The sequence below is a fragment of the Carassius gibelio genome, chromosome A21, assembly GCF_023724105.1.
Source record: "Carassius gibelio isolate Cgi1373 ecotype wild population from Czech Republic chromosome A21, carGib1.2-hapl.c, whole genome shotgun sequence".
Lineage (NCBI taxonomy): Eukaryota > Metazoa > Chordata > Actinopteri > Cypriniformes > Cyprinidae > Carassius > Carassius gibelio.
This window is the reverse complement of record NC_068391.1, coordinates 9,105,490-9,249,668: the sequence shown is the minus strand read 5'-3', so window position 1 is coordinate 9,249,668 and position 144,179 is coordinate 9,105,490. Positions and strand designations below refer to the sequence as shown.

Here is a 144,179-nt window from a genome sequence, read left to right as displayed (position 1 = left end):
TTAATATGTTTTAAAATGTAATTTATTTATTATAAAGGTGAATTTTCAGCAGCCATGGCTTTGGTCTTCAGTGTCAGATTATACTTGAGAGATAATTCTAATATGCTGATTTGGTGCTCAAGAATCTAATCTTATTACCAATATTAAAAACAGTTGTGCTGCTTAATGTTTTTGAGAAAACTGTTCAAAATTTTTTACTGGACTGAATGTGAAATGTTAGTGTTGTAAGTCTATCAATTCTTCTATCAAAAATCTGATTGGCTGTTTCAGCAGTAACGTGCAATTCATAGTGAATTTTAATGAATTCCACCTAAAGATAAGCAAGACTTTTCATAGAAGCAGTGTTTTATCCTTCAACCCAAGACATCGCTTATTAATAAAAAATGTATAATTAAAAAAACGTCTATTAATAACATTGCTTGTATAAATGCATATGTGTGTTTCTGTATTTAACCCTCTGATGCACTGTTTTGATTATTAATTTTAGAATTTTCTGTTTTGAAGTTTTTTAAAGGCACATTTTTTTAATCGTCATCGGACTGGTATGAAACTTGGTGGCTTTTATGGCAAAAAAGACCATGATTTTAACAGACTAAGTGGCTGTAAAAAAATATCAGACTTCAGTGGTCTTCAATGAAAAATTACCAACCTTAGGAAATGAATGGTAAATCGACACAATCTACAAATCTGACACAATGCAGAAAAAAGTACACCGCAATGACAGGGTGAAACCTTTTTTAAGGGTGCAAAACCAACATATCCTCCCACACACACAGTTACACACACACTTATGAACTAGTGTGACAGTAACAGCAAATAAGTAAAATAAAAGTAATAATTCAACTAAAATGCAGTACAAAAAAAGTGTACAGCAAGGAAGGGGTTACACTCTAAAACATCAAGAGTGCAAAACAGACACACTCACTCAAACACACACTTACACTCACAGACACAATTATACTCACTTAAATGAATTATATCCATATAGACAAATGAGTCAGAAAACTGAAATAAGAGGTTGAAATCAGATCAAGCCCACAAGGATTAAGCTCTGATAAAACATCATTTTAATTTATTTTTTATATATTTTTTTATGTTTAGTGTAACAAAATGCTTTCTCTTTGTGCATGTTTGAATGTAATATCTAAAAAAACTGACGCTTCAAATCAACATAAAACAAAAAACAAAAGGTTGTCTTTGAGAATGTCTAAATATCCAAACCCACAACTTCATGAAAATGTGTATTTATGTCTAAAAACAATTAGATAATTTATAGCAATTTTATATAGAGCTATATGTTTTGATTGAAGACTCCCACCAAATGGCACTTAATCTGGCTACAAAAAAAAAGTATATATATATATAATATATATATATATATTATTTTAAATGGGCAGACATTCATAATAATTATTGCATACATATTCATTAGCCATGAAATTATCTCAAAATACAAAAATAATAATAATATTGAACCAAAATATATTACATTGATTTTACTGGGGTGAAAAAAGTTATTTCAGGTGTCCAGTCATGTTTTACCATGAAGATCATAAGTGTGACTCCCGAATGAGGAGCACTAGAGGGTTAAGAGTGTGTAGCAGTTGTAAGCAAGTAGATATGATCCAAACACCACATGATGTTTAGAATAAACCCATAGCGATAAAACCACTTCACAGTATTTGCAACCTGGATGATCCAGGGTCACCAGGCCATTTATAAATGTTCTATTACAAATGAAATGTTAGCAGCTGGAATATATGAAAAGCTACTGAGAATATTGAAGGTACATGTGCTTCAGACTCTTGCACTAGTACGTGATGTGTTCAAGGTAGGTAGCATTCAGTTATGTGCAGTATTCAACACTACAAACAGACTAATGTTCCAGAAGTGGTGAATATTTCTAAAAGTAGTCACTGTCAGATGAGGCACAGAATAACCATTAAATATCAAGATAAAAACATGATTATTATTATTTTTTGTACAGTTTTTATTTTTGTATTCCTTATTGGAAATTCTTGAGTGGTATATAAAAAAGTCACATTTATAAAAAAAGAAGAAGCACATGACTGCAAGCTGACTTTAAAGTGCCCTTTAAAAGGAATAAGGAAAGCAAGAAATCAGTGGTTTAATTTTTTTCTTCTGAGGGGATTTGAGTTTTTTTTTCACTCATGTTGTTTATTTAAACTATCCTCTGAGTGCATTCTTAGCATTTTTCTATGCAGCCAATTTAGTTGCCACCAGTGGAGCTTTTATAGCACATGGTATGCGGTCCTGAATTGTGTATGGGTTAGTATATTATTGCAGCACTTTGGCTTCATGTGCCATTAGTTAGTTTATTCTAGATACAAATGTGGAGAAAAAAGGAAGAAAAACAAAAACATAAACAAAAAACAAAGCAAACCAAGATATGAAAAGAGAAAAAAAAGCAATCGTCAGGACTGTTTCTAATTGCATTTGGTCTGGGTCTTAGCGATAACATCAGTTCCATTATTTTCTGCATTTGAATTGCACTGCAGCCCATCTTCAGCATCCTGTCTTTGATTGGCTGAATGCAGGTATTGGATGTTTAGAACAGTAAGGGACCTGCACAAGGATACATTGTGCAATTTCATTACTGCTGTAAACAACAGGGGTTGTTCACACAAAATGTTTTTATTTATTTATTTATTTTATCTCTCATGTCGTTTCAAACTTGTTTGTTCATTTTTTCAGAATATCCTGACCAGTCTCTTAAGTATAATAAATGATGACTAAGGTTCCTTAAAAATGAGAAAACAGCACCATATAAGTATCATAAAAGTGGTCTTCTGATTTCATATAATAGGCTTGTATAAAATGAAGAATAATTTTTTTTTTTTTACAAAAGTTAATATTTTGCAGTGTCTGATTTATAGATAGAATGTTGAAGTTCTTTGCAGTAATTTGGTTCACAATGATGGTTAGCAGTGGTTAACAGTTCATTGGAGGTGAAGATTATCAGTGAATATCACATTACATTTCGATCTGTAATCAAACAAAGCTATCAGATTACGTCAGAAGATTTTGAATAGCTGACAATTTGTATGGACTGCTATTATGATACTTATGATACTTCCAATCCCCATTCATCGTAATTGCAGGTGACAAGCAAATTATTCAAAATTTCACCTTGTGTTCCATGAGTGTATAAATGATGACAAAAATCTTTTTTTCTGAGTGAACTATCCCTTTAAAGTAGTTATTCATGTGTCAGTGTTAATCAATTTAATAGACTTGAAAAAGTATTCCATACAGAGATCTTTTGTAACACACACAGTTATGATTATATGTGAAGAAAGCAGAACACAATAGATTCAAAATAATTCTTAAAATCATTTTGAGGTTATACAAGCACATCTGTACCCTACAATGTATTACATGAGCTGTTGGGTAGACTCTCCTTTTCTTTATAATGCATGTGGCGAACAACTGCAACCTGTTCAAGAACAAGAAACACTTTTTGTTAATCATCCAGTATTTTGCAACATGCAAATGCAAATATGTGTAAAATATATATATATTTTAAAGTATTATGATTATCTTTTCAGTATCATTTCTTTACTTAATTAAAAAAAATAAGCATTATATACTATGTGGTCATTTTGATTTTTGCAACAGGGTCAAGTTGAAGGATGGTGTGGCATTTCTAGGAGCGAGGGCCAGCAACCCGGTTCAGTGGACGGTTAGTCAAGACGTCAGGAGCGAGGGACACAGAGTGGTCACTCTGCACTGTCGCAGGAAGGAAGCCAACTTCGGGAAAAGGTCAGTATCTGTTCAATCTGTCCATTCTATCAACACATTTATTAACAAAGGGGAATTCTGGATTTAAAGGCTTCAACACAAGAAGGCTGCTAGTTACTTGAATGGTCCTAGAAGTTAAAAGTTCATGATCGAAGCCAAAGGCAAAAGCACTGCTAACCCAAAGTAGTTTTTTTTTTTTCTCACAACTCTGTTCTCTTTGTAAAGTTTTGGCCAACAACGATCCAAACGCATGCACATGTACAGTGACCTGCACCATACAGCCCTTTGGCTTTTACCCCTCAAATATACAGTAAGCATCTCTGCCTAATGACTATTCTTATAAACTCTTCTGCACATTTCATATACCCTACAGGCCCTCTGGGACTGACAGCATGCTTTTTCAGCATACTTCATCCTATTATGAAGTGCTGGGAAACTACATGGAACTTTTATGTAACAAACTTCCTTTGCTTTATCACTGCTTTAAGCCATTTGAAGTTATTTTTGGTTGCATTTTTTTCCTTTCTGTATTCATGCGATTCATTTGAGTCACTTGTTCATTTGTTCATTTGTACTGAATTGCTGCTATACCTTTGACTTTGTTATATAAATCAGGCTGATTCATTAGTTGTATTTAGTTTCAGTGACAGTTCACCCACAAATCATCAATTACTCACTCTTATGTTCCAAATCCACAGAATTTTTGTTCATCTTTTTAAGCAACAAATTATGTGATGAACAGATTTAATTATAACTTTTATTCACATGTAAACATTGATTGACAAACATACATGCTTCACATAAAAACCTATGTTTGATGTACTCTATACATGTGTCAATCAATGTTTATATGTGAATAAAAGTCTAAATTAAATCTGTTTGTCATATAAAGTGATCCAATCTCTTCAGAAGATTTGAATTAAATGAAAATCAGATCATATGGATTTGTTTCAGAATCTTCATGCAAGTTTTGGTATAATGGACTTTCAATGGAGGGACAGAAATCTCTCAAGTTCCATTATAAATATGAATTTCAGAAAATTATGACAGAAGTTTCTATTTTTAGGTAAACTAGCACTTTAGGTTTAGTGCCTTGCTGTCACTTTAATTGACATTGAAAATAGAGATTGAAAAATAAAATCAATATATAATAGAATAGATTTATATATTCTTTCCCAGTGCTGATAGACCATTGTGTGTGTTTTGTGGTTTTTATCTATTTCTGTAAAATCTGAAGATTATATTTCAACCAGCTTCTTATTATTATATTATACTCACTCTGCATTTCTCACCTCAGAGAGATTAGAAAGTCATTGACTGACATCTGTGCTCTCAGCCCTTATAGGTCCTTCACCTTTTCCAGCACCTCTCTTTGGTGCCATTTGCAAATGCAAATGAATCTCACAAACACACCCCATCCCAACCCCTGATTAAAAAAGAAACACTGTTTTCAGTGCCAAAAATATGACAGTCAGGGATATAAATCATCTATGTTATTTAATTCTGATCAAGGTCTGAATCGTCTCTTGCTTTGCTTTTTCCTATCAGACTGCAAATGCATTACTTTCAAATGTGTCAGTTCTTATAATGGTCACACAATGTGGGGTGATAAGCGGAATCGACAGAGCCCTGAGCTTTCATGCACTCATTTTCAGCCTAAATAGAAAAATGATGAACATTAACAGAATTTTCTTTCCTCATCTGTAGAATTTTATATAAATCATATTCCAATAATCTACAGTTATTTGATTATGCTCGCTCATTGAAATTCCTTTTCCACCTAATGTGTGGGTGTTTCAAGAAGATATTCTTGTTACTCTGACATGCTTTACCTAATTGCAATTTTTGTCCCAGGCAACTGAAAAAATTATATTTTGTGTTTACAGGGGCTTTTAAAGTTTTATGATTCATGCGCAAGGGAGCTGTAGTTTACAACTGCTTCAAAAGCACTTACTTAAATCCTTCCGACCACTGGAAATCTGAAACATCCAGCAAAATTGGAATAAAACGTACTTCTCGGCAGAAAAACTGTCAGAATATTCCTTAAAAACTGACACTTTTTCTTAAGAGCCTATGGGTAAAGTTATACTCCCTGGATACAAAAGTTACTGGCTGAAAAATCTTAGAAAACTTACTGGCTTACTTGAGAGTATGGGAGGTGAGGATGCTTTCCCAATGGATGTTTCTCATTTGTTCTTTAACTTTAGATGTTAAGTGAGGATGGTGTGAGAGATGCTAGCTCCAGTCCACAGGGGGCAGATCAGTAATGAGTTATTATACATCCTCTTTGATTTCTCCTGCACTCCAGTAGATCACTAATGAGTCCTTACACTTTGTACATTTTACACTCTGACGAAGGTTGATTTTATAATTTTTCTACATAATAATCTGTGCCTGAAATAACATTTCCTCTACCATGTTGTGAAGAAAGTAGCTCAGTTCCAAAACCAAGTGAACTGCCTCGCTGTCTACTATATAAGCAGCAACCTTGTAAGATGGCCTAGTATTATATATTGGGTAGAATAATCCATTTGGGTACTATTGAGTAATATCATTTATATACATTTTGAAAATGATCATTTTTGATTTTCATTTCATAGTGACTAAAAATGTTGTCTTGGCAGCTCCTTGCTAGGGTTTGGAACCGAGTATGTTAATGTTTTAACATTTGAAATAAATTAAAGGTGTTTTTCATTTATTCATTTAGCAGATGCTTTTATTCAAAGCGACTTACAAATGAGGAACATCAGTATTAGTTTCGGGATGACACCAAATAGGTTTTTCAGAACCGCAGATTAAAATTACTTCACTGTTTAATTAGAATTGAAAGTTCTTGTTATGATTTAGTCCATTTGTAAGAATTTACAATTAGTCACTGTGTAGGTGATAATTGAAGCAGTGGTAAACCCGTATTTTGGGCTGCTTAATTAAAGCACTACAGGACAGATGGTAGAATTAGCCATTTTGCATTTGAACACTTGCAGTGCTGGGCATGACAAACTACCAAAGCCTCTGATGACTCATGTGAGAGCAATTATACTGGAGCGTGTCTCAGATAAAGATGTGAAGTTGATAGTCGTCTGAAGCTGAAAATGATTAAGAAGAACACAGAAGGAAGAAAAGATGTCAGTTTCTTCAGGGAATATTACTAGTCCTCAAGATGTCTGTGTCAGGCAAAGCAGCACTGCAGTGTACACTGTCAAATCAAAGCAGAGAAGCTACAGATCTGAGCTGTTATGGCTGCACTTTGTGTAATCTTGCTTACTTTAACCTTCATATTCTTTTGATGATCTGCATGTTTTTTGTTTTTATGTTTGGGGTGCCAGAGACCCTAGTGCTGTGTATGTATCACTCTTTTCCAGGGAGTTGTGGCTATATTCAGAAAGTAACAAGCTCTACTCACCCTTCTAGAACGATACGGCAAAACTCAACCAAATGTCTTTATAAAAAGTTCTCTTTGCTAGTGAAGAACGTGTCAAAATTAATTTCTCAACCCAAAGTACTTGATCTTTGGTGCAGAAGTTCAGTTCGCTGGCTCATGTTTCTTTGGGTAAAGAGGCTGTAATTGGGCTTTGAGTGCCATGTCTGGCCATGTTGCTCGCTGTTTTGTGCTGGTATTGATTTGGCAGTGGGAACGCCACTTATCGAGGTGCTTGAAGCGGCACAGCAAGCCGTATAATCCTGGGGTTGGGACTCTGCTCAATGGGCCAGGCTGTAATCCTTCATACCGTCAGTGGCATGGAGAGCCAGGGATGATTCTCAGCATAAAAACTAACACGATACTCTTTCATCAACTTATTTATTCTTTTCATTGGAGCGCCACAGCGGGGATTAGATTGAGCCATCTTGTCTTTCGTTTTAAATGTGTCCTTTCTTCTCTCAGCCTTCTGCTTGATCGATGGAGAGGTGGAGTCTAAGTGAACAGACTGCCGCTCCTGCTCTCACTCTCTCTTTCTTTCCTTGTCAGATGCACTACACACTCAAAAAAATGCTGGGTACTGGCTACAACCCAGTGCTGGGTGAAATATGGACAAACCCCGCAACTGGTTTAAATGTTTAACTCAGCCTTCTGGGTAGTAACCCAAGCAGGGTTTGTAGTCTCATCAAAACATGGTTGACAGGTCAGGCCTGTTTTAATGTCTGTTCCTGCACACCTTTTACTGATTTCTCCTCTTTTTTTTGATAAAGGGTGTGGAAGAAGTTTTTACGATATCATTCCCATTCATCTCAGAGACAGTTGCTCAGCTAATGCTGAGATACAGAAGAGATTATTCAAATATACACTAACATTCAAAGGTTTGGGGTTGGTAAGATTTGTTTATGTTTATGAAATGGTTCTCTTATTCTCACCAAAGCTATATTTGATAATAAACTGTAAAAACAGTAATGGTTGGAATTATTATTACAATTTACAACTTCTATTTTAATATATATATATATATATATTTTTTTTATTATTATTGTGATGGCAAAGCTTTCTTAATATTATCAGTAATGCCATTTTTCAGGGGTGAATGGAAAGCTCAGAAGAATAGCAGTTATTTGAAATAAACTATCCTAAACTAAAAAAAACTATGACTAAAACATCTATAATTATTAGGGCCTGAGCTCCTCAGTGTGAGGATCCTACTGGAATTGCTCAGTTTCATATGAATGATCGATATTATTATTTATTTATTGCATCAGAATACACTGCTAATTATTAATATCCATCAATGGATAATGATGCTTTATTGCAGCCAACTAAAGTCATAGTTAAGCCATCTCCCAAAACCTTGACACCTTGAGTAAAGTTACTATACCCGTCTTCTTCTTCTTCTTCTTCTTCTTCTACTTTGTTTTCTTCTACTCTGTCTTCTTCTTCATCTACGTCTTCTTCTTTGTCTTCTTCATCTTCGTCTAAGTCTTCTTTTTCTTCTTCATCACATTCTTCTTCTTCTTCTTCTTTTTATACATCTTGCCAAAGGCAACTATTTGCCAGTGCACTTCACTCACGAAGAAGATGTTCAACACCTTAAAGACATCAGACATAGTTTGGCTTGAATGTAAACTACACCCTTTCCCCCGAGGTGGTGGATTTAAATTCGAAACATGCTTGTCAGCATCCATCTATCAGACGCCTGCCTCTGTTTAGATAAGAAATCTCGAACCGGCTGAATTCATGATGAGGGACAGTGAAAGGAAAACATATGCAGGAACAAACATGCGCCCATCAGCCATTCACAAGGCAAGGGTATTATAATGAAAGAATCAAGCTTCTTCATATAAAGCCAATCACACTAAACAGTTTCTGAATAAATAGAAAGCTGTGCAGTGATTTCGAAAGCAGCCGCTGGCCTCTTCTCTGGTTGATTTCGTTAAAGTGCTGTCTCTGGACCACTTAATCGGGCCGCTGATCCAGAGTTGACCCTGATGTGACCTCGCCTCTCACCCTCTGTCTTTCTACCTCATTAATGTGCCAAGGACAGTAGTGAAGTTCCTCTCTCCTCATGCGTGCACACACACTCTCTTTTGTTGCTGGCTCTTTGTAAGTAGCATCACCCCACAGGTCAGTGCACTATTGAGCTCTGTTAGTATCTGCTTGTAACAAACTCTCTCATTGCACTGTCAGAGACCCCAGGCATGTAAAAGGACAACAAAGACAAATATAAATTGTTGCTGATATAGTAGCTGCATTTTGGGCGAAAACTAAACTGAATCATTTAGGTCAGCAAATCATTCTTGTGCACATGCTTCTGAAGTCAAGTAGGTTTATAATACTTGCAGAAAGCTATTCAAGCCAAACTGTTTACGTGGTTTTACCGGAAGACGATGATCGGTGAACAGAATCAAATGATTTAAGACATTGTAATTAATTAAAATCCCCATACAATGTTGTGTCAGTCTGTGAATATTTTTTATTAGTTTACAGCATGTCTTTGTTGTGCTGTTTGTCATCCCTGGTGACACAGACATGTGTTTTTCTGTAGTCTTCAGGTAAACTAGCTCTTAGAGACAGCTCTGAACATTTCTCAGTACATTTTGCATCTGTGTTTTAAAGAGGTCATATCATGTTGAATGACAATTTTATTGATCTTTTTAAGGTAAATAGGTCATAGAGCTACTATGAAAACACTGTACTTTCTAGAACTTAAAACACCCTTTTCCAAATATACCATTTATCATATATCATGGCATGTCGTGTCACTTATATCTTTTATCTTATAAAACATGTTTTGTATTTATTATACTCTACCATTCGAAAGTTTGGGGTTGTGAAGAAGTCTCTTATGCTCACAAATTTTTATTTGATCAGATATTAAGCAAAAACTTTTAAAAAATTTAACTGTATTACAATTTTAAATATTTTTTAAATGAACAAACCAGCCATTACTCCAGTTACTCCAGAAGAGTCTCATGATTCTTCAGAAATCATTATGAAGGCATGTTGATTTGGTGCTCAAAAACATTTCTTATTATTACCAATGTTTCTGTAGTATTTCTGTGGAAACTGTGATACTTTTTTTTCAGGATTCTTTGATAGAAATCTAAATAAACAGCATTTGAAACGTCATTTTTTGTAACTTTCTGATTTTTAATGTAATGCTTTTTTACTGACTACAAACTTTTGAACGGTAGAGCAATTATAAATATAATAATTTGTGTTGCAAATGTCTGGCTGTCAGTGGAGGAAGATGCTTTTTTAGTTTTACCCTTGCTAACCAAAAATTTACTTTTTTTGATTAATTTGATTGATTGATAAATTGATTGATTCAATTGCTGACATTGAATTCCTGCAGCCCCAAGTCCTCCGAACGTGTCTGAAGTTGAATGCTCTTTGAGATCATACAGGTCTTATTTCTCTCTCCCAGTGGGCCCTCTGTGTGTATCTGTGTTTATGATAGAATACAGAGACCGCAGCACTTCTACAGTAGTTGGTGTTCATGATATGAAGTACTGTAGGATGGTTCGGATTAAATTGCCACCCTGGATTTGTACACTACGTCTTATCGCATGAGGCCAGCCCGGCCTCACTGACAAACCTCTTTACTGTCTCCAGGCTCTCGTCTGGCAGAAAACCAACCAACCCTGGTGTTTCTCTGCCTGATAAAGCTAGAGAGGGGCAGATGCTCTGGAGTAAAAGAGCTGGTTTACAAACAAATAGGTTAAAGAGATTTCAGATGCGGGAGAGGATAAAATACCGGAGAAATCTTCGTTATCCCCTGTATCGATTGAGGTTTGTTGAGGTTGGGTAGAGGAGTCAATATAAATCATAGTAAGCGATTTAGACTGTTCCATTATGTTAAGGAGTAGGAGGGCCATTTTCTATTTATCTTTTTTTCATTAATGATGACAGAGCCTGTAAATATGTTTTCCCCTGTTTTTAATTTATTCCAAAGCCATGTGCCAGGCAACCGTTACGGCTCGTTTATTATTACATAACAGCTCAAGGCCACGCAAGACATTTAAGATTCATACGCCACTCACACAAATTAAATAACACATGATCAATGCTTTAAACCCATCCAATGATTGTGTGCATGTTGCCATGCTTTACAAATCCCCCTTTTTAGTGAGGACGAGTGCTCATCATCTCAGCATTAGTGTGTGTAGGTATATGTATCAATAACACAAGGACGGTTACAGAAGTCAAGGGCAGAAGCCAGATTACAGAGAATTAACATGCAAAAATGTATTGGTAATTAGTTTTTTGTGTGCATGTAATGATCAGAAGAGATCGCCTTGACTAGTGGCGTGTTGAACTTCAGAAATGTCTAGTCAATGTTTCCTCTCTGGGTTTAGTTTTTAACACCCCGATTTGGTGTTTACATACTTTCACAGAGTTTCACAGAGTTAAAGGCATATTAAACGGAATTTACCTCCCACAAGGGACTGTGAACAAGCAGCAAATACTACAATATTTATATTAGAAGTTATACTAACATGATATTTAATAAACCCTGGTTCCGTCAAAACGTTTTTCTATCTATCTATCTATCTATCTATCTATCTATCTATCTATCTATCTATCTATCTATCTATCTATCTATCTATCTATCTATCTATCTATCTATCTATCTATCTATCATAGACCTCCTTGTTTAATGCAGATTTATAGATTTATTGGAGGAACATGGAGGCATTGCCTCTTCTCTTCTGACTTTTCGGCTGTGTCTTGTTGCTATCCTCCTCGCACCATGCTTTGGAAATTGTGGCGTTTTTTTTTTTTTTTCAGATCATGACTGCATTCTAATCAAACATGTCTTCTCAGGATATTGCTCTGATGGTTACATTTTTTACTGACATTTCCTCCGACTGGTCATTAAAATTCCTTCATCTGCAGGATGAAGAAGTTGTGACTTGGCCTGAATTACACATTGGGCTGTTTGATTTAAGCCTAATTTACTGTCCTGTGGCCTTGTACCATAAACCCTGTCACTGATTGAATGTCAGTGCTGGTGGATTTGTGTAAATGAGAGCGGGGCTCTTCCCTTAAAACGGGGAGTAAACGATGCCTCAAAGGCAAAATCGGGGGCGTACGTTTATGCAAATATCTCCACGCATGCAATATTCTGATTTAAGCGTGGCTTGAAAAAGATGTTGTATGCTATTATAGTAATGATGTTTGCACTGAAATATGGGAAGGTTTTTTTGATGTTCTGTTCTGCGTAGCTCTTAAAATAAACATGGCCTTGTGTGCTCCTCATCGCCAGCCTGAACTCATTTCCTGTAATAAAACATGCACACTGTAATATATTAAAATGTCTTTCTCTCTATGCTGGGGGTGCTGTTGCTCATCTTAGTTCTTCTATTGACTCTCTGTTTCCTCTCAGGGGAGGAAAAAGGAACACACCCTCCAGCCCGGTAAGCATGGATGTTGCGCTCCATAATAATGCCTCTGGCCACTATTATCATACCCAGAGAACAATCCATCAATTTGGGTTAAATTGTACAAGCTGTGCTACTTCTACGTACACATTTCTAACGAGCTTATGAATACGTTGTTGCAGTGTGGCTGTGCTGCAGAAATCTGCATATGTAAAAAGACACCTCCTCAAATTATATTTGACTTTGCATGAGCACATTAATCAGGGAATAGAAAATAGTCCCACTTTGAATGTAAGAGGGTGAGTGTGTGTCATGTGGGTGCTCGGTTCAGTGGGTCAGAATGCACCATTTTCTTCTCAAACAGCTGATGATTCCACCAAGGTCACACCTCAAGAGACAAAAAAGTGATGTTGGAAGTGTCCCGTATGGCATTTAGAAACTTCCCACTGCTTGAGAAGTGCTCAGAATGCAAGGCAAATTGACATGTAGGGAAAAATATTTTTTTTAAACTTAATAATAATAAATAAATAAGAAAATTAGAAATAAGAAAAAAACAAAAATGTCAAAGAAAATTTTGCTATTTAATTAGCAAATTATAATAGTCATAGCCAGTCAGCAGATATGATTTGGCTTATATTTTCATTCATTAGCATGTTGCAAAATAATTTTTCTTTAATAATATTTTTTTAATTTTATTTTTTTTGTAATTAATGCAATTAGACATATGTCTTGACCTGTATTTAAATTCTATAATGAGATTTTTCCACTTGAGTAATTAAAGCATGAAGTACCACCTTCTGACAGGCAACATGCCAAGCCACATTTACAGAGAACTGGCAAAGTAGAAAGGTATTTACACGGGACACATTCATGCATTCAAAAACAGCTGGACGTAGCGCAATTGAATGCAACAGAATGCAAGAGTCTAGTGTTTACTAAGCTTTAACTTGACACAGCCTCTTTAAAATGTTACGCTCATGCTGTGAGACACTGGAATGCAGCAAGACATGACAGAACAGCAAAAGAAATAACATGTCATTGAAATAACATGGACAGAATGTGAGAACGTGTCCTGTGTGAACAACTATATACTCAATTTATTGAACAAACAATATATTTAAACAAAAGATTTTCTCTGATCATTTTTGTACATGCAATCGAACATTAACATTCCCAAGCTTGGGGTCAGTTGTAGCCCTTGTAATGACTTTTATCAGGGACAACCTGTTTTGGGAGAGCACAGTATGGCGTGTATTGCCATTAGCTCTGGTTCTTTTAATTAGTCTGAGTATGTTACGCTTGAGAGTTTCCAATTACAGATTGACGTCTTGTTCTCACAGCGTATGAGGTATGGGAAGTTCATCAGTCAGAAAGAAGAACTTAAATAATTAGGATTCAGCTCACATTCTGAAAGAAGCGAATGATAGCATGTTTCTTGACTGGGAGGAGAGCGATGGAGCTTAATGACGAAAAAATAATAGGAAACATATGGCAAGGAAGTTAATCAAGTTAAATCAAACAAAGTGCTGCGGAGGAACAAAAGTGTTAGTGTGTGACTCCCGTGAGCATGCCGACATTAGTGCATGTGTGCTTAGAACTTACATGGATCCCATGTGATCGCATATTTGCATACTTAATTAAATTGGTTTATGCAGAGCATGAATTAGTGGCAATAATGACTGTTCTGATCCATTACTGTAGCATAATGAAAATGATTCCTCATATGGCCACGTTTCGGTTATTATGTTTTCCGCTGTCGTATAGGCTTCTATGCCCATTTGACAGCAGGTGTGTGCTGAATAACTTCAGGTTTTGTATTCATCAATAAGACTTTGGAGATAGAACGAAGAAGTTTCTCCAGCATTTTATTTTTTATTTTTTGTTAGACCACCATTCATTAATCCTGGTTATATTCAGCACTGCTTCTTTGTGTGTCACACCACTTGCTTGCCTTTTTACTGTGAGTTTTACCGAGCTGTATCTAGCACATATACAATTATTTGTGCTTCAAAGTTGAGACTGGGACACATGTGATACTGCTTGGTGAGGAGGATTTGTGATCCGCCAATATAGCCAGGCCCATTCCATATCACGTCTGCAGCGGTGATAACATGGCTACTAAGTGAGTGGGAAAGTCTGATGATATCTGGCTAATGGATTTAAATGATGTTCCCAGCTGGATGTCTCACCCAAGGGTAGCTTTTTTCCTCAGCTTCTCTCCAACCGCTTCACATTCTTCTAACACCTCTTGCATTCCTGCCGAAGCAACAACAAGCAAATCAACCTGCTGAGTGCGATGAATATTACATCTCTGCCTCAAGGTTCAGGAGATCGCGGGTTGCAGACAGTCAAGGTGGGCTGTTTTTTTCTGGTGCTTGTCAGAGGAATTTTGCATTAGATGCCGGTCGTCCATAATTTCAAGGATCTTACACATGAACATTTATTGGTGGTTTATGCTGGTGGTTTATGGAGAATCCGTTGGTTGATATGTATTTAATTGTGCATGCTCATTTCCATGATATTTACATTTAGATTGCCTTTGCCATCTAATGCTCACTTAAATTTAATCTTTAAAACATTAGTAAAACGTAAACAGAATCTTGAATATCCATTTTAATACTGTTGTGATGATATTATGATGCAATGTTATGGCAGATGCTATTAAAAGTGTTTTATTTTTTATTTAATTTCACTAACTTCCATTTATCTGTTATTGGCCATAACAACAAACAAACATTTTTTTCTTATCATATCAGCCAGAATTAAAATTTTGGATCATCGTTTGTTGGCATCCTGCACTTTCATCTGAGGCCTAATTTTAGGGACCTAAGTATTGTGCAATAAAATCAAACAGAAATGCATCTTTTAGTCCCTTTGTATCTTTCTGTGTAACTTTTCAGGTCCATGCCACAGTTAGATATTTTAACAGCATCCTCAGTGGTTGCTGACTAGAATATCTCCTAAATCTGGCTGACGCTGCACATTCAGCTTACAAAACAATATTCTTGTTTAATTAATTTATCTTTTTCTGAGAGAAACGCACAAACTTAAGTTCCCATCACTTCTAAGTTTTTAGCCTTTTTGTAGTGAAAGTATGTTTTTATGTGAATCCTCCTGATAACTTTAATACAGAATAACACTAAAAAGTAAAGGTCTGTGAACTGTCAGAATGATGCACTTGTCTGCTTGGCAGAACTTTCTGTTGCTCTGATGTTGTTGAGAATTGCTTTCATGGATAACAGCAGAAGCATATAAGTAGGATGGCCTCCTAAGGTCCTAAAGACAATGCTGTGGTACTTCTCATCTATTTACAAAGCCGTGTGCACAGCCGTGTGGTCTGGGCTGTGTCCCATATGCACCCTGATCCTTAGTTGAGCAATGGTGCCAATAGTTCCTTGGATTACTTGCAATAACTAAAAAAACTATAATATCTTTAAGACTTGATACCACAAAACTTGTAATCCTTGGCAACTGGTTCTTTATCGCAATCATTTATTGTAGCAGCATGATACTTTATAAAAGCACCATGCATGTAGATACTGGCTCCACATTAATATTTATCTGTAGTCATTGCTGATCCTCTCTTTTCTCTCTCATCCTCCTCTTCTTTGTTCTGACCATCTGAACTCCGTCTTTAGACCATAGACTTCTTTAGTGAGTGTGATGCAGGTCAGGGCCCCCGTGCTAGCACTGTGATTGAGTTTCATGCTTAGCTGTTGGGGGTCCCGAGTGTCCAGTGTTGCCTTTGAGAAACGAGTGAAAGGGGCGGATGGCAAATCCTCCAGCAGGAGGGCTAGGGCTCTTCTTCAGCAGCTCTTTCACTCAGGGTCTTCCGCAACCTGTGAAATGAAATTCCACCACAGCTTTACTCAAAGCTGATGCGCCAACTACCATTACTTCCCTGGCTTTGACTTTTATTTCCCCGAAGCCGTGAGTTGCCAACCACAGCGGCTTTGTAGTCAAATTGATTCCATTTGTTTGATGTATCATTGTTGTCAGTGCTAAGCAGATCACCACTGTGCTTGAATATATCCACCCAAGAGTCTCCACAATGAAAGCCATTTCCATTTTCTACCCTTTTTCCTTTTCTCTCACGCCATTTTTACATGGTTGTGTAAAATGAGGGAGGCGCGCCGTCCATTTGAAGAGCCTCTGTTTCAGGAAATTTTGTCAAATAACCTTTTTGAAAGATTGAAATTTATTCCTACTCCACTTATACTATATTAATTCTCCACCTCCTGTCGTCGAACCCTTTGTCATCAGACTTCTTCTCTGGAAGAATTTCATTCCCTCCGACGTACAAGTGCAAGTCTATGTCAACGAATAGCTCCTCTCTGGCTTTATCTGCATTTTCATACGTTTTGACGTTACAATCCATTCATCCTAGTGATGAGCATTTGAGCACCTGTCGAGACTCTCAAACACTTCACAGAGAAACTCTCGCCGAGACGTTCCACTTTACATTCCTGTTTTCACAAAGTACTCTTTTTGTGGTATGAAATTGTGTATTCAGGCTTCACTTTTTCGCTCTCTGTGTCTGAGAAAATGTTCATATTTGCTGCCCTTATAAACTCTGCTGCATAGCATTAGGTTTCTGAAGCGGCCTGTGAAGAGCAGAAAACTCAGTCAATATAGGCTATAAACAGGTAGAATGCACTCTAAACTTAGTCATACACAGAATTCCACTGAAAGTTCAGTAGTTAACTGCTGGAATGCCCGTCATTCATTAAATTCCCATCCCTTTATGTTTGTTTCTTGAACACATTGGCTACATCTGCTCCCATCATGCTTGGTTTCACACGTTTAACCATTTTTAAATCCATTCTGCAGATAATCCCACAAAATCAGCAGCAAAAATTCAGAGATTGCCAAATTCCATCTGCAAGCAAAAGGATTTTCATCAATCAGCTTTAGCTTTTGATCGTGTGGCAGAAATGTTCCATCTGGGTGAAATGATATTGCACTTCGCCCTCTGCTGGACATTCGAGCCATAATGGTAGTGTTAATCCTCTACTGGTTTGATTTTCTTAGCAGTGAATGAAAAAAAAAAAAAAACGACAATGACCCATTAAAGTGTTTGAGCCAACAGGGCTCTTCAGAGCATTCAGTGAGGTCGTGGAAAGCCAGTGTTAACAAGGCGGATGCATTTATTTTTAAGTGCAACAAAACTGTCAGCTGTGTTTCTCCGAGAATACCTCTCTAACACCATAGCCTTTTAGCTGCCCATCTCCATTCACCAGCACCACATTAGCACAACAAAATGGCACTTACTTTAAATAGGCTTTTTTGGCCCTTTTTTGTGCATGAAAAGTGCTTAACGTTATTATAAGACCTTTTGTTATTGCTGTAACGTTTTTCCGTTTTTCTGTGTTCACCGTCCTTTCTTATCAAAATGCATGCTACGGAAGCAAAAACGCAGAAAATCGAATCTGAGCTGCATTTTTTATGATGTACGAAAGTTTCGGAGGCAGTGTGTAAACATGATTGAAACAACGTGAGGTTGTATGTTTTTCAACGTGCGAAAATTTCAGATGAAAATTTCCTACTTCCGTGTGCAAAGACGTTAAGTCATACTTATGGATACATACATCTGTGTAGGTGTTAAAAGAATAGCTCACCCAAAAATGTTAATGGGTATCATTTATTCTTTTCTATGTTGCTCCAAACCCATGTGATTTTCTTTCTTCTGTCGAACACAAAAGTGGAAGTTTAGCAGGATTTCACACTGCTCTTTTGAAAGGTGTGAAAGGTGACCAACTTTTTAATGCTCCAAAAGTGACTAAATATGACTTCAAGTGGCTACACTGTGTGACAAAATATTAATGAGAGCATATACAAATTAGTTTCGCGATCCACAGCAGTGGTTTTTCTGTGAATATGGTCTTTTGATCTTTATGGAATTTTGATCTATTCCTCATATAAAGTTAATGCCTGCTTAGATTACTTTGAATATAGTGCACAAGTAGAGTGCACTACTATTAAAGTTTTTTTTGTGATGCATTTTTATCATTTGCATTGTTATTGTTCGCAAAAGAACATGAATATCCTGCTTAACAGCTTCTTTTGTGGTCTAAGGAAGGAAGAAAGTCATACAGGTTTGGAGCAAATTGATTCCTTTAAGGATTTTTTAACAAGCTTTGTTGTGTCTTGAGTTCACCTTTCTGCTTCTTGCAGATATGGTCTCTTTAAAGAATCCACAAATCAAATTAATTTACGGCATGTGCAATCTGGCAGAGACTGGCAGTGTGTGGTCGCTTTTATTATGTAAATTCACAGATTAAAACGTGTGAAAACTGATATGATCTTCCCAGACTTGCTTATTAAAGATATCCTGCCGTCTCTGTTTCCATGACAGTGAAATCAGAGAATCCAGGGCTTTTTGGAATTAAAGTTATTAGAGGATACAGACAGGTTGAAGATGTTTTTTTTCCTTGAGGATTCATTTGAGGGAGACTTTATTTCCGGAATTATTTTGTTGACAGAAAAGGGATGACGCATCTCTCTGCTCCTAAAAGAGATATTCTCCGATTTTGCACCTACAGTTTTAAAGGTTAATCCAAACTAGCCCAAAACCAGCCCAATATCCAAACCCCACATTTAGAAATTTTGAGGATATTTCAGTTAATTTCTATGCCTGCTGTGTCATGTAAGCAGCATTTAACTATTCCAAAGTAAAAAGGAAAAAAAAAAAAATAATAATTGAATACAAATTAATAAAATGCAATAGATTTTTTTTAAGAAAAGCATTTTTCCTACTTTTTTTTTTTTTTAAGATGTCTCTTATGCTTCCCAAGGCTAAGTTGGTTTGATTAGAATACAGTAAAACAGAAAAAAGTAAACTGTTATTATAATAATAATATAAAAAGTTTTGATATATTTTAAAATGTAATGTATTCCTGTGATGGCAAAGCTGATTTGTCAGCAGCTTTAATGTCACATGTTCCTTCAGAAATTATTCTAATATGCTGATTTGGTGTTTAAGAAACATTTTGTGTGATCAATGTTGAAAATGGTTATGTCTTACAGACATCAAAACTTTAAACAGTAGGTCTATTACAGCCTTGTTAACCCTGTCTGAAGTGTTTGAGAGAGAGAAGAAGAAGAAGAAGAAAAAGAAAAAACAAACACCTGAACATTTTCCTTCAGAAATGTGTGTGTGATGTCAACCAAATAACAAATTCTAATTATTTTTTCCAAAATGATTAAATGACAACATTGAGAATATTGTGGTGACCTTTTCATTGGTGTGTGAGTTATTTTAAGAGGGATTTTATACCATACTGTTCTGATTCTATGAAAAAAGCATTCTGAGGAAAATAATATAGCTTTGTTTTTGAGTTCCAGATGTGAATTCAATTGCAGTTCCATATTCCATATTTGTATTTTGATAGTAGGAATTTTTCTTGTGCGGTTTAGTTTTAACTAACTACTGTGATCCCGGAGCAGCCAGGCTGATCAAACCTAGGCCTGGGCAAATCAAGTGGCTTTGGTTTTATTCATTGTTTTTCAGCTTTGTTTGCATCGAAATCAGTGGAGACAATGTTATGCTCTGCTTTGGAAATCTTTTCTGAAAATGCTGTGGTGCTGGACCAAAAGTAAATTGCTTTTTTGCTGTCTTTTTCTCTGGTTGCTGCTGGCATGTGTTTTTGTTGAACTGAATTAATGAGAGTAAACCGCCACACACTCACACCCACATTTGTCGCAGCCTAGATCCTACACACACCAGGTGTACAAAAACAAAAGTGTCAATAAATGGCCGCTTGACTTCCCCTTCATCCGTTGCCAGCATGCACTGGCCAGTGGCCACATAACAACTAATAAACACAAGACCCCAATGAGTTTAACTTTTAATTTGCAATCAGACATTTTGATATAACTCTTTACTGTTCCATGTTCCTATATTAGGGTGGAGGCCGGTTTCCAGAAAGTCCTGCAGGTGGATCTGGAGGTCAATGGGTTGTTGGATCCTCTGGGAAGTCGTTCAGTGACATGGCAGATCGAGTACCCCATCTCCCAAACCCTTTCAGATGAGATCCAGACACTCATCCGTCTGGCACCACATGACCTCGGGGGAATCGTGCCATTGGCTATGGTGAGTTTAGTCCTCGACAACTCATGTCTTTCATATGCGATTCAGTTATTTAGTCTTCTTTTAATTACTACTGTTTGCATATTATATAAATGATTGCTACTTTCAGGCATAAAGATTTATCTCACAGGAAATGCTGATGTGTCTTCTGAAGCAACAGTCTGACTAGCACTTTAATTAGGTGTAATTTGGTTAATTAAGTGTGCAGTTTGCTTTCAAACCAGCAATCGGGTCAGGACCAAAAGTAATTCATTTAAAATTAGACGAAACTGTGTTACTGGCCTCAAATATATAAGGTTAAATGTAAGATAATAAAGGTTATTTCAAGCTACATGGAGACTGGGCTATATAGTGGCTAAACAGTCACAGCTGGTGCTATTCTTGAGTGGGGAAACACAGATGCTATTTATCACTGGCAAAGTATGTATCAAGGTATATATACAAGATCATATGTTTATAATTATGCAAAAAATAAAGCAAAAATTTCTCAAAACTTTCTATTCATCAAAAAATCATGTAGGATGAAGATGATTTCATGTCGATGTGAAAAGGTTTGTGTGTTTTCTGTAACCACACAAACCACTGAAATCTGGATGCTCCCTCTCATTATCCCCCTTTCCTCTCTCACGACCTTCACATGCAAACACTCACACACACATACACACACAGTAGGTATGGTTCTATTTTGCATAGCATCTTGAATTACATCACCATGCCTCTTCAGCAGCCTGTCTTAATTGTGTTTTACAGTGCAGCAGTCTCTCACACACCCTATGGCGGCTTTTGTCCATAATGATGACAATGACATCAACACACCTTGTTAAACTTAATCAAGACTTTGTTAAGCCAGCAGAAGAGTCAGTAAGCAGCTCTAATCACCCCTAGCACGGCCAACTGCCCCCAACCTTTCTCTCTACCTGTCTAATGTAGAGGAACTACGCAGATTGGTGTGACAGGAACAATGGCATACCATAACAAAGACAAGAGACTCCAATCTGTCCCATTGGAGGCCTCTGCACCATTAGTATTAGCTTTTCCCCCTTTCACAGACACCAGCTAATTCCGGCCTGCCGGCTGTCTCTTCAGCCTCATTAAAGAGGACAGCCTCTGCGGCCCCGTTCCCCACTCAGTGGTCAGACAAGCGCCATCACCCTTCACGTTTGAGAGCAGTGCTGTCTCAGCCCATTACGATTATAAACACAGCCAGTCGTACAGTAGCGACGAGGGCAGAGGATGATGTAATAACATTGCGAAAATTAGCCTGGATGCCCTTATAGCCTGAGTTCGACACCCCCAGCTCGAGCCCATTCGGCCCACCGGTGCATTTCACACAACAATCACGGCCACAGACAACAAGACAGCTGCACCAATCACTTGTGTTGTCTGGGCCTCTGACGGAGCACATTTGTCTTGAGCGCTCGGATGCTGGGAGAGCAGATTGTTGTGCTACACAGCAGGAGGGGATCAATGTAATCACATCACTTTCAACTTTTTGAATGGGGAGATGCCCTAATAGGATTTGGCAGTGCAAGATACCCACAAAATGTAGGAAATCTGTTCTGGCTCATTAGGATGCATCAGCGTGCGTGTTCCCCTCTCTCTCTCTCTCTGTCTGTCTCTATCCTTCCCCTCTCTCTTTATAATATGTGTGTTTGTCTTTCTTCCTCGCTTTCTGATTCTATACCTCACAACTTTTGAATCAAGTTTACTTAAGCTCCTTGTAATTGGCCGTTCAGCCCTCTCGAAGGCAAATTTCACTGCCTGCTGAGCTTGTTTTCTGTTGACTATTGAAAGCGCTCTCATTCTTGTGTGCCGCCCTGTCTTCCAGCAGTACACAGAGTTTGTTCAGGGAAAAGGAAATTCAAACAAATTGCCAAGTCAGAGGCATCTCCCTTCAAACCCCTCTTATGATTTTTTTTTTTCCTTCGAGGATTTGTATTGTTTAGTTTTTCCATAGCCTCTTGGCCTTAGTCTTGAGTTTCGGTGTGTGTCGGGCTTTTCTTCAGAGCTCATGTGTTTCTCTGTTCTCTGAGCGATGCTGGCCTGCTGTTTGTCTTAGTTCAAGTCTGTTTGAACAGTGTCCTCTGTAAACCACCTACAGGACAAGGTAATACCTTTTCCTTTGTGTTCTCCACAATCAGGCGACATTTTTGAACTACTGATCAAATTTACATGGAGAATTAGTTGCTAGTGGTTCTTTTCTTTCTAATAATTAGAATGCACAGTTTAAAATATCAGTACCATATTGGACATTTAATCTACGGTATTTTTTCATTAAATTTGTTCTCATCTAATGCACGCTTTTAAGTTTTCAGGTTTTTAAAGTCTTGTACTGTGCTGAAAATCCTTTACCTAGTTTGGTGTTCCCTGTCATAAAGAACCAAACTTTAAAAAATTGCTAGTAAATCCCTCATTATGCTATATTATCACAAAATCTTGTCTTTTTTCACGACAGTTTTTGAATGAAATAACTTTATATGGGGATAATTTGTGCATTTTTTTTTTCACTCAAAAACTGAGGTGCCCAGTTTTTCTATTTTAAAAAAACTGACAAGATATATAGATTTTTCACTTTGGAGCAACAGCAAGAAGCATATCATGGTACATCGATGTGTCTTCACATCATTGGTTGCACAAATGCTTGTATTTTATTTACTTTCTGTCAACTAGTTTATTTATTTCAAGAGTACAAACTGTTAAGTGCTACACTATTAAGTAAACAGAAGACTTTTTAGATATCTACAAATTAGATATTGTATTAACCTTTCTGTTGAGGCTGGTCTTTTAACTAAACCTGCGTTAACCAGCATTAACTAGCTCAGCTGTTCTTTTCAGCATGGTTGTCTGATCTTTAGAATGCATTTTGATATTCCTGATCTATATCTGAGACGAACAACCTTTTATCTGAGCAATATATATATATATATATATATATATATATATATATATATATATATATATATATATATTATCCTTTTACACTGTGATCTAGACAGTTTATTATAAGAATGTCTTTGAGAGAAGTCAATTTAAGCTTCAGTTTGACAGAGTGCTCACCGTACACCAGTATTTGAGCTTTTTCTGTATTACTGCTTAATTTATGATTGATGCACATTGAACTCCCTTCAGCACAGGACCGTGTGGCACACATACAGGAACAGAAAGAGAGAGAGAGAGAGAGAGAGAGAGAGAGAGAATGAGTGCAGTTGTCTGAAAGAAATGCAAGTTGATTTGTGACTGCTGAGAGATTAAGATGCAGACAGAAGCGTGTTTTTGTGTGCGACGGCTGGCCTCGGTAAACCTGCGCCCTGCCACAGAGCTGTGGGGATCGATGGTCCTCACTGCACGATCCCTTTATTTCTACCAGCATCTCACTCACCCTCCCTCTCTCTCCACCACGGCTGTGCGCACAACTGCTGCAGCCTTATCACAATCATCTGAAATAGCCTATGTATTCATTATCCCTCACCTGGAGGCCTGCACACTACACAGGGCACATGGAATCTGTTCTTCCACGTTTCACTGCCCCAGAGATGGAGGTAATGAGGGAGGCGGAGTAAGATGATGATTGGATCTTTCTTTTTTTTTTTTTTTTTTTTTACAGTTATTAATAGGTGGTGGAGTTTTCTAGCAGGTGTTAATTTGAAAGAGTGGTGAAAGAGTTCATCTAAATTCCTCTCTCTGTGCTGTTTGAACATTAACCCCCAAACCCTTGAGAGCTGCAGGTTGCTATAGACAGACATTTGGTTTAAAATAATTGTTTGTTGGTTCTTTAGAATCAAGTCTGGCGATATTGAATTACCCTTAAATGGTAAAATCACTAACTTATTTTATATTATTTGCCTAAATTACTAAACCTTTACATACTGTGGCATTCATTCATTTTCAAGTGAGAAATAAATAACATTAGCAACTAGACATGACTAGATTGCAAAATATTATATTATTATTATTCAATTATTAACATTTTTACATTTTAATAAAAATAATTATTACAATTGTTAAACTATCCAGTTATGTAAAAACAAATAAATAATATAAATAATATAAAAATGGTAGTAGTTGTGGTAGAAGTAGTATGAATTATAAAAAATATTAAAGTTATTATTATGAAAATGTATATTACAGCATTATATTATTATTATTTACTTGTATTATGTAATAGTAAAAATTCAGGATTTAAGAATCAGTTCTGTTTATACTTAAAGGTAAACAAAAATATTTTAAAACTGTTGAATTATTAGAATATTAACAATAATATAAATATAAATAATAATAAATGCGATTTAAAATTAAAATTATTATTTAAAATTATTTATTATATTAAAATTATTATTATTATATTATAAATATTATAATTATTATTAATATTATTATTATTTTAACAATAACCTTACAGATTTTTTTTTAATTGTATTATGCAGTCAAAAAACTAAAATTAAATAATAATTATGAATCAGTTCTTCAAACATTTAAACTTACACATAAAATAATCATTACTAGTCATAAAAGCAGCATCTGTTGGTCTCTAGTTACCAAACATTAGAGATTGTCTTGTTGGTGCAGTGGAAAGGAAGTGTAATTGTTTGGAAGTGTAAAACCGTTTGTACTTGCTGTTATTCAAGGAGGACATGTTCCTGGAAAAACCTTCCTGTCATTCTGTCATCAGAATTTGATCTTAGGGTTGGGGTTAGGATTTGATCAGCAATCCTATGAATCATTTCTACTAGGTTTCGGTGGCATCTAAGCTTTAGAGAATGTGTTTGGCCTGTGATAGTTTGATAAAAATGTTGTTCCAGGACTAACAAAGGATATTGATCCAGGAACAGTCTCTACTTGACTAAATCACACTATCTATATGAACACATTTACGCAGTGTCATGAATAATGCAGTGAAGTTTCATTCTAAAAGAATGGTAGTGGAGAAATCCAGGTTTATGCTCATCTCCGGTTCATCCACTGTTCATAACAGGGCTCATAATTCCTGGAAAGAGTGCTCATTAAACCAAACAATGAGATGGAGAAGCATTGGATTATAGGTTGATGTGGAAACAGAAAACACAAAACTGTGATTATCCTCATTCTAGCGGCCACTGAGAGGCGCTTGGCTGACCCTGTGGCTGTAATGTGTTCAACAAAAGCTAAGCGTTCACTTTATCTCTCTGCGCTATTACTGAAATCAATAGCCATCTTCCTCTTTGCTCCCTGTTTGTCTGCACTGTTGTGCCATTTGATCAGAGGCTCTGTCAGCAAGACTCTGAGAGGCAAAAAGGCTTCAGCCAATGCTGCTGAGGAGCTGGGAGGACCCGTGGTCTTGAAAAGAAATCCAGCCACCGATCGATGGCTTTGTAATAGATCTGCTGGGAGCATCCATACGGGGTGCCGATTCATTCAGCGCTACCTGTCCTTGAGCATCAGACCCCGTGTGAGCCGGCGTAGGCTCACCACGAACTGAACCAATCACCTGTGCTGATATTAACCCTACATTCCCCGACCTCCGATACTGCTTTAGGCCCCACTAGCACCGTCACAAGTGTAATAGCCTTTTATCGATTTACCGTCTTTTTTCTCTCACTCTTACTCAAGATAGTGTGGAACCATTTAAAGTTAAGTGCATGTTGTAGAAGCACTGCCGTCCTGCAGAGATGGTCTCTGGGAGGTAGTCACCTGAAATGGTCTTCCAACAGTCTTGAAGGAGTTTCCCCCGAGAGATGCTTAGCACTTGTTGGCCCTTTTGCCTTCTGTCTGCGGTCCAGCTCACCCCTAAACCATCTCGATTGTGTTCAGGTCCGGTGACTGTGGAGGCCAGGTCATCTGGCGCAGCACCCCATCACTCTGGTCAAATACCCTTGATGCCTTCAGTGTGACTCTACAATTTTCATAGTCATGAGAATAAAGAAAACTCTTTGAATGAGAAGGTGTGTCCAAACTTTTGCGCTGTACTGTATATATTCACAAATGATTGTGATTTTAATTAGTTTTAACACAAGATTTTCTCCCCAAGCTTGAGAAAATGTGGCACAGATTGATGTGACTTTTATGTGACTGCATTGGATTAAGATTGTTTTATTATTGTGTGTGTATTTCTGAATTTTGAGAGTCTGGTCTATATTACTTTTAAATCCTTTCATAACTGTGCAAACATTCACATACCCGTCATTTTTCAGGTGAATAAGTATTTGTTTTCCCTTTATTTAGCAAAGAACTAGAATCTTCAGATATAATTTTGTTGATATATCATAGCCAGAAAAGTCCCGCTGCTTTATCCACGTGAGTCAAAGGCACATATGCATTTCTGAAGGATCAGTGGATTTGACCTGTGTGGTTTCAAACTGTCTTCCCTTGATGAACTGAACTCACCTCAGCTTTGTTTTGTTTTTCACAGTGAAGTAAAGCCGCCCATCAGAGCCTGTGGCATCACAATAAGAGGCTTTCCACCACTTATGCCTGTTTTATTGTGGAATTCTGTTTTTAATTCCCTGCGTTATCTTCAGGCTTGACTGAAAATTACATTGTTCGGTTTTAATAGCCGTTGAATGGACACATTGAAAGGCGTTTGAAAGCACCTTGTCTGCTGAACAGTGTCGCCGAGTTCTTTGAATTCATCTGAGTGGGAAGTGAGTGAAAGGGGGAGAGTGAATTGTAAACACTTCACCCATTCCATCCTGTGGAATATTTATCAGAGTCATTTTCCTGGTCTTGATAAATTAATGTTTTGACAGCAAATCAAACACAGGCGATAACTCCCTGTCAAAATGTCTGAGCGTAAGCTTTGAATACCAAGCTCTCGCTGCTCACACTGCGTTCCTATTGCACATTTACATAATTTTGAAATCAAGGGAAATGGCACATTCAAATTTTAACTCGGAAGTAGACAGCCCAGCCTGTGTTAGAAAATAATGATCAGCTTAAAGGTATAAAGGGAAAGAAAGGAAGAGGCTCGTTTATCCTCACGGATGCGTTGCATTAAAGTGAAAATGATTGAAATAAGAATCAGGTGCCAAGTGAAGCCTGAAGTGGGATCAGCCTGGAGAAAAAAAAAAAAAGGAACAGAAGACCTCAGTCTTATTAACCAGCTTGAAATTTCATTATCCACAGTTCAGGATTAAATAATGTTATCTGTTTTCTCTAAAGGAGAATGGCGAGAGCTGTGACATGAAGAGAAGAAAACACCCTATGATGAAGAGCTAAACCTTCACAGAGGGCTTCTTTATTTAGGCTGATCCATCTCAAACTGCTGCATGGTTTATGACGAGGGCTGTTTTTGTGTCGTCTACTCACCCATAGTCCCAACCAGCAGGAAACACACAAGTTAGACTTAAATGATTATTATATGAAATCTAATTATCCATACTTTAGTTTGTCTGAACTGTGAACTGAGCACATGGACATGTTTTAGATAAGATTATACACAAAAAGAGAATGAATTCGCAAAATTACTATATTCGCATTTCTATAATTACAGGATATTTCTGTGAAAATAAGATGTGCCTACAGTGTTTTTCCCTGACATTGTTCTCTATGTAAAGGAAGTTCCCACAGTGGTATTGATGTTCACTATAAGCATCATTTTTTTTTTTTATAACTGATGCTTCGTCAGTCAAGCATCACTAATCACTATTTGCCCACTTAGAGTTAGGGATCTGAATTAGTATTGTTATGTATATATATACAGTACAGACCAAAAGTTTGGACACACCTTCTCATTCAAAGAGTTTTCTTTATTTTCATGACTATGAAAATTGTAGATTCAAACTGAAGGCATCAAAACTATGAATTAACGCATGTGGAATTATATATGGAATTATATACATAACAAAAAAGTGTGAAACAACTGAAAATATGTCATATTGTAGGTTCTTCAAAGTAGCCACTTTTTGTTTTGATTACTGCTTTGCACACTCTTGGCATTCTCTTGATGAGCTTCAAGAGGTAGTCACCTGAAATGGTCTTCCAACAGTCTTGAAGGAGTTCCCCGAGAGATGCTTAGCACTTGTTGGCCCTTTTGCCTTCTGTCTGCGGTCCAGCTCACCCCTAAACCATCTCGATTGGGTTCAGGTCCGGTGACTGTGGAGGCCATCACTCTCCTTCTTGGTCAAATAGCCCTTGATGCCTTCATTGTGACTCTACAATTTTCATAGTCATGAAAATAAAGAAAACTCTTTGAATGAGAAGGTGTGTCCAAACTTTTGGTCTGTACTGTGTGTGTGTGTGTATGTATATGTATATATATATATATATATATATATATATTTTGATGATAAAATCCTGAAGACTTTATATCTGATAACTCGTTTTGGAGCTCTTTTGATTTTGGGGCAGGAAGCAACCACTCGAAACACCTCAGCAACTATCCTGAACATCCTAGCAACCACAAACGACTTGTTGAAACTACTCTTAGGAACCACATCGCATCAGCTTGGCAGATTACCCACAAGACCCTAGTGTCATGTTGAAGAAATTTGCATGGGCAAGGGGTTCATATTTTCTTCTGAATATATGTGAAAAAAAAAATAATAATAATCTTTTTTACTTTTTGTAGTGACTTGACAGTGAAACATATTTTGGTGTGTGCTTTTCATGTTAATATATATTATCTGAGAGTGGATCCGTTTCACAAAAACAGGATGTGTTGTTTGGCTATAAACAGAGCTCTCCATCTCACTCTGAGACTCTCCAGAGCTGATGACTCTAATTGAATGATATGACTCACTGGGTTAATAGCGCAACTCAGTGTTGGTGCTGAAGAGCCTGGGCTGACAAAATGACGAATTATCATGAATAATTGCGAGTGAATTATCCTGACTTAACAGTCTGATTGATTTGCCCTTGTGTGCAGGAGACAGAGATCCTTAACACTGCAGTGCTCACTGGGAAGACTGTTGCCATGCCAGTGAAGGTGGTCACTGTTGGGACCGAAGGTACCGTGACCGATGTGACCGAGTCGGTGGAATGTCGCTCGACAGATGAGGATGTCGTTAAGGTAGGCAGAAGCATGCAGGGGTCACTAACATCAACAAATCATACACATGTAGATGCACTTGACCCTATAGTCTTATAAAACTGTTTTTTTTTCCAAGATAACAAAAGAATTGTTGGAGGGAAAACATAGCGTATTAAGGTAGCTATAGATTTGCTCTGAAGTAATGTCTGTTTTAAGTTGTCAAGCCAGAGGTGAAAAAAAAGGGATGTTAAATGCACTCTTTTCTGAACACCCTTGTGCCTTCCACTTCCATCTGCCATTTGGGAACACAATATGAGAGCATTTTATTAGGGAGAAAATGACAGTGTGGATTTGTGTGAATTTACTCCCTTTGGGTTTAATTATCTGTTAAACACCCCGCATTTAAACACTGACCTCTGGAGAGGAATCTCCTTCTTCACAAAAGCCAGCACACTCACACACACAGAGGCACTGGTGCCCTCGATTCAGAGCGTCTGAAGACACAGTGCCAATAGTTTTGTCTATATTGACATTTTGATCACTGCAGTTTTTGTATATTTGTCTATATTTATATAATCGTCTAACCCTGCATGAAGTGTATATTTTTCCTGCTCCAGAGCATTACTTTTAGTACTGATCCAGACACCAATGTAAAATGTATACATTGTAAAACAATGCAGTGCCAGTGTAATACAGTGAGTTGTTTAGCAACAGACAGCTAATCACAAACTAACAGTGCTTACATTTTTAATTATGCATGTGCTTTGCACAGTTGTTTCTGTCAGGAAAATAAATGGTTAAATATGGCAAATGGCAGCCATCTACTTACATGTTAAAGGGACAGATTAATCAAACTAAACCTTTGATTTATTCACCATCCTGTTGTTCCAGACCTGTATTATTTTCATTTTAAAATGTTTAGATGAATGACCAAGCTGCTCTTTCCATACAACTGATTACACATTAGAGAGCTAAATATGAACAATGTCAAATTTAGAACTATATATCCCAGAGTTATGTTTACCCAGGGTTCAGGATCTAGGTCTACAATTAAATGTGTGAAAAACCCTTACCTTTGACTGTTTTCCAGCTACATTTCACAGCCCAATTTAATGTTAGATTTTTTTGTTATCTTAAGGGCATTTTAATTAGTATCTGTTGATATGATGTGTGTCAGATGATATTATGAACCACAGTGGAAAGACGACATGTACTGTTGCCGTTTCTGTGTTTGCATGGGCATACGTTTCATCTAACAGTTTGGTATGAGGAGATAAACATAACATTTCTGTCCTGTGAGACATGGGTTTGGCTCAGTTATGCTCAGATAAAATGGCGTATGACAATTCATATGACTTTGATTAAAATTCAATGTTCATATGTTAATGTGTGTTAGGTTGTTGATTCTCTGCTTTTTGCTAGTTACTCCAAACATCCGGTCACCTTGCGCTGAACCTCTAGTGATGTTCAAGATGCACTCGTCTAATCACCGCAGTCAGAGATGGACGGAAAGAAAGGGATAGCATTTACGTCAGAGAGCACAGTCAAGTCTCACTGTGTGCCTGTTGAATGGGTCATTAAGTACCCAAACCAGTTCCCTGCGGGGGTCTTGATGTCCTCTGTAAGCGTCCCTCTCTTCAGCAGTCTTAATGTTCCTGATTAATGCTCTGCCAGGCTGTTTTTGGTGTATATAGATGCTCATGGGAAGGACATGCTGCTGTGAAGTTAGACTGACCATTGTTCTCTGCACACTGTCTGCCTGTACAACCAAACCAATGCCCTTTATGGGCCAAAAGAGCACCTCCAAGGATCTCTGGCTCTCTGAATTTTGTGGGATATTAAAAGAATGCAGTTTTCAATGTAAAACTGCACATTTGTCTATTATGTCATTTATATGGGCAGATCCAGACAGTTAAACAGATGTATCTGGTGTTTAACAGACATAATTGCTGTGTGGGATTATAGTACTATCTAAGTTCACTGCAGTTGTTCATTATTACAAGCCTAGGCGTCATTTACTTTTAGTTACTTTTCCAATGCTGATTTTGTCCCAAATGATTTATGAAATAGCTCACAGCTGCTATATATTTAACTAAGGCAGGACCAATAAGTCATATATTGGTTTTTAATTGTTGATCCATGGTTTTATCCACTGACCTCCAAAATCTATGTGCGTCAGATATAAGAATTAAGATTACAAATTAAATATGTTCAGCTAGTTAGTTAGTTGCCCCCTCAAATCACTATGTACAGTACCTCACTGTGAAAATGAATGTGTATACATTTTTTTTTAAACTTTAAATATGAATCTTTACTACAGACTCAACTGCACAGACTTTATTTTTTAAAACCAAAATCATTTGTACACAACCTAATTACCTGTAATTATATACTACCGCTAAAAATTTTTCAAGATTTTGTTATTGAAAGAATTCCCTCATGCTTTCACAAAGGCTGCAATTATTTGATACAAATTCAGTAAAAATAGTAACATTGGGAAAAATTATTACAATTTCAAAGAACTGTTTTCTGATTTAATGTATACTGTAATTTAATTTATTTGTGATGACAGTTTTAAGTGGCCATTTATCCAGAAATCAATCTACTATTCAGATTACTATACTGACCTTCCTAAATAAACTTGTCATTTAAGTAATTTATGTGTTTTGCATTTCTTACTAAAATCCACCTTTTGACAATTCTGTCATGAAAGTCAAGTCAGTGTGATTTTGAGTTAATTATGTTGTAGCCACTATCACAACATATTACTCATTTCACAAGCTTCAGTGCTCACTGTATAATGGATACTGACAACTAAAGTTAATCACAGCTCATGTAAATGCACCAATGACTTCCCCCAAAGTCACAAGTAGAAAAGAGGTGTTAAACTTCATGAAAAAGTGACATTTCTTTTGGAATCCAGTGTTTTCTGTTTGTCTTTTAAAACAGTTATGCTGTTGGTCCACATCCACATCTGAAGTTTTTTTTAAAAAGTCTTCAATTTGATTGGATGAAATGAAGTTTAGCTAAGAGCAGTATAGATGTTCTACAAAAGAATTACTTGCTGCAATAGAAGGCCATTTTTTTCAGTTTTCTTCTATCCCTCCATCTGCTTAGCTTCTTAGTCTGAGAAATATAGACATCCAAACACTCTCATTATCAACAGCAACTACTCTCCTTCCGACTGTAGTCAGAAATAAATACTTGGACAGGCCAGTCAAAGCCCATCCAATCTCTCATCTTCCTCATTAAAGCTCAGAATGAAAGCGAATAACAGCGGCACAAAAAAACACAAAGGCCAAACTGTTTTTCACATATTGCGCTGATTAGCACAAAAAGAGGCCTCCTTTTTTTTTGTGCTTTCAAAATTTGAAATCATCCCCAGGAAATTGGAGCAAAACGTAGGCTGATACCTTGGCCAGGGCTGCAATTTTCTTTCATTTAGTGCTGCTTTGAATACAGTGTTGCTTGAATGCTTTGTTTGTCTGCTGTCTGATTTGTATCCCTGCCTCTCAGGTGTCCGAAAGGTGCGATTATGTGTACGTCAATGGCAAGGAGACACGTGGGAGAGTGAGGATGATGGTGAACTTCACCTACAGTTACCTCAGTGCTCAGCTGGAGGTGAGCGTATGGATGCCTCGACTCCCCCTGCAGATCGAGATGTCCGATCCGGAGCTCAGCCAGATCAGGAGCTGGAAAGTTCCTGTAGATACTACCAACCAGAGGTTAGCGCTGTTTTTGTTTCACATTTGAACTTGATCATTTGAGAAGGGTTCAGTTTACTATTGAAACATTCTGTAACTTTCAAACCCCTCCCCAGAATTTTCTGATGTTAAATAGCTGAATTTATTTGAACATGAGAATGCATGGCTGCCCACATTTACACATCAGTGACGTTAGATGCTATTATTTCTTATACTATACTATACCGTACCCTAAAGAGGAGAGAAAAGTGTGGAAAAAGTGTTTTATTCCTGATTGTGTGTATCACCTGCAGCCCTGCATTTTTGAGAGTTACACAACTTCTATAAATTTTAATTGAGATGAAAAGAGCCAGGAAACTGTGTTCTGTCAAGTTTCATAATCTTTAGCTGAGGAGAAAACTTCCTGCACAGCCCACCCGTTATGCAATATGGTTCTGCTAGTGATTTGAGAACGCAAAGATTACTGTAAAAAGTCTCTTAGTACTTCACAGCACCGATGATGCTCGAGCTGGCCCGGTGTCAGCCTGTCCTGTCTTTATCAACGCTCTCCTCAGCCGTTTTCATGCTCTGTCGTTCTTGGGTAACAGCAGACGTGTAGCTGAGCTCCCTCTGGAACGCATGACGGAGGTGAAGGGAGGATGCGGACGCTGACTTTTTAATTACCGCTGGGTGGTCTTCAGGCACACCTGCCTCTGACGCACCAGCACCAGACAACACGCAGGTTAATGCTGCCATACACTGCGGATACCCACAAGATAATTTTTAATTACTCTTCCACCAGAAACAATCCCGCCGGATTGACTCATGCATGATAAGTGAGAAATGGATGACAGATGGAATGAGCGGTGGAGAATTTGCAAGGCAAGGATGAGGCTGAGGAATAAGTGTGGTTATACTATTAAGTTGTTTGGTCATCAGTAATGTGTGGTGGTCAGCAAGCAGATGTGTGGGTTGCACAATGATCGCTACTCCATTATCACAGTACGACCAGACCTCCTCTTGCAATCGAAAAAAGTGAATTGAGAAAATGCCATGTAACTGCATTTTAAAAAAGAATCTTGCATATAAGCAAAATCCTTTGAGGCAAGTTCATGCAGCGGGCATTTTCATAACGCCCCCTGGCAGCTCTTTCCTTTGCTGGAAGTTTACATGCAATAGACATGCAAGTACAGGGGGGTATTCCAAAAAGCAGGTTATGTGACATACCTGGGTATGTATAAGGGTAAGTTCGTGGATAACCTCAACGTTCGGTTCCAAAAACAGAGGTCACTTTCTGGGTATGTATGTAACCATAGCAACTGACTCTCTGAAGATAACCTGCTCGAGAGCAGGTTATGTTTCAGTGTAACTTCGTTTCAGAAGGTTGGTGAGCATGGCGTGCCCTTTTGACGAGGATCCTGTGGACGTTGAAGCACAAATTATACGAGGTTTTTTTCATCGGGAGAGGGTTATAAGACCGCGTATTGATGTGTTTGCTTACCCTAATGAATATTTAAAAGAGCGTTATCGTTTTTCAAAAGATTCATTAGTTTATTTAACACGTCTTTTAAAACCGCATATCGCAAATGTGACAAACCGCGGCTCTGCGCTTAGCACAGAAAACATTCTGTGCATAGCACTTAGGTTTTTTGCGTCTGGCCATTTTTTGTACAGTGTGGGCGATTCAGAGCATGTGGGAAAGGCAACTGTGTGTAGAGCCGTTCGTACAGTGTGTCTGGCACTTAAACAGTTGTTACCCACGTTTGTACAGTTCCCTGGCCATAAACCTCTGCTTGTTATTAAAGACGAATTCCACAGAGTGGCAGGTTTGTCCTTTGTAGTAAAATATATGACGCATATTTAATATTTAGTCATATTATTAATATCTATACATGTATTCCTTATGCACACACTTCATACTTCCAAAACTTTCTGTTTCAGGGTTTCCAAATGTAATTGGGTGCATTGATGGCACTCACATTCCTATTAAAGCTCCATCAATAAATGAGGGAGACTATGTTAATAGGAAATCTATTCATAGTATCAATGTGCAGGTAACAACTTAATTTTTTCCCCTTCTTAAAATCATCAAAGTCATTACTTTTTCCACTAACTATAGGTAATATGTGAGGCAACCCAAATCATCACCAATGTCGAGGCAAAATGGCCAGGATCTGTGCATGATGCCAGAATTTTCCGCGAGTCATCATTATGCCAGACATTTCAGCAGGGTATGATTTGCTTTATACAATTTTTGTTTTTTCGTTTTTACTATATTTGTGTTGTACACTTCAATCATTACAGGACAGTACAATGGTTACTTGCTGGGGGACAGAGGATACCCTTGTCTGCCCTATTTAATGACACCCTACCCTGAACCTGAGCCTGGACCACAGACACGGTTTAACCTGGCTCACAGCCGAACACGGGCCAAGGTGGAGATGACTATAGGGATCCTCAAATCTCGGTTTCAGTGTCTGCGTGGGCTCCGGGTTAGTCCAGAGAGGGCATGCGACATTATTGTGGCTTGTGTTGTGCTTCACAATATTGCCACTATAAGAGGAGAGAGCCACCCTCCTTGTATTGAGGAAGATGGCCCAGAGGAACACCGACAGATTTTAGAGGCCAACAGAGACGGAAGACTTTTGAGAGACAGGATTTGTCAAAATTACTTTTATTAGTTTTTTTTGCACTGGTCTGCCAGGCAGTTTATTTCTTCATTTCCTGAAAAACAATAAAAGTAAAATTCATTAAAATGTTTTTTTTTTTATATTGCTTTACACATACATACATACATACATACATACAGATAGATAGATAGCTAGATAGCTAGATAGATAGATAGATAGATAGATAGATAGATAGATAGATAGATAGATAGAGACAGACAGACCACTTTTAACATGCAACAGATTAATATTCAGACAAGTTCTCACCTTAAGGCGATTCTCAAGTAATTCTATTTCAAGTGCTGCTTTTTTAATGAGGAGCCTTTTCTCTTCCATTTGAAGCTGTATAAGGTCCATCTCCATGTCACTTTTTCTTATTTGTTTTTGAAGATGGACCTTATACAGCTCCTTTGCTGGCAACTAAGGTGGAAAAATGTAATAAATGAGATTGTTTGGTCAGACAATAAAATTAAAATATGGACACATGGACACAAATTCTTACCCTGCTTAGATTGTGTGCTGAGGCTGAAGGACCCTCATCTGTGGGCAAATCCCTAGGTATGTACTATGAAAGGACAATGACAGTTTGTTACTCTAATGCAAAAAGGGGCCATACATCATAATGGTATGCATCATACCTCAGTGGATCTACCAGCATTGTCCACTTCTGTCACAGCAGATGTGGTCTCTTCATCGTCATCATCATCTTCATCCTACAAGACAAATATTCAAGTATACATTATTTGGCAAAAAAAAAAAAAAAAAAAACCCTAAAAGTACCTGACAACAAATCACTTACAACTGTGACAGACTGTGTTCTTTCTGGAGAGTCCAATAATACAATCCATATGCAGTTAAATAAAATAAGCCTACATAAATTAATCTTGTTCAAAAAGCCTTTAAGTGACAGAGATAGTAATTTATCAGGATAAAAAATTAAAACAAATCAGAGGTAAACTTACATTTCACCCTTTTTTCACCATCACTTGTGGTGCATAGTATGTGTGATGAACTGCCCCCTGGAATGCCAGCAACCACTGGTCGCCCTTTATTAAGGGACAGAGCCAGCTCCTCAGATGGGGTGAGGGGAGGTGGTGGTGGCCCCCCGCCAGTTAGATGGGCTTCAGTCTTTTTTCTGTTAGCTGCATGACAGAATGAATATACTAAATCCTGTTATAATAATAGTTCAGTAATTGTGTAATCAAATATTACCTTTTTGCAGAATGTTTTTGTGTTTCATTTTGACTTGGCTTAAAGTTCTTGTGGCTCCAGAAGGATTACACCTTATTAAATAAGAAATATACATTATTATTTCAAGCTAAAGAAATAAAATGGCAGGAAAAGTAAATGCGTTCATAGTGATTTAACATATTCAAAAGTATGTATAAGTCATACTTCATTATTTTGCATTTCAATAAAACGGGAGCCAATACCAAATTTGTAATTTAATACACTCACGCATTTACTCTGTCCGTTATTTTTTGCCAAGCCAACTCTCTTGCTTTAGCCGATGCAGCTGTATTGCTTCTTTTTAATATTATTGGCTTAAACTCCTCATAAGCATGCATTAAAACTTCCAACTCCGCCTCTGTGAAATACGCGGCTCTCTTTTTTTCGCTTTGAGTTTCCATGGTGACTCGTGAAATCGGCGATCCATTGAAAATGTCTTTATACATGCACCGTGCACGCGCATTAACTCTGGGTAACCAGTCAGAGGTTGATTAAGCTAACTCTTCTCAGGTGTTTTGGAACCGACATACTCATGGTATGCCTGTTTGGGGTAAATCAACCCAGAGGTTATAGTTTATCAAATGGTAAGTTAACCAAGCTTTCTGGAATACCCCCCAGTTCCTGTCTACTTAAATGAGGAAAGACTGATTCTCAGAATGGTCTCCTTATGCTGTCATGATTCTAGTGTCAAACAAGTCTTTTTGTTGCTCATAGCATCTTGTTTGAGTCTCTGTTATCTGTTATGTCATTGTTTTGTTCCTAATATAATCATTTCATGACTTATGATGATAAATATTCCAAAATATGTGTTGCCACATAGAGTTCTGCAGGAAATAAACTCCAGACGATCATCCATGGAAACTTTTTTTTTTGTAGTGGAAAAGTTGTATTGAATATAATAATGTTCTTCACAATAAGAAAAGCGTGTTTCTTTGCACGATTCTTCTATGCTTTCACTGTAAAAACTCCCTTTTTGATTCTTACTGATACCTGGAAATCCTAGATGAAATATATGAGAGTACATTTTGACTGAATTGTTATTTATGAGTGAGCTGTTCCTTTAAGATATTGGTCGGCTGGTGAGTTATATTCATAAAAATGTGGTACTTGATGAGTCTTAAATTTGCACACTTGCTGTATCATACTGTATGTGCCCTTGGTCTGAGGCCGTGTCTTTCTCAGGTAGTATTTTGAAAGTGGGGAAACATGCGTTTGAGTTGTAAGTCTCATTAAACCTGAGACCTCCTGTGACCTGACATTCCTCAGCTGAGTGCCGCCGGCCCTGTTTATACACCTGCGTTCTGTAAATGTCATGCTGTTCCTACCGTCGGTCAAGCGTTGTTGAGGAAAAGTCTAGCGAAGCGTGACCTCCCCTCTGCTCAAAGCCACCATGTTAACCTGCCACTGCTGTTGTTAGTTATTTTGGATGACGTCGACTCATTAAAAATAATAGAAAAGTCAGTGCTTTGCTACCATTTAATTTTGGTGTATATATATTTTGTGTATATATAATTTTGTGTATAATGTATATATATATATATATATATATATATATATATATATATATATATATATATATATATATATATATATATATATTAATAATTCCTCCATAAAAAAAATAAATACTTAGACATTTAGAATAGAATAGAATTTTTTTTTTCAGCCAACAAATGTTTCGCAGTTTTTTTGTCTTTTCTGCTTGCTTTGAGTGTCAACCAGAATATTCACCCAATTATAATTTCAAATTAAAAAAAATATTTTAATGGATTTATTTTTTATAGAAAATATAATAGAATATTTTTTTTTTTTTAACTTTTCTTTGTTGTCGTCCATCTAATTTAAAAAAAAATTTGAGTATGCATATATACATATGATTTAAAAAATTCTAAAAATGTATTTGAATCTTTGAAAATAAAAAATTGAAAATAAATTAGATTTTACCTAGAAATATTATTTTTCACACCTACTTTGTTCAAATTTTATTTTGAATAATATATTGTATATATAAACTTTTTTTAAAATGTTTGATTATTATTCTAGAATAGAATAGACTAGTCCAGACACAATCGGATGGAATGTAACACTTGGTATTGGTTGCTCTTTTTACTGCAGGTCTGGAGAGGATGCTGGGGTTGAAGGAGCCAAGAAGGATCGGAGCTGTGGTCCACAGTACCAGAGCTCCACCGTCCGTGTGCTCACACACTTTGAGGCTGAGCCAGAGGAATGGCAGGGCCAGCCAGATTTCCTCTTGGGCAGTGACTGGCAGGTGGACGTGACAGAGTTGGTGAGAGACTCTTTAAGAGTGGCGGATGAACGCGTGGCCAAGCTGTCAGGAGAACAGGTCCTCATCGGTCTGAACACTGGCATCACCAAGGTTCAGGTGAGAAACTGGAAGAATGCATGTTTGATTATGTCTAAAAATGACGTGATGTACTATTAAAAAAATTTGTGTGAATATCTCCACAGAAAATTAAGACCACGGCTGCATTAATACAATAATCTACTAAATCTATGGATTTCCAGCATTATAAAAACTTTTTCCATGATTCATTGTTCTAGAATATTATGCAATTTCCTCAACACACCACAACCAGAGCTGCCCATTTTGTCAGGAACAAAACTGACAGTTACAGCTGACTAAGCTGCAGTTCCCTTGTGTTTATACTGCATGAATAAAATGCGAGGATGTCCTTGTTTTCTTTGGAAAATCCTGGCTGTCATTTGTCTATTTCACTGTGCGGATGAGAGGTGTATCAGTCCGAGTTGTGATGTGACACGTGTACGTTGTCAGACGAGAACTAGACAGCACACCATCTCTCACTCTGCTCTATCTCAGCATGTTCTGTCTGTCTGCACATCTCACAGCTCTTATGACAAACAATAATTTCCTTTACGAAGACCTACTAATTAAGGGTCAGTCTGTGAAAATCACACATTATTTCTTACATGTCAACTACACGTCCACACATAAATACACCTACTCAAGTTGAAAGTGCCATTAGAGTGCTATTTGACAGCAATAATATACGCCAGAGCAACAGGTGGAGAGCACTTCGATTTGATCAATTTGCTGAAAATTTAAATCAGATAAAAAGCTCAGTAATGGTGGGATGGAATACGAGTCTGAAAAGCAGTTCTGCTTTATAGATCGAGATTCCTGGAATCAAAAACCCAGCACTTAACCATGGCAAAATTACCAATCGTCCACTTTGCTATCAGAACCGAACTCGCTATTACATTTCCAAAGAGGCCCACCTGTTTTGCAGTTCATTGAAACTAAATTGAATGACTAATTACTTGGAATTAGAAGAGGGAAAATATGTGTGGTTTCCAAAACAAAGTAGACTATTTGGAAGAAAAATGTGAAGTACTGTAGCTAGCACAAACCTATGTTTTATAGATCTATTTATAAAAAGTGGAGCCCTGGGGCAGCATCTTATGCAATATTGGGTAAAGCCCGAGGCTCCCCTTGCTTATTCTTATTTTATTTCGAATTAATAAATCTCTCAATTCAAATGGCAATTTAAAATGCGCCCGAAATGAGAGCAGAATATAAAAATAGAATAGGAATTGTTTCTTTACCTTAACATGGCTTCATTTTAAAGTGGAAAAAGTGTTGCCTGTGGACTTCAAGACAGTGTGCAAAGGATGGTTAGAAGCAAGTGTGGGCCATGCACACTGGTGAAAGTAGAAGTTCCACTTACAGACAGGAAGTAAACGGCTTCTGACACTTCATTATAACATAATGAATTTGGAAATATGGAGGTGGCTGCTTTGCTATTAATTGATCCAGATAGGAAGTCTACTCATCACAGTTCATATCGAAGTCATTTCCTTGCCTGTGTGTCAGATATGCCCGAGGGCGGACAGCTGTCATTTCGATTTTTGACATTGCATGTAGCCTACTCATTTTTTTTTTCATGTCACTAAGTTTGTATGAGGAAGTGGGAGAGAATTTTCAGTTGTTTTACAGTGTTATGTAACAGAAGCATATCTGTCTGCATTCTTATCCAGGTGATGTCCCCGTTGTCAGACTCTGTTCTGGGTGAGAGGATGATCCGGGTTCTGGATGACAGAGTCAGTATTACAGAGCTGGGCGTGCAGCTGGTTTCTGGCCTTTCCTTGAACCTTCAACTCAGCCCAGGAAGCAACAGGGCCATTGTGGCCACGGCTACCACACAGGAGACAATACGCAGTGCTAATCTGGTAGTCTAATTAAACTCTTCACAATCAATAAAAATATGTATGTTATAGTTATAATTTTTAATACAGTTGTTGTTCATGTTGTTGTTGTTGTTGTTTTAAATTATATATTATATATTGTATTATTATTTTCTGTAGTTTTTTGTTATAAATTAAAATAATACATATTTTTCAACATTATTTGTTTATTATTATTATTATTATTATTATTATAAATTTCGTTCATATTAAGTTAATGTTTAATTAATATAATCAATCATATTTTTTTCTATGGCCAATCCATTTTTTATTTTTTTATGTGTAGTGAACAGGATAGCCCGTCCACTGCGAGATCTCATTGAAAATTTCAGCCTCATGCAGTTAAATTGCGAATTGTATTTTGGTTCTCAGGTCACAGTTTTGCATACTTCCATGTCCGTTTCTCAGAAATGTAGGGCTGTTTTATCCATGTGCAGGTGCAATCACTGTAATCACGGTCATTATGGACAAAGTCATTTGACATGGACTGCATGTTGATGAGTAGCTGCGGTTTGATAGTGGATCACGCTGCTCAGGGATGCCCACTTATTCTGAGTCATCTCACATTTAAAACCCTTTCTGATTAGTCTGATTTCACCAATCCTTTACATCGGCAGGGGTTTTCTCTCTTGTCACCGTTGATAGACATAAAATGGGCAGATTGGTTGAATCTCCCGCTGATCAGTGCGTCTGCTCTCTTTGAAATGTGGTTTTGGGGACTTTTAAAGCTTTTGGACGGTCCTGCTATGGGGCTAAGAATCCTGCATATACTTGATGAAAGAAAATTTGCATTATCTGAGAGCATCTGTTCATGTTGTGTTTTCCTTTCAGGAGTCCCTTGTCAGTGCTTGGCTTCAGTTCAGCGATGGCTCCATGACCCCTCTTGACCTCTATAACCCTGCGCATTTTGTCCTTACGGCCACCTCGTTGGATGACCAGGTGGTGACAGTGAAGAAAAGCACCAACTGGAGATGGCCAGTGGTGGTGGCTAAGGGTGAAGGTCAAGGCATGTTGGTGCGTTTGGAAATGTATGGCCCTGAATCATGCCAGAAAACCAAGCGGCGCACAGTTCTGGCCGGAGGCAGTGCAAATGTCCACGTGAAATTTAGCCGTGATGAAGAAACAGGAAACAGCTCGAGCGACAGGAGATACAGACCCAATGCTCCATACTACGGCGGTTCGATCTCAGACATGGAGGCAGGAATCATGAACCGAGGCGCTACCACCATCAAAACCTCCATTACAGGGAAAACAAATGGTGACAGGCTCTCAGCTGGTGATATTCCAATGGATTTCTCTGAATTCCCAGCTCGAGCAGACCTTCCACCTGGACGTAACATGGAGGATGATCTGCTGCAGACTCGCCATGGGCTTACAGACCTGGAAATAGGCATGTACGCCCTGCTAGGTGTCTTCTGCTTGGCCATCCTGGTATTCCTAATCAATTGCGTCTCCTACGCCCTCAAGTATCGCAACAAGCAGCTCCCAGTGGAGGGCCAGGAGACCATGGCTCATGCCCACGACTGGGTTTGGTTAGGCCATGAAACTGAGCTTTTAGAAAGTCAGGCAGGTTTGTGTCTGGACCAAGAGGAGCTGGGTGGCACCATGGACTCCGGGCTGGGACTGGAGGAGGGTAGTCAGCTCCTCAATGGCCTTTCCTCTCAGAAGAGCATTCAAGGCCAGGTCCATAGGTCTGCCTCTGACTCAGGGTGTGCTGGGAGAGATCACAAGAGCGAGTCCATAAACTCACCCACTACCAAAAGGAAACGGGTCAAGTTCACCACTTTCAGTCATAGCAAGCCCAGCAATGGCTGCCCATCCATTAGCCCGCTTCTCATTGGTCAGAACGACATCAAATGGGTATGCCCAGACATAGAACTTGGGGACTCCAAAGAGCTCCGAAATTACATGGAAAGGTTAAACGACAATGCTACTAAGAACACTGCATAGTGGGCTTGTAGTTATTTCTGTATTTTTCAGACAAAAGCGTAGCTCACCCATATGCCTTCTAGGTAAGGGGGTGGTGGTGGCGGGGTGTAGGGGGGGGGGGGGATTGTCCTGACTCTTCTGCACTTCTGACAAACTCACATCTCACCATGAAAAGACAAGCCATTCATCTGGTCTTGTTTCCATGGCAACTGACATGAGGGTTCATCATCAGGAACGAAGGAAAACAGAGATGGTTGTGAAACCGCTGAGGATGTGAGAACATCGGATTATGAGAAATGCTTCAATTGAGATGTCTATATTTTCTTTTTTCAAAGAAGAGGATATTCCAGTTATATATAAAAAATACATATGCTTGTGTTTTTTTTATTTATTTATTACTATTATTTTATCACACTAAAGCCTGGTTGTTGGTGGTCCCTTTTTATGAGTGAATATCTCAAAGAGCTGACATTTAAACATATCAGTCGCGCGCTGGTAACCGATGCATTTCCACATACTGAACATTGACAGGCTCTGACGATGAGTGAGAATACATTTTGTAAGGTTTTAGATATTTTTATACATCTCTGTTCCTGTCCATGTTAGTGCGTCTACTGTATTCCTCCAAAGACTGACTCGCATATGTAAAAGCATGTGAATTCAAAATAGGGACGAAAAATGTCTATTTTGGAACTTTTTCCACCAACAGTTTGAATGAACATGTATATAGTGCAGAAGACTTCTGGGAAAACAGGCAGATAAATGACCCCCCTCGTCTCTTTGAGAGCTGGTGAGCAAATTGTATTGTTGTTGGTAGTATTATCAATATTGTATAATATGTTGTTTACAGTATTAGAATGATAGATGGTATGCACTCCAATTGCTTATGTATGTGTGCTATAGCATTAAGGTTTCTTTTTTTTTCTTTTCTTTTTTTCTTTTTGCTTTGCTTTATTTCCCCATTCTCCTTACTTTTTCCCCTTACAGTGATAGCAGTGTAGGACACGAGATATCCAACCTACCCAAATGACTGTTCATCTGAGTAGCCTAATAATTAGGTTATAGTTAACTGGATTGGATGAGTTTGGGGGTGCAATCCTCAGGTAATGTGATCGATGCAGCAGAGAGATGTGAATACTTTAGTATGAAAATCACAGAACAGTTTATATGTGAATAAATTCATTAGTCAAACACTCTATCTGTATCAGTTGACCATTTTTTAAAGAACTTAATCAATATTCAGTTACCCTAACACAATTTATTTCATAAACCATTTTCTCTTAAGATGTGTGTGCCAACTAATTCCTCTTCTGGGTGTGTTGGCATGATGATTGATCATGCAAATGTCTTATTTAAGACTCTATTAATTAGAATAGTCTAATTAATAGTATAAATTGTATTAATTCTCTCCAATGTTCCCTGCTTGTCTTGTATTTTATGTAATGGGAAACATATCCTTGAAGACCACTGAAGAATACTTGTACGTGAGGAGGTTCATCCATTGTCAGAATAGTCTTCAAGTGTCTAAGAATTTAGTTTCATTTTTTATTGTATTCTTATCTGTGAGCTAAAAAGCACTTCATAATTTTTTTATATATATGCATTACATCACTGGGTTTTCTATTTACATATTAAAGCATCACATCCTGTTGTTCCAGGTTTTACCAGTTGATGGCGCTGAATTCTAACCACAGTTGACTCAAAGGGGACATGCATATTTTGATGGTCATTCTCGCTGACAGGCGCATGATCCAAGTCTCCAAATAAAGGTTACTGCTGAACTATACTGTAAGTCTGCAAGTACAAAGTTGCGACTCAAGCTGCATATAATAAATGTTTTCAAATCCGACTGTGATTTTACTACATTGCACTGCAGTGTTGTTGCGGCATCTGAGCACCATGTAATTCAAAGGTTATTGCAGACACAATAGGACTGGATGTGAGATATAGTCCATTTCTTCGGTCGTGCACATAAAAGGCTCATTAGTGCTAAACTATACAGACAGGATCCTAATGCTGGATGGTGCTGCTCCCTCCTCTGTGAGACAGGCCAGACTAATTAATGATCAGTGCGGTGAGGCTTTACTCCATGTTAATGTGACATTACCATGCAACCTCTTTGTGCTAAATGATTTCATTCATTTAACTGACAGTGATCTGACAATTAACACCTTCCTCATCACATGTGACAAATAAGCTTAGCTCCGCCCCATCAATCTCGGCAAATGTTTGACGTGCCACTTGAGTACGTTTTTGACACGTGCATTTCCAGAGAATGTTTCCTAACTTATTGAAATTTCCCTAAAGTCCTGTTAATTTATCTTTCATTGTGATAACTAGAACGTAAACAAATTAAAGGACGACCATGTCAAAACAACAAAGAGAGGAGAATGGTTTTCCAAAGGCGCACAACTTTATCCAAGGTGGCGTCTGAAACAATACAAGTTCATTAGCGGAAATCATGCGCGGGAGTAATATCGTTCCCGGCGGGACAAGTCTTTGAGATCCAAATTGAGAGGCTGCACACTTAACCCTCAGAGGGATGCTTCTGGAATTGGGTCTGTGTTTTCCTTTTATCTCAGCTGATATTTTGGTATTTGGGTCTCTGTTCTCCACGTCTCGGAGGAATTTACACGAGAACTCTCTAAATTAAATCATGACATTAGCTAGTGTCTGTCAGGAGTGTATTTTAATGCAGCTAATGTCATAGGCTGGTTATTATCTGCATGAAAAGTTTATTTCTTTCCTTTTTCAAGTTCTCCAGATTTTATAAAACAAAGGGTGAGGGGGGAAAAAGCCCTCTCAACCTCCCATTAGCTGATTTTTTACAAAGAGCATCTAGCTGTAATGTTGCCTGCTGATAGTTAACAACGTTGGCGTTGCTGTAAATGTCAACACAGTTGTCAGAAGAATGCCAGCACTGCTCTCACAACAGATGAAGAAGGACATCAAAACCTTCCGACTTGCAAACAAATGTATATGCCGTCTAAAAAACGAAAACAGTAATGTAAAATACATGAAATGGACTTCATTTTAAACTATCCGGTCTATAACTTTACAATAAACCTTTCCAGATTCATCATAAATGTCTGTCAATGCCGATTTAAGTATATCAATCACGTTGGGACTGTGGATGTTGTTGCGCTGGTCATTTTTACACAGCCTCCATGACATAAACATCGGCTTTTACGAGAATTGGCAGCGCGTTTGGATGTTTTTCCGTGTCTACGGGTGTAACAACAAATCATTTTTGGCCTGCTTTTATCTGCTGTTCAAAGAGGAGCTTCTCACTGTTCGACATCTAGTAAAAGCGTGACATACTATTAAAGGAGCTGATAGAAGCAAAGAATACAGGAGACGAGTAGGCTACACGCAGAATGTTGCTCCATTTCACAATTAAAGTTGAACCAATACTGTAGCCATATCTGTCAGCAATATCTTTCCAAGATTGAACATGGCTTAATGTATTTTTCTTTTTCGGATACTTGTACCAGTGTGCCAGGTTTAACGATGCAGTTCCTTCATATGGATGTCTCTTGTTCTTTAAGACAAGACATTTGCTTGAATTGGTGTGAACGCTGAAAAAGGATTATGTGACAATCAGAGCCGTGCAGTTGTAAGATTTCAGCCATTAAGTTGCAATATCTGCTTAGACACCAATATCTGGCCCAGACAATTCTTTGTACACTTAAACAGCACTTATATATAAATGAATTGTTATGCATAAATCAAGTGCTTAAAGACAAGTTCAAATATTCTCTTCTCTTTTAACTGTTAATATACTGTTTTATTTTTGAATCCCAACAAACAGATGTCTTATAAAATATTTTGCTTGAAAATGTGCTCATGCTATCTTTCTTTAAAGTAATTTAGGTTTCCTGTTTTCAGTTGTAGTCCTTGGCCGAAGGGCATCCCAGACACGAGTGTATTAGTGGTCCATAACTTTTGGCTTCTGCAGGTTACATCATTAAACCAGCAGGTGGCGAAACAATGTGAATCATTTCTTCAACTGATTAATACAAAACGCTTAATTTAGGAAACAAACTAAGGGTGCTTCTTAAATTGAATGCTGAATCCTAGTGTTGTCTCTCATAACCTCATATAATCAAACAACCCCAGTGTTGTTTCTTTTTTTCAGCTAATTACATTTTGGGAATTGGAGTCTGAAAAGATTCAAATCAAAAGATTGTGGACGAGTGAAGGATGCAGATGATACACCTGATGCATCATTCAATACAGGCCGAATGAAGGATGCAAAATTAAGACTGGCAGCTAAGGATCCTTCATATTGAGACATCCTTTATGACATGACAGCCTAGATATACAGCCTTAAAAGGATGCGTCCTTGCATTTGAGAAGCACCCTAAGTTAACCAGCTTTATGAATGGGTCATTGAATCATTTGTTGAACTGATTCATTTACTGATTCACTGATTCATTGATTCATTTAGGAATGAAACACCACTAATATATTTCTTCTGTTTTGGTTCAGCTCTCATTTTAATATCACATTCGTCATCATGCAGTTGGTTTGAATTTGCTAGTCTGAAATTCAACAGAACACAACAGACATGGAAATAAGACGTCCTACCATGCACTGATAAATAGCAAATGCAGGCAAAATTAATGAAAAGTTTACATGCTCAGCAGATCACATAGGGAATACGAGGAAAGCCCTTCTGTCAGGGTGGTATGGCCTCTGGCAGAATATTAAATCAATGATTTCTCTATTCAATGCCTAGAGACCATACATATTTATATTGAGTGTGGGAGGATTGTTTGAACACACTGTGCATCTGCAATCAAATTATCGGAGCAAGAAAGAAGTCTCCAGTGCACACTGTCTGCAGAGCAATTATTTTGAAGCAACATAAATTGTTAGTGCACCTATACACAGAGGCCTGTGGCAGAAGAAGGTGGCTCTGTATTTAATGGACCACACTAACAAATCCGATTATCTGTGTCACTGTTACTCTGCTTCATAACCGTACCTCAGGCCTGGCCAATAAATCACATCACTGTCTTCTGGCAACAAAAAGAAGCTCACTTTGAGAAGCTGTATGAACTGAAGCCATTAGCATTCGAGGCAAAACGTGCTCCTATTTCTTTCTGTCTGCCTCTTATGTCAGTGTCGGGGTCTAAATGAAAGCGGCTTCTTCGGGAAATGGAGTTTGTAGCTAAGGGTTGAGAGGTTTCCATCAGGAACACAGGGGAAAAGGCTGGCAGGTCCATTACTCTGCTTAAGTCAACCTGTCCCGCTGTTAGCAGCGGAGCTCATGATAGGTGCTCTCAAATAAAAAACATTTATTTGTTTCCATGTCAGTGCTCCTCAAAGTGCCACCACTTGTCAGCTTGGGAGCAGATATCGCGATAAATAGCGAGGGTCAACTTCCCTGCTGCCTCTTCCTGCTGCTTTGTACAAGTGTAGATGACAAGGGAGCAACTTTAACCAGGAATAACGCTTGGATATATGTACATCAAAGTGTGTATAAATATAGGGGAGTCTTGCTTTCGCTGCAGTGAATTGTTCTGACAGTGGGTTTATTTTTCAAAGGCAGTTTATAGACGCATTCCTTGAAGTCTTGGTTACAGAAAAAGCTATTGAACATTTCTGCCATCAGGAAAAAAAGATACAGTTAATTAAACACATGTTGACCTTTTGTAATAACATGCTCCTATATATATATGAATTAGTAATCAAGGCTTTTGATAATGACTGTCTCTTTGTTTTCACATATGAGTGAGACTCGTGATTCAAAGTCTACAGATGGATTTTTTTTTCCATATGCACTCAATCAAAACTGCATAATTCTGCACACCGTGTCTTGCCTTAAAATATGCTGCGTAACACTGTTTTATGAATATGAATAATGAGAGAAGACCATGACTCAAATATGCACTGGCAGCTCTGAATTAATCAGTTTTCGAGATACCTCAGTCAAAAGATTTTTTTTTTTTTTTTTTTTTTTTTACTTTACAAACCTTAAATCTTTTTATTTTAAATCAGGCAAAGGTCGTTTTTCTTTTTACCTTTCCTTTTTTGTTGTAAAGCCAAGCAAGTCTGATTCAGACTGTATAAAGAGAATTTTAATTTGTTATTAATGCTCCCCAAACCAGTGAACTTTCAGGTTCTCTTGAGGGCAAATATGAGGGTCAAACCTAAACCATCTCTACGGTTGTCCTAAATGCTTTCTGTAATGTTTTTCTGTTTTAAATGTCAAATATAGTACTGCAGCATGTTGTTAGATTAGGATAAGAGAAGTGCATATATGCTGCAGCTGAACTTCACAGACTGATGTAAAACTGCTGGCCTAATCAAATAAGCTGCCTAGTAACCACATAAAACATCTTAGCAACTGAAGGCTACACCCTGGCAGCCTCCCAGAGCGCCTAACCATTATAGCAGTGAGGTGTGCATGGGCAAACATCATTCAGTTTTCCTTCAGAAAATTAAGTGTACTTTGTTGTCCCTGCTTTTGAAATAGATCTTGAAGAAGTCTAAATTCAAAAGTGTTTTGATCCCAGAGAAAAAGAGATGCTGAAAAGTCTTCACATCCTCCAAGAATATCAGAACATTAGCCAAGGTTTTGTTGTCACTGATGGCTGTCATGTCAAGCTGTGCATCATTGCCATTATTCAGAATAAAAACCCTTTATAGCGCTTTAAGCTAAATCACATAATAATGTTCAGTATATCTCTCTCACACACATACTTTAGTCATGATCTTTCTCTAATAGTTTTAGATATTTTTTGTGTGTTTCATCTGTTTCCCATCTTCTCTACATGGTACCATTTTATAGTGTTTTCCAAACTGTCATGTGGTGCACACTGAAGAGCCACATGGGTGGAGCGAGTGTGAATCAGTGTGAATCTACAATTTTCATAGTCATGAAAATAAAGAAAACTTTTTGAATGAGAAGGTGTGTCCAAACTTTTGGTCTGTACTTTATATATATCTGAGTGTGTGTGTGTGTGTGTGTGATTTAGATCAGATGCAGCTATTTTCAGTCATTAAGTTCGCACCCTTTCAAAAAAAAAAAAAACACCCAAAAAGAACAAGTAAGTCAATGTAGGATGCAGAATTTTCTTTTGTTTCTGTTCCTTTTATAGTGCTTAGGTATGTAGGCTTTTTGTTGCTGGGTTTCTGTATTTATTTTTCTCCATTTCATATTCTTGTATTGCTCTTTGAATTTAGACAGATATCTCTCACTGTTCCTATGCTACACTTTAATTGTCATGCACATATTCACAAGCTTGCAGAGTAGAGTCAAACACTATTGTTCTGTCAATCACTCTTTCTCTTTCACAAACAAACTTTTCTGCTAATACCAGCAGTTAACTCCTACAGCAAACTCTCTGACATTCATCACCCTCACACATTTCTCCATCCCCCTCTCCCTCTTACAAACACATATACACAGTGAGGACTATGACACCCATAACGAGATCAAGATGCCATCAGCACATGAAAAGTCCAGCCAGCCCTGGAGACGAAAGAGGACACAGTGACAGCTGTGTGTGCCTTATTCTTCCTCCACCTCCACTCTTCCCACCATTAACTCAGAGCTTCAGCAGCCTTGCTACAGGTCCTTCTATCATTTGAGCAGGTGTCCCGCTACATTCTTGTGCATTCTGCCCCTAATCTTCAATAGTGGGAATCCAGCAACCACACAAGAGTGAGAAGTCCCAGCTTAACCCCTACAAAGTTTTATCTTTTTAAATCTTGCAAAGGATTTGTGTAGCAATCCCTGTATCCTGGGATTTTTCTGCGCTCTCCTTTTAGTTATATATATATATATATATATATATATATATATATATATATATATATACACTGCATGTATGCAGTGGTGTGCAGGAGGAAAAGAAAATCAATAAAGTTTTGTGTGTATCTGAAGGAGTGAATGGACTCTCTAGGCTCTCACCCTGAGCTACTACTAGAAAAAAAAAAACTTTTTCAAAACATTTCATTTTCATATATTCATCTTCATTCTAATTTAGTTTTTAATGTACTGAAATATAAATCAATAAAAACTATATATATATATATATATATATATATATATATATATATATATATAATTTAAAAAGTTGATTTATGAAAAAAATATTTTAAAAACATTTATTGAAATATTAATAATAACGATAATTATATATCAGTGATACTAAAATTGTACTGGCCTGCAGCTTTGTTATTTTAGTATTATCAAAAATAGTTTTTATTAATATTTAGAATTTTCTTTTATATTTTCTGATTTATATATTAATTTTAGTTTAATGTTTAGTATGTGCTTTTATAGTTTCTTTTTATTAAATATTTCTGTAGCTTTAATTTATTTTTATTTTAGTACTTAAGCTTCAGTTAACTTACTTAGTTATTTTTTATTAGAATCTATAGTTTATTTGATTTTGTTTCAGCTTTATTTCAGTTACAACACTGATTGGTTGGCGATCAGCCTTGTGAGGTGGAGAAGGAGAACCGGGTATGGGAGGAGAGCAGGGCACAGCTGTTAACATTGCGAGCATGTGCAGATGTTCTTTCAGTTTAATCACAGGGGAGTGGGCCATCATCATCATCATCATCATCATCATTGCAGCGCTGGACCATCCAGGCTGTGCTTAGGGCGAGGGCTGGGGTCACCAGCAGTGCAGGGACAGACGTAAACAGCATGCAATTACCGATCGACTCAGACAAGGTAAAAAATGACAGATGGTCCCTTAAGTGAGACCAAGCTCTATTGCGTGAGAGGATTTTTAACTAAAGCTGAATAAGTGAAATTAGTTATTCACATCGAGTCTTTGTGATTGCAGCCTTGGTCCTTTACTGTCTCCATAAAACCTCTGTTTTCTAGAAAGCCAAATAGGACTCAATTAGATACACAATTTGCAGGCTTCAACAGAATAGAATGAGTGAGCTGGCCAAACGTACTGCTTTAGGAAAATTGATCAGAAACTATGAGCTCGCCAGGTGATTTTTAAAATGATTATCATCTCCTAAATCAACAGAGGACAGTTCGTCTTGTCATCTCGAGTTAACAAATAAACCATTTGACCCTTTTATTTATTACAATGAAGGACAAGCAGACACTTGTGATCAATATAATGGCCAACAAGTCATTCATTTGTTTCTCAGGCAGTTTCAGGACACCGGACGCCTTCGTTATTCACAACCCTGTCACGTCTCCATTCCGTGTCCCAAGCAAATGCTGCACTGAAATGTGTGGGATGATTGAGGAGGGGAGATGGATATTTTTTGAGGATGTTTATGTGTGCGGTGTAGCAGAGAGTTGATGGGTAGTGTTTTCCAGACTGTACCGGACAGAGAGCGAGGCCAGAGGTAACCCGGCCTCAGTCCATATCCTGCCGTGGCATTCGAAACAAATAGTACCGCTGGTCTTTAAAAACGGTGTGATGGCTACACTTTAGGTTGGCTTTGTTTCCATACAAAGAATATTAATGTATTTGGGGTATTAGGCAGGGCATTCTTGCATGTGGAGGGTACAGAAGGTCAACTATACTGAGAAATAAACACCCATCTTTGCTCTCGATGGCATCAAATGCAAGCTTGCATTTTGAAACATTGGTAAGACAAAAAGAGCTCAGATCATGCATCAAACAATACTCCAGTACAAGTTCTTGGTATTCATATCATATGAGATGCAAATGCGGATATCAGAAGTATTACTCCTCTAATGCTACGTTCCTCCAAGGGATTATTGTAAAACTTTGTCTTTAGCCTTTTGTGCTCAAACAGTATCACTGTGGAAGGAAACAAATTTAGTAAATGTCACACATTTTGAGTGGCATTTTCCATAATAGCCTCGCAGAAATAAACAAAGATGTTAGGCCGGGCATTTAATGAGGTGTATAGGTATTCAAGCTGTGTTTGAGAGCTTTACGCTGTCATTGGGTGGTGCTCACTGGGCCAGTTGCAGTGGCGTTCCCTTGGCTGTGGATTAGAGGAGCAGACGGGAGCTATCTGCCCTGCACAACTCATTAGGTCAGAGCTAATCCGGCTTTTATGTTAGGAGACCCTCTGAGTCTGAATGACCCTTTGGATAGCTGGATGCTGCTGTTCCAGGCACTGCATAAATGGGAGAGAGACAAAAAAAATCCCAAACAAGAGCTTGATCATATCCAGTTGCACAGAATGCATCTGAATTAGTGGTCAACTGATAAGGGCTATTATTATGACTAAAGCAGATGAGAATATTAAGAGAGCATAGTGGCTACGTAGACATAGTGTGGTGCCAACATCTGAAAGGGTAAATACATTTTATATATATACATGCTAGGAGAAAATTGTTAGCCTGAATGCAATGTAAGTCGCTTTGGATAAAAGCGTTTGCTAAAAGCATAAATGTATTTATTTATTTAATTGAACTATATATATATATATATATATATATATATATATATATACAAATTTAGTAAATGTAAAAGTATATATATATATACAAATTTTAAATGATACAACTGTAGCATACAAATTTTAATAAAAAGTTACATTTTTAATACGATTATTTAAATTCATTGTGACCTTTTATTTCTTAAAATTGTGTTTTAATATCTCACAATTTGATTTTAATGGCTCATTTTTTCTTATTCCTGTCATAAAAAGCTGAATTTTCGGGCGGCCATTCTTTAGTGTCAGTCTTTAGAAATTTCTCATAGCTGTGTTTTAATATCTTAATGTGATTTTAATTCCTCATTTATAAGTTTACAATTACCTTTTTTTTCTCTGTAAGGTGGAAGTGGATTCGCACAGTGTATTGTCTGGTTAAAATGAAAATAAATTTTTCATTTTACACAATATGAGACTTACTAAATCTAAGACTTGTATTTAAATACATCGGGGTGTCCAAATGTTTTGCTGGAGGTCCAGCCCAAACCTAATTAAACAGACCTTAACCAGCTAATCAAGGTCTTCAGATTCACTAGAAATGTCCAGGCAAGCTGCTTAGAGCTAAAAATCTGCAGGAAATTGACTCTCAAGGAGCAGGATTGGGCAACACTGAATACTTTAACTCAGAAACATATTGCTCTGTCTTCAGTGTTGTACATCAATGTCAGAAAAGTGAAACATATACTATAGGACAGTATTCTTACTCACTTGCTCAATTTAGGCCAAAAATATATGGAAATAATATTCAAAAGGTTTTTTTTTTTTTTTTGTCTTGGAGCCAGTTCAATTTGCAAGCCTAACTTCCTCTTATGCAAAAAGACTCCTCAGACACAACTCAATTCTCTCGTGCACTCGGTGAGGTTCTCAAAAGTATTTACCTCTGAAATGCAACTAATTTGTAAGCATACCTTTGAGGTTTGACAGCCTATGTGTGCGTGTGTGTGTGTGCTTGTTTGTTTTCTTGCCTTTATGCTCCCTGTCAGCCATTCTCATGTTTGACAGTGGAAAAAATAACCTAATTACCATGCATCCAGATCATTTAAGCTGCTGCTCCCCAGCTGGATGCCTGCATGCATGAGCTGGTGGAAATTCCTGCTACAAAAAATGGGTGGTAATGAAGCAAGGGCAGATGCATGCAGAGGGAGCAGGCTTTTGGTTCTTATGTTAATCATCAGCAAGACCCGCCTGCAGGAAAGACCTTTAGGCCTTTGGAGACACTGGTGTAAGACTAAGAAAGCGAATAGGGAAGGATCAGAGCATGATGACAAAAATTAAGAGAGAGATGGAAAAAGACAGCATGAGACCCCTTTTCAAAAACTAGAATTCCTTTGAAATTTAGAAATTAGCCTATTTGCATGAAAAATCCAGTGATGTACAGGACCAATGTATGTGAAAAATATATATCCTGTGTAAGAACATGTGCTGGTTGTCAGATAAAGAACCACTGGGTTCCATTAGGATTGCTGTGACATTTGATTGACCATCATGTGTCACATTCAGAGATGAGTCATTTCATCTTGCAGCCATCATATTCCATGCATTTAAATGGTTTCTGTATAACCGGGCAGGAATCTTAAGTGGATGTCGTAAGTGACGTGCATGAGGACTAATAAAGAAGCAAAGGCCTCCATTCGGCCTGATGCATTCAGTCACCTCGAAATATTACATTTTAATTATTATTATCATTACATAATGTCATTCAAACTTCTTCAAAAGGTCTAGAGTTGTCTTTAAGACAAACCGATTTTACCCACGGCATTGTAACCCTTTCATTATTCTCACACCGTCGCTGGTTCCTCAAGTGCAAAGCTTTCCCCTTCTTCCACTGCTGTCGCACAAACTTCCTGCGACAGTTAGACACCTGTCTGTGTGTCCCCAGAGGGTGTCATAACTTCAGACGCCTCAGTCGGCAGACCCCCCGCTGCGGCCATCCCAGTGCACAGCCCCCTTGATCAGCCAACACAATCCTGTATGATTCCTGACGGCTCCTGGCTCTGCCGCACTGCAGCCTGTAATGAGAGGCAAGTGTGTGAGACTCCAGCCCTGGCGCCTCATTGATTGTCATCGCCTTTCCACCAATGCCTATACATGCCACATCCATCTCGTCAGCCCCGCTGTCCAGCTTATTTTCTACCAAACACTTCAGACTGATTGCCATCAAGCTGTCTCATTTTCACATTTCACATATGCCTGCCAAAGAAGTCCACCTCCCTTCTTTACTTGGAGTGCTACCAAGAGAATAGCTGGGAATGAAATGGATGATTTTCAAGGCACTGTACAAAATTCAATGTGCTGCAAACATATGGCATGTACACTTGATGTATAGCTTTCTAAAAAGGGACACCTGTGTTATAATGGCATGCTGATGAAGTGGTTGTACAGTACGTATCTTGATGCATTGATCATATATGCAAAACAGTTCTTGCTTTTTAGTCTGGTTCTTGAGTGCACCTTTTGAATAGCCTCCCAATCAGCACTGCAAATGTCAATCATTTCCTCATAAAGAAGAAAAAAGCATCAAGGTCAAACGATTGCGCTTGTGGATGCGTGAGAGTCCTTAATTAGACCGCAATGTACCAACAATAGTGAATCTTGTCAGCAAAAGTTTTAGTGATAAAAACATTTATACACTAATGGGTTTTCATTTTTGTATTATGACAATGATTAACTGAATTGTATTAATTCATAAAAATATGTGAAGCGCAGTCTGATTTGTCAGATGTCGCAATGAAGTATGCTTACAGTATTAGCGATATATATATATATATATATATTTATATATATATATATATATATATATATATATATATATATATATATATATATATATATATATATTTAACACATTATAGCACAAAATACATGAATGAACATCAGAACATAATTATGTTGAAAGATAAAGTACAACTTACCGAAATGTATCGACTCTCATCCCGTTGAGAGCTGACAGGACATTTTCTCAAAAATCCTTTTTAACAGCAACAATTTAAATAATTATACAGTATCTGTTTGGAGTAAAAACAATAATTATATGTATTTTTAATAAAGGTGAGAAATTATAACAAAAAATAATACCACAAGCTATTACCAATGCACTAACAAAGATTTCTGAATAAAAAAAAATGTGAATAAAATATGATTGCTTCAAATAATCTAATCATTGTGAAAAGTTTTAAGGAATGAGCTACTTGAGCTGAAGCTGAACAGTCAATGAACTTTACTAGCAGGTGCATACTGTTTATACGCATATTATAACTTGCATCTGCACAAAATGACACAAGTGAATATTATCTAAGTTGCATGCTATTCAGAATGTGCAAGTCACATTATGAATGCTCTCTTTTCATTACAATAATACAGAAAATGAATATCATTGGAGAGACCATGGTCATGCCAACTGTGTCACAAGCATTGAACTGGCAGCTCATTGATCAGCAGAAACAATGTGCTTTCAGTGGAGCAGCCGGGAGGAATGATAACTGAAAGACAGTCAGTGATCGAGCACCCCGCTCGAGGCCAAACCCACCAAACCTTTGACATGGGGGAGAGATGACGATGGGATTTCAAGTGACGGCCGTCGATTTAGCCATTATACTGTAGGATTGGGCTATTTCTAATGTTGAGAAAATGAGGGGATCTTAAGCATTAAGTACTAAAAATAGACCTGAGAGGAAATGCGTTTTTCATGTGGTGCTGGAAACAGCTCTAATGGGAAAATCGGTGAACGGATGCATTGCAATAAATGGGGCATAAATCATCTGCTCAGCTTCACAGACAGATAGTGGCCTCGGCCATATGGGGCAGCAATAGCACTGACAGAGAACGCTTGTGCCATACTATCTACAAGTTTAAGGCAGGAGAGAAGAGGTCATACACATTGAGCCTGAACTAAAGGTAGACGTCTATAGACAACTGGACTGTCATCAATAGCACTTGATCGTCCTAAAACAATAACTTCACACTTATTAAATTCGGTTGTGCTCTGTAAGAAATACCTATTAACTTAGGTGGTCAAAAGGTACAGTTTCAAATTGTTATGCCTGTATTTTAATTAAATAATGCACATACAGCACCAAAAAATTAAATAAATAAATACAAAATCTCATATTATATTTTATTCTCATATGAAGGTGTATTATGAGATTTTTCTCATAACATGATGTCTTTGTTCTTGAATGCAACTTTTCAACACAAAGACAGAAGGTGCTTGCACAAGAATCCCCCTCATTCATAAAACTGAGATACAGTACAGTGCAACAAAAAAGGTGAAATCATTGCCGGTTGTGTGATATATTTGCTGCCACGGCACATTTAGCATGAAGCAGGAGATGTTTTGCAACCAGGACAGAAAATCTGCACAACATGAGTTAACAAATGAATTCTTTATAAGTGTTTGTGTCAACACTTAAACCCCCTCATGTCCCTTTTCTGTGGGCCTCCTGTTGTCACAAACATTCTCTCGCAGCAGGTGCTCCTGTTTCATGTGACAGCTCTTTAATACCTGGTTTGATTTGTGTAGTCATATCATTATTTTTTCTCCCTGCACACTCCAAACTACTGACTTCTTAAGCCAGATGAATTATACACAAACACACAGTATATTTAATAATCAACAACTAAAGTGAGGTATATGAAGACTGATGAACAGTTGGAATTTTCCTGCGATTTATAATTTGAGATCGTTTCATTATATATTCCTAAATGTAAAATCCTTTTTAAATAACAAATTCATTCTGAATGTTGTGTTGCTAAGCACCTTTAACATGACATTATTTACATTATTAATGCATGTCCCTGGGCTTTTTGTGAATGATTCATCTGGGCATGTTATTTCCAAAAAACAAACCGGTGACTTCATAATCGTTAATCAAAATGTGCTTTGGTCTTTCTCTGAACTGATTTCCCCTTGCCGACGACATCACTTATTGTATTATAATAAAATATTATGGTTTAAAATAATTGTTGCCTATTAGAATATATTTGTATAATTTATTCCTGTGACAGCAAAGCAGAATTTTCAGCAGGCATTGCTTCAGTCTTCATTGTCACACGATCCTTCAGAAATCGTTTTTTTGCTGTGCAATTTTTTTGTGGAAAACTATTATACAATTTTTAGGACTATTCAGGATTGTGTCAAAGTTCCACAAAAAAATATTAAGCAGTTTTCAACATTGATAATAAGAAATAAATCTCCAGCACCAAATTGGCATATTAGAAATATTATATTGGCACGTTAGAATTAGCATATTGGAAATAAAAATATTAATGAATATATATATATATATATATATATATATATATATATATATATATATATATATATATATATATATATATATATATATATATATATAACATAAAATAAAACAAAAGTTTTATTTATCCCTGCTCTCTCTTACAGGACACATGGAAGTAGGGAGTTTTGTGTAAGAGAGATTTCATGTGTTTATAACTGGCTTAATGTTTGTTTGAGACAGCAATGTGTAGGTCCACAGTCTGACTCGAGGTGACAGCGCTCAGAAACAGAAGAGAAATAACTGGCTGTCACAGATCAAAGCGATAAGCAGCAGCACAGTTTGCCAGACGCAAAACAAGACGGTTCCAAACAAATTGCACACGCTACTACAGAAAATATGTCCAAATATATTCCCCTCCAGAACTCAAAAGCAACAATTTCCAACCTTTTGATAGTCTTTCACCTTGTTCATTCATTCTTTTAATGTCTACGTCTTTTCAAAGACCCTGAGCTACTCTGCCCTAATTCCTTACACCCACCACCTCGAATCAAATTAAAGCAGCCCAAGACACCAGATAATTTCACGTTTCATACATTGCCTCAAATCAAACAATGAGTTCAGCCAAGTCAGAATATTAAAGCTGCGGTAGGGAACTTTTGACGCACTAGCGGTTAATAAACAGAACTGCTTGCGTCTTGCGGAAGAACATTGTAGCCAGAACTACTTCTCTCTGTTTATGTCTATGAAGAATCACAAAGGTAGTGGGTTACTCCGCCGCGGTATCCCCGAAGCAATCTAAAATAGTCCGAATATAAACACTTATTATAGGTGCACCCTAGTGATTCAGGACAAGCTAAAAACACGGTTTGGAAAATGGATTCATGGTGTACTCGCTTATTATATACATTTTTCTACATTTTGAACACAAACAAAGTTACGGACCGCAGCTCTGATTGGTTGATTTCTTACCAGGAGCGGTCTGTAACTGCAAATGGCAATAGGACCACTGGGAGGAGCCAGAGGAGCTTGATTTTTTTCACAGATTATCTGTCTCATATTCTACTGTCAGGACAAATTGACATGTTTAACAAATATGTAAAAAAAATATATATTAACAAAAGTTACCTACTGCAGCTTTATAAGGTATTGCTTAAATGAAACTTCAGACAGCCCCTTATTTTTCAGTTGTATCTAAATTTCATATTTTCGTTTTCGTTTACAGTTCTACCTTTCATTGATTCAAGTCAGCTTTATGTCTGACTACTAGAGCAAAACAGTAATGTGTTCCTCAACAAATTAGATACAATTTTGCTCGAAGAGCTGAAAGCGCATTTTGGCAATTAAAAAGAATTGGGCACCATCAGGCCTCCTGTTGAGTTACTGTAAAAGCTTACTGTAGACATCCAGCCCTTTGCTTTTAATCTTTTAAAGATTTGCAAATTCTGTTTTGAAATTGCTTCTGCTTACATTTGCAGCTCTTTCTATCAGCCTCCTAAAACACTAAGCACAGTCTCAATAAACCACAACCCAATGACTCAGCAAACAGAAATAGATTAAATATGTCTGGGGCTAAGTGAATACAGGCTGACTTCATATGCTTTTCAAAAAGCATAGAAACGCTTCATCTGTACTTTCAAGTCAGATTTGCTGAACTTTAAATGCTCTTCTCAGACTTTGTCAGTAGCTCTGGGGAAGACATTTCGTACACTGTAAAAATCTTTCAAGCCATAACAGTGCAACAGCCTCTAAATAGCTTAAACTGGGCCAGAGAGCAGACATCTCTTCAAATATTCAAATACTTCAGACAAATCTGATATATCATACCAATACAGATATGGTCACTTCCAGATCTCTTTCTCAACTTAAAGCTTCTAAAAAACATCTGGCTGCTTTTAGCGAACCAGCTTAGCTAGGCCTCAATTATTCTTTAGGCAATGACTCTATGCCACTTACCAGCTGAATACAACTTACAAAAACAATCCGCCTAAGATGAATGCTGAAGCAGTGTTACAGTAAGATTAAAACTTAAGTCTTCTATGATCTTTTTCAACTACAGTCGAAAATTGAGACACAAGATGGTGCCAGTTGCAAGCACGGGCGAGCGTGATTTCACCAAGTACAACGTGTTCCTGGATCAACATCCTTGTCAGAACCAATCAGAATTAAGATATAACTTTTCAAACAATATCTGTTTTAGGCTTAAAACCAGGATTAGGATAATTTCTCACTGATTTTAGGAATAAATTACGGGTAGGGTTAGGTTTGGGGTAAGGATAGGGTTAAGTCTATATTTTTGGACAATAATGTTGATCCAGGATCATTGCAAGATGTTGATCCAGGAACATGTCTTGGCAAAATCACGGCGACCTGCAAGCTCGTCTGCAATCTGATATGATACATAAAAGTACAGCCAAAGAGCAGACCGAGATACAGCGTTGTCATGGACTACTGCGAATATTAGGAAATATCACATGACTGGATGTTGCAATTGACAAATCAGAATCAAGTTTTCTACAGAGCCTAATAGAATGCAATAGTGCCCACCCACTTTTTCAGCACCCTTGGTTCTCTAAGTATTTTTCCAATTGGAATTTTAAAGAAGTCTTAGTTATAAGCCATAAAACCAAACCAACCAGCTATAAGGTGAATCACAACATTATAAACTTTGATTTAAAACCAAAAAGCAAGTTGAAATAATGTGGAAATTTTGCTTCATCAAAATTTTGTATTGATTAACAACCTCATATCTCACAGTAGGTCTGTCTTTAACATTTTATGAGCTATCATTAAAAATAAATTCCCCTACAGAGAAAGTGAATAGGATTTTTACGTCCGGAACCAGACTATTGCAATCTATAGAGGAACTTTAAATGTTCTGGTATCCCATTATTTTGTAAAAGCCCTGATTTTTTTTAAAGTGAGGAGGAGCAAACTGGGTTTAAGTGCTTTGCTCAGGTCACAATCAAATCAGCAACCTTCTGGTTACCAGCCCTGATCCACTAAACAACACAACATTTCATTATTATTATTATTTTTTTTCATTTAATCTTTTATGAGAGGTCATGTTCTCCCATTTTCTTTTTAATAACTGATATCTCACCTACTGTCATTCATCACTGCCTCACTATTTCTCTCCTTCCTCATCAACTCGTGGAAGCTCGCCATTGCGGCTGCTTTCATCAGTTAGAGTTTCTCTGTAAGAGGATGCCAAGTCCTCCACTCTCAGTCTTTAGCCCTTGTTCATTGGATCGTCAGTCATGGTTCCAGCACACACCGATGAAGTGAGAAGTGATGCAGGATGTATACAAACACTGTTTTATTTTATTTTATTTTTTTATTGTGTGTGTGTGTCTTCATGTTCTTATCATGCAGTGGTAAAGCCTTCAGCTAAAACTGAAAATACATTTATATCTTTTATATAATTTAAATCTTTTACTGTCTTTGGACTTGCAAAAGATTATATCTAATATTATATCAATGAGTAAATTCAGTAAACTAAATAAAATAAAATAAAGTTGTCCTAACATACACCCTCTCAAATAAATTCCGTTAAATATACTTTTTGTAATGTACTTGGAAAAAGTGCAGACACACTGCCTGAACATGAACATACTACCTTTGACCACAAATACATACAAGCCAGAAGTGAATGGAGTTAAGAGGAGATTCACCATTTTTGGCCCACATGTGGGCAGGGATCAACTACTGCGTAATCCAGAAACACAATGACCTCAGTCCTGTAAATCTGTAATCAATAGAATATCCGACACTCCAGAGGTGACTGTTGTAATGATAGCACAGACGTAGCTGTTATTTAAAACATCCTACACACGAATATGTTTTTCTTTGTGCTATGCTCTTTGTGCTAAGTCAGTGCATTTCATATTTGACTTAAAACCAAAAAATATATAATAATATTTTCATGAGATGAAAGGACTCAACAATAAAACAAAATTAAGTACTTATCAGTAAAACTGACAATATTATAAGAGCATAGTGTGATTTACCAGCATAACACATGGTACATGACAAATTAATTCAACACTTACACTTACACAAAGGTAACATGTTTGGCAGTGTATTTCATACGTCACTGTTCCTTCTGTGGAAGAAACTTGTGGCAGTTTTGGAGATGAAATCCTCTCTGCAAATCTATAACAGTCCTGAGGTGCAACTCCTCAGATTATCTGGGTTAGTCCAACCTATTTCTCCACATGCAATGAGGAAAACGCAATTTCAAGATTTCAAGCAGTGTTAACTCAAAGAGAGATAGCTGGGGTTTTTTATTTAGGCGGAGGGCGATGGAAGTCATTGCAAAGATATGGTTGGTGGCATAATAAAACAGAGCAGTTTGTTTGCTGCAGAGATTTCTTCTTTTCACTCCATGCGGTCACTGATGAGCTGAACCAGAGCACAGGTCAAAGACTAGATAAAGGCATCTGAACCAGAAAACAATCAGGAGGCATAAGGAACTTTAGAAGAAGCTGTACTGCTGCAGTGATATAATGGATGAATACACATATTAATAATAAGAAAAACCACTGGAGCCACTATGCATCAGTGTTAACATAAATAAAGGATGTGATACCATGGGCTCAAAACAATGTGTCATTAAGGACCACTACAACAATAGAAATATACTCAATCAGACTCTTTATTTGGTAAATTCATAAGCAGAAAACCAACAGTTAATACTGAAAACTGGGGCTCTGATTTTCTGTTTTAATATTAATTTTAATATTAAATAAGCATAAAGTGTCCCTATTAAGCTATTTCAAAGGTTCACAATCTGGCTTTGGGAGTCCTCAACCACAGGTTCGCATGCATGCAAAGTTTTTATTATTATATGCATTTAAATGTAACTTATTTCTCGACAACTCTCAAACAATCTTGATTGGTCCGATGATCCAGTCTGTTGTTATGCGTTCTACTATTCTCTCAATTCAGTGGCACACATATTCACAAAAGCATTGTATTGCAAAAGAAAATTTAAGTATTGAGAAAAAACAAATGTACTTTTTGCTAACAAAAATAAAGAATTGCAAAAGGAAATTAATTTGCATGAAAAAAAGAAGCTTTGCGAAACAAATTAAGTAATTGTAAAATATTAATGAAACTGAGCAAAAGCAATGGTTTTGAAACATATTTCATGGCTATAGATACTAATATCTTTACAATGCTGCTTTTATTTAGCGTTTCAGTGAGCTTACAATACCGTTTTTTCACTTTGATGGAAATTAACCATTTTATGATACAACTGAGGGAAAAGCCTCTGTTTCGCAAAGCTTAATTTCACCATCACTAATATCTACACAAATGAGCTATGGCGTTTAAAGAGGGTTCAAGTTTTTAAGGGATGTCCACACAGGACGTAGGCTGGCATTATGCAGATGTGGTAGCTAGTGAATTGTAAACTTCACAGAAATGGGATTCAAATTTTAAACGACTCATTGAAGCGATTCAGAGTGATTCAGTGACTATTTCTTTTGAGAGACAATAACTTTATTTATGATGCACTTTCAGCTTAACAACTTTGCAGATGGTTTGCAGTCACATACAGCTACGTTACACACCGCATGTAAGGTCATTTTCAAAAATCCATAACAGTGGCACTTTAATATAATACAACTTCATATTTGTATTAATCAATATATTTTATAAAATTTCATTTTTAGACATTTTAATTGAAATATTTCATTAAATTACATGTGGAGTATCTGTCTGTTTAAAAACACAAGAAGGGGTTCATTATAAAACATTATATAATCTTCCTTAATATATTATCAGCAATCTTATATACATTTATAAAATATTTGTTGTGATCTGTTTCTACAGGTTTAATAATAATATTACAAATATACAAAAGCAGGAAAAGTAAAAACATTGAAAAAGGTCGCTGAAATATTTGCATCAAATTTTAAAAAACATTTCAGACAGGCATACACATAAATGAGAAAGAAATGTTTGTGTTAAATTGTTCATAAAAACATTACTGTCCAATTCAGTTCAATACAACAATTTATATAAGAATGGATTCATGGACTCATGGACAATTTACACAGAGATTCCTGCTCTTATTTCATGAATGAGGCCAATAAAGCTGTTGCATACACAACCATTTCTTGTATCACACCTTTGACACTGGTGTAGCCACAGGCCATGGACCTTCTGGCAGAAACCCTTGGGAATCTTTGTTAATAATTCCTGGTGTCTGACCAAATACTTCCACTGGGCTACAAAAATGTACATGATTGACTCTTTCGGCTTTACTATTTAACCCACCCTGGCCAATAGTGGCAGCTTGACAACCTACAGCTGGTTGGCTGGCCCAGTTGAAGTTCTGGCTGTTCTTGAGAGCAGCCAGATGTTTGATGTCCAGAGTAGCGAAGGTTGTAAACTGTACTTGATTCCTTTTGCTTGTGGGAGAATGTAGAGGTTCAGTGCGAATGGGCCTTGCCAGGAGGGTGGCTGATCTGACAGCCATCGGAGGCAAAGGAGCCATCGGCTCCCATCTTGGAGGAAGCGTGTTGGTTCTTCGCCCTAGAGTGGCAGTTCTCTCCTCGCCTGCAATGGCTGGGATCTCCCTTGGCTGGATTGTCTCAGGGCCTCTGCTCTTCTCCATCTGAATGGCTCTCGGGATCTTCACAGCTGCCTGCATCTCCTGCTTGGAGGTAGTTGCAATCGGAACAGCTCTGTTTTGCTCTGCAGCGGTGCCTAGACGAACCCAGTGATGCTTGTGCTCGGATTGACCCTGGGACTGAACTGGAGACTTCTTGCTGCGTAATCTTGCACTTTTGGTGGCACAGTGAAGTAAGATGGCGATAACAGCCAAACAAGAGAGCCCTACCAATGCATAGATGCAGACCTCTATGTCTGTGAACACACTAAACATATGTATCAGATCACTCTCCACTAGTGGTGGTTCTTGCTTAGGTTCTTCTGGTGGAAATGGAAAGTTGGAGCTCTCAAGCAAGTTTCCATAGCCATTCTTTATTGGACTTCTGGGACCTACAGTAACAAGTGCTCTGTCTGCGACAGGTTTAGTTAAGAGTGTTTTATCCATAGTGTTTATTGACTTAATTGTGGATACGCCATCTCCTATTGCTTCTTGAAAGTTGGATTTGGTTGACGCTTTGATCACATTTGTGGTGCTCTCTTGGATAACGGTGTGTTGAAGGTTGGATGTAAGGATCAATTTGTCTCCATCTTCACCATCATTGACCCGGACACTTTCTTTTTTGCCATTCCCTGCAAGCTGTTCATCCGGAGGGAATTTCACCTGCACCATGCCTCCACCCACAGCCAGTTTGCTCTTGCGTTTAGATTTCTGACAGGCCTCGCAGATAGCTAGCTCCGCTCTGAGCAGTAACCCCTGTCCCTCGGCTTCAGCAACCACAACAAAGACGGACCCTGGGATCTTCTGCACAGATGCTACCCTTGGGTCCAGTGAAGAAATGGTGAGGGAATAACCACTGGGATTGTAAATATCAAGAGGAGTCTGAGAGCCATCACTGAACTTTAGCCAGCAGCTAACCACTGCCTCCTGTAGTATAAAGTAACAAATATTAACTTAAACATTATGTACCACTATAACAGGCTCATCCAAGTTTGAAGCATCAAAGCTGGTCAACTTGGAAATCAATTTCCAGTTAGCATGACAGCTAGGATTGCATCTTAGTGATATGGCCATGTTAATTTCATATTAAGTAGCTCTTTGGCAGGAAATAGTATGTCAGGTGTGTCCAATCCTGCTCCTGGAGGGCCACTGTCCTGCAGAGTTTAGCTCCAACCCCAATTAAACACACCTGAACCAGCTAATCAAGAGACTTCCAGGCAGGTGTGTTGAGGCAAGTTGAAGATAAACTCTGCAAGAAAGTGGCCCTCCTGAACCGAGTTTGGACACACTTGTAGTTGCTTAAAAACCATTCATTGAGCTTTATGCATCCAAATGGATCAATATTTATGTTTGTGGTCAAAATTCCATTTGCTCAACCATCAGAGTGCACAGTGTGAAGAGTTTGTACCGTAACAAGCTTTGGCACAATAACCCAGAGCTGTTTGCTAATACATTATAAGCAAACAGCACCACAGGCTGTCCTATATTCTGGGGTGAAATACATTATGCATTGCCTTAGGAGCTCTGCTTGCAAAGCCCATCAAGAGACGAATGAGACCTCTCACTGAGTACTAATAGATTGATATTGATTGGATCATGTCATGACACTCAGCCCTGGCACTATTGTTTCTTACGCATAATGGTCAGTGCTTCTCGTGGATAGTGATGAATGGTACCAGACACTTAAAATTATTTTAAACAACTTGGATGGATAATGCATTTCTTTAGTAACTAATTACATGTCAATTTAACTGTAATGCAATGTTAATTTAGTACCTTTAATCATTTAAAAAATAATGTAAAAATAATATTTTATTTATTTATTAAAGACTAAAAGAGTTGTTTGAGTTTTTGATTTGTGTTGTTGTGTTTCCAATTTCACACAGTATTTAAAAAAACAGTACTCATGGTGCAAAATGCAATGCACAGGTAATAAATACATGAATCTATAGATTGCTTTGCACTGTACTATATATACCAGTTCAATGTTCAGTGATATGTAAAAAAAAAAAAAAAAAAAAAAACCTACAATATATTGACACATAAAGCCACTTGTTCTATTCAGTTTTTATGTGTCAGCCACAATTAACGTCATGTCTTTGAATTATCATTTGGGGGGGCTTTTCACTTGTCTCTTACATATGCAATTTTTTTTGTGGTAGGATTAATTAGCTTATAATTTGATTAATTAGACTGACATCCCATGTCGCTACATGAATTACCTGCTTGGGGTAATGTATGATCTCCTGTGTAGTTGTCTTGGCAACAATAGCCCTGTTGCTTCCTGAGCTGAGCTGCAGGTTCAGGGAAAGTCCAGAGACCAGCTGCACACCCAGCTCTGTAATACTGACTTTATCATCCAGAACCCGGATCATCCTCTCAGCCAGAACAGAGTCTGACAAAGGAGACATCACCTGATCAACAGAAACCAGCATGGCATCATTTCTTATTTATTTGTCTTCCAATAATAATAATAATAAAAAAAGCAATCCATCTATCTGCTGTCTGTACTGTCACTCATTTTAAATAAACTCACATTAAACTTTGTTGTCTTAATGAATAATGAGAATCGTGCAAAGCTGACAGCTGCGGGCGACTCTGTCATGTTTACCATTACCTGCACAGTGGTGACTCCCACAGCCTTGCCTGTCAGCACGGATCCTGCCTGCAGGCGAGCCACGCTCGTATCCCCAACTCTCAGAAAGTAGCGCACCAGCCGCGTCACATCTACCTGCCAATCAGAGCCAAGGAAGTATGCAGGAGATGGGCTGCTTGGATCTGGCGATTCTGCGGTGAAGACCGTAAGCACTTGAATCAGACTGTGCTGATACTGCAGCATGCAGCCTCGGCTCTTCCTCTCATCCTCTTCCTCTGTGTCCCAGCTCACTCTGAGAAACATGCGGAGAGAAGATGAACAATTTTTTTTCCATCACTCTCCTGTTCTCAATATATCTGCTATTTGACTATGCTCAGCAATCTCTCATCTCTACCTTATAATGAAAGTCTCTGCAATGTCATAAAAAACTGCCAGGATATCTCTGCGGAACACATTCTCTATTCTAACAAGAACGCTTTGGAGCAGTTTTAAAGTGGAAAAAGTCTGTATGAGGGGGAAAATCAAATATAGAAGTTCTGAGCTAGGAACCAATATTAAAAATAAAATGAGAAAATAAAATTCTCAGTGGAATACAAGATTGAAAAATTCAAGAACAATTCACAATATAAATTATGCAACAAATTTTTTTTTTATTAAGAACCCCTTCCTGCCCCCCAAAGTTAATTTTAATAATTTCAATATATTCAAATTCAAATTTAAGAACATAAACCCCACTTATTTATTTATAATGATATTCATTATTTATTTATAAAAGTCTACAATGTCAAAAAATGTCGGGAAATCACTGCACAACACATTCTCCATTCTAACAGTTTAGAGTTTTAAGTGGAAAAAGTTATAATGAGGTGGAACATCAAATATAGATGTTTTGAGCTAATTTGGGGAACTAAGAATTAAAAAAATATATTATTGATTACCAAACCATAGACAATTAAATGTTAATAATTACAAATCTTTTTTACCTTTGTCAAATTTAAGAAAATAAACCACATATGTTTGTTTATAAAAGTGTATACATTTGTTTTGTCACTATTTAGATAAATGCATTTAAAAGTGCAAAATGATATTATTACACATTTGAATTATACCCACAACTGCTATATGGATTTCAGATGGCTACATTCTGACTAAAAGCACCAACATTTTAAACCGTATGAAGCTTGTTGTGGCAGTGTGTCATTGCAAATACACTTGTCTCTTACCTTTTGCTCCCTGTGACAGGAACTCTCCAGGCTTTGATCTGACTGAGCTCTGGATCAGATATCTCCATATGCAAGGGCAGTCGAGGCATCCATACGCTCACCTCCAGCTGTGTGCTCAGGTAGCTGTAGGTGAAGTTCACCATCATCCTCACTCTTCCGCGTGTCTCCTTTCCGTTAACATACACAGAATCACACCTTTCAGACACCTGTGTGTGAAAAGGGCATATTAAGTTTAGTGCTGTTTAACAGGTAGCATGGGTTTAAAGATATTTTAATAGATCAGTCACAATATTTAGGAGGAAAGAGGCTTCTTATTTCTCAGGTGCTCGATTTGTTTATGTTTTCAGTATTGCTACAGACTATATCACTACAGAAATTCAATGTTATTTCCTAAATTTTGTAGTTTGTGAGTCGTGCATCGTGGTTCCACAGCAAGGCACAAAATCACTTCCTAGATTTCCCACATTCAATGTTTTTCAATGGTGGAAACGAAATCTTAACCAAAAATCTAGTCTCTTCAGTTTCACTGACTGATGTCTTGACACCTAAATCTCTTAATATCTAATTTTGGAACTTTGTATTGCAGAACTCGCATGGTCTTATATTACATAAAAATATTTTGTGGTATGACATTCCTTATTTTTACATGGCTTTGGATAAAAATGCCTGATAAAAGTATAAATGTAAATATAAAAAATATAAAAGATGTTTTCTGGTAATGCAGACATGAGCATCAGTGTGGTGTAAGGTAATGAGCCCTGTGTACTGTACATTGTTCTATCTCATTAGGAAAATCTATGGGCACTGTTGCATAACTGTTTCATTCACCCCCAGTACTTCAAAGACTAATTTATAAACCACAGATCTAGTCTGATTCAGAACTGTGTGCCATAAAAATATTTTCAAGACAAAAAAAAAAAAAAAAGATTGAGAGAGACGTCCTTTATTTTCAAAATAATGTAATTTATTCATGTGGTGCATGGGTTTGTGTGCAGTAGTTCAGTCATTCCTTGTTTGTTATTTACTACTGAATAAGTTAGTCCCTTCATTTATGTTTGAAGGCTTAACCTGGAAAAGACGAACTCAGGAGGGCACTGGAGAAAGACTGGAGATCTTTATATCCTCAGATACTCACAGTGAATCTGTGAAAGTGAAAGTGTTTAATATGGAAAAACTCCAGAGGATGATCTGGAAATAATAAAAAAAAGAGCTCAAATTCTTCATAATAAGTATGCAAAAAATAAGACTGTTATCAAGGGCACACAATTTAAATAATGAAATTATATAACTGTGCATATTTTAGATAGCAAAATAAGCATGCTTATCAACTTTTAAAAGTCAAGGGAAATAATTTCTATATCTTTCATTATTGTAGTCGAAGGTCCATTCAAACTCAGACAAGGTCAATAAGAATACATTAAATATGCGTTCCCTCGCAAAAAAAAGATAAACATGGGTTTGTGCTGTGAATAATTTCCTGCTGAGAGAATTAAATCACGAAAAGGGATATTAAGTTAAATTATCGTATTCAGCTTATGTCATGTTGATCGTTTTGAATATTGTTGGGCCTATGCAGTTTATGGTACTATGAATAAATTAGTTCAATTATGAGCACATTTTTGATTACATTTGGTACTGTCTGATACAAGATTTTGCTCCCGAGGCAAATCCAGTTGACCCAGAGGACAATCCGGCAATAACAAAGGGATAAAGCTCTTCATAATACACAGGGGGAAAAGACAGCTGTGCTTTAAGTAAAAAACACAAGTTCAGTGAGGGCTTTTTTCTTTTTTTAGGTGAGGAACTAGGAAGTGGTAGTTCTCTAAACCGAATTCTCTGACCCCTCTCTCAAGTGCTCTTGAGGTCAGATAGACAAGTCATTCAGAAGCAGAGGAAGGCTGCTAATAGGAAGCACAGAGAGTGTGAGATTGCTAAAACTGTCAGAAGTGGCCTGACTTTGACATGCATTACCTTCAGGACATCCTGATCTGAAGACCTGCAGTGAGATGAGTTAGTGATATCTGTGATGGAGCCATCAGCCTCAACTCCCAAAACTTTCACAGGCACAGAAACCATCTTCCCAGTCAGCACGGCCGTGTTCAGGAGCTCCGTATCCTGGAAAAGCACAACAAACAACACTCATTTAGCACTAAATTTGACATGACCAGACTAAAGGATAAAGGTTTCAAACTGAAATGTATTCTAAATGTTGCATATTTTAATTTTAGCAAGATGATGTGATCTAGCTGGCTAACATATAAGATGATGTGATCTAGCTGGCTAACATATAAGATGATGTGATCTAGCTGGCTAACATATAAGATGATGTGATCTAGCTGGCTAACATATATGTCACCCTGAACCACAAAAGAAAGTTATAAGTTGCGATTGAGAATCCTCCAAATGCAACACAACAGATGCTGACTGTGATTTGAAAAGTTTCCGTCAAAATCCCACACTCTTATACCGGTGTTATTTCAGAGACAGGGTCACTGTGAAACAGACCGTTCCAGTAAACAAATCTGGCAGCTAGCTTTATAATGCATGCTTGATATCAATGAATTGTCACAATCTCTTTTTGTTTTATTTGTCTTGAATATTTACATGATAAAAGCTATATCATTATATTTTAATGGCTGCTGGAGAACTTGTTACAAAGGAATGCATGTGGATGGCTTTGGGAATTACGTGTGTGTCCTAATAAAATTAATGTCAGTGAATGTCAGGGTAAATTCTGCGGTAGTTTGACCAATGTTAGGGGACTAGAGGAAGATCAAAGGCCAAAAGAAGTGGCACTGTGCCACTGGACAATTAATACACATATACACACTCACAAAAACACACAGACAGAACAAAGACACATAAATCATGTATAAAGGCTGTCATTGTAGCTTTATAGTGAAAGGACTTTTCTCAAAGCATGACAAATACTTGTCACACCAATGCGATTTCATTTTGAAGGGTCCACGCTTCACAGACGTCCTTACAAAACATGACCTCACAAAACCTTTAAAAGTTAAAGGGATAGTTCAAAGAAAATAAAAATATCTGTCATTTATTTACCTTCACGTTATTCAAAATGATGCTTTGTTCTAAACCAATATAAGATTTTTTAAATAATTTTTACACTGATTTTTTCCAAACAATGAAGTTTATATAAATAAATATATATATATATATATATATATATATATATATATGTATATATATATATATATATATATATATATATATATATATATATGTATATATATATATATATATATATATATATGTATGTATATATAAAAATATATATATATATATATATATATATATATATATATATATATATATATATATATATATATATATATATATATATATATATATATATATGTGTGTATATGTATATATATATATATATATATATATATATATATATATATATATATGTATATATATATAATAGTTCCAGGTGATCATAATACAAAGAAAGTTGGTCAAAAGTAAAAACAAACATTCCTGACCGTGATCAGTGGTGCTATTCCCACATAGTCTCTCTGAATGGTGTAAATCCTCATGGTTCCTTCATCCCGGATCATGTTTCCAGGCAGCTCCAGTCGCCACGTGATCATCTGGCTCTCTAACTGATCACTCTGCTCCTCCGTCTCAAAGTCCAACTGTAAGACTTCCAGCAGACCTCTGTAAATACGAGATCAGCACACAGTCACATACCAATCTCTGCAACAAGTAACTTCAATTCGTTTTCTGGGTCAACAGAGACATACTGTACAGTGCCAAAGAGGACAGTGTGAAATCTTAAAGGAATAGTTTACCCCGAAATTAAAATTCTGTCATTAATTACTCACCCCATTGTCGTTCAAAACCTGTAAGACCTTTGTTCATCTTCAGAACACATATTAAGATATTTTTGATGAAATCCGAGAGCACTCTGACTCTCCATAGACAGCAAGGTAACTACCACATTCAAGGTACAGAAATGTAGAATAAACATCGTTAAAATGGTCCATGTGACATCAGTGGTTCAACCGTAATTTTACAAAGCTACGAGAATACTTTTAGTGCACAAAGAAAACAGAAATAAAGACTTTATTCAACAATTCTTCTCCCCCGAGTTACCATCTACTGCTATTATCAAGAATAACACAACCCATGCGCATGATGCTGATGCTGCTGACGTAGAACACACATGTGCTGCACCTTGTTTACGAACAGAGGAAAGCATGCGAATGTTACACTATAATGGCGGTGGGTGGTAACTCAGGGGAGGAGAATTTAAAAAAACATACTTTTAGCTAAAAAAGTATGATCATAGCTTCATAAAATTACTTTTGATCCACTGATGTCACATTAACTATTTTGTTAATGTTCTTGGTACCTTTCTGGACCTTGTACGTGGTAGTTACCTTGCTGTCTATGGAGGGTCAGAAAGCTCTCAGATCTCATCAAAAATATCCTAATTTGTGTTCTGAAGATGAAATAAAGGACTTACGGGTTTGAAACGACATGAGAGTGAGTAATTAATGACAGAATTTTCATTTTGGCCTGAACTAACCCTTAAATAATGAAATCACAATCAGAGATGGAGCTTCTCATCCACATTAAAACAGGCAGCATTATAATGAGTGTATCAGTAGGTTCATTGCAGGAACACGATTCAGCTAACACCACATCTTTCAGCAAGGAAAGGCTTTGATAAAGTGCTTTTATATAACTAAAAGAAAGACTTAAATCCAACTTTTTATGATTCATGCATTTCTATATGGTATGCTGAAGCTCTCACGTAAAAAGGAAGCTTTGAAAGCATCAGAAAAGTAAGTGTCTGTGTAGAAAAAGCTTTCCCAGAGTGGACAGATCCTTAGAGATTTGATTCAAAACTCTATAAATCTTTATACAATATTGTCTTAAATGATGCAATCTCACACGGATTTTTGCTTTCAAGACCATCGTTAAGAGATAAGGGGTGAAAGGTCAAGTGAGCCATGACCCATAATCACTATTCTGTATTAAAGGTTTACCAGCACAGAGTTAACTTTTCCGTTTCACTGGTTGATGTGGAGATCTCTGCTCTAATCTTGTGGAATGTGTTGGTCTTTAAGCTGGTCTAACACACTGATGCACTGAGGATGATTAAAGTTAAGTGGGTCGTCGCTGTAAAACATGGAAAGAATGGCACTGAAAGAAGTAGTCAGGAGAGACTGCACTGCATGCTTAATGGCAGCGGGTGACTGCAGCCATTGATGAGCTATTAGAGTTTCCACAAAACTGATATCCGATTAAATCAATATTCAATATTTTAAAAAAAGTATGTTTATGTACAGCATGTTACAAGCTGCTAGAATTATACATTATACATGATACATGCTATACTCTGCAATAATATTGGCAACACATTCCCGTGGACAATGAACAAGAGCCAATGAGACCAAGAGAAATATGACACCCAGATGGAGACTGACAAGATGCTCACAGTATTCAAGACGCATTTGAATTGGATCCAAAAACAATCAAAAATCTCTTTATATGAAAACCAAGCCAACCGCTCCCCAGTTTAGATGCACATAGGTATAATGCACTCTGAGCTCATTCTTCTTAATAACAGCGGAGGAATGGTACGTTTTCTGTAATTACTAGCAGAGGTGATGGAAAGATTTCACATTTTTATTTATTTTTAGTTATTTTCAGTCGCTTTCCACATGAATAACTAACGTTATGGAATTGATTGAATGGCATTAATCATGAAATCGCAAAGTGTCAAGTTTTTCTCTGAAGCTACTGTCTGTACAGGGTAAACGCAGTTAACCTGCACCTTTTAACTATAGAAAGAGATTGTCTTTAATTTTCATTCAAAATACCATCCTGCAAAAGGCGAACAGGTTGTCTGAACATATGTGAGTACCTGAACAATGGGGAGTGGGAAATTAGAAGGAAGTTTTTCTCTGTTAAAAAATAATTTAGCAATCTGTCACTGAATTCTCAGAGTTTCAGAGGAAACATACCACAGCTGGTGATGTGCAAGGGCAGAAAATGCTTTTTAGCTATGAAATGCCTTTGAAGTGTGAACTACGGAGAGTCTGCGGTTCAGTAGTTTCTAAGAACAATGAGGATGATGCGGCGAGGGCTTGCCTTTTGCTAGTAAATGTGCTTTTCTTCTGGCAGGTCACAGAGATGGTTTGGGTGTCACTTCCTCTGCCAGGTTCCAGAATGATGTCCCACATGTGCGCGTCACTGGGTCTGGCTGTGCTGAATGACATGCCTTTTCTTGATGTGGCTCTATGAGAAGAAACACACAAACACATCGATGACATCAGTGGAAAGGTCTCAGCTTCAGACAGAGACACACAGTCTGCTGACTGACTGCCTGTAGCATATTGAATACAAAAATGTGAAAGTGACATACAGCCAAGTATGGTGACCAATACTCAGGATTCATGCTCTGCATTTAACCCGTCCAAAGTGCGCACAAACACAACAGTGCACACACACACAGCAGTGGGCAGCCATTTATTCTGCAGCGCCCAGGGAGAAGTTGGGGGTTCAGTGTCTTGCTTAAGGGCACCTCAGTTATGGTATTGCTGGCCCGAGACTCAAACCCACAACCTTAGGTTTAGGAGTCAAACTCTTTAATCACTAGGCCAGGACAGCTGGCTTAAATGGCCAGTTGCAATCTTATTGGCTGCTGCTATTAAAGGATTTACACAAGTACAGTTAATATTACACTACCATTCAAGTATAAAGTCAGTAAGAAGTCTTATGCTCAACAAGGTTGCATTTTAATTGAAAATACCATAAAAGCAGTAATATCATTAATTATTCTCACAATTAAAAAAATGTTTTGTATGTTAATATATTTTACAATTAACATTTATTTCTGTGATAGAAAAGCAGAATTTTTAGCAGCTATTACTCCAGTCTTCAGTGTCACATGATCCTTTAGAAATCATTCTAATATGCTGATTTGGTGCCCGACAAATATTATTTAATTCTCATTATTTTCAATGTTCAAAACAGTTGTCCTTTTTAATATTTCTGAGGAAATCGTGATACACAATTTAAAGAAAAAAGTTCAAATAGCATTTAAATAGCAACAGCATTTATTTGAAAGACAAATATTTTGTAACATTTTAAATGTCTTTACTAAATGTCACTTGATGTATTTAATGCAGAATTGCTGAACAAATTTATTTTCTAAAAAAAAAAAAAAAAATCTTACTTATCAAAATGTTTGAACTTAAGGAATAAAAGAACTCAATTTGCCAAAATATTCCAGTTTAGCATTGCTTCACACAGTAAACATCCATGTATGATACAGTGAACATGTCCAGTGCTAACTGAATGTTTGCTAGAGGGCATGTGTGTTAAAGAAACTCGTGGACAGAAAATTAACAAACACATCTCAAGCCCATCTGCACTGACATCCCCTTTCCATTCAACCTGACTTATGGGCCACATTTATAAAAAAAACTAAAAATAAACCAACAAATAACATACAAACTGGTTAATGGCAGCAGAAGGGAGATATAACGGACAGCTTTAAATCCTGTTCATAGGACCTGTTAACCATGGGTTGAGGTCAGTTAGCATTGCTCTCAATTCCTTGTTTCACTTGCCAGTTTTAAATCTTGGCTCAGTCTCTGTTGCAGAAAGAGCGAATGAACATTTATCAATGTTGTATTTATCAAGGGTGTAAAGCGAGCATGCCGCTATAGAGAATTAAATCTCTCTGTCTCCTTTCGCTTGGGCCAACACAACCACATGTCCACCATTAAGTTTAAAGACAGAGCCAAATGCTTATTTTCTTCTCTTATTTTTATTCTTCTCCTGTATCTCTTGGCTTTGTCCACCAGCCAGTCAGTTAGTCGGTCCCTCCTCTCCACTGATGGGACTTAGAGACTGTGGAGTCTTGCCACGAGAGAATCTCACAGACATGTGCTGGAGTCAGGCGTCTTGGGAACCTCAGCCAGAGAGGAAACACGGCTGACAGCATTGTGACACACTGCATTATCTTTCCTCGACCCCTCATCCATCTTTTTTTTTTCCTCAGTTTCACACCACATACTGCAATTCTGCCTCAAAAACAACAGATTTCCAGGCAGCAGATCTCATTAGCATATGTGCACAATGAGACCACAAAAAAAGACACATGCAGATGTGGATTTTAATGATTCTTTCCCAGAATGTATAATGCAATAAACACACGTGATGGGCTTTTATCTGGTATTGAGAAGAAATACATGATATTACGGCTGATATCAGTTCACATCGCATGTAGATCTCTGGGACAGCATCTGTCAATCAACCCCTGGGACTCAGGGGAGAGGGATCAGGGTCTGTCTTGACCCATTTTGTATCGTCATCATCTTCAGTGCAGACCGGCAATTTTTAGAGGCAGATGATGCCCTCAGTTGGATAATCCAAACATTTTACAATTCAGGGAAATCAAGAGAAACAATGAAAGCATGAGAGGAAAATAAGGAAAATAATAATAAATTATTGCAATACCGAGAGAGAGCGAGAAAGAGACAGAGGGTCTGTGAGTGTGTTCTGTTGTGGTCTGCCAGGGGAAGAAACACTGTATGGATGAGTGGCAAAAGAGTTCAGTCAAATCTATAATGAGGATCTTGATGGAATGAATCCCTGACACAAAATCAAAGACAAACGAATATTGATAGAATAGAATAAAATAGAATAGAATTCATAACATTAATAAGTAGAATTATATTTATATATATTTATATTTATATATTATATATTTTTAGTTTACTCGCCAGACTGATATACTATTTTACACACACACATGCACACACACGCACACACACACACACACACACACACACACACACACACACACACACACACACACACACACACACACACACACACACACACACACACACACACAGACACACACACCAACACATATATATGATTCCAATCAGCTTATATTTGTAAAATGGCACAGCTTCTTAAATCTTAATCAGTCAGTCAAGCATTATATTATGGTATTAAGCACTGTTTAATGATAGAACTTTAGTGATTAGAAATAAAACTTGATAACCATGTATGAATATGGGTGGTGTTGGCGCAGTGGATAAGACACATGCCTTTGGTGTGAGGGACCTGGGTTTGAATCCAATGTGAAACACCAATGTGTCCTTGAGCAAGACACTTAACCTCTAGTTGCTCCAGAGGCGTGCAATATATAGCGACATTTAGTCGCACAGAGTAAAATTTTTGTCACAACTGCCACGAGTGGTTTACTCGCAATGTAGAATGTTGTAAATGTAAACAAGATATTTTCTAAATTAACTGGGTTTTTTTAGTAACAGAAAACATGTTGGTGGTGTTGCACTGCACATGGCACTTCATAATTTGTGATGTCTAATGGTTGTCTGAGCTTGTCTATAGTCCAGGCAGCCTGAGCTGAAATAACTTTCTGGGTAAAAGAGAGCAGATCTCTGAAGGGTTAAAGACTTCACTAATTTTCAATCAGTGTGAGGATTATCTATCATAACCTCAGGGGTCTGGACTCTATCTTGGAGAGAGAAGTGGGGCAGAGATTTTTCCCTGGATAAAATCAATCTCTTTGGGATACCAGCCTCCACCTCACTTTACTGCTAACACTGAAAGCAAATGTCCATTTGAGCCAGGGCCGGGGGCAAAGTAAACCCTATCAGAGCCGCATGGATATTGGGGGCTCAGGTGGTATATAGAGCTCAGTTGCCGATCAAATGTATATCTCAGATCACAGACAGGGTTCCTCAAATTTCCAGAATAACCAGAACAAATCAAAATCTCATATTAGATATCAGTCCAACCATAATGTCCAAAGAGAGTCAAAACACTTTAGGGAATATATATATATATATATCCCCACAGTACCATCTAAATTAAACTACTTTGGAATTTTGACTATTGGCTTACAATATGGGTCAGAATACAATTTACATCATCAGTCAGTCCCCAGATTCACTTGCCTTCCAAACTAACGCAAACAAACTTTGTCAGAAAAATAACAGGTTTGCCAATACAGGAAAGAACAATACCTCTGGTCCAAATATGCCTGTAAATCCAATTTACTAATTTATATGTTTTTACTCCATTGCTGTGGGTTGAGACTTGAATGCACTGTGTGTTTTTGTATGATAGAGCTCTCGCTGTAATATGTTCACTTCTGCCCAAAGGACTCAAGTAGTTATTAGATATTTATTTTCTTGCTCTATTAAGTTGATGCATTATTTAGAAGCCGCACAAACAGTGCAATGTTAAGGAATGAATGCTGCCAAATAATTTCTCCATTAGTTTGCCATATATGGAAGAGTGCCTTTGAAACTACTCAAGTTGGAAAAGTGAACTGAGCCGGCACAGGGTTATTACATTTTGATCTGTACACTGAGTGGGACCATTAAATTTTCTCGGCTATGAAGTGGCATGACTGTATTGTTGCATACTTGTTAAATGCACTAAGCTTCTGGGGAGTTTGACACATCTGTTGGCTCCATGCCACACTTCTGTTCCAAATAGGACGCTGTTATCTCAATCCCCAACGCACCTCCTCATCTTATTTTGGCCTGACCCAAAGTCTCTTCCAGGAAGACAGTTGACATTCATTGTGCCATCTGAGAAAACCATATAATCCTGAACAGAGTAAATCCAATTTCTCAGCACTACATTATGTGCACAGATTTTTTTGCTGACTTCGAGGTAGAAGCATGTGAAATGATTATAGTCTGAAAGCCAGGTTAGATCTACCTAACACTTGTTTATGCCATATTTTGCAGCGATCGTATTCACTTTAAATTCCAGAGATATTTTGGAGAAGAAACAAACTCATGCAGGTCTGGAACAACATGAAGGCGAGTAAATCATTTTTGGGTAGCTATCCCTTTAAGCAAAATTGGCAGGTAAGAAAGTGTGATCTCAATTTACCTGAGTATGAAACCTTCAACCGGTGATGTACTTGTTAGGAACACGTAGAATGTGGCTGTGTCTGTGGTCTTCAGTGGTTTCGAGGATGTCTGGATGATTACAGCTCCTCCAAGACGTAATCTCATAAACGTGGGGTTTCCAGGAGGTGATCGCAGAAGGTTTACAGTCCCAATCCTCTTCATTGAGGTACCATAGATCTGCCGTCCCAGTTCACCACGCTGTGGACCCCTTCTTATCTTGCTCTCCTGTGGGACACACTGACCACTGGGACGGGGTCCGATCTGGTAGTAAAGTTCAGCAACATTTCCTCTTTGATCACCTCTCTGCTCCCAGCTCGACCTACTACCTCCAGGGTTGAACCACCCTGGCTCAGGCTTCAGGTGCACCAAGCAGAAACCACCATCTGCTGAGATGTCACAGCTTTCCCTGACCTCCCTGGATTCCCAGAAGGCATATGCTGTAACGCAGAGATGCCCTCCTTCGTTCTGCCCTGGGATGTTTTGCACCGGCCCCTCGCTCATATCATCTCTATTACCAGTTGCATAAAACAACAGATATATGGCAGGTGTAGAAGATCTTACTTGACGGGCCAGTATAAATGGTCGGATCCTGGGGCCAGTGTGGATCATATGCAGTGGTATAGACTGCTCCAAAGACATGGGACCATAGCTGACATTGATAGCCGGCTGGCCATTGAGTCCAGTGAGGATGAAAGGTTGCCTTTGTGCCCGCAGGCTGGAGTTGTCCATTACGTCCTGACTGGTGTCTCTGAGGAGGAGGTAGTCTGCATTGATGATTTGATAGTTCACACTTGGAAGAACAGCGAGAGGGGACAGGGATCTTGGGTCATCTGACAACTCCACAAACTTAATTCCTTGAAGACACAATGGATCAAATTAGAAAAGCATAATACATATGAGAGATTATAAAGTATTAATGGTATTTTCCAGAAAATGTTGTACACATCACATATCCCTACTGACCCCCATAATGCAATTTTTCAGCTGGTTTTGTTTCATGAACCCGATTTGACTTCAAGTTTATTTTTGTGTTCAACCTGATGTTGGCACGCCTATTTTAGATGAACTTGAATATATATATTTTTTTAAATAAACACTTTAATTGTATACATCTTTTAGGCAAAATATACATATAGGATATCATAAAAGCATATTTATTTTGCTATCCTAAGTAAGCATGATTAAATGGTTAGTTAAATTTTAATATTTGCATTTTATTCCGGTCTTCAACTCCAACGCGTTTTTGAATCACTGCCCACTAGTTGTAAATGATTGCTCTACAGGATAATGTACTAATAAAACCTTTCATTCAAAAACACTGCAAAGGCAAGGTTACTTTCACAGAACATTATGCTTGGTAAATATGATATATATATATATATATATATATATATATATATATATATATATATATATATATATATATATAAATATTGCTATTGCTACATTCCAGGGTTGTATTTTGGAGAAGTCATTTGCTAGATGGCGTTCCTTCCTCATTCAAAGTCAGAGTAAAAAAAAAAAATAATAATAATAATGATTGGTCTAAACCTGTCGGTTGCCGGTTGAGCCTCTCCCTAATGTGCTAGTCTATAATCTTTTTAGAGAACATTTCCATAGATGTCAAGCCCACAAAATATTTTTGCAACTTCAATAGCACAAAACAACATTTCCCCTCTTGGTGCTGGATGATTTGGAATAAGGCTACGCAGGGGGAGGCAAAAATAGTCAACATCACTCTGATCAGGTCTACTGTGTGTCCGGACAAGCAGCTTGTCAAATCACTCATCTGGGAGAGGTGCTTTAACCTTTACCTTCTGACAGGCTGCAAGGGCTACACTGCCTTCTGTTCTGATTGCTAAAGTGCAGCATTGAAAAGCTGAAGGTTGATCTTGACATGCTGTGTGTTTTTGAAGGAGTTTGACAAATGCTGGTCCATGTGTCATACTGATACGTTTGATATGTGATTGCTATTCCTAAAAGAGGATCCTTCAAGTGAGGCAACAACAGTTTGAGAAAAACCTTGATGATATCTGTTTGTTTAAATATAGGTTTTACTGAAATAACCCACATATTATGGTTGCAAGGGTATCCAACTATACTAGAGGTCAGCTTCAAAGAACAAATGGGTTTGAGTTTTTAATTGATCAGATTTTTCACACTCCATTTTCTTTTGATATAAGCAGAGTTGAGTCAAACCCATCTGTCACAGGACAGATCATAGTCAAAGAGATCAGATTTTGTACTAAAGCCATAGCCTATATGCTATATAAATAAAATATATGTAATTAATAAACTATATAACTATATAAATTATACCATTTTTTAAATATATCTCAATTTATGTTTTAGGTATACTATAGCAAACCTAACTGACATAAGAGTCAAGTCAAATAAGAAATACTCTTAAACTAATACTTTTTATTTTTCAGCTTTAATTTCCAGTCTGTTACACAGGTTATCTTTGTCTTTCAAGCTATAGGGTGCTAATCAATGTGATGATTTGTCCTACTGGCATCCTATTGAATCCTATTGAAAAACAGTAGATGTCAAATAAACTATATATTTGCATCTCAGACTAGGAATCTCATGTGTGAAAGGGATTTCTCAAAGTAGGTTAATGGCTGAGCCTGAGGGGAAAAATGGACTAGTGTCCGTGCAGTGTCTAGGAACATTAGGTCAAACATGAATGAGTTTGCACAGCTCAAACTAGCACTCAGCCTCTGCACTGATGACCGGCCTAGCTATTTGTTAAACTTTCTAATTTCTAAATTGCTGCTTTTGGCATTTCTAAAAACTCCACAGCACATCATTTTCAAATTAGGAGCTTACCAAGTAAGGTTTTATTCAGTGTGAATCAAGACAATTTAAAAAAAAAAAAATCATTTCCTCTCAGTTTCATTATTAAAAACCATAGCATTGACTTCAAATTGTATGTGATAAAGTTTTAATTCCACTATCAAATAATCCACTTAAAGTAATACCTAAGCAGCTATTTGCATTCTGCAGGTAATTATATAAGCACATTCTAATTAAATCTATAATTACTTTTTATGCAAAACAATATTAATAGCCAAATGAATCCAAATAAACATTTATATTAATGATATGCTCGACTAAATGCACTTACAAAAAGTTACTTCCAATAAAGTTCACAACTCAGGTTACAATTTAAATATGCACATAACTGATATTAATGCAAACATTTTCACAGGTCTTTCAGCTCATACACTCATACTGTCGATTCTGAAATATTTCATGATAAATGAGAAGACATGGCTAATTGTTTCCAAACAATAGCAGTGAAGTCCATCTCTACCCGAATAGTCTGAAGCAAGATATTATATTAAATTATACAGAATTTATTTGAAATTATATAGCAATGTCCAACAGCAGGAAATGACGGATACGAGAGGAATGGCTTACCTTCTGCACAGGACAGGCACAACGCTATAACCATCAGCAACATTGTGCTCGTTTGTACAAACAAGTCCAAAACGGAGCGTAAATAACTTTATTTCTCTAATGCATTCCTAGAAAAATAAAAGCAAGAAGCAGAAAAAAATAACAGTAACGCAAGCTTTAAAATAAAATGTAACATGGTGCGCTCACGTGACATTAAAAGTAAAAACAGTTGTTGTTATGGTATTCAGCAAGCACAAACTCGATCACTTATGAGTCTGAAATATATATATAAAAAAAATAAAAAATATATATATATTTTATCATTTAAAATGTAAAAGTAAGCGCTGTCCCGATTCAGTTGCTGCTGTTTCTCGACCTCACATTCATCTGAGTCTGAACGATTAGATGTCACACGCATAATCCTCAGCAAATGAAATAGTGCGCTTACTGTAGTGCGCTTACTGTTGTCATGAAGCATCTCAATCTCGCCTGTCACTGCTCTTCTGTCATATGGACTGCAACCAGCAAATATCAGTGATATTAACTTAAAAGTTTTTTTTTCAAACAAATAACAGTATTTGCATTAACCTAGGAAACACGTTCAGATAATATATAAGAACTGTCTATTGCTGCATCGTAATAATATGAGTGCCTAAAATCTGGGGTATAGCCTAAGACAAAAAAAAAATCGTATTTTATTACTTGACCTTTGTGTCCGTATAGTGCAGTTCTACTTCTGCTATTATAGTTGAGGTTGTAAGCTATGTAGGCTAGAGTTTTCAAACACTTCATTGGTTTCAGAGGAGTGCTGCGGTGTAGCGTCCCCTGTTGACGGACAAACTTTAGTAAACAAAAACACACGTCTGGGAAGTAGCCTACACTTCAGCTGCACACAGAAATCTGGACATTATAAAAATAAATAAATAAATATTTTTTAACAAATCACAGGCCAGCGTCACCGTGACATAAAAATTTAATGTTTGCGTTGAGTTGTTCATCAAAATAAACGGTGTGATTTGCAAATTAATTGCGAGGCAAGTTCATATTTTATACTTTTTACTTAACATTTCCATTGTTTTTCCCTGAGGAAAATTTACAGTAAACACTCGTTTGCTGGGACGGGGCATTTTACACATTATGAGGGTAAGTTACAACAATGAAACCTGGCTGGCATTAAGCACTCCTGGCTTTCTCATTATAACTTTGTGACTTAAGGTTTTACAATGAGATATTTGGGTTATTTTAGATATACTTGTCAATTTTTGCCGTCATATAGGCCTACCGCGATGTTACGTTCACATCACTCAGACCATACGCCCTAAAAAGGAACTTTAGGCCACATGAATATTTCAATGTCATTAATAACGTGACAGAAAATACATGAGCAGCATTTTATGACCCAAACGATTGAACATTTTAAAATAGGCAAAGGCCTGTCAATTTTTGTCATCAGTTTTTTTTTTTTTTTAACTTATTACTTTTTTTTTTTTTTTTTATAAAACAGCTATTGCAACAACTATAAACATAATTTATGAGAGTTTTGAACTATAGGTTTTTGAATCCAGCATACATAACCACTGCTGTGAGTAGTCACTCATACCTAGCCCTTGAGACAACTTATCAGTGGCAACTAGCTATTTCTCATATAGCTTTAGTCACATCGTGAAATATTTTTGGTAAAAGTCCATGCATCATTATGACATGTTAGGTTATATATTCCCCAAGAGATATACTTTAGCTTTTCACTTTATATTTAGAGTCATTGTGAATTACGAAACTCTCTGTGATTTCTGACTAAAGCAGATCTCTCTAAAGGGAGCGTCATCAATCTCCTGTCAGTCAGCACACACAGTATGACCTGTACCTTTGCTGCTCTGTGGTGCTTGATGGCATCTTTTGCCAGTACGAATCAGGATTTTATGTCCTGCTGCTCTTTGATAAGTGCCACAAATTCCTCTACAAGGACACACACAGTACCAACCGTTAATGCAAAGAATAAATCAAAAGGCCACTAATGCCAAACGTTGTGTAAGAGCAGACTAGTTGTAAAAGTTAGTGCCCTAATGCAAAGGTAAAAACTTTTCGCTTGTGAATCTCAAGTTACAGCTATACATTTCATCTTAATCAAATCAGCCGCTAAGGATCCCTCTAGTTGCAATGTCTTTGCTGGAAACAAACACGAGTGCTTCTGAAAATGAATGTTCCCCCATGGCCCAGTTTGCATACCATTATCATTTCAGCCCCATCTGCTCAGACGTCCAGATGTTAGCAGTGTGACAGACTATGGCCGTGAACTGTAATCCTCAAAGGTGAACAACAGCTTAGTAGCAATAATATGAAATGGTGGTCACAGGGGCGATTCTAGGATTTTTTCAACTGGGGGGCACAAGAGGGGGCACGATTAATACAGAGGGGCCAATCTTGTGTTGTTTGAACTGTATATCCAAATCATTTCAAGAGTTCAGTAACCTTTAAAATCAGTAATAAACAGTGATAGCCACGACTTAGGTGCCCTTGAGCAAGGCATCGAACCCCCAACTGCTCCCCGGGCGCTGCAGCATAAATGGCTGCCCACTGCTCCGGGTGTGTGCTCACAGTGTGTGTTCACTGCTCTGTGTGTGTGCATTTCGGATGGGTTAAATGCAGAGCACAAATTCTGAGTATGGGTTACCATACTTGGCTGAATGTCACTTCACTTTCACTTTCACTTTCACTTATATTTTAATAGCAGTTATTCACTGATCTAAATAAAAAAAGAAAAAAATCAAATACAATTTGTATTAACTTTTCACTTTACAAAAGTGAAAGAAAAACTGTAATAAATAAAATAATCCAATGTATGAATAGTGTACAACTCACAAATAATAATAATATAATTTATTTATAATAGCCTTATATAATATATATATATATATATATATATATATATATATATATATATATATATATATATATATATATATATATATATATATATATATAATAGCCTTATTTATATAAATGCAGAATAACATTAATAATTCATAGAAATAAATACAAAATTAATTAATTAATATAACTAATATACGTTTAATATAATTTCATTATATGTTTTTGTTTATTATCCACATCCCATTCAATTTGCATAGCAGCAGTTGTAGTAAATGTGCATTGATGAATAAACAAAATCAACTTATGTCAAGCCTAATTAATCTTGAGCATATTGATTTAAAAATATCATATATCCATACTTTGTTAGAAAGCTACTCGTCCAAAAAGGTAGCTTTAATTTAACATGTAAAATATGTGGATCCTATAAAACAGTTTAGAATAGCTTAATTAGTCCAGTGTTATTTTAGTTATTTATTTTGCTATTTAATCATGCATTAAATAATTATGTATGATTTTTTTGAGAATGTTTCTGGGTGTCATCAAATGACGTTTTGTCAATAACTTCTGTGAAGGGAGGGAGAGAGAGATAGAGAGAGAGCTTTCCAGGGTGCAGACAGCAATCGCGGAGCACCATGGTGATTTAGAACGCCAACTGAATTTATTTGGAATCTAAAGACGCAAATAGACTAAAGGTGTAGAAAAAAAAAGACCTGTTGTATTGTGTATTTTGGACTTTTTTTTCCATTGCTTTAAATTGCGTTGTTGCCTATATCGGCGCGTTCGGCCGAAAAATAAGTAAATCGTAACGCAGTAAACCCCTAAATATAATGATTAGCATCTTGGTCTGCTCTAGGAGATAACATCGTCATCGAACCTGGTCTGTCTAACACCGAAAGACGTTAACGTTAGTACCAAACACTTCTTGCACTGCAACAACTCGCTAATCGAAAAACATAAGCTATTTAAAATAGGTGCTTTTTTCGTTGGAAAACAGCAGCTCGCTATTCTTGGTCCTCGTTGAGAAGCATCGCGACTCAATCATGAGTTATTTACTAAACTGAAAGATTATAATTTGAATTTGTGAGTGACAGACAAGTAGAAGGGTGGGGGCACACTGGGGGGCCAATCAGTTTTCAGGAGGGGCCAGTGCCCCCATGGCCCCTCCCCTGGCTACGCCACTGGGTGGTCAGTAAACTGTCCCGCCAGTGAATCTGACCCATTTTGATGTCCTATTCCATTAAGAATTTTGTTTCACGTGAGCACAGCACATCAGCTACACCACAGTTTACTTGAGCTCTTTTTCTTGATGAGGATCATTTAATGATAGGTTTCCACAGTAACACAGAATGACAGTAAACCTACTTAGAGAATGAAATATACCACGATGGATGACCACATGTATCTCAATCTCACCAACCCCATGGCTGACTCCATGCCACTAAATGATTAGATCACCCTTCACATAAATCAAAATCTGAGATGTCGCCGCCAATATGCTGTATGATGAAGAAAGCGTGCTCTTTTTATATTAATATTACCACTATAGAGGAATTCTGTAAAACCATTAGCTGTTTAAGAAAAAACATGTTGCATGTTTGCAGTGTCAATGTTACCTAACAATTGTTAAAAATTCACCAAAGTTGGAGGGCAATGTCACTGCTGAAGTCATAAAACAACAAATGCATCACTTTTAGCAAACAAAGGCATCCGTCAATCTGAGCAGTGGGAACCCTTTGGAAAAGTAGTAAGAGAGAGTTTGGAAGCCTCATTCAAAGCCTTGGAGACATTGATCTATGGATAAATTTGAGCAGAGGCGCTCTCGCTCAGTGTGAGCTGAATTTCGATGCAGGTGATGAATGAATGCGATCTGCAGTGCGTGTCGTGGATGTATATCACTCTGCTCCCTACATGATGGAGAGATAAGTTACTGCTAACCTGCAAAGTCATTCTACACCTTCCCCCAGGAAGCAGAGGGTTCTTGGACTCGGTTCGCTTCAATTACTATAAATTTGCTGGAAGTTATTCTACTTTTGTAAAAGGTCAGCCTTGCAAATACCTGCTCAGATCTTCAAATGAGAAGTCTTCCTTTAAAGTGGAGCTGAAAGCCTGTGATAGCATCGACTGCTGGACATTAACTGCAGACGAAGCCTCAAGCAATGCTTCAGTGTACCATTCAGTATTACAAGGGAGTCTCAGCATGGACACTGTGGTTCATTTAAGGAGACTCTCCCATTTCAGTCAAAACATGTTTATGAAGACGATGACAAATGTGTGCCATTGTGTCCAACCCTGACCCATCCGATGAGTTACCTGCTATTGAAGACCTCTGTCATTCTGGGGTCAGTAAGACACTGCTCTCTGAAAAGGAGCTGCTTTACAGCCTTTGAAATATTCACGAAAAGCAGCAGGAAGATGAATGGGTGCCCGTGTCCCCGCTCACGGCCCTTGTTAAAAGAAGGCGTTGATCGAGAGGTCAAAGCTGGAGAGAATTTTAAACATCCATTGGCCCAGGGCCCCCCGGGATCATTACAGCTCACTCCTGAATGGAAGGAGAGTCGAGCCAAGAGCAAGAGAAGTCTAGCGCGGTGATATACGAGCATAATCATTTCTCGCTCTCCTCCTTTTTTTTTTCTTCTTCTTCTCTAGGCAGGGCTGGCCCACACTTCATCCTCTTGCATTTCGGTACAGCCCTTTTGAAACCTCTGCAGCAGGCTCAAGCACTTTCTTTCCCTCTCAGCGGCCTTTTTAAAGGGAAACTTCACCCACAAATGAGAGTCATTAGTTTTTTCACCCTCATCAATTCACCAAAATTTTTTAAGATTATATTCAAGTATGATTAAAAAAGAAAAGAAAAGAAAATTCGAAAAGACAGAATTTTAGCCATAATTCATGAAAATGTTACCCTTCAGAAAGGTCAGCTCTTGCCTATTCAAAATTTAAAAATGGTATTTTTTATTTGGTTACTTCACATGCAAGATTCAATTGATCTTATTTAGATCTAATTTAAGTTTATTATATGATTTCAGAAGACGTTAAATGCTCTATACTGTTACAGTATTTCTTTAAGCGCTTTGAATTTTTAAACATTGCAGTGTAATGCCTGATGCAAAAAGGCAGGGTGACACCTCAGAAGATGATGAACTACATAATTATAATCTTAGAATGTACTGCTCTCTTCTTTTCAAAGTAGATCATTAAAAGACACAGCAGTCACAATATCTACAAATAATGACCAATTCTACTGCCCGGTGAGAACCCATCATTAAATGTGATAAATGAGTTGAGAAAAGTCCACAATTCATCCACAACACAGAAATATTATGTCACTCACCTTAGCCATGATGCCTGAAGTGAGACGTACTGAGATACTGAGGTCTCTGCTGCCATCTACTGGGTTGTTGCTACAGGTGCTGGTCATAGAATTAGAATCTGAATTTGGGATTTTCCTTAGATGTCAGTTATAATCATCAAAATTAAAAGAAATAAACATTTGAAATACACCAGTCTGTGTGTAATGAATGAATATAATATAGAAGTTTCACTTTTTGAATGGAATTAGTGAAATAAATCATTTTTGAAATTTGATGATATTCTAATTATATGACCAGCACCTGTATATTTCCTGTGGTGATTGTTGGTGGGAGACATGCTATGTGATTTGGCATGAAAATTTCAAGTCTGATCTTGAAAAATATCACATTTATTTTCATAGAAAATGTATATTTTACACAGTTCTACACATGCACAGTCACACAGTAGTCCATTTCAGTAAATATACTGTAGACCAGTAAGTTATCTTTTCTTTTTAATTCGCAGAGCAAGCACAGAATTGCAGACTTGAGCATCTTTTCTTGAAGACACCATGGAAAACAATAACACTGTTAAATATTAAATCTTAAAGCACTAAAAAAGTCTGAAAATCTGTAAATTAGGTATAAACATTTATAAATTATCTATAAATGGAGTACAAAAGAGTAACCAAGAAATGAACACTTATAACGTCCAGTCACAAACGAACACTTGGGATTCATGATAAAAGAGATAGAGATTTCTTTTAAATGAAAATATATGTAATCTCTTGTATATATATTTTCCTTTTGGCAAAATGATGTTGCAAGCTATCTAGGCAGCTGAACATTTCATTCATTCCTTTTTGGCTATCCAACCTTTCTCTTTCATTTTTTTTCTTCCACAAGAAATAAACTCCATTCACCCTAAATGAATGTCTTTTTTTTTTGTTTGTTTTACTAAAACTCTTAAATATAGAATACTTTTAAGATCATATTTTTTATAGACAAAAAAAAAAAAAAAAGTAAAACACACAGTATTACCCTGGATCAGACCATTCAAGAGTGCAATCTAAATCCAACTGGGCATATTATTGTAAGATGCCACCAGATGCATTTCCAGTTGCAAGGTGTGTTGTGTTTAATGCAAGAGATTTTGCCCTTTATGTAAACAGCTAGATTATAGCTTGAGACAACTGAGCTATCATAGGTAATTTTGCCTGAGGGTATTACTTAACCTGTATTTTGGTAGTTGAGACTATGTATAATAAGGTTCTCAGCAAACAGACTATCACAAGGAGTTTGATTCTACCATAGCAAGCAAAGACTCCAGGAAAAACAGCCTATGATCACAGCAGCAAGGATATGTCATTTATGCCTATAAACAATGTTCTCATAACCAGCCATGATTTGTTTAAACAAGTGTCAAAAGGTTTGTTCAGCCAAAAATGAAAGTTCCACCCTCATGCTGTCCTAACATGTATAACAGGACTTTCTTCAGCGAAACAAAAGAAGATATGCCTATGCTTCTGTACAGTTTTCCATTGTATGGACCAAAGTGAGAGAGTGAAAGAGTGTGAGATTTCTCGAAATATATTCTTTTACATTCAACAAAAGAAAGAAAGTCATACAGTTTTGGAATGACGTGAGGGTGGGCATCCTAAATAATGACATAATTTACATTTTTTTCGTGAAAATCTATTTTACACAGAACACATTCTTGCATTTAAAATGGAATGGCAAAGAATTGAATGTTTTTATATGCATGTTGTTACACTATTTTAACCTAATGTAACTTTTTAAAAACAAAATGAGAACAGTGAGAAAATATGTCTAAAAAATGCATTCTGTGTAAATCGGCCCATAGAATGTGAAATTTGAGGAGATGCCAACACACCATTTTTGCTTAAATATTTCTTCTTTTGAAGACCACGCCACCTTTATAGACTTTAGAAAGGAACAGTAAACAACTTGTAATTAGCAGCACGTCACATTATCACAAAAGTTTATAACAACATTTGTCCCTTTTCAGTGTGAAGGGGTCGCACAAACATGGATGCAGAGGGGGGAGACACACAACCACACAGGTCATTCACCAAAACGCACACCGACTGTGCATTGAAAAGCAGACACAGAAACTTTCCATTGTATTTTTATATCTTCAGTCATTCTCGTGATAGACACTGGAAAAGGAGCAAGCAAAAAAGGAGGATACTTGGCAAAGACTGATGTATGGAGATATCAGATGTAGGTAATATACTGTACTTACTGAGTTTAGATGAAGGCCACAGCAATGCTTAAAAGGATTTGCTCATAGACTCTCCTAGTCAGTTATGCCATTTTGCACCATGCCCATCTTTCTATGGAAATATATATATATATATATATATATTTCTTTTTCGTGGTTTTTCGTGGTCCTTTTTGTGTTTCGGACTAATGCACTTAATATGGTCTGGAGGTTTATATCTGTTTTTACACTTGACTGACAATGTCAGACCATATCTGAAGTGCTTATTGAACTGTTTTTAACACCAAGTGATATATCAAACTCTAAAATCCATGAGATTGAATATTTCATTCAAAATCCAGCACTTTGACTTCAAAAATGGAAATTATAATTAAAAGAAATTCCTTAAATATTAATAATGTCTCTTTGTCCTCTACCTCACAGTATGAATAGATGCTTTCTTTATGACAGCCAATTAGCAAGCTCACTGAAATATGAGTGACATCGCTATATATGTTATTCCTTTTCAACTGGATATATTAGATCCGTTTCATGATATGTATGTGGCATGTTAATGTGAAAGCCATTTAGATCATTTTTTTGTGTGTGTGTTTTTTTGTCTTCTCACTGAAGACTTTTCCGAAAACATTTTTTGACAGAGAAATCATATTCTGTTGTTGTCATATGAATTTGAAATCAAACTCATACTTTTACTTTGAGAACTTTTTGAGCAGTTTCTTCCCCTTAGAGAGCAGTCCTTTTTTCTTTTTAGATGCCAGGTCTCTTGGACCCCTGGCAGGGCTCAGCGGCCTGATTGGGCCAACAGGAAGCAAAGGACGCACAGTGGGAGAGGCGGGTCTTCCAGGGGCCGGATCTGGCACTGTACTTTCCACAGGCACCTAATGAAACATCCATGGGGAAGGGAAAATTGTGGGATATTATACAGCAAGATTATCTTTTGCCTTATTATCTGCCTTCCTCACACACAACAGTCAAGCTTATGTTCTGAAGTTTAAAACAAATGATCTCAGAATAGAAATGTGTCAAGGAAACTAGAACAACAATATATATATATGTATATATATATATATATATATATATATATATATATATATATATATATATATATATATATATACATATATACATATATACATATATATATATATATATATATATATATATATATATATATATATATATATATATATATATATAATTATTATTATTATTATTATTATTATTATTACTCATAGATTTGGAACTCTAGAGAAAAGGCAGATAATATGGTTGGTTCCTGAATTAACTCAACTTAAATTTCTTCTTGCCTGCTAATACAGAGAAGAATTATAAAAATATTCCTTGTGTGACTTGGAAACCTCAAAGGGTGAAGGGATTTTATATTGTAAAACAGACAGACCTAACAACACAAGGACTCCACACGGGAACCAACTGCAGATACCAACTGCAGTCTAATGCACTGGTATATTAAGTGTTTTTGAAAATAGAAAGTAAATATACTTTTGAATTAATAAACATTAATAGCTCACCCCAAAATGAAAAGATGTAGATGAGGTTGTTCCTTCTTCGGAATAGTTTTGAAAAAAATAGCATTACATCATTTGCTCACCAGTGGATCCTATGAAGTGAATTGGTGCCATGAAAATGAGAGTCCAAACAGCGGATAAAAGCATCACAATAATCCATAAGTAATCCACATCCTTTTTTTGTAAGAAACAAATCCATCATTAAGGCATTTAACTTCAAACCATCACTTCTGCATGGCCAAAGAGTCCATAATCCATATTTGTTTAGAAATTGTTCTAAACATGGACTTTAATCTTTGGACTGTTTTTGCCTGCAAATGGTGCTTGATCTCTGCATATTTATATCTTGATTCAGACATTGAAATTTTCAATAAAGAAAGCAATATAATGGATAGGAATGGTTTGGCGTTAAAAATGTCTTGATGGATTTGTTCATTACAAAACATTTTGCATCACAAGATGTTAATTCATAGAATAAATTTTTGCATTTTTATCAGCTGTTTGGCCTCTCATTCACTTCAGAGGATCCATTGGTGAGCAAGTGATGTACACTTATGTAAATTATCTCCAAATCTGTTACGATGAAGAAACTAATTATTCTACATCTTGGATGGCCTGAGGGTGAGTAAATACATTTTCAGCAAATTTTCATTTGGGGGTGAAGTATTCCTTTAAGCAGATAAACCAAAAACAAAATGTACCTTTAGACGATAACAGATCATTCATGTTTAACTAATGCTAGTATAGTAGAAAAATCCCAATTATATAATTGAGCTATAAAAATGCTTTAAAAATCTGCATAAAGGCTGTGCATAAAATCCCATGCATGAGACTGATTACTGGTATCGCCAGTTGCTCAACTTACCTAGCAAGACTTAAACCTGCTAGGATGGGAAATGGACAATATTTCTTTTTGGCAAAGCCGGTAAAAAAAAAAAAAAGGAAATTAGAATGCAGCAACATCATAAAAAATAAATACATAAATAAATAAAAACAATTATGAGGAGAAAAAACAACAACAACAGAACATACACAAAAACAAACACATTTCTTCACTAAATGTCCACTAGCAAAATACATATTTGTTTCAGTTTTTCATTTATTTCGATTCATTGTAATTACATCATGAATGTTATTATTTTAGTCTCTCTGAAAGAGATGGGATGAGTAATATATGTTCTGCTAGTTCAAATGATCTGAAAAATAGAGTTTTTTGACAATGTGCAATATACAAAAAGAAACAAAGCCTCCTCAAAGAAACACAACATTTGGGGTAATGTAGTTTACTTTTATATAAAAGCTACAGGTCTGTTCTGGAAGAACCAGGCATGCGTCAACTACGAGTTTCCAAATCAGACTTTTAACAAGTTCACAAATCACGAGCCACAGACACTATGGACTTCACAAGCCTTAGTGAAGTAAGGTTTTGTGTTTCAGTGCAAAAATGCTTTATGCTTTATTCATAGTCCGGTGCAGGAACGGAATTTGGCCTTTTCCACAGTCCTCTGGCGACCCTCTACGAACATTCGCTTTCTTAATAGAGTCATGTTCGTACCTGTCTCTCTAGGCGCTCAAAAAAGGCTCTGTTTGCAGTGGGCTTTGCTTCTCCCTTTCCTAGAGCAAGAAAGGTTGGACTGGAAATCACCACCACGGTCACATAACAAAAAAACAAACAAGCACAAGAAAACACAGAGACGGCGAGTGGACCCAAACTCAAACGGAGGATGAATGGACACAGGGCCTAGCGCTGAGAACGGCGATGGTGTACCCGTTTGGTCTCTGGACGAGGTGCCAGTACTGGATTGGGCTCGTCCTGGCCATGGTGGGAGGGAGTATCCGTCAGATAGACCTCCACATCATCAGGCACTTCTTCAAGAAAATTGGATGGAACCAAGCCCCGATGTCCATTAAGCTCACCCTGAAAGACAAAAAAAAACAAACCACAATAGTGCTGCAGGCTCAGAATAAAGCAGTGTGAGCAGTCAGCATAACAATGATATTTACATAATAGAAGCCGTCTTCATCTATATCCCCAAAAACAGCAAGGATATCGCCAGCACAGAATGTCAGTTCAGCCTGCCACAGAAAGCACATGATCAGCAACTATACGAACATACACTTTCAGCAGATGGAGAACCCGAGAGTACATAAATACATATATGAAAGTGTATTTAAAACCTCGACATCCACGTTTGGGGAGCTCTCTCTGGGGTCATAGTCGTACAGGGCAACCATTCTTCTTGTGGCCACTGGGTGGCGACCTCTCCTATTTTGTTCTATTGGGGAGAGAGAGTTCGCATGGTGGAGATAGTTGTTGCTGGTAAATAGGTAGCCATGCATTCTATGTATTCTAACAAAGTAAAAAAAAAAAAAACTTTGAAAGCAACATATACATCAGAAATATTTTGTATATACCACCATTATATCTCACAGTTGGTGTCAGTAAGAATTGTTTTTTTTTTTTTTTTTTTTTTTTTTTTATAAATGAAAAGTTTGTAGGCTCATTCACACCAAGGACGATAAATAACATTTTAATAACCGAACTGTAAAATAATAGAGAACACAGACACAGAAGAACAATATCATTGGAATGACTTTCATAGCACTATTTTTCCAGCTCATAAAGATAAAAACATTGTCAAGTTAGCAAATCTTCATTGTTTTGTCATTATAGTAGATTTAGACAACTGTGACATGGAAAACACCTACCTATTCTGTCTACAGGAGTGTTGAGAGGGAGGAATCCCTGTTTCATGAGCTGCTCCATGGTTTCATCATCTTCAGCACAGATTTCTGACACCATGTTACAGGGAATAAGTCCAGACCTGCCCCGGATGTCCCCACGATAAAAGCCATCGTTATCTTTATCCCCATACACCTTCAACACACAGACAGAGGGATGCTGAAACAATGGAAGGGCCATGTAACAACATTAACTCCAGCTGAGCGGTACCTTGATTATCTGTCCCTCTTTAAATGGGAGTTCCTCGTCAGCTGCATCAGGGTTAGGGGACATGGAGAGAGGGTCATAGTCGAAGAGCGCTACAAAGATTCGAAACGGATCCTCCTGCTCAGACTCATCATAGTATGGGGGAGAACGGCAGCTTCGGTCCCGGTATCCATCTAAAATAAGAAAGATGGGTTAAAACCAAGATGTCTAATAGACATGTTACACCTTACATGGATTGCAAAGTCCTGCAGTGTAATATTTTTTCATAATTATTGTATATTTACTCTAAATGTTACTTCTATTAAATGAGAGATAACACGTCAAAAATATTTTTATATATAAAAGTTTGAGGTTGGCAGGAGTTTTTTAAAGAAGTCTCTCATGCTCACCAAGGCTGCATTTGTTTGATTAAAAACAGTCTAATTGTTTAACATTATTAGAATTGAAGCTGTTTTCTATTTTATAATATATTAAAATGTAATTTATTCCTGTGATGCAAAACTGAATTTTCAACAGCCATTACGCCAATGTCACATGATCATGCTGATTTCTGATTTGGTGTTCAAGAAACAATTCTTACCAATGTTGAAAATTGTTCTGCTGCTTAATATTTTTTTGTGAAAATTGTAATAACATTTATTTTTCAAGGATTCTTTGAAAATAAATAGGAAGTTCAAAGAACAGCATTTATTTGAAATATTATTATTCAGTTACAAACATCTTTACTGTCACTTTTGATCACTTTAATGCATCCTTGCTAAATAAAAGTATACATTTCTTTCTTTCAAAATATAAATATTAATATATACTTTACAAATGTAATGTTATTTCGATGTTGCCAACTACGCAAATATGGCTGTCCAGTTGTCCTGATATACAAAACAATATACATTATGCATGTCTTTATGGTACAAGCATTCAAAACTTTTTAAAGATGGGCATACAAACAACCAGAGGATTTACTAAAGCAAGTAATCCCTGTATATTCTAACAGACAATATGAATAAGCATGCAATTCAGTCCAATGAAGTGAAATTCCTCTCCATACTTGCACAATCCATTTATTTGCCAAACACATTTTGGGTGGGTTGAAGAAAACAGACATTTCTTACTGTAATATGATGGTTATGATGTGTGTCACTGTTTGTGTTTGCCAGTTTGTGTGGGTGTGTGGTGATTGTGAGTGAAACACCCATATGGCAGCCAATTACAGATGAGCAGCAAGCCAAACATGAAGCTCCTGACAGGCGCACACACAGACACAGAGAGAGAGAGAAAAAAGTAGTCTGAGCTACTGCAACCATGCAGAGATCTGGATCTGAGAAAAACCCATCAGATTAGCCCCGGTAAAAACTACACCTGTTTCCTTTTGTCCCTGCCGCATCTCCGCAACTGTGACTCAAACATGCCATATGTGCATTCCCTACAGTTGCCTTTGCAGTCAATGCCAAAGAACCTTCCTGGTCAACCATTACCTACATACATATTCGGTGGCATTCGTTGGGTGTGAGATGGCGCCCTTTAACTTTAACCATTCAGTCATGCATGGCCAAAGTAAAAGTATGATTGTGGTCAGGTTGAAAGAGAGGAGGGGTCGGTGGGGCAGTGCAAGGGGGAGGAGCATTCTCTGTGCAAACATGTTGCTATTTGCTATCTTACAGCACTGCTTCCAACACAAGCTTCCATCTCGGTGCAGTCCAGTGCAGTTTCATGCGTTTGGCCATTTTACTGTCTCCTCGGACCTCACGCTAAATGCACGTACCATAAGGAGGTCTGCGTCCCCCGTGCCTTCGGGAGGACCATGTCTTGTGTCGCGCTACACTGCCATAGTAAACATCCTCCTTGATGGGAGAGAGGTTCCCTTCTCTGTTATTCTCAGTGGTTATCTCTGAGGGAAACACCAATCAGAGAGTCGTTATACCATGAGAAGGCTGTTCTGCGTCAACCTCCCCAGGCTGGAGACTCCTAACTACTCTGGCATCTCTATTTTCACCCATTTAAAGATTCAGAGAGGGTTATAACGATTGAAATCAACCGGATATGGTTATGGTTGGAACATACAGTGGTGGTCTGACACACATTGACCAGCTTTATGAAAAGTTCAAACAGAGAAAATGTGGAGCAGGAAGACAGACAAGTCTCAGACTCCTGTCTCTTACTGGGAGTGCACTGACCAATGGATGGGACCGTGAGGGGTTGGCGCTGAGGTTGAGGATCTCGGTGAGATGGCTTCCGATATGATTCCCGATCCAGCTGACTCGAAGATGGAGTGCTTGCTCTGGTCTTGAATCGGGGAAGAAACCAAACTAGTTAAAGGCATGCAAATCAAGATGACACTGGGTTATTGTGAGAGGTCTTTGCCTTTTTGATACTCAATACCTTGGGTGCGTTGTGGGAGTTTCGTCGCCTGCGTTCTTCATGCTGCATTTCATAATACAACTCCTCCTCGTCCTCTTCCATGATGTCTGAGAGGTCCGATCCTCGACTGCTGTCTGTATGATACTCTTCGCTGTGACTGTAATGAGACTATAAAATGCAGATTGTGAGAGAAAAAACAAATACACAAGCTAATACAACAAACATAAGCATTCAATGCTGACATTTGCCTCTTATGCCTTTTGTTACATGGTAAGGCAATCACTTCAACTGCCGTACCTGCCTGCCCAGCTCTGAGCCCCTGAGGAAGTCATCCATAGATGCTCCTCTTCTGCGGGCCTGATAGCTTTCCTCATCCTCATCCTCTTCCTCATCTGAATTTTGAGAGTGAAAGCCCTGGCTTCTCCTCTCGATCTAAATATATTAAAGTACTTTCAGAAGTCTTAATAAAGAAATCTGACAGTTATGCTGAGGTTAAGTACTGACAAGATAGCTAATCTTCTGTATGTATGTTTATTAACTCTTTAAAAGAGTTCTCATTTGCACATATTAACCCTAGAATGCATAAGGGTCAAAACTGACCCTTCAGGCTGTTATTATTCGATTATATTTGAAAATATTTTCATTTATATTTTATGTATTTATCATAAATGTATGTAAGCCTCAGCAAAAAATTGACATATTTGTTATTAATAGTTTTAAAAATAGATACTACCCCAAGTCTTTGAAAACGGGGTCAAAATGACATTTATGCATTTCCTATGGAATTCTATATAATAAGATAATTCTAAATAATAAAATAATAATAATACTAATGCTAAAGTATTTTTTCTGTTCACAAGATCATTTAAAAATGAAATATTTATAGATTTATTTATAGATTTGTAAAAAAAAATCTATACGTTAGATTTAATAACTTTGTTTTACTCTATACATACATGGAAAAGAAGAAATGAACATCACTGAAACATTTAAATGTATATAATCAACTTAATAATACATTAAGTATATAATCTTAAATAATTTCATTATGCATAATGAGATAGTTCCCCCAAAATATGAAAATTGTCATACTTTAATCACCCTCCTGTAGCTCCAAATGCATAAAACTTAAGTTAGTCTTCTTAAAATTTTTTTTTAAAAATGTAAAAAATAAGAGAGTTTTCATGTCCCTCCATTAAAAGTCCAGGTAAACCAAAACGTAAAATGTCCACAGAAGTCAAAAACGGTGCTGTAAAATGAATCGGGGTGCTTAAATACAAGTCTTGTGGAAAGATATGATTGCTTTATATTATGAATTTTATTTTTTGTGTGAACTATCCTTTCAAAGATAAAAAATTATGAGATGTTATAAAAAATATATAAATTAATTAATTAATATATAAAGATGATGAAAACATTTTTAAAAATAAATAAACAAAAAAAGAAGATAATCACATTTTCCAAATTCATGTAAATTTTTGGATCATGCATTCTAGGGTTAAGGTTGGTTTGCAACTACTTTTATGTTTTTTGATGACTTGACTCACCCGTCCACTCTCTGCAGCCACTCTTTGGGCTGCCTCTCGGGCAATAGCCTTGGCTACAGTGTCAGGAATGAGCGTACCCCTGGGCTGGGGGAGGATCCTTTGAGGTGATGGGGAGCGGCGATTTGGGCAGGCCGGGGCATCCAGGGTGTGTCCGTGTGGCAAGCCAATATGCAGGCCAGATGGAGAGCAGCCAGGCTCCCATGGCTGAGGAGGGCCCCCTCCATGATGAAGCATTCCTGGCCCTTGCTCTTTGGTTTCCAGCTCTCTAGCACTTAGTGGTCTTTGGGATTGGGGAAGGGCTAGTTGGGGAATATGAGGCTGGGGCATCGGGATAGTAGGCTGGGGATGGAGCATGGGGATGGCTGGCTGGGGTTGGGGCATGGGCTGTTGGGGTTGAGGCATAGGCATGGGTGGCTGGGGTGGGGGTTGTGTCATTGGCATGGACGACTGAGGCTGAGGCATTTGAATTGGGTGCGTTGGTAAAGGCTGGAGGTGGGGTGGAGAGGGCTGTGTGGGATGGGGCATACGGTGCGGATGGAGATGAGATGGGGGCTGGTTGGGGTGAATGGAAAGGGTTTGGAGATGGGTGGGTGGTTGGGGTCCAGGGTGAGGTGGAAGGGTGCGGATTTGGGGATGAGAAGGCATTGGTTGGGTTTGCTGGGGCATGTGGTGAGAAGGAGGGAGGGTTTTAGGAAGAGGCACCAGGAGGTGGTTTGGAATGATGGCAGCATGGGAGTCTTGAGATTCCCCTTGTGCTGATAAAGTCTTGACAATAACCTCATGGGCCTCCAAGCACTGGAGACGGTTCAGTTCTACTGCCACATAGTCTGCCAGTGGATACATCACCTCAGCGATCTGAAACAGCATTAGTATTAGCATTAAGATACTGTCACATTTACCATTATTCATTGAATTTTTGCAGGCGAATGTTCTCCTCATGAATCATCCAAATAACAAATGACAAAAAGATCTATAGTGTGAAAATCTTCCATCATTTAAACCACCAGAAACACTGAATTCAAGTTTTTAGAATTACCCAACTCCACCAACAGAGGGCATCAGTGTCACTTTTTGATAAAAATAGGTCTTGATGACTATTGTTTAGTCTTCATGCAGTCAAGAACTGTTCTGTCACATAAACATCACCAGATATGACTGCTGATGCATGCACATCCTTACCCTCTGACCCTTTGTACACACTGCGTAGCCAATGACATTTGCACCATTGGAGGTTCCCATGGTTGTCATTGAAGGGGGCTTCCAACGGACTTGGAGGACCCCTGGGGCTTGTCCACACTGGACCTGGACTTCTTGAGGAGGCAGAGGGGGTCCTGGGCAGAGACGGATAACCACCAATTAGTTACAATAACACAACTGATATTCAATACATGATGTTTAGAATGGATTGTGGATTCATTCGCTTGAACTCATGAGGGCATACATTATTTGCAAGAGTCTGAGTATTTCAGCTAATTAATTAATCCAATTAGCCTCACTAAACCCATTTATGTTTGCTTTGACTATTAAGTGGAGTGTTGTGCTAATCAGAATAGCAAAAATAGGGTAAAAAAACACTGATTCATTAAGATTTTAACAATCTTGACATTTTGTAATTTACCAAGTACTTTACTAACCCTTTATCAGTGTTACCAGCAATGTTGCTCCCCTGCTGCTGATTTGACCTTAGATGTGAATGTGTTTTCACAGTCTGTACTAAATGTGATGCAATAAAAAGAATGTATACTGCAACTTCTTTTGGGTTAAACTCACAAGCTCTAAAAACAAGCATTCAACACAACTACTGCAGTCCAGTTCATAAAAAAGTTACTCTGTTATTTTATGTGAATCAGAAACATACAAAGCAGCAGTGCAGTTTGATTCACAAACTCAACTATAATAAACTTGTTGTTTTAAGTGAATCCAAAAAATACAGTGAACAAATGTAGTTTGATTCACAAACAAATGACTCTTAGAAAACGGTTCCCATAAATGAATCAAACACATCAGCACAACGGTGCAGTGTTAGCCGGTTCATTGAATAAATAATTAAACTAACAGCATTATCAGAGAGACACCTTATAAATGAAATAAAGACAAATGAATCAGACCTGAATCAAATCATTTAGTAATGGTGTGATATTTGAACAGTTTTAGAGCTGAACCATACCTGCAGCTTGGGTGCAGAACTCCACCCCAGCCTCTCTCTTCTCTCTCTGTTCCAGGGGCATGTGCCAGGGCACCTGGTGAGGTTTGGCCAACACTTTTACCTTGTACACTGTGGCAGCTTTCAGGTTCACAAAACGCAGTTTGTAAGAGCACGGCTTCACCACAGCATGCTCCACACCATCTAAGTACACGACATGGGCATAGTTACTATTACTGGGAAGCCACGAAAGTTCGGCGGAGTCACGTAAAATATCATCCATGCGCAGGCCGGTTGGTGCTACCACAACATTGCGGCCCACCAGCAAAGTGCAGCGCAACTCATCTGAGAGCCCCCTTTCCGTGACACTCTGCACCGACACACGGTATGTGCAGGAAGCCAGGTCCAGCTTCTCGAGAAGCAGTTTGGTCCTTGCTCCAAATGGCACAGAGGAACGTACTTCCCCATCCACTAAAATATTGTAGCCGTTGATGTTGCCCCAGCCAAGGGGCACTTGAGGTGCTTCCCAGGCCACTATCACACTTCTTGCCAGCTGTTTGATCAGGTTGATCTTCCTGGGGTAAGGCACAATGTCGTCGCCCAGCTCCTCTCCATCCAATGCGCCTGTCCCGTTGGTGCAGTGTGCGAGGGCGTTACTGTTAAGGCTGTCCAGATGAGCACCTCCATCTATGGTCATCAGGCTCAGACAGCTCTGCTCCAGCCTGCCCTGCTCCTCTCCACCCTCGATAGATGGCTTTTCCTTGTCCTGGACAAACTCCACAAAATTTGAGGGAACCAGGCCACGCTGGCCATCCAACAGCTCTCCTACAACAAACAGAAGTAGAAAGATCCCATAAGCGGCAGCAGATCTCATTACATAAAATGTAACTGTGATGCATTTTGTTAGCATGTCATTTTACTACATGCTGCTAGGTGATGGTTACTGACTAAATTCACTACTTGTTTACGTCAATTTGCAAATAGGTTGACTGGATCTTTTATAAATTTTGGGGCTATTGGAAGTCTATTCTTTGTTAAATGTATTCTTAATTCTCTCATAATAATTACACCTCTCATATCATAACTCAAATACCTTCATAAAATCCATCATCGTCCATGTCCCCATATACATACAAATACTTCCCTCCCACAAGAGGAAGCTCTGCTTCTGGATGCTCATTAGGTCCATCATAGGGATTATAACTGACCGAAAGACCAGACAACGATGAGGAAAAGAAAAAGAAAAGAGTGAAATACAAACATAATGTACACACACACAAACACGCACATATATATATAGTTTAATAAAAGTGGTGAGAAAAGTACCTGTATCGCGCAGTGCAGAGACGGACCTGGCCTGTGTATCTCGTCTTGGATCTCGGAGCTGGGCTCACCTCATTCTCCATCTAGGGAGAGCGGAAATCAGCTGACACACTTGATCTTGATATTTAAATTCCACACTGAACATTCTAACATGAATGTACTATGGCAGGGTTTGTGTGAGGAGCATTACATAACCTCCATTTATTTCCAGTCCTGCTCTCAATGTGCACAGAGCATGCATGTGTTTATGGATGATTTGATTCATGTATGATTAAGTGCACAGAGTGGAGATGATTATTACTTATTTGCATTGATGTCAATCTCATAGACAGGGAAATATAAGGCTCAAGTGTGTAATATCTATGGTGGTGATAGCATCACCAAAGTGAACTGCAGAAGCAGTGAGTGTTTTCAAACAGGTTTTTCCATTAGTTGAGACAATTTTGCTCTGTCAAGCTGGCTGAGATTCTCAAACATCTTTTTTTGATAGCAGCACTAAGTCATGGTGTTTACACAATGGGCTTTGCAAAATCAACATACAAATGGTTTACTGTTGAGACAGAAGAAAATATTTTTACATCAAAACAATTACACAATTCATCTTTTTTTTTGTGACTCCATACTTCAGGCATCTTTAAGGTCTCAGTGGAATAGTGGATTGAGTTACACATAAACAACTGAATTTCCTAAAGCATCAGACAATCTTCAACATCCGATATGAAGTCATTTATGGATCTAATTATAGCAAGTGAGACCAGTTATAAAAGTAGGAAATGAACACCTTTCTTTTTTCCTGAGTAAAATACAGTCAGATAAACAGATACTGTTATCTGCTTGTGGCACACTGCAGCTGTGACGCATGACAAACCTCTGAGAGGGATGCTTGCATGGGGCTACTGGAGCGATTCTGGGTTTGGACGGTGGGTTTGACTGACAGCTGCTCTGGCTTGTCTCTCTTGTGTTGCTGTACTATGGGCAGTTCTGAGACCAGTGGAGATCCGTCAGATCTCTCATCACCTGCAAGCATGAGTTATAATGGAAATCAATGACTTTGATCACTGAACAATAGGATGGATCTGAACAAATAGATCTAAATAAGGCTGTGGAAAAAATAGCATTAGGCAGATGAGAAGGCAATAAAATTAAACAGATTTATTTAAAATCAGAGGAATCAAAGTGACGTGTTAGAACGGATATTGTACTTATTTACACATACACAAATTATAATTATAAAAATATAAACAGATGTAATAAAAAAAATTACATATTTTTAATAAGAAAAATACAAATAAAACACAGATCTCAGCATACACAACACGTTTCACTAGTAGCTAATGGTTGCTGGGGTTGGAAGTATCAATTGTTTTAATTATTCGATAATTTCATAATAAAAAATAAATAAATAAATAGAATGTAGAATGCAAGCTGCAATCAATGTACATAATTTTTGCAGCTCTCTATTTACTGAAAAAATATTATGCATTCTGAATGTTCCCCCTTACCAAAAGCACTATAATTTTAACATTGTACACTTTATGAGATAAACGCAATGTGCTGCATGTAAAAAAAAGTGTGACCTGAAAATAAATTTTATTTAAATTAGATGCATTTAAAGGAAGGTCAGAAATTCCTCAAAAGTGTTATTAAAACTGCTCACAACATTCTTAAATGTCTGTGGTTCATGTAGAGAAAATACACCTCCAACTGTTTGAAAAATGCTTCACTCACTTTTTTCAGCCTCGCGCTGCAGGCTGTTGTAACTGTTGCACAAGTTTTTCTTCTGTGAGTCAGTGTTTAGTGTCTCCTCTGCATCTAAACCCGGGTGATATTTCCCCAGCTCTTTCGACAAAATATTGCACTGCTCACTCCGTGTCCGGCATTTCTGCTCTAAGTCATGAACCTTGACCTTTGAAAGTCAGGGTGAGGAATGTACAAGAAAGAAATACATAAATGAGAAAAATGAATCATTTATATCATACATGGGAATAAATACACAGAAGAAATAGACTGAACTGTAGCAGTAGTACTCAAATTGTTTTGCTTTGAGAACCAACAATATGCAGAATTGTTAACATGACATGGCTGAAAAGAAAAACTATTTATAACAGGCTATTGAGTTTGAATTAAATTTTCCTGTAATGCCTATTGATTTAGTAGAATTTTAACAACTATGTCTATATTGTCTAATGCTGATTAAGTTAAATTTACAAGGATCATAATGCAAGTAAAGCACCTTGCATATATAAGTACACTGCAAATATTTTTCAGCAACATTCAGAATGGGATTTTATAGATTAATAGGATTTCAAATGGATTGCATGTACAACATTTTCATAATACAAAATCTCTTTTTAAACAATAATGAAATTAGTTGGGGCACACATCCCTAGTTTTAATTTGAGAACCTTGTTTTTTGAACAGAATTCATGAGGCTCTGCAAAAAAAAAAAAAAAAAAAAAAAAAAACGAGAGACTTTTTAGAGGCAAAGGCATAAGAGGTTTAAATAACCTCTCTCTCTCTCTCTGTGTGTGTGTGTGTGTGAGAGAGAGAGAGAGAGAGAGAGAGAGAGGGATAGGGACAGAGGGAGTATTAAGTGTATTATGTAATCAGACCTAAATACTGATAAAGTCACACAATTTCACCAGGTCCTAGTTTTAGCCCAACAACAAAAGACCTGATGCAAGAGCCTGTCACCATCTCAGGGAAACTTAATTTTGTTTGTTAAACTATTAACTCAGATGAGTCAGATGAGTGTAGCAGTAGAGATACTCAAAGGACACACAAAATGCAATCATTTAAAAGTGAAGGGTCACCCAAAAATTCTGTCATTATTTAATAATCCCTGCTGTTCATACTAGAATGTAATCAGTTAATAGAGACTTAAGTTTCAGTCTGTTCTTCACACAAAACCTTGACTATGGTCTCAAAAATTCAATCACAATGAGCACTCTTATGATGCTTTTGTAATGTTTTTGTGTCCTATTTGAAACTGGAAAGCCACACTTTACTCACATGTTAGAAAATTAGTATATTCATAAATATTTCTCCTTTTTTGTTCAATGGAAGAAAATCGAATGGATTTGGAATGAGTAAATGATGACAAAAAAAAATATTTCTGGGTGACTTATTTTTAAAAAAAAAGTCATGGTCCGTGTTGTTTTTTATACCTCGCATGACATATATATATGCATGTATAAATCAGAATAACAAGGGTCCGAAAGGAAAAATATCAAAGAACAAACAAAATATTTAACTACGGAAAAAAGGATAAACTTAAGGGCTTGAAACAAAAACACAAGGTGTAACATACAATATTAAAGATGAAAAAAGGCAAACAAATTATGAAGGTCATATAAATGAGGATACTCTGGAAAGAGTTTTCTACTCGAAAGTCAAGCTGATAGTAAGTGACAAGCAGAAGCTTCTCAAGAGTGGACTGAATGTCAGACATGGAGGTCTTTAATCAAACACGTGAGGGATCCAGGCAGGTTGCACTGGTCCCTTATAGGTTTATCAGATAATTTGGGAAGACAGGTCCTTTTTGTGCGAAAGCCAGACTCCGCGGACCAAGCCAGGAGTGTAAACTGGGCTTTTCATAGCAGGATTCCTTAGGACAGAAGGGAAGCAATAAGATAATATTTTACCTCTAGCAGATGCACCACTTCTTCACGTTCTTTTTCAGCTTCAGCCTGAACCTGAAAATAAGAGATAGCATATTTAGTCTAGCTGTACAAATGCAATTCCATTTACTCAAAATCCAACAGACCCAAATCTCAGAAAGTAAGTGCAACGTCAGCAGGACATCATAATTTCACATTGATTCTAATTTCTAAAAGATTTGCCAAGATTTGGTTGGCAAAGCTACTTCATCTAATTTCAGACAAATTTTTTGATCCCAGAGGGGAAATTCTGTATCTGAAGGGCAAAACTGTGAGTCACAGTTCACAGCAGTTGCTCATAAGTAGGGGTGTAACTGTTCTCTGTCAAACCGTACCGTTCTTCACCCACGGTTTGGTACGCTCTTGCACACTTGCACCATGGTTCAACTTAAATCTGACGATGCATCTGTAATTTGGCTTGTTAAAAATAACAACAGTTAAAACAGACAGAGTTTGGTTATGTTTGTTTGGTATAACTTTATTTTAGGGTCTCTTAACTAGTTTCTTATTAGCATGCATATTACTAGAATATTAGCTATTTATTAGTAGTAATTAAGCACAAATTAATGCCTTATTCTACATGAACTTATTCTACATCCCTACTCCTACTCAATACCTAAACTTAACAACTACCTTGCTAACTATTAATAAGCAGTACATTAGGAATTTATTGAGGGAAAAGTCGTAGTTAATAGTGAATAAGTGTTCCCTATTTTAAAGTGTTACAGTATGTTTCTGTCGATGGATACACATTCTGGATTCCCAAAACATTACAACAACAGCAATGAACAAATAAATTAAAAAACAGTCACTCTTTGTAAACTGTTCAATGTGAGTGCCATATGCTTGAATATGATCAGTGTACTGGATCTGTGCACTCTCTTAAAAAATTGTATGCAAAATAAACAACAAAAGACAAGGAAATCACTCTATTCTCTCAATTAAATAGCTTTTGTAACTTTATTAAGGATTCATCTTTAATTTTTACAGTCAAATATGCAATTTTATTTTACATTTGAGTAAAATTTCTGTACCTAAAAACTGTTAAGCCTACCTGCCTGTTAGACCTTCCTTTAAAACCTGAAAAACACTTTTTATTTTATTTGTATCCTTGCTCTATTGTATTCATTTGTGCTGTTGCTTGTAATTAGATTATTTGTTAATTTTTATTTGATAGTATAGTCCTTTTTTCCATAGCATACCGTGAAACTGTGACTCTAAAATTGTGTTACAAACCAAATCGTGAGTAATTTGAACGTTACACCCCTACTCATAAGTGTGTAAAATTACACTTCAAACTCAGGAAATTGTAAGATAAAGACAGGCTATGATTGCCATGCGAGTTGAATCAAGTCATTTGTGCATATGCCTGTTAGTGAGGTAAAAGCTCTGTCAAAGCCCTCCCTAGGGATCTGCACTGATGTGGTGTCTGCTGTCGGCTCTAATTGCTTTGTTTGCCTGTCGCTGCTCCTTCCTGAAAGGCCACAGACAAAGAAAAGCAAACAGTTCTGCAGCCGTGATCCTATTATGTGACTGCACTGATTTTATGCAGCCCTACTATGCCAGAATATCTATTGCTTCCATGTCAGAAGAATATTTTCTTATCCTTACATCAACTTCTGTGGAAGGACTACAAAAAATTATGACATATCATGATCATTAGATATGATATAAAAAATAAAAGATGAATAAAATATTGGCATAATGAATTGAACTAGTTCAAAATAGTGATCAGTGCTGTGAAAAGCATTTCAAACTCATGTGCCTTGCTAAATCTAATTTAATAATAAATAGTCTATATACTGAAGACAATAAACAGTAGTGGATCTCATATGACGCAATGTAAAGGCCTACAATAATGAGGTTTGACCAGTGTGTCACTGTAACTGCAAGACTGTAACTCAGTGCTCCAGTCTGCAGTCCAATAGAACAAGACATGCTTATGAGTCATGCAAATGAGTTTACAAAACTGCAAATGCTGTCATGTGTAAAGACCCTGATATACCCTGAAGGCCATGTTGCACAAGTTTTTCTCCTGTGGGTCGTAGTTGAGTGTACCAACACTTTGTTCTTCATTAAGAGGTATAAACAAGTTTGATATACTGTACACAAGCAGCGGCTTACTGTTAGCGAAAATACTGGCACTGATTAGAGCAGCATTTACGTGAATACAGTATATATATACACTGTAAAAAATGTACTGTAGAATTTACAGGATTTTACTGGCAAAAAAGTTGCCAATAAAATCCTGTAAAAATGATGTTAATTGTTGTAAAATGGATTACAGGATATTACTGCAAAGCAAATAACAGTTAATTGCTGTATGTGAAATACAGTAGTTTGTAGTATTTTTTACAGTAACATTGAATTTTACAAGTAGTTTATTTTACAGCAATATTTTGTAAATTCACTAAAGTACAGTATTTACCTGGCAAAAAAGTTGCCAATAAAATCCTGTAAATATATTTTACAGCATTTTTTTGTAATTTCATTAAATTACAGTATTTAGCTGGCAACAAAAGTTGCCAATAAAATCATGTAAATACCCCTAAATACAATATGATGTTGTAATAATTTAACAATGAAACTGCTTTAAAGAATAATTTTAACAGTAAACTATAAAATACTGATATAAATGCATTATCATGAGCTCTATCTTAATACATTTACAAATGAATGAAAACCAAGTCAATGATGATGCAAATAAGTATTTATTAAAACTGGCAGAAAGACATTGCAAGGCTTTTACTGGTAAAATAAAATTTTCAGTCTTTCAACAGTTAAATCTAATCATAAAAATAGCATAGCATCACAAATAACTGTTTAAAAAAAGCCATATTCAGAGTAGAACATTAACTTTCTATAAAAATGAAGGTCAATCAACAGAATTTGTATAATTTTTTTAAACATTTAAAAAAAGAAAAAAAAAAATGTTTTAAAGAAAATGATTCAAATAAAATGCTGGAATCAACATTAAATCACAAATTCTGTTGTTTGAGCTTATGTTCTATTAAATTAAGAATATTCCTGCAAAAGACAATTTAATAAATACATACTGAAAGTCCATCAACTTTCTGAGATGAGCACATGCATGAGGGTTGTCCCTCTTCTGAGACTTTTCCACTTGTTTTGCCTCTATGTGTCCGTCTTGTATCCAGTGAGTGTTGTGATTCCAAGAAAACATCTGCACATAAAAACAAGCAAAAGCATCAGGATAAAGTTATGTATCAAATGAAACTAGCTCAATAAAATAAATGTCAAAATGCCACTTATACAAACAATCAGCATTTACCAGTACTTAAAAGGTTACTCCACCCCAAAATGAAAATCTTGCCATTAATCACTTATGTCCATGTCGTTCCAAACCCGTAAAAGCTTCGTTCGTCTTCGGAACACAATTTAAGATATTCTGGATGCAACTGGGAAGATTGTGACCGTCCCATAGACTCTCCAGTAAATACCACTGTCAAGGCCCAGAAAAGTAGAAAGACATCATCAGAATAGTCCATCAGTGGTTCAACAGTAACGTTATGAAGCGACGACAATATTTTTTGTATGCAAAGAAAACAAAAATAACGATTTATTCAACAATTCACCTCCTCTGCGTCAGTGTAGTGCCATTTTTGGAGAGTATCTGCTGGACACACACTACATAGCCTGTTCTGTGTCAGCTGGGTCACATGGACACGCTTTCTATGTTTATTTATGCTTTGATTTGAACGAAAACAGCGTATCCGTGTGGTGCGGCTGACATAATAAAAAATAACGTCTTTGTTGAATAAAGTTGTTCTTTTTGTTTTCTTTGCATAAAAAAAGTATTCTTGTAGCTTCGTGAAATTACAGTTGAACCACTGATGGCAGATGGACTATTCTGACAATTCTTTTCATACTTTTCTGGGCTTAGACATTGTTAATTGTTTGGCTGTCAGTGGGACAGACGCAAGCCTCCCGGTTCTCATCTGAAATATCTAAAATTGTGTTCTGAAGATGAACATAGCTTTTACGGGTTTGGAACGACATTAACAGTTAACAGTGATGAATGACTACATTGAATAAGTAACCTTTTTCGCGAATGAAATTACTTAAGTAAAACTTGTTTACCTTTGAAAAAATTAATGTGTGCAAAAGATGCCTGCTCCCGGGACGCACAATGTTGAGGTATGAATTCACAACCATCTGACCCTCAAATAGTCAAAAGCCACTGGGTGGACCTGAAATGAATAAATATAAGCAATAATGTAACCTACAATGCAGTATTTCAATATAAAATGTAATCTAAATTACAAGTTTATAAAATTATTTAAATAATTAATATATTACCTAATAAAATCAGCTTCAGAGTCTTGAAGCATCGAACATTTCTCCACATCAGCTGATATTCTTTGCACCTAAAAGACATAAAGAAAATTATCTTGTGATTTCTTTAAAGCATTATGTACTGTAAATGAGACCAAAATTAACACCCCAAAAGGCATATATATTAGAATAAACAAACTATTATAAATTATATAATTTATAATTATAAATTGTAATATTACATTGTAGGACTGTACCACCAATCAAATTAAATAATTAACAGTGCAAAATTATATGAAATTTGAAAATACAATTAATAAATGTTGGAAAAATGCAATGCTGCTTATTAAACCTGAAACTAATCCGCCATTAGGTGGCAGTAAATAACTTAATGAGTGAATCAACTGAGTCATTCATTGAACCGATCCGTTCAAAAATATGAATCATTTAGCTCAAGTTTGGAGAGTTTTGATTTGAGAATGAGCAAAATAGTTTTGCTTTGGTCTTTGTTTGGAACTATATTCGTTGGTGAAATACAACAACAGTTAATATTGTGTCTAAAAAAGTAAGTAACTTGTGAACTAATTGTTTATTGAACTATGTATTTGCAATCGTGATACTCAGCAAAATAGCTCACTTGCTTCTTATATGTTATAAATAAACTCAACAGTTGAACATTTAACTTCATGTGTTTTCTGTGAGTTTATGTGTGCGGTTAAGCTTGTTTTGATGTTGAATGAAACGTTAATATAATCAGAATAATTCTCGCGTTTCGATGCTTCCTCAGTCTTTTTTTTTTTTTTTTTTTAATCAGGCTAACTTGTCCAGTCGGGCAAATAAAGATGTCTTTCATTTATTATAGTAAGGCGTCGAGTCAATATGGGATAGTTGAACACATATAAACGAATGAAATTTCAAATGTTGCTGTTCGTCAGTTATTTAGATAGATATTAACGTTAGTTACTATGACAATCGTTCGCATTAGGTAAACACTACTTTTAAATGCTCTCAATAAGAACATTGTACTTCCAAAAATCGAACATTTGGCCTTACTATGCTATGATAGCAATTCCCAGTTTACTGCACAAAAGTTACCAAGGCCACTAAATGTCAGGATAGGAGGCTATTGTGACATGAAATCGCTTATAGATTAACTTAAATAAATATAAAGGGTTATATTTCTTAAGTATAATTAAGTGAACTTACCAGGAATTATGAATAAAGCCTCTTATCTTCAATCGTTCTCGAGCTGCTCCAGTCGGCTGGGTGTCTGAATTTGAATGATGCACGCGCAATCCCATAATGCCACACTACAGTAAATTAGTGTAGGAAACACCTGCTTCTTGTAAATGAATTACAGTTGACGTGGAAATATACTGTTAACAACTGTAAAACCTTATTTGACCCATAATGCATTGCGAAATACAGCTGCATCTTGTAAAATGTTTATACAGTAAAATTCTGTACAATTTTGCTGTAGAAACTACAGCAATTTTTTACAGTGTATATATATATATATATATATATATATATATATATATATATATATATATATATATATATATATACATACATACATACATACATACATACATACATACATACATATATATATATTAGTGCTGTCAATCGATTAAAAAAAATTAACTAATTAATCGCACAATTTTTTAAAATTAATCGCGATTAATCGCAATTAAAAGACTGAAACTTTTTGGATATGTAAATGTAAAACGTAAATAATTAATGTAAACTCAAGACAAAGAAACTATTTAAATTCAAAATATGATTGTTTATTGGAATTTTTGTTTAACTTGTAACACAGATTTTCTCATGTAAACAACATACCTGCAATAAACCATCAATATCCTCCAAATTAACTGTTGGCTTGAAAGCCATATTTATTACAGAAATAAAGACACAGGCATGTAAGTACCATTTGAATTTCAAAACAATCAATGCCAATAAAAAACAAAAATGATTTCCATGTTGAATTCTAAGTGGACTGCAAAAAAATTCCAAAGTATAGTCATTGCCAGTGCTTTAAGTGGGCCGGTAAGCACCGGTACCGGCACTTCCAAATATAGCTCTTGAGCGTACCGCCACCTCTCCGTGCGCCCAGAACGTGCTTGTAGCGTACCGGTACGCTCATTTGGACATCTGTTTTAATAGAGGTTTTAATCTTTTACCTGCACTGCCGATTTTCAGAGCGCCCTTCACAATGCAAGCTTCCTTATTCATCCCACCCAGAGCAGAAACTACATTACCCATTCACCCTTAAGTTAGACAAGTGAATAGCGCATGTGTCGCTTTTCCCACTGTTAAGTGTCAACAACTCAACGTGGCCGGAGAAGGTGTGTGAAACTCGTTGTGAGTTATACTAAAGCAAAATCTTGAGTATTTATTGTCTGATAAACATTAAAAACTGTCTGCGGAGGTTGAGTCGTCCTGCAGCCCCCGCTGGCTGTTCATTGGCTGCAGCATCTTTTTTCTAAGTTCTAAAAAAATACCGTAGAAGGCAAGGCACAAATTTAGATATTCATTTATCTAATTAATCTATAGCCTATGCACAAAGATGATATGATCTTTTTGTCCCCTTTTTGTTTTAAAGCTTGATGAAGAGAGAGAGCGCAAGTTGCTGCAGCTGCGAGGAGGACAGTGATGCACGCGTACAGGAGTGATTGACAGTTCGCGGCACTGTGTACAAAAAATACTCCGCTACACAATTATTTCGTTATTTTCGTTTAAGCTTATTAACGTTAGCGTTACAGAAAGGTCTGATTTACGCACTGTTACAGTCATTGTTTTTTTTTTTAACAATGACATTTGAGTTCATGATTTTAATGTTGCTGTTTCTTGTGGCAGACTAAATGAAGAGTAATGTTTCTTGTGGCAGACTGAAGAGTAATCCGGCAGAGTTTTATACTGAAACTTTCCGTCTAAAAGTCCTTCCTTGGTCTTATCCATATTTCTTTGCACGTTGAACACACATAGGCCACAACTGGAAATAAAAAAAAACTGCAACCGCGTTAATTGCGTTATTTTTTTTTAACGCGTTAAATATTTCAAATTAATCGAATGCGTTAACGCGCTAATTTTGACAGCACTAATATATATCTAATATATATATATACATACATACATACATACATACATACATACATATATATATATATATATATATATATATATATATATATATATATATATATATGCTGCAAGCTTTTCTCTCAATAACAAAATAAACACACCACTAAGATGCCAGTGGTGAGAAAATAACAGTTAAGAAAGCATCTGATAGTGATATGTATGGCACTTCAGTAAGTCATATCACATTTATTTCTATAACACTTTATACAATATATGGCTTTAAAGCAAGCAGCTTTACAATATTAAACAGGAAAATGTGTCAGTGTCACTTTCTGTTAGAATTACTATTTGATTTTCTACTACAAATCAGCTCTATATGTATAAATGTAATATATAATATAGAATATATATAAAATACGTATAACTAATAACTAATAACTAATTAAAAAAGCAGAATAATTGATCACAGCCTATGGATTAATTGGTGAAATAATCTACAATTATTCAATTAATCATTCAAGTAATCGTTGGATTAATTGATAATCAAACTAATTGTTTGTTGTAGCCCTGCTACCAATTTAATTATATTTATTTTTTCATCTGCATAAATGACAAAATAACAGCTTGGTTGGATATTAAATAAAAAAATATTCTAAGTATTAAACATCCATATAAAAGGGAACTGAAAAATCGTATAAATGATTATGTCTGTTATGTAAGTTTACAAGACAGTTTCAATGTGAAATTCAAACTTACAATGTGTTAAATAAACAAAGATGAATCCCTGGGACATACAGTGACTGTAGTTAACGAAACACCCATGCAGTATGTGAGTGTGCAGGCATGTTTGAGGTTCACTGAGGTTCTTACCTTCTGCAGAAGGGTGATCTCCTGCTGTCTGGAGTTGAGGAAAGCCAAGGCCTGCTCATGCTCTGCCTCCAGCTGCTGCCGCCGATCAGCAGCCTCTCGCATATGCTAAATGTGAGAAAAGTAAAACCAGAAAGAGAAAAAAAAGGAAATTAGAGTTAGGACATGTTTGTCACACATTTGTAGAAACTCCTGCTTTCTTAAAGACACATTGTAAAACAAGTAAATTAAACCCTGTTCTAATCTGCTGTATTCAGGCTAAGGAACAAAGACCTGGGAAAAGCATTATGAATAACCTCACGTGCGCAGTGAATAACAGACACGTTAAGTGCAGTAGTGACATTGTGAGTGATGACGCCAACAGCCACTGATAGAGCGGCACTTGTGAAATGTTCTGTGAAAATTCCGAAAACCAAGAATGGTTGGTTCATTTTTTTTTTTTGGGGGGGGGGGGGGGGGGGGGGGGGTGAGCTATCCCTTTAAGAATTTAGGATTTAAAATAGATAGACTTAAATAGACTTGCCCAGTGGAAAGTTCAAATGAAACACTTCAGACAGAAAATCTTTTTTTTGTCCCCTGCTGCAACAATATCTGGAATGATTATGCCTTTCTGAGAAGAAAAAGACATCTTCAAACAACTTCAAAAAGAATCCTGAAATTTTACAGAAAACCTCTTGTTTTCTGATCGACTTATTGCTATACTACCTCTAGTTCTTTGTCTTATTTCATCTCTTCTGTAATCATTTATCACATAGTCAATAATAAGAAAGGTAGGAGAGATAAAAACATATTTCTCATTTCAAAGATGAGCGATCGATTTCTTGTTATAAGAACATTCTTCCTCATCTCGGGACACATGACACAAGCAGTCAATAAAGCTACAAGTACAGGGACACGTTTCATTGAACAATGAGAGAGCAACATGATGCTGGCAGAAACAAATCAGATTAATGCAACATCATTATCTCAGCTGGGATCTCTTTTTCCTTTAAAAGCAAGACTCTAAATACAATCTTTAATAATACTGATTCATTTATTAGATATAAAAAAAGGAGTTTAATGATATAATAAACAGTCAGTTTACAGTATTTTACAAGGCCGTCTCTGTCTTCAAAACTCTTTCTAAATCATTGGTGTTATTAAGATTAAAGTTTGAGATGGCTCTTTCCAAGATCATATTGAATGCTAGCTGGATTTGAATTGTTAATCAAACTACTGTTTCACTAATATCTAACAATGATCTTACCTTCAGGACCTGCTCAAGGTTCTCCAGTTTGTCTTGGAGCTGAGCCTTCTCCTGCCTGGCAGAGTCTTTCTCTTGACTCACACAACCAAAAGCTTTTCTGAGCCGATCATAGTCTGACTTTACCTACAGAGTAAAAGAGTTGGAAACAAAATAAGGATATATAAACTGCCTTAAGTCACAAAAATCCATCTAAACATACACAACTGTCAGGTAAAGGGATAGTTCACCCAAAAATAATGTTTATCTGCTTACCCCCAGGGAATCCAAGATGTAGGTGACTTTGTTTCTTTAGTAGAACTCAAACTTTAGTCAAACCATTGCAGTCTATCAGTCTTATGATGTAGGTGGATGGGAATCATGACTAAAACATACAAAAAACGATTGGTCTGTGCAAGAAACTGAACAGTATTTATATTGTTTTTCTGATTCATGCAATGTCTGAACCGTTCGCATCCTGTTGTGCGCATTCTCAGCAGCAGGTGTGTGAGGCGTCTTCTTCTTCTTGTTGCCGCCTATCTCTCAAGTGGAACATTAACTCTAACTGAGATTGCAAATAGAGTGTCAATGGTCCATTTGAGAGATAGGTGGCTGTAATGCACTTATAAGTCTGTGATCCGACGTAAAGCAAGAAGAAGAAGAAGACGCCTCATGCGCCTGCTGCTGAGAATGCACACAACAGGACGCACTCAGGAGAGTTCTAACAGGTCAGACATTGCATGAATCAGATGTAAATATATATATATATATATATATATATATATATATATATATATATATATATATATATATATATATATATATATATATATATATATATCTATATATATAAATACTGTTCTCGCACAGTCGAATGGTTTTGGGTCTTTACACATCAGTGTATCGTCAAGAGCCACAGGGTCTAATTTGGTTTTGTTTGCGTACATTTTTTGTTTGTTTTATTGTATGATTTAGCCGTGATTCCCATCCAACTACATTATAAGACTGATAGACTGCAAAAAACATTTGTAGTTAATGTTCTTTTGAAGAAACAAAGTCCCCTACATCTTGGATGCCCTGGGGGTAAGCAGATAAACATCAGATTTTCATTTTTGGGTGAATTATCCCTTTAAACAAAGAAAAGCAGAGCTAATAGAGGAACCTTGGCCAGACTTCAAATGTTGGACATTTAATTATGACCACAACAAAAGGAAGAAAATTACTGACTCTGCAATAGTGTGTAAATGCATTTTTTTAGGCGACAGCTCTAAAAATAAATATTCAATTTTCAAAAATGTGTTTGCCTTTTACATTGACTCATGATGCTGGCAGAGCTCAGAGAAATGCAACCAATCACCTGATGAGTGCAGAAGAGGGTCACCTCAGGACAGAGTCAAAAAATTTCCAATCAAAATTCACCACTCAATATATCTCACACTAGTGGCTGCATCATTCTGGCACAAGCCCATACTCTCATTTATTAGCACACATTTCATCCGTTCAGGCTCAGAGAAATGGGGAGGTTGATTCACATATTGTATTGATTTAAGATCAGTATATGAGATTGTGCCTGGTGCAGAAGCATGTAACAAACTGACCCGTCCCACTTGGGGTTATTTACCTACTTTCCTCTGCCTTGTTAGCACCACTGAATGCTGGGAAATGAGCCTTTGATCACTGAGGGAAAGGGAGAATGGGAGCATACAGCACTACCTGATTAAACAAAAGACATTTTATCTCAGACACTTGTCTGGGGTTGTGACAGATGGCCCTTTTTGCTGTTAGAGGAGAAGAGCAGCCTGTGGATTATTTTGAAAGAGACTGCCAAATCATGGCATGGTGGCTTTATTATGATTTCAAACCATAATAAATGCATAAAGGCAAAACCCTATTCAGTATCAATGAACTAAATCTAGTGAAAACAAACAAGGTGGATATATTGACCAGAAAGGGATGCGATAATATCAATACTGCTGATGAGATGCAGAGCAGAGCCTTTTGGGCACATGTTCCAAGAAGAGCCATGTAATGAGCAGCCATTGATCTGACGAGATCAGCTGGGGTGTAATACTGACCATATCTTACCTTCTCATACTTTGTGGCCCTCAGGATGTGACTAAGCAGCTCATGATTGAGCCTTTTTCTTTCGAGCAAAGCATCCTGAAGCTCATTCTTCTGTCAAGAGGAAAAGGAAAAAAGGAGTCAGCTCATTGTCATCAGCTCATCTATCTATCTATCTATCTATCTATCTATCTATCTATCTATCTATCTATCTATCTATCTATCTATCTATCTATCTATCTATCTATCTATCTATCTATCTATCTATCTATCTATCTATCAATCAATCTATCAATCTATCTATCTATCTACAGGGTGCATAAATGTGACTGATTAGAGAATAAACCCATGGGTGATGAAATCACAATCTTTTAAACACAAATCACTTTAGTTGAAAAGGAATGAAGATGGGTGCTCATTTTTTCATTCATCACTGGCCTCCCAAATCTCAAAACATCTAAAATGGTGTGTGTGAAAAATGAGTCAATATTTCATTGAGATTGGCACTCTGCAGCAATTACCACAGACCAGATTCAATTTGTTGGTAGATTACCTTTTTAATTGGATTGAGGTCATTTATGCTTCTTTTTTGAAGTGTATCATTTTTGTCTCCACTTGCAACACTAAATGAAAATTTCAAACAGGTTTTCCAAACACTTCCTCCTTTTTCCAATGCTCGGACAGTTAATTGATTGATTAGATGAATTGATTAGTCGATTTTGGCTGGGTCAAACAAACCCAAATGTTTTGTATTCTACAGAGCACCTGAATTTCTAGGTGATTCAACCTACAAATAGCTTACGTACAGATGCCTATACATATTAAGCTAGGATGTAGCTAGGATAGCATTTTAAAATGTTAAATACTGCATAGCTCATGTTTACACAATGTTTAGAAAAATAAAGAAAAAGGCAACAAAAATCATCTCTCTTCTGAGCAGACGACTTGTATCTCACCACATTAAATCTACTCATAAATACAGCCCCTAGTTTATCTAATTTGACTGTTTAAAACAGCCGCCCGTCTCTTGAAGTTTTCAAAGTGCAACCCCCTGGCTGAACTCTGTGAGCATCTCTGACTCAGCATCCTGTCCCTTCCTGACTGTCTCACATGTCATAGTATTTCAGGTGGCAGGTTTGCTCAACAGCAACTAGAGGAACATTAAAACTTTCTTGTCAGAAGCCCTGTCTGTCAACCACAGCGTCACCCTGGTCATGACAGCTATTGCACACGAATGTGGCGCACACTCAACTGCCTGCAAACAGTGACCACCACAGACCTCCCATGGGATCAAGTGTAGCATATTCTAAAATACATTTGGGAACATTTCAGCCATCATGTTCTATTACCTCGTATGAAAGGACAGTCTTTAACCTCTGCTCAAGGGACCTTTAAGAGGCAGCTGAACTGGCTGCACATTGAAACCAGGAGTAAAAAAATATGCAGTTCGCTGCGCAATCACGGCTGATTAAATGCAGCTTTAATGTGGTAAAGATTAGACTACCATGGGATTATCAACTGTAACTCTCACAGGGATGTGAGTTAAAGCAGCAGCACATATCAAGCCCAGGATTCCTGCTTCTGATTTCCATATGGATGGCTCAAGAAGCAGAACAGTGAAAGAAGGAGGCAGTCTTGGAAAGAGAGAGAGAGAGCGAAAGCAAGCCACAATATTAATTCGTGCAGACATGGCTGCCTGATCCCAACCCTCCAGTTTGGCCGCTGGTTCTGCAGCTGCTCAGAAAAGCTTTGCTCATCCTTCCACAACATTCACTGAGATGAGGCTCTTTACATGGTCAACCACTGCAGCATTGTAGATGTATATAGGCTGTGTGGGTGTTATACCACCATAGAATATAACAAGAGAAACAGAACACTGGGATGCAGTTCTGTGGGTCAAGTCGAACTGAGATAAAATTATCTCAATTTAAGTTATGTTAAAGAAAATGAATTGAGAAAATAAATCCAGACAATGTTTAGACAATTAAAAATAAATAAATAAATACATAACATAATAAATTAATAAAATAATTAACTAATCAATAAAAAAAATACCTTTTTTCTTGAGTATTTTCAAATAAATAAATACATTTTACTGTAAATGGCACTCTGGTACCTTTTCCCGTTTTCTAACAATAAACATAAAAAATAAATAGAAAATACATAATAATAATAAATAGGTAACAGCATTGCAAATTTATCTATAAATGAAACAAAAAAAAAACATATTTGTTTGATCATTTATCTTGGGTATCGGGTTTTAACATATATTCATTGCTGTACCAGGTTACTGGTACTGGCACCCTGAGTACTACACTCATTCTTACTAAACACGTTTTATTTGCCAACAATACATTCAAGTCTTTAACATGCAGCCTGTAGTGGCAGATCTGTCAATCTTAGGTGATATCTCCAGTCTGTACCTGTAACAAACAGAAATCTTAGCCTCTGATCCTGCTGTGAAAGCCCAGGGCTCCTCTCCCGTTAAGAACAGGTGGTTGCTATGACAGCTACAGGAGGTTAGCAGGAAGGCCGCCTCCTCCCTTAGCCTGTCACTACACTAATGTATATACCGCAATAAGCAAAGAAGGCAGTTTAGCTGGTACACAATGATATTCTCATTAAGACAGATTTGATCCAGTTAGACAGCTGTTTATTATTTAGAGCAATTATCTCTGTGACCTCTTGACATGTCATCTCTACAAGTTGCAAAACATACACTAATTAACACCCCCCAGCTCATTCAAATTATTAGAGTAAATCAAATGTTAGGTGAGCGGAGCTACAGTACTTTAATTGCAACACTAGGGCTCTATCAAATTAATATATTTGACATAAATGGATAAAGATGTTTCTCAGGGAATCTTGAAAGCACATTTTAGCATTTGCCACCAAGGAGCATGCGCTTTAAGATCAGACATGCTATTCCTGTGCTTTCCCATTAAACACCCACAGGATCTCCACTAATGAGGTGGTGCGGGGTAGCTTCATTCATTCAAACCGTATAGGGAGATCTTACGTGCCCTTTACACATGTAAAAAACTAATATTACAAAATGTAGCTCTCATGTAGTCCAAAGGCTTTAAATTCTGCAGAAGTAATATGCAAGAATTCTGTCTTAGATTAGTATCAAAATCCTTCACTTCAAATCCTTACTTTTTAAAATAAATACACAAACCTTGCTGGAAAAGGACACATCTATGCAAAGGATTAATAATTAAGTACTGTATGTCAATTCCAAAATTTACTGCAGTACAGTGACACTTAGGGTTATGCTTTGAAATGTGGATATTGTAGTTGGGGATAATTCCTCAATGTAAATAACTTTAAAATTAAATTAAATTAAATTAAATTTAGAATATTTAAAGCTTTAGTAAAAGGAAGGACATGTATTTCAGAAAAATACACAGGAGAACAAGGCCAGTGTACTAATTGTGGTTTATGCTTTATGGAGTGCACCAGAAGAGCACAAATGACTTTCTGACATTATCAGCCATGACATTATGCATTGCGTACTGTAGCTTGTACTCACCAAAGTCTCACATTCTAATGTCTTGTTCTTTACTTCTCTCTCAAGGATCGGACTTCTTTTCCTGCAGTCATTGACCTCTGACTCCTAGAATTATGAAGAACAAGAAATAAAGGACATGACCAATAATAACTGATTTAACTGATAAGATTTAAATACATATTTTATGACAGAATACATGCAAGATGAAGTGAATGTTATCATATAACTAAAACGACTGCATTGAAGTACATTCCAGATACTATTAACTGAGAAAATGGCATATTTACTTAAATGAAACAACAAATCGACACAAATGAAAAGATAAGGATAGATGCACTGTGTATATATATATCAAACGGTTGAGAAGTCATGTTTCAGGACTATTACGCAGTTGGTGCAGAAATTACAATTTAGTTATAAATATGAAGTCAACCCTTACAGAGTTCTTGAACATTTAGGAATGGACTGAAATATTTCAAGGGAACATGGGCATCTCGGACCAATCTCAGTACATCCCAGTCCTTCAGGCCAGTATTACTGTCAGATAGGGCATTTAGCATAAAGAATGTATCTTGGTATGCCAGAAAGAGAGCTCTGCAAGCGTGTGAGGGTGTGCAATGCCTAACGATGGGTGTTTTAAAGCAGCGATGCGTAGCATTAGGACTCTTGAGGCAAGAACAGAGAAGGAACAGCTGGGAGCTCAAACCTAGTGGTGTGGAAGTAACAACCGTTTCATCTCTGTCAACATGTTACACAGCTGAGCTTCGCTAAACCGAGGGTTTTTTCACCCAAACCAACCTAATTATAACAAGACAACACCTCCCATTAAACGAGAAGAATGAGAAAATGCAGTTTTTTTTTTTTTATCTGAGCTATTATCACTGTACTGTAAATCCTTGTGTTGTTCAAATGGCAAAATGACAGCATCATCTCTGGCAAGTCAGAGAGAGCAGTCAAAGTGGTATGCTTTGCGTGCTCATGTGCATTTTACAGTGGGGGGAGGGGACTCTGGCGTTGCTATAGAAACTCATCCAGGTAGCATGTTAACCATGAGAACAAGCAGCCCATTTGGCGCTCATTCACAATTCATTGTTAAACCAAACTCACAGGATACAGAATACTCCCTCCAAAGACTGTGAAGATACAAAATGGTTCATGTGTAACTGTACACCCTGAGAGGAATCATCATGACGTGGTACATATCAACAGGGAGGAAGCACATCTCTATGGGAAGGAAATCTCGGGTTTCGCCTGTCCATCTGCCCTATCATTATAAGATAGCGTTATGGCTCCATTTACCGAATCAACTGTGTTATCAATTTATATGCGTCTGTCTTATGCAAAATGGGGGCGAAGATGCCTCAGAGGGGGTCTGTGTTTGTGAAGAGTTTCTTGGGAAGCAGAGATTATTCAGGGCTCTCTCCTACATGTTTTGAGAGGAAATCTCTGGAGTAAGGGACTACAGGGAGACTGCATAGGAATTCAAAATAGACATGTGGTGTGCCTGCCTCCTCTGTTGCTGGCACATGCCACATCATAACTGGCACTGGTTGTCATTCAGCACAGTGGAGAAGAGAGGGTAAGAAGTATGAAACGAGGGGAGGGACAGAGAGCAGGTTAAAGGTCAAAAAGAAAAGAAATTTCAAGCTCAGCATACAACGCCACAGACAGATTTAAACGCTGTATTCTAATCTCCCTGTCTTTCTCATGATACTCACATTTGTAGTGGTGGAAGCTTCCTCCTGTGGACACTAGAGATATATACATGGGGTGTGATAATGATGCTACTGTGCTCAGGATTTCAACATGGTGATTGATTTATTCTTGGTTCAGGATCCTGCCGTCCTGAGAGTCTCGGTGCCTAGAAGCCTCTGAGTTTGTTACTCTGTGATTATCTGTGAATTTCTGTGTTTTTAGCTAGCTAAGGCTCTGAGCAAACCTTTAAAGGGATAGCTAACTCCAAAATTAAATTTGATTATCATTTACCCTCCCTAATGTTGTTAAAACCCTATATGACTTTATATTTTATATTTGAACTCAAATTAGATGGGTTCGGGGTTGTTCAGGACCCTGTTGACTTTACTTGTATGGACAGTGCTGTCGTATTTTGACATATTTTTGAAGAGCAACCCAGATTTTAACATCACCCTGGTTCCCTCGAAAAAAAAAAAAAATGTCAGTCAAATATTTTTAATGGATTTTGGAAATTAAAATTAAAATAAGATAATATAAGTATATGGTTCATAGCCTTTATTTCATCATGATACTCTTCATAAATGAACAGAGCTTTTAAGAATTTGGAAGACCAAATACAACCGGCAGAAGTAAAATGTTAACTTTAGATTTAAAGTGAATTACAGGTACACCACAATCACATGACATCAACATCACAAACATTAAACTTCGGACAACTCTATAATATCTCCAAGTTGACAAATTGTAGCCAACACTATCTCCAAGACCGTGGTTATAAACACAGCGAGGCAGCAAAAGCAGACTAGTAAGTAGATGTATTCTCCTATTCTGTGTGATGAATTTTAATCAAAACCTCTGTAGTCCCATTTAGCCACTTGTTAGAAATCATCTTTTTAAAACACACATAAAAGCTTGGAACCAGGGTTTCCAGGTTTTAGAACTCATTCCTGCAGCAATCTATTTAGTATAACTATTCCTCTTAACATTTATGTGCATTATCGCTAAAAATAGGCCACTTTGAATCACTTTGACGGCATCATGGATTTTGAGGGAGCTCAGGATGGCTTGTTAGCTGGGTATTAGAGTTTTGTCATTTAAGCCTGTTTCTAACCGTCCTAAAAAAGAAACAGTGATGAATCTGGCTGAGACTCAAGGCTCGGTTTGGCACAGAGAACATCCTGACTGACTTTGAATATACACTATAGATTTGTGTATTAGGAAGCCCTTCTTCGGATAACTCTTACAAATGTGCTGAAGCAAAGGGCCACTTAAGACAAAAACAGAGGACTTTACATTAAGATTTACATTTCCAAAGGGTACACACAACGCAATACTAATGATGTATATTTATAAAGACAATTATGGGTCTTGCTCCAACTTTGCACATAATAACACCAACTTTAAAAGGTAGCAATCATATGAAGACACATTTAATTGAGTGTGCTGACTGACATATTCTAATCTTGCAATCAGCAAATAATGCATGCATTCATATGACTGTCTGAGTGGACTGAAAGAGGACCAGAAGGAGAACACAGGGCGTGGGGTGTTTTTAAATAAGTCAATATCTATTGAACAGCAAGTGTCACACAGCTAAGGCAGGGGAATCGCTGTAACCATGACAACCGGTGAGATGCAGTGAGGCAGCCGGCTGCCCAGTTCGAAAAGTCTGACCCAGGACAACCCATAAAACAACAAACGTAAATTCACAGTTTAGAAAATCTCCAACCTGCTGCCTTGAAATTCACGGAAATGCACAAAAATTAACAAAGCATCTAAATGTGTAGATTACAGAGCAGGGGCACATGTGATGTTATTTTTAATAATACACACTTGTAAAGAGAAACCCCTGATCTGTTATAATGCTTGAGAAAAATAACTTGATATCATCCTTCACCATGCATCTAAAAGCATGAAAATACCTGATGTATGAACTGGGGCAATACCAAGCTAAGAGTATGTATACAGAGAGGGTGGGGGGTTTACTATGCTGCACAGCTCCTCATACAGAAACACACGCTGGAATCCCCACACCCAAGCTGCAGGCAGAGGAAGGAAAGTGAGAGAAACAGACAATTGCAGCAAAAGGATAAATGAGAAGAGGAAATATTTACCGTCTCATTTCCAAGTTCCAAAGGCTCTTAAACCTGATCAGAAAATATTCTTTCCTTTCCCTTCTGCACTCCACCTCCTCCGTCTCGCTTCCTCTGCGTGTGCAAATGTCAGACAGTGACAACAACTCTCTCTCTTTCTCGTTCTCTTTCTCTCTTTACAAAGCCTGCAGCATGCTGCAGAAGCAGAGGCACAATGGTCCCCCACCATACGCTACGGTCTGCCCTCCATCCCCTCCCTGAGTGACTGATGCTGGATGAGGGTGGAGGACAGAGGAAGTGGGAGGGAAATGGAAATATGGAAAATAGGCTGTCGAGTGGGCAGCAACTCCTAAAACCATGATCCCTCCCTGCCAGTACCAAAGCTCCATGCAAGCAGACACATGGAGTAAGTGGAGCTTTTTTTGGAAAAAATCGTTTACGTTTTTGGCTTATGTACCGCACGACTCCATCAGCAAGGACGGATGCCCAGTGTTGACTGAAATGTATTTCTCTTCATACTGGAAGCTATTTATTATTAATTATTAAACAATGACAAATGAACAAACAATATTTTACACAAATAATAGTAGTATTTAATTATAAGTGTTGGGAAAGTTACTCTGAAAATGTAATCAGATTACTGATTACTCCTTTCAAAAGCAATTACGTTACTGTTCTTATTACTCTATTTCAAAAAGTAATTATTAATTAGTTACATTACTAGTTACGATACTTTTTTCTCCATTAAATTTATGAAATCCCAGCATTCACGCTCCCAATAAATAATTGTTATTAAAGCATCAATCTTCACAGAGCACTGTTTTTTTTAACAGTTCCACCATTAGATAGCGACGAGTGACTTTTTATGAGTGAGTCAGCAATAAAGACTTTACATTAAAAGACACTGAAACAAGGCTGTAAACAAGGAAGTTATTTTTACTTTCAACAGCACCTTGTAAGATGCAGCCAACAAATGCACTGACTAGCATTGTCATCGGAAATCAACAGATGAATGGATAGTAGCCAACGACAAAGACATCGCTTTCCTCAGTGGACATTCAAACTAATGTTTTATAGTCTATCTCTCTCCCATACTACTTTACAGAATACAGTGAGCTTTTAATAAAGTCTAATCATGACAACTCTTTGAATATTTACGATGGTTATGGATATAACTGTGTTAATGTATTTGGTCTTGATGGAATAAATCTGCTACGCTTCTGCTGTTGGTTATTGTAGTTGTTGTAGATTATTGCTGCTGCTGCTGCTGCAAAGCAAGTACAGGAACTTGCTATTGCAAATACATACGCCGATACGGTACAATGAGTATTTAAGACATACTGCTGATGCACAAATATCATTTATAATAACCCATAGCAGATCTATACAGGTGGAGCTGGGGAAGGTGGAGGGTTTCAGAGGAACTGAAAGCATGCTGCGAACTGCTGTAGTGAATGCTAACCAGCCATTTAAATAAAAAGTAATAAACAATAAGCTTATTGGCTGCATATGCAACATGATGCAATCAACTGTTGTGTAAATGCAACATCACTCTCATAGCTGTGCGATATGGCTGTATTGACTGCGGCCTCGTGTCAACCACAGAATCACTTCTGTGCCGATATACGGCCATATCACAATGCTATGAGTGTGATATTGCTCATATATAAAAAAATATAAATATTTTATGTAAACAGGATACTATCAGAATTAATATTAATAATTTATTTTATTTAAAAAAATTATAATGTAATGTAATTATTACATTTTATTAAATGAAATTGTGGGTGAATCTGAATCTATTTTCAAGAATAGAAAAGCATAAGAGATTATTCAAGATTTAATATTTCAATCTATCTGACCAGTCATAATTTTTAAGAAAAATAAAATAAAATGAACAGTTCTGTTTTATGCTCTCTTTAACAAAGCAAAATTGAAATCACCAACCTAACACATAAACAGAAAGACACATGTACAGAGGCTCTTATTACCCTGCTTCAGAGGTAACGACCTCTTTCCTTTGTCATCTGGTGAAATCGACATTGCTTTAAGGGAGTCCCACATCTGAAAAACCCTGCAGTCAGACTGATACCTCTGCTTGCAAACATGACTAGGAATAAAATGATGTAGGATGTGGCTTTGGGCTAGCTCTAAGAGGGATGTCTACACACCACATCGAAATAGAGCTGATAGTGTAATGGATACAAAGCATCATACCACAAAGCTTTTAAATCACTGATAAAATTGTGGGATTCCATATGTATGGGGGAGGCCTATATAGATTTCCAGTCAAAGGGTGTGCATATACATTACAGAAACAGTGAAGACAAGCATACTGAATAATAAAATATATGCACAAGATGAAATGTTGTATAATGCACTATGTAATGTGCAATGGACATAAAAACTAATCTCTGTCACTAATGGGCAAGAGGAAAAAACGATTAAATAATACCATAAAAAGGAATAATCCAAAAAAAAAAAAAAAGCAGTTTCATTGATGGTATGAAATTTCTATGAAATTATCTCAATTCATGAAGCAAAAGTTATCTCACTACAATGGGGAAGCATTACTGTTGCCAACTCTTGTGAGAAAAATAAGCAACTGCAGCTTCAAAAACAAGCACAATATGATTTGATTATTTATTATCATGAATATTATTGCCACGCCCATGGACTGTGTGTTTGAAAAAATTTTTTTTCCTAATTTGGTTCCCTGTTTAAGCCGTGTATTTCCTGGGTGCTGTCTAAACATCATCCCCCATGCTATGTGTGCAGTCCTTCCTTGTGATTTCATAAAGACTTTTCATGGTGATATTGTCCGTCATCTACGTGCTCCTTGTTCCCATACATTAGCGATCAATGACAAAAGACAGCTCCTACAAAAAGTAAGCAGCACCCCCTTTCCCCATTTTGTTTTTCAGTTTTTTGAAAAGGTTTTTTTTTTTTTTTTCTCCCCGCAGCTCCCCGTAGCCACTCAGTTCTCTGCCCTTGCCTGCAGAGACCTCCCCTTCACTGAGTACACCTGGGAAATCTGCAGGCTCGCCCTGACTAATTAGATGATGCCACCATCAACCTGCTGTTCTGGATCGGGGCAAATTACTAACTAAGTGGGAGTTAAGGAATCCACCGGTGTCTGGAGAGCATCCGGCCCGATCCAGAACCAGCCCTCCATCAAATCTACTGGCCACTCTGTTGTCAAGCCGTTCCTCAGTCAAGTCCGCTGGTCGCTCAGAAATCAAGGTCGCCCATGAGTCTGCTCCAGTGTTGGCTCCGGCCCCTGAGTTCCCTGAGTAACAACTGTCTGCCCTGCCATGGTCCCCTTGTCTGCCTGCTCCTCCATGGCCCCCTATACTGCCTGCTCCGCCATTGCCCCCTAGTCTGCCGGGTCCGCCATTGGCTTCCTAGTCTGCTAGCTCCGCCATGACTTCTTAGTCTTCCTGCCTGCCATGGGACACCGGTACCGCCTTGGTGGCATCCTATCCTTTCCAAGCCTGTCCTGAGGGTCCTTCCTTGTGAATTAATAAAGACTGTTTATGGTGATATAAATTATGCAGCAATTTTTTTTTATTTGCCTGACCTTTAATAGTGGTTGCAAATATTGGAAATTAGCTTTCTTTACATAAAATAACCATGTTCAGTCAAATCAAATATCTAAATTGAACAGAGAAAATGCCCTTATGCACTTGATGTTAATATGAATGTAGCAGAGACCTGATTAGTTTTAAACCCTTGACTGTAAGTATCTCTATGGGATGCTTCAATTAAAGGAACAGCAGAAAGGAGAGAAGGGATATTCACTCCAGAAACTAAACCGTATACAGTCACAGAGGCACGGCTCTAAAAATGGGAATTTACAAGCAGCAGTGGAGTAAATATTAATCCCAGGTTTTAGTTTACAGGCAGTGATTCATTTTGTTTTGGCAACTGGCATGCAGAAATCAATTGTGAAAATTGCTTTCAGAGAACTGAGGTCACAATGTTATTCCTTATGACCAATCATGCTCATAATATATGACTTCAATATAATGCTGTGGGTATTAGGAAATTAAAGTTTTAGGAACTTTAGTCAAATGTTTCTTGTTTAAAAACTAAATATTTAAAATCTAACTAGGAATGCACATGATATTGGTACCATATCAATTACTAGAGATGTTTCAATTGATAAGCATTGGTTTATATGCATATTTAATTGTGCATTAACCTTATTTTTACGTGTATTTTTATGTTTTCAGTCATCTAATTGACACAGACAACAACTCTGTTCCTGTCTTGTGATGTGTTTTCCTCCCCCACATACTCCATATTTATTATTATTATCAGTTTTGGAAGTTACTTACAAACTGCAATACATTATTGATTACTCATTACTGTTATTTAAAAGTAATTCCTTACCTTACAATATTAACTGTAATGAGTTGCATGACTCCTGTATTACTTTTGAGTTACTTTCACCCAAAAATACAGAAGTTGAACATTCTAAAATGACAAAAAGTACTGCAGAGCATTTCACATCCATTGTGTAGCATAATGACTGTGGGCTTTCTAGGTCACTAACAATATACAGTAGCTTATAATTGGTAAAGTGAAGGCTCAAGACAATGCAATAAAAGATGACAAAAGAACCACAAACAATCCAAATCTGTTAAAATTACGATAGCGGTAAAGTGATTATCTGGCAATATCTGTGAATAGCTTGTCCAGTCTTCTGCCATCTTCACCCATTAGCCGCTTTTCCACTGGACAATGTGAGCCGGAGCTTACAGCCAACCGGGTGGGGCTAATAGCCTTGGACCTCGAGCACAGAGGCCGAAATCGTGCCGTGTTTCCACTGACGGGCCAGTAGCCTCGAGGCAGTCCTGTAAAACATGCCCTAAATGCGCCTTCCCTGGACCATGTAATACAATACTAAGTTCCATCAACGAGAGGGAGATTAATTAAATAAAAAATTACTAAACAAATATATCAGGAGCTGTCCTTTAATCTATATTCTATAATCCATATTTAATCTTTATTGGACACCACACGTGGCTATTGACTGACCACGAACAGGAAAAAGAACGTACTTGCACCATTTGTTATTCGTTAATGTTTTGCAGTCTTGCTGTAGTATTTTTTTTTATTTTTTTACAATTACATTTTGGGCTAAAAGTGTGTTGTAACGCAAGCGTTACTGAACATGTACAGAGTAAAAAATTCTTGAAAATTGATTAGTAATGCCTTACACTACTGCGTTAATTCTAAAAGTAATCCATTACTGTAACGCGTGTACTTTTGTAACGTGTTACTCCCAAAACAGATTATTATGCCCTCATTTGGCCCTTCCCGTTCCTGTTCTCATTATCATCATTTGTTCCAGGTGTTCTCCTTCTAGTTCTATTGATCCCAGGTGTGTCCCATTAGTTCCTTTCTTACTTTAGGCCTGTGTTGTTTCCCAGCGACAGGTCCTATTGAACGTTGATCCTCATGTCCTACGTGTGGTTTTCCTTGATATGATTATTCTGGAATCTCCTCACTCCTTCACAGTAGGCACACTGTGACAGAATATCGGACCGAAACAGTAAGCAGCTCTGTGATGCAGCAAACTTTGATAGGTCCAGAATGGGTCTCCTCAGTCTACTGCAGAACGTGTTAATGTCCAAAAACAAACATAAACAAAAGAGATGACTTAACCTGCAGATTTTCTTCAGTGTAAAATGTTTTATTAACACGTGCACCGATAGTCCAGCAGTTGTAGATATTTACAAGTGCTCAGTCCAAACCAATATATATAAAAACAAAGAACCAAAATAAACCAAACAACAATCCACTTGTATCTACTAATATACAAAGGGGTTTTAGCCCACGGCACCTCAGTAGCACGTTTGCTCTGTTTGGTTAACAAGCCCTGTTTGAAGTCTGGTGCCAAGATTTAAAGACCATTTTCAGACACGACCACTAAAGGGTAAGTTACACCAGTTATTGTTTAATCATCCACTTTAAGATTTATACTACACTTGGTAATATATTAAAACAGATCACCACGCATTTGCAACCATAATATAAAACCACCATATATTAGTCACCAATCTGTTTCTCTTTACAGTTTGAAATATTCGGGTACCCCACAACACAAACAAACATGGTTTCACCGTGTCCTTAGACTTTCCAATTTTTCCCCTTTTAGTTCTATTGATTCCAGGTATGTCCCATTAGTTCCTTTCTTGTTTTTTTCCTGTTTGGGTGTCTGGTATTGAACATCAATCTCCATGTCCTGTGTGTGATTTTCCTTGATGTATATAAAGTCTGTAATAATTCTGGAATTAGCATGTGACTCTGTATCAACACTCTGTCAAATTTTAATATTGTGTATCTTAAAATCCAGTTGTCTTTATTTCAAATGAGACTCAACCAAATATCAGCCTACATTATGAAATGTTCACTTTAAGATATCATGTTCACAATTTAACACAAGATTGCAATTACTGGCACATATTCAGCTGGAGCTTGATGCTTCCTGTCCTGGTCTAACGTATGAGACAAGGATCTGGAATGGATTGGACCTCCTGCTCCAAATGACTCCAGCGGTCGATGCAATGGAGAGGAAAATACAGTTAAGCAAGCAGCATGGCCTAGCAAAGAGATCACTGTCTGAGTCTAATTCTATTTGGGGACAAGGCAACCCAAGCCAGGGCCCAACCCTCTCTTCTCTTGACTGCCAACAACCTTACAGAAAAACACTGTGTACTCTTTTCATTCATCTAAATTCTCTACTGAAAAATAGTTTGGTTCAGCTATGCACTGTCCCGTCAGAGATGGTTTTCTGGCAACCAGCCATAAGACTTGCACTGGAAAAACTGTCAAGGTATATTCACGTGGTTCACCACTATCACAACTGAACCTTATAAATTAAGAGGTGTGATAATGTTGAATCTGAACCAGTGCCAGCCTGGGCAGACTTGATATTCCCTTCTCTCTCTTTCAATATAAGGATTTCAGACCGGTTTTAAATAAAAAAAAGCACAGAAAATCTGAGTGTGTTGTAAGTTTAATAAGAAAGTTTGTGTAAATGAACACACTCTCAAAGCAACAAACAAACCCAGAAAATCTGAAAATATATTATGAGTATATTACAGAAATAGTTGCCCCTGCCCACTTGTAATACAATTTATTAATAAATAGTTGAGAGTATGAATTACCTACTGTGGTGCTGTTGCATTTAGAGCACTGCTACCTGTTAATTAACTCTGGTGTAAGTAATATACAGTAACAACATAATATCATCCAATTTTCTGCTTTTTTAGTCTCCGAAATACATAAGATATAATTTTGTGTAAAAAATGCGTTTACAGTTTTCCCGACACGCCAATACAAAGGGTGTCAGAGGCCTCATCTGCTGCACCCAGTACCTCACACCTGTTCCCGGAGCGTCCCAGGCTGATACACAATATGCAGGAACCTTCCCCCGAGTTGGCAAGGCCCACTCACAAGGTTTTAGAAGTGGCATTGGTCGCTTAGAGTCCCCCCCCCCCCCGGGTCGGCGGTATCCCCTCACAAAGCTGTGGAGCCCACTGATATTCCCTCCAAGACAAGGAAGCTCACTTCAGAGCTTGCCGAAGCAGCGGAGCCTGCTGATGTTCCCTCTGAGGCAGCGGGGCTTGCTTCTGGCTTTCCCAAAGTGGTGGAGCCCGCTGATGTTCCCTCTGAGATGGAGGGGCTCGTTTCAAGCCTTCCTGAAATGGCGTTGTCTGATTGCACTTCATTTAAGGTGGTGGAACTCCCCTCTGGTTTTCCCAAGCATTCCCCAAACTTCACACACCTGTCACCATACTCCCACCACTCTGCCTGGCTGAATTGTAATTGTAGTTATTTGTTGGTTGATGCAAGTTGGTTGCCGAATTTGTATCACTCACCTGATCCTGTTTTGTTTATCTGTTCTGATCTGTTTTTTTGTTTTGTTTTTGTCTGCCTTTCTGTTCAATAAATCTAATTTCTCATTATATATTTACAGTGGCATGCAAAGGTTTGGGAACCCCTTGCAGAATCTGTGAAAATGTGAATAATTTGAACAAAATAACAGAGATTATACTAAATGTATTTTATTTTTTATTTAGTAATGTCCTGAGTAAGATATTTTACATAGAATATATATAGTCCACAACACAAAAAAATAAATAAAAGAAAAATACAGAAATTATTAAAATAACCCCATTCAAAAGTTTGGGAACCATTGTTTCTTAATACTGTGTGCGGTTACCTGGATGATCCACGATGTTCATGAGTCATATTGTTTGTTTCTGAACAGTTAAACTGAGCACTGTGAACCATCAAAACCTGTCTGTCTTGGTCAGTTTGATTATACAGCTCTCAGTGTGTTTCAGCTGTGGTTTCTATGACTCCAGAGCAACAGAGCAGAACAGAGAGTGAGGTACTCCTGTTACCCTGGACATCGATTGGGCCAGACACAGCGACAGGTCCAGTTCCTCACAGATGCCATGAACACCCATCACAAATAAAAAAAAAAACAATTGTGCATCTTGCAGGAAACCACAAACAGTATTAAGAACCAATGGTTCCCAAACTTTTGAATGGGGTTATTTTTATAATTTCTGCAATATTTTATTTATTTATTTATTTATTTTGTCTTGTGGACCAAATGTAAACATCTTTTGTGTAAAATATTTTACTCAGGATAGTACTAAATAAAAAAATAACATGTATTTGGGAGTCCCCAAACTTTTGCATTCCACTGTTTATATGCTGAATATTACTGAACCCAAACATGTGAATGGCAGTGTAAGCTGTTTATAACAGAAAATCTTGACATACACTCTTGACATCCTCTCCTTGGAGAGTTCTTATGAGAAAGTGATATTCATGAGTGAAGTAGTGATGTTCATGAACAAATCAAGAGTCTGATCTTTTCAATGAAAAGTTCACAAAACTGGTATGAATGATTTGAACAAATCATTTTGATATTCACTGACTGAAAAATTCCCCTGAAGGGGAAGATTTAATCTCCTTCAGAGTTGCAAAAGATTCGTTGTTCGTTGAGTCATTGTTTGAACAATACAAGTATTATTAAGTGTAAGAGCCACATTGGATGTTTGCCACCACAATTTTTATCCCTTTCCCTATCCTCTTAAAAAACCTTTGGCTTCATTGCAATTGCTTCTTTTCTGGTACAGTTCTAAAGTATGTTCTAAAGTACTGCAAACTTTCTCAGTGGTGCTCAAGCTCAGTTAAATTTGTGCATGTTTCTTCCATTCAGTGGGACAACATTGATCTGTAGCAACCGAGGTTTATAACAAAAGCCATTATTATGGTCTGTCAGTTTTCCATTACCAACCTGTCCTCCCTCACTAGTGGGCTTGTTGCCAGGGCAACAGCTCCAGCATCACACCACTTGGAACACAGTAGATGCACTTTAGCTTATAGAAAACGTTTCAGGTTACAAATGTAAACATGGTTCCCTGAGTGGGGAACGAGACACTGCGTCCTCTAGGGGTCACTATGGGGAATGCCTCGTCTTGACCTGTGTCTGAAGCATACATTGAAAAAACATTAACAACATGTTGGCCAGCGAAAGCCCCTGTCATCACTACCGGTGCGACTATAGTATAAATAGGCACCGGGAGAGCACGTCATTCACTTTTTCGTCTGAAGCTTGTGTCCGAAGAGGACGCAGTAACCATGGTTACATTCATAACCTGAGACGTTCCCTTTCAAGGAAACATCGAATTGCATCCTTTAGGGGTCGCTATGAGGAACAGTATACCTATGCAGCCATGCTGATGTGGTGCAGGCCAGAACCATGGCGAGCACTAAGTACCAACTCTACTCTGCAGGGGAATTTCCATGGGAGTTGCCCCTGGGACGTTAGACAGCTAACCGTGACATTATCCCTTATGGCCAAAAGCCTAGGCTACATACCCAACTTACCTGTTAGGGCCTAGGCCCGCGGTAGAGTTCAAGGCTTTGAATCAAGAAAGATTCCATTAAAGGGGTACGGCAAAGAGCCTAGCATTTTATACTAAGTCTTGCCTGTCTCAACAGATCCCTAGTAGCAACAACCTATTTAGATAGGTATCCGAGGATACATAGGTGGAGCGGCGCCCCAGCATATATGAATTTAGAAAGAATGCAGAAAACTAGCGTGCAAACTTACCACAGTGTGGATTTTAGAAAGTGCACAAAGACCTCATGTGCACACTTACCATAACATGGATTTTAAGATACTGTTCTAAGGAGCTCTCGTGACACTCCATTAAATAGAATGGTGCATCGCACTGGTTGCCAGGTGTTCTTGCAAAAAACAGAGAACTCAATTCTCATGTGAGAGGAGAACTCAGAATTCAGGAAGAGTGCAGCGCACTCATAGGCAACCATTTTTGGTAAAGGGGAGCGCTGCTAAACAACCACGAGAACAGCCCATGGAGCAAGGAATTTAACTCCTCAGGGGAAGTTAAGGGGAAACCCCATGCTAACAATAGCCCTGCATGTTGAGTGAAGCGATGTTTGATGTGTATTAATAAATGACACTGTGACGAGTGGGGCGGGGCCGAGGGACGTGGGAACGAGGAGTGAGGCTGGTGGAATGATTGGGAAATCTGCGACATCTGCGACCCACCACTGGTCTCGAGTTCCACGTAGGAGATGGAAGGATATAAAACTGGAGCGACGACAGTGAAGGACGAGAGAGGACCAGGCCTGGGCTTTAGTTTATGTTGTGCTTTTTATTTGCACACATCAGTCGTCCGTGAGGGGCTGATGCGCTGTTTTGTGTTTATTTTGTGATTATTAAAGTTTCATTTGATTGTGCGCTGGTTCCCGCCTCCTTCTTCCCAATGATTATGGAGATTTTATTATTACAGACACACTGGTTGAGGGGAGCCCAAGGAACCAAGGTCTAACCAACTCTGAAAAAGAGAATGAAGCTGAGTGCATAACCCTTACCATACAGGATTGTATTGCGTGTACACTTACCACTTATGTGGATTTTAGAAAGTTCACAAAGTGTTCAACGTGCACACTTACCGCCATGTGGAGGTGCTGAACCGAATTGGAGAGGCAAGCTCAAATACAACCGTCTAAGGCGAGGGGAGCACTGCTTGAGACAGCATCACACATCTAGCCGAACAGCCAGGAAATTTTGCAGTTCCATGCTGTGCCGGGGGCCTGATGATCAAGAAGGCTCCCGCTGAAGCCTATGACCTGGCCGCATTATCCAGGAGGCATGAAGCCGGAACCAGGGCTATCATACTGGCTGGTGAAGTATCGACAAGTGAAGTAACACTGCTAAGAAATCTCACAGAAGGATTATACACATAACCATTCAACATGTATATAATGGATCATACTCACCCACCATGGTTCCGGCGCTGGAGTCCCGCTCAAGAGGCGACCAAAAGAAACCTCCAGGCCGGACCATAAGTAAGGTGGTTTATATGAAGCCACAGAGCCACAGAGCCAACCAAACATCATAGGAAACTAATGCAGGAAGTTCCTACCTCACTTAGAACCGCGATTTCTCCTACCCACGTGTGGGGGAGGGGCGAGCCGTGACACTATCCTTGTGTGGCCATTTCTGATCCTCAGATTGAGAAGGGCCAGGACTCCTGGGTTGTACAGGCTCAGACCTGGATCTTCGCCTCCCTGAACTTCTCAGCCATTGTCTCGACAGAGGTATCAAAATTTAAAAGGTGAGATGTCTCCTAAAAGACTTACATCTTAAGAGAAGATGTAAAGATTCTCTTTAACAACCCCTCAGTAGTCCTGCAAATGCATCGCAATGAGCGCAGCAGAGTGCATCCAACTCCTTCAAGAGCTGAACGCACTTGTGCTTGCACTTCACTACACACACACCCATCCACAGTACACAAGCCGTGTGAATTGTAGGTATCAGAGCAAAGCCTCTGGTGAGAAACATGCACTCCTAAACGCTGAACGCTTCAAACAAAACAGTCAATGAAGATGAAGAATAGAATAACGTATTCTCCCGGTGCCTATTTATACTAAAGCCGCACCGGTAGTGACGTCAGGTGCTTTCGCCGGCCAACATGTTGTTGGTGTTTTTTCAATGTATGCTTCAGACACGGGTCACGATGAGGTGTTCCCCATAGCGACCCCTAGAGGATGCAGTTCCAAGTTCCCTTGAAAGGGAACACTGTTGCTGTCACTCATTAAACTTCTCACTAGAGTTTCAGACAACATGCTGAAATCCAGAAGTGTGATTATTGCCAAAAAACGAAACAAATAATCAACAAAACCAAACCAAAAACTGACTCACCAGGGATTGGTGCTGCTGTTTCTGCTGTCTGAGAGTGGCTAGCTCTAGATTAAGAGCTCTGATGTTGTCCTCTAGGAGGCGGCAGCGTTTCACATGGTGGGCTGCATGATAGGCCAGGTGCAACGGCTGGGCCTCCTGCTTCAGCTGCAGGGGAATAGGGCAGACAGAGTAGTGACTTACCCAAGCAAACTTTCAGGATGAACACAGTGGACACAATCCTGCATATTAAGTAAGTCACTTTTATTCAATTTTAAAATGATTCCATTTATCTCGGAAATTTAAACTATAAGTAAACCAATTGTATGTCTAGGCACTTTTGAGTGTTTTCGGGCTAATTTGAGCAGTCTGACACAACTTTGGCTCAGCCAGTGCTGTGAGTATGGTGAGGGACTATCAGATGGTTCAGGAAACCTGATCGAAACAGTCATTACTTTTTTTAGTGGTGCAAAAATGACACAGTATATCTTTCAAGGTTTAAGACATAAACAACAAACATCTGAAATTCATATTTAAATAAGCAGTGTGGATAAACTTATTTTAAAAGAGATTAATGAAATGCTGTGGGTGTAACCACAAGACTTCTAGTTCAAAATCAATCTTTGTGAAGTTACTTATTCATTACACTGCTAAAATTTAGGCTTCAAATAATCATGCTCAGATTATCGCGTTTGCTTGTTTTTTCTGATACTTGCCAACTGTGAAATGCTGACAGGAACATTGGCACTGTAATGAAACTGAAGCACTGCATTAGAAGGGATCTCATCCCAAACCAGACGATGTAAATAAGTAATATCCTACTCATAGTCACTCTAAAGAAATACAGAAAAAAGCATTTAAAAAAAGCTCTCTTGCTGAAAACTGATACTTGTATTTTACATTTACACATTCAGAGTCCCCTTTGAAGTAATTCATATGTTATCATGTTTACATAACATAACATGACTGAATTGCACTGTACCAAATTCTCTGTAGGACATTTTAAACTAAAGAGTGCATCATTATTAAATCTGTTACTGCTAAAATGCAGGTAAAAATGCAAGTAAAATGCACCAATGTAACATGTCAGAATAAAAGTTATTAAATTACTAAAATATACAGGTATTCTCAAGTATTACCATTATGAAAACATTCAAATGTTACGACATTTACTAGAGACAATACATTTTTAATGTCCAATCAAGTTTTGAAGCATGCTGATTAAAAATAACAGTTTTCTTTCCTTGTCAGTAGAGCCAACTAACAGTATGGTGGCAAACATCCATTGTGGCTCTTACTGAACCCTAGAAACAAACTTAATATAAGTTATATGCTTTAAAAGCAAGATAAAGCAAACTAAGTTCTCAGCCCACATAAATGCTACATGAAACACTGCTCATCCATTTGACATCATATCTCTCTTCCCTTTTCTCTTAACAATCCTGCAACCTAAATTTTTTTGCAATATTTAATCATATTTCACAGACAATATTTTTCCTTCTTTTTGAAATTAAGAAAAATACTTTTTATTTTTATTTTTTATTTTTGTATCAAGATATATTAAGAAGTTCAGTTTAAAGAAAATGCAAAAACAAAAAAGGATTGTTGGACTTTTTGTGTGTTTGCCAACAATGATAACAGTTGGTTGATCAAATATAGCATCATTAATTATCAGACACACAAATTAAGCCATTTTAAACTCTCATATCAACTGCCAGCCTTTTGGTCTGCATTATCAATGTCAGAAAAACAACAGTTGCCAATCACATTATGTGGGTTTCAAAGCTCTTGCATCTGTTTTGTGTGATTTAACTGAGAAATCTTACATAATCTCAGAAAACAGTCTGCTGTATCAGAATAGTAATACTACCAATCACACTGTGGTGTGTGTGCCAGGTCTCCAGCTGGTTTGTATGCTACACTACATTAGCAGACTCAGTCACAGCCAGTCAACCTACTGCCCCATCAGTACCAACTCAACCACAGCCAGCAGAGCTACAGAAACACGGGGTGGTGAAACACACAGTTCAATATATCCAACTTCTCATCTATAACAAGTGAAAAGCCCTGCAAGCGGGATGGAAGCATTAACCAGGGAGCTAATGAGCCATTAGACTGACAAATCAAGCCGACCATCAACCCTCCTCACAAAGAAAATGTCCAGTCATGAATGGAGCTCCATAGCAGCAGGTTCATTTGGAAAATGAACTGAAGAAACATTTTTTCACATCAGTTGCCTGCTGACTGCCCCGGGGACTGTGACGACTGCTTTAGGAGTAGAGAAAATAAAAAAAGTATGACCTAAAGTGCATATTTACACTGAACCATGAACTTTACCAGCTGTTGCTGAGACCCCCCAAAATAAACAGAAACTCAGATTAACTTGTATCCGATTTAGGTTATCTGCTTGTTTGCATCCTCCAAACTTCCTGTAGAAGACTAAGCAACAAGACATCATCACAATCCACCACCTGAATCCAGATACCACCAGGTCAGATGTCTCCCTGCACATATGGATCATGCTATATCCTGTAGGATGCTCTCTTGTCTTTCTTTGCAGTATTCCAGAGCCGGAATGAACCAGCGCACACTCTGTTCTAAGCCAAGGAAGGGCAACATGTAGGCATAACAGCACGGTATTACACACACATTCTCCTTGCTACTGATCTCATTTATATCCGACATGATCTGTGTGTGTACTGTACCTTAACGGTATCCGTTTCCACCTCTCTTTCTCCTCCTTAGAGCTCCCACTCCCATATATCACCAGCTGCCAGGAGTGGCAGTGACGACACGTCTGTAGTGTGTGTTTGTGTGTAGCTCTGTGCTCATGCGTGCATGTGTGTCCCTGCAGAAGCCCTGAGCTGGAACAAGAGACAGACAGTGTGAAAGCATCTCCAGGCTCTCTAGGAGTGGTGCAACAGAACTGTGCGTTCCCTATCTTGCTCTTTTCTCTCTCTCGTTCTCTCCCTCTCTGTCCCTCTCACATGCAGTCATAGTGAATTGCGCATGCTCCTTGATATACACATTCCTGCTCTCATACAGCGCACACACACACAGGCTTTCTCTCTCTATCCTACACTTGCACACTCACATATGGAAAGCAGTGAGTGTAAAGTGTGTAGAGCAGTGTAGAGCCACTCCCATCACTGATGTGTAAATCATTTGCCTTTTCAAGCATGGCCTTTCTAATATTTCAAAAGCCAATTAAATATATCTAATCATTTGCAGCAATGCTATTAGTATTATTTTTGAGACATAATCTGGGTTTTAAAAATTTTTCATTACCCAAATATAATGATCCCCTAGTGAAGGACCCTTCCTTAAATATAAAGACAGCTTTATAAGATGTGTAAAATATAACCAAATAAAAGAATGGTAACACTTTCTATGAAGCCTGTATTTATGATACATTATAAGGGTATTCTTACGGCATTATAATGAATGCATAATGCATTATACAAAAACTTATAATATGTTGCATCATCTCATGAATATTCATAAGAACGGTTTTAATATATTATAATTTTTACTTATTTGTGGTTATAGCTTTTTAGAATATGACTATTTATTACACAATGAACTCGTTGCATCCACTTTAACAATGGATTATACTTCTCATAGTTATAATGTATCATAAGTCTCATATCTTGCAATTTGTTATGATGCTACTTTACTTAAAGCGGTCAAAGACCACTTATAAGTGGTAATAATAATATTAATATTAACATTTTTTTCTCTCAAAAAGCCATAAGATCAGATATCAGATCAGATGAATGTGTAATATGATACATTTGCTTTGAACTATTTTTTTTTGTAATATCAGTTTGATTATTTTGATGGTACCCTTTAGACAGCTGATGATAAGTAACTCTGCAACTACATAACAACTAGTGGTCATTGGAGTATTAGTATGTCTGCTACTGTAAATATATGCTAACACTTTATGTTGATGGTCAACCAACAGATAAACTGACTATAAGTGTCTTTGCAAGTACGTCAGCTTATTCTTCCACACTAGATTCTACCATTCTTGAGCATACTAATACTCTAATGGGAGTTGGTTGGCAGATAGTTTCAAAGTTGCTTATAGTTGATTGATTAAGGGGACAATCAAATAAAATGTAACCATATAAAACATTGCATTTTTAGAGTTGGAGTACTGAGCGCAAATCAATTCATTAACATTAGCTCCACAGAAACACTCAAATAACACTCAACATCTAACCATTCACGAGCTGTAGTAAGATACTGTGCAGATCTTAAATAAACAATGTCAAGATATGATACAGTCCATTATACTGCAAGTGAAGTATATTTAATAAAGGGTTCATTGTGTGTTATAAATAATCATACTCTTAAACGTATAACTACAAATACATAAATATTATGATGTATAATAATTGTTGTTATGATTATAAATGAGTTGATATAACATATTATAAGGTTTTTTATACTGCATTATGCATTCATTATAATGCCTTAAGAATACCCTTATAATGTATCATAAATACATGCTTCATTGAAAGTGTTAACAAAATTATTTATATAAAACCCTACACTTATCTGTTTTTTTTTTGTTTTATTATCTATTTAGCATCTTTTTATAAATAAATACTTTTTATTGTTACCTTTTTATTAATTATTATTGTTATTATTTTTTATGTAATTCCTATTATTAATGTGTACGCTTTTTTTAGATTTTAAACAATTCCACTGACACCCTAGCACCATTTCTAGCGCACTCCAGTTTGAAAACCCCTGGTAAATTTTATTTATGTTGTTACTAAATGTTGATCAATTTTCCCATGTGTGAAATTTCCATTAGCCATTCCTGCCATTTGAACTAACAAGTATGTACAGGTTTAGATTTTTAATTTAGAGAGGCTTTAGGTTTATAAGGAAAACTGAATCAAACTAATTGTAGCAAGACATTCTTCTTGGTTTTCTTCAAGAACCTTAAAGAGGTTAAAAAAGTTTTCCTTTCTCTTTGGAGTGTAACAAGCTCTTGGTGCATAAAGAAGACCTGTAAAGTTGCAAAGACTAAAGTGTCAAATCCAAAGAGATATTCTTTTTTAAAAGTTAAGAGTCAACCACGCTCTCCCAAAACGACTTGTTCTAACACGCCCCCACATGTATACGTCACGGTGTGGGAAGATTTGCATAACGCTGCCCAAATGTTACCGCAAAGAAAGAAGGTGTACCTTTTATTCTCGATGTTGCTGCTGCCACCAGGTTGTGGAGAAGCTGTGTTGTTCGTTGTGAAAGCTTAACTACTTTGTTTGGTCTTCCAAAAGTGGACACAACTAAAAAATCAGTGGTTAATACTTACAACACCATTCTGGAACAGTTCAACCCAAATATATGTTCAATGCATTTTACGTAGGATGAGGACTGTTTCCTGTGAGAGTAGCCCACAA

The 144,179-nt window shown here is 37.4% G+C and overlaps 4 protein-coding genes and 1 long non-coding RNA gene across 13 annotated transcripts in view; 2 read left to right on the top strand and 3 right to left on the bottom strand.

Moving 5' to 3' along the window:
• LOC127942070 (60S ribosomal protein L17) overlaps positions 1 to 41,777 on the bottom strand; it is a 184,241-nt gene extending 142,464 nt beyond the window's left edge. The window contains exon 1 of the mRNA XM_052537623.1: positions 41,774 to 41,777. The gene's annotated coding sequence lies outside the window, so the exon portion shown is untranslated. The remainder of the gene's footprint in view (positions 1 to 41,773) is intronic.
• The window catches only part of LOC127942062 (transmembrane protein 132C), a 107,101-nt gene extending 61,921 nt beyond the window's left edge, over positions 1 to 45,180 (top strand). The window contains exons 3-9 of one of the 2 annotated variants that reach the window (XM_052537604.1): positions 3,640 to 3,783; positions 20,476 to 20,662; positions 29,499 to 29,642; positions 33,120 to 33,328; positions 39,301 to 39,568; positions 41,203 to 41,394; positions 42,241 to 45,180. In XM_052537604.1, coding sequence (XP_052393564.1) covers positions 3,640 to 3,783; positions 20,476 to 20,662; positions 29,499 to 29,642; positions 33,120 to 33,328; positions 39,301 to 39,568; positions 41,203 to 41,394; positions 42,241 to 43,359 — 2,263 coding nt within the window. In that variant the 3' untranslated portion in view covers positions 43,360 to 45,180. The remainder of the gene's footprint in view (positions 1 to 3,639; positions 3,784 to 20,475; positions 20,663 to 29,498; positions 29,643 to 33,119; positions 33,329 to 39,300; positions 39,569 to 41,202; positions 41,395 to 42,240) is intronic. The other variant, XM_052537603.1, reaches the window with a different exon arrangement.
• LOC127942071 (uncharacterized) lies at positions 34,477 to 36,042 on the top strand. Its single transcript, XR_008149252.1, has 2 exons — positions 34,477 to 35,517; positions 35,591 to 36,042. It is a non-coding gene; the product is annotated as an uncharacterized LOC127942071 (long non-coding RNA).
• An 18,880-nt stretch (positions 45,181 to 64,060) lies between the features above and the next one.
• On the bottom strand, positions 64,061 to 83,835 carry LOC127942282 (transmembrane protein 132D-like). Its single transcript, XM_052537964.1, has 9 exons — positions 83,793 to 83,835; positions 80,347 to 81,220; positions 75,544 to 75,690; positions 72,924 to 73,098; positions 71,386 to 71,529; positions 69,415 to 69,620; positions 68,213 to 68,483; positions 67,818 to 68,009; positions 64,061 to 66,522 (listed from the first exon to the last, which is right to left on the bottom strand). The coding sequence occupies exons 1-9, from the start codon at positions 83,833 to 83,835 to the stop codon at positions 65,107 to 65,109; spliced, it is 3,468 nt and encodes a 1,155-aa protein (XP_052393924.1). The 3' UTR covers positions 64,061 to 65,106.
• Positions 83,836 to 90,326: 6,491 nt separating this feature from the next.
• On the bottom strand, positions 90,327 to 141,787 carry LOC127942091 (RIMS-binding protein 2-like). 8 transcript variants are annotated; one of them, XM_052537649.1, is made up of 22 exons: positions 141,465 to 141,487; positions 122,749 to 122,832; positions 119,241 to 119,330; positions 117,180 to 117,302; positions 115,937 to 116,041; positions 107,669 to 107,719; positions 105,753 to 105,930; positions 104,893 to 105,041; positions 104,028 to 104,107; positions 103,795 to 103,904; positions 102,726 to 103,526; positions 101,738 to 101,889; positions 100,559 to 101,413; positions 99,309 to 99,443; positions 99,033 to 99,179; positions 98,813 to 98,936; positions 96,657 to 96,826; positions 96,413 to 96,581; positions 95,882 to 95,979; positions 95,708 to 95,779; positions 95,472 to 95,621; positions 90,327 to 93,055 (listed from the first exon to the last, which is right to left on the bottom strand). In XM_052537649.1, exons 5-22 carry the CDS (start codon positions 116,036 to 116,038, stop codon positions 92,867 to 92,869), a joined length of 3,732 nt encoding a protein of 1,243 aa, XP_052393609.1. In that variant the 5' UTR covers positions 116,039 to 116,041; positions 117,180 to 117,302; positions 119,241 to 119,330; positions 122,749 to 122,832; positions 141,465 to 141,487; the 3' UTR covers positions 90,327 to 92,866. The 8 variants fall into 8 exon arrangements, with proteins under 8 accessions (XP_052393609.1, XP_052393611.1, XP_052393610.1 ...); XM_052537651.1 differs by having other exon boundaries at positions 98,828 to 98,936; XM_052537650.1 differs by having other exon boundaries at positions 119,241 to 119,327; positions 141,465 to 141,481.
• Between the last annotated feature and the right edge of the window lie 2,392 nt (positions 141,788 to 144,179).

Coding starts and splice junctions, on each gene's coding strand:
- LOC127942282 (XM_052537964.1), bottom strand. CDS start 83,835: ATGTTGCTGATGGTTATAGCGTTGTGCCTGTCCTGTGCAGAAG. Junction 73,099..75,543: donor AGCACATTTACTAGCAAAAG/GCAAGCCCTCGC, acceptor TCGTATTTACAG/AGGTCTGCTGGAAGTCTTAC. Junction 71,530..72,923: donor GAATAGCACCACTGATCACG/GTCAGGAATGTT, acceptor GTGCTTTTCCAG/GATACGGAGCTCCTGAACAC.
- LOC127942091 (XM_052537644.1), bottom strand. CDS start 116,038: ATGCGAGAGGCTGCTGATCGGCGGCAGCAGCTGGAGGCAGAGCATGAG. Junction 96,827..98,812: donor CATTGGTCAGTGCACTCCCA/GTAAGAGACAGG, acceptor TTCTTATTTTAG/ATGGATACCGGGACCGAAGC. Junction 93,056..95,471: donor CTCGTCCAGAGACCAAACGG/GTACACCATCGC, acceptor ATGTTTCATTAG/GTGCCTGTGGAAAGTACAGT.